This window comes from Leopardus geoffroyi, chromosome D2 (assembly GCF_018350155.1).
Source record: "Leopardus geoffroyi isolate Oge1 chromosome D2, O.geoffroyi_Oge1_pat1.0, whole genome shotgun sequence".
Lineage (NCBI taxonomy): Eukaryota > Metazoa > Chordata > Mammalia > Carnivora > Felidae > Leopardus > Leopardus geoffroyi.
In genome coordinates this window covers 55,701,666-55,812,606 of record NC_059334.1, presented here as the reverse complement: position 1 = coordinate 55,812,606, position 110,941 = coordinate 55,701,666, and the positions used below count along the sequence as shown (strand labels likewise).

Genomic DNA, 110,941 nt, shown 5'->3' with positions numbered 1-110,941 from the left:
CGCGTGCGCGCGTGCGTTCTCTCTCTCTCAAAAATAAATAAAATGTAAAATATATAAATAAATACACAAATATATGAAAACTATACACATAATATGTAAATCTCATTTTATATATATATGTGTGTGTATATAGGCATATATATAAAGGAGGAAGTGTAAAGAAATCTATATAGTGGGGATAGTTCTACAATGCACTTAAAGTAGTAAAATGTAGAAGCAGATTTTTAAGTAGACTGTGCAAAGTTAAGTATGTATAGTACAATCCCCAGAGAACTCTTTAAAAAATATACAGCAAAAAAATTAACATATACATTAAAATAAAATACTCAGAAATGTTCAAATAACCTACTAAAGTAGAAAAGAAAAACAGTGGAACAAAAACAGAAAGGAAAAATGGTAGACCTAAATCCAAACATAAACAATGACATTAAATGTAATGGTCTATGCCAATTAAAAAAAGAGACTGTCAGAAGGTATTTAAAAAATAAACCACTGTATGCTATCTATAAAAAACTCACTCCAAATATAATTATACAGGTACATTAAAAATAAAAAGATGAGGGGCACCTGGGTGGCTCAGTTGGTTAAGTGTCTGACTTCAGCTCAGATCATGACATCACAGGTTGTGGGTCTGAACCCAGTGTTGGGCTCTGTGCTAACAGCTCAGAGCCTGGAGCCTGCTTCAGATTCTGTGTCTCCCTCTCTCTCTCTCTGCCTCTCCCCTGCTTGTGCTGTCTCAAAAATAAATAAACATAAAAAAGTAAAATAAAAAGATGAAATGTGTACACACACACACATACACACACACCCCAGGTAAACACAAATCTAAAGAAACCTGGACTAGCTATATAAACACGAGACAAAATACATCTAAAGATGGGTTTGTACATCTAAAAACAAAGCTTCAAAATACGAGAAGCAAAACCTGACAGAACTCAAAGAAACAAGAGACAAACTCATAATTATAGTTGGCAACTTCAATATACCCCTTTCAGCAACTGACAGAATTAGAAGACAAAAACAGCAAGGGCATAGAAAAACTAAACACTTTGACCAACTGGATCAAAAGATATTATCAACAGAAGAATGATTGAATAAATTATAATAAATATATTCACAACCAAGGCCACCACATGCTACACAACTCCAGAGGTCCTTGCACATAAATTATGAGTTGTGTGGTGCATAAACTGCTTACGTGTATGTAGTAGTTCTGCTCACACTTTAGAATACTATGGATCCTTTGGACCCACAAACATATGGCCAACTAATCTTTGACAAAATCCAATGGAATAAAGACCGTCTCTTCAGCAAGTGGTGCTGAGAAAACTGGACAGCGATAGGCAGAAGAATGAACCTGCACCATACACAAAAATAAACTCAAAATGGATGAAAGACCTCAATGTAAGACAGGAAGCCATCAAAATCCTCCAGGAGAAAGCAGGCAAAAACCTCTTTGATCTTGCCCGCAACTTCTTACTCAACACGTCTCCTCTGGAGGCAACGGAAACAAAAGCAAAAATGAACTATTGGGACCTCATCAAAATAAAAACCTCTGCACAGCGAAGGAAACAATCAGTAAAACTAAAAGGCAACCGACAGAATGGGAGAAGATATTTGCAAATGACATATCAGATAAATAGTATCCAAAATCTATAAAGAACTTATCAAACTCAACACCCAAAAACAAATAATCCAGTGAAGAAATGGGCAAAAGACACGAATAGACACTTCTCCAAAGAAGACATCCAGATGGCCAACCAGATGGCCGACACAAGAAAAAATGCTCAACATCACTCATCATCAGTGAAATACAAATCAAAACCACAATGAGATACCACCTTACACCTGTCAGAATGGCTAACATTAACAACTCAGGCAACAACAGATGTTGGCGAGGATGTGGAGAAAGAGGGTCTCTTTTGCACTGCTGGTGGGAATGCAAACTTGTGCAGCCACTCTGGAAAACAGTATGGAGGTTCCTCAAATAACTAAAAATAGAACTACCCTACAACCCAGCAATTGCACCACTAGGCATTTATCCAAGGAATACAGGTATGCTTTTTCAAAGGGGCACATGCACCCCAATGTGTATAGCAGCACTATCAACAGTACCCAAAGTATGGAAAGAGCCCAAATGTCCATCGATGGATGAATGGATAAAGAAGTAGTATATATATACAATGGAGTATTACTCGGCAATCAAAATGAATGAAATCTTGCCATTTGCATCCAAGTGGATGGAACTGGAGGGTATTATTCTAAGTGAAATGAGTCAGTCAGAGAAAGACAAGAATCATATGACTTCACTCATTTGAGGACTTTAAGAGACAAAACAGATGAACATAAGGGAAGGGAAGCAAAAATAATATAAAAACAGGGAGGGGGACAAAACAGAAGAGACTCAAATGTGGAGAACAAACAGAGGGTTACTGGAGGGGTTGTAGGAGGGGGGATGGGCTAAACGGGTAAGGGGCACTAAGGAATCTACTCCTGAAATCATTGTTGTGCTATATGCTAACTAATTTGGATGTAAATTTTAAAAAATAAAAAATAAAACAAGTTAATAAAAAAAATAATGCTATGGATTCTTTAATGAGAAAAATGAATTTGTTTACTGGGAGCTTTTTCTACTATTTTTGAAAGAGAAAAGCAACATATAGAAAAGCATACAGAATATGGTCCCATTTTTATAAAACAGGAACATATACATACACACGTATATATGTCCATATGTGTATTTGAGAATGATGGTAAGTGGAAGGATGCATACTTTGTTACTAAGCAGGTGAGCAGGGTGAATAATGCGGATGGAGGAAAGGGGAGGGGAGAACAATGGAACAGAGACCTAAGCAAAATAAAAAAAAGGCTGTACTTAAAAAATATGATCACATTTATGCACTTGTAATGAATATCTGTAAAAATAACTTTTGAAATAATCTCAAATATAAAAGAGAAAAATATTTTATTCAGTTACTTAACACCTTTTGATGATTTGCTATTGTACTTCAAATACAGTATAAATTCCTTACCATGACTTCTGTGATCTGATCTTTGACCACCTCTCCAACATTATGTGCCTCTACTGTCCCCTCCCTATGTAAGTCTCTTTCTGGACACAAGGACTTTGCAATTGCAGTTTCCTCTGCCTGATATGCTTTTTCTTTCTTTTTTTTTTTTTTTTTTTTTGCCTGATATACTTTTGATATAGGTTTTGCATGACTGGCTTCCTTTCCACAAATGCCTACCCAATAAGCCACCCTCCCCTTCCTCCTCACCAACAGGACACTGATTTTATTGGGACAGCAATATCTCATTTAAAATATTTGACCTCCCAGCTTCCACTGTATCACTAGGAGTGATACAATTCTGGTCACTGGGATATAAGTGGAAGTTACTAGGCATGGCCTCCTGGGAAGCATTTTATTTTATTTAAAAAAAAATTTTTTTTCAACGTTTGTTTATTTTTAGGACAGAGAGAGACAGAGCATGAACGGGGGAGGGGCAGAGAGAGAGGGAGACACAGAATTGGAAACAGGCTCCAGGCTCTTGAACCATCAGCCCAGAGCCCGACACAGGGCTCGAACTCACAGAGTGTGAGATTGTGACCTGGCTGAAGTCGGACACTTAACCGACTGCGCCACCCAGGCGCCCCTTTGTGGGAAGCATTTTAAAAGAGCTACACCAGCTGCATCCTTTAACTTTCCCTTCTCTTTCTGCGTTTTTTTGCCATGGAAATGGTTGTGAGGCTAAAGCAAAGGTTCTCAAGGTGTGGTCCTCAGATCAGCAGTCTCAGCATCACCTGGGAAACTTGTTATAATGACAAATTACCAGGCCCCAACCCACTGAATCAGAAATTCTGAGGGTAGGGCCCAGCTATCTTTGTCAACTACTGTTCAGGTGGGTCTTAAGCAAGTTTGAGAGCCACTGAGCTAGTGGACAGAAGCCTCCTTAGAGATGCCGAAAAGATGGATGAAGACTAGTACACCTGTGACATTACAGAGTCACTGCATGGACTTGGACTTCCTCCTTTGGGCTTGGCAGTTCTGTGAAAAAGTAATCCCTATTTGGTTACGAGGCTGCGGTTAGGTTTCTGTTCCATGCAACCAAATGAAATTCTAGTCGATAAATCATCTTCTAAATCTTGGCTGTAACATTGTCTCTTTAGAGAGGACTCCCTTGACTACTCTACTTATACCCTCCGTCCCCACCGAAGTCCTTCTCCATCAGGCCATCCTGCTTGCTTTCTTTATAGCACTCAGTACACACTGAAATTATCTAACTTACTTACTGTTTATTTGCTTATGGTCTGTTTCCTTGTAAGAATGTAACCTTCACAGGGGCAGGAACTTTGTCTTTTCACTGCTGTACTCAAGCACATACTGAAGTATCTGGTACATAATGGAGGCTCCATTATTATTTGTGGAATGATTTAAAGAACTTTAAAATTATGTTACATTTAAAATCACGTATTTTGAGGGCACCTGGGCGGCTCAGTCAGTTAAGTGTCCGACTTCCGCTCAAGTCATGATCTTGCAGTTTGTGAGTTCGAGCCCCTCATCGGGCTCTGTGCTGACAGCTCAGAGCCTGGAGCCTGCTTCAGATTCTGTGTCTTCCTCTCTCCCTGCCCCTCCTCCACTCACACTGTCTCTCTCTCTCTCTCTGTCTCTCTCAAAAATAAACATTAAAAATTTTTTTTAATATAAAAAAATAAAATCATGTATTTTTAAGTTAAAAATAGAACTACCCAGGGAGCCTGGGTGGCTCAGTTGGTTAAACCTCCAACTTTGGGTCAGGTCATGATTTTGCAGTTTGTGGTTTTGAGTCCCTTGTTGGGCTCTGGGCTGACAGCTCAGAGCCTGGAGCCTGCTCCAGATTCTGTGTCTCCCTCTTTGTTCCCACCCTCTCAAAAATAAATAAATATTTAAAAACAAAAAACTACCCTACAATCCAGCAACCACACTATTGGGTATTTACCCAAAGAATACAAAAATACAAATTCAAAGGGATACATGCACCCTGATGTTTATAGCAGCATTACTTATAATGGGCATGATACGAGAGCAGCTCAAGTTTCCATTGATTGATGAATGGATAAAGAAGATATGGTATATATATGCAATGGAATATTTATTATTCAGCCATAAAAAAAGAATGAAATCTTGCCCTTTGCAACTATACGGATGGAGCTAGACAGTATATTGCCGAGTGGAATAGGCCCGTCAGACAAAGACAAATATCATATGATTTCACTCATATGTGGAATTGAAGAAACAAAACAAATGAGCAATGCGGAGACAGTGAGAGAGAGAGAGAGAGAGAGACGAACCAAGAAACAGGTTCTTAACTATAGTGAACAAACTGATGGTTAGCAGAAGGGAGGTGGGTGCAGGAACGGGTTAAATAGGTGATAGGGATTAAGGACTGCACTTGACATGATGAGCAACAGGTGATATATGGAAGGGTTGAATCACTATATTGTACACCTGAAACTAATAATAAAGTACTGTATGTTAACTAACTGGAATTAAAATAAAAATTTAAAAATAAAATCACACGTTTTTAAAATAGACAAATGAAAAAATGGTTCATTACACAGTTTCAAAATTTTAGGGAAAAAATTTTAGTTGAGAAATCCATACACCTGCAAAAAAAAAAAAAAACATATGATACAGAAGGGTTCTCTATGCTTGCCTATGAACACTTTCTACCTAACTCTTAAGTGGCCTATCAGTTTGAAAACCATAAATGACTAACAAAATAGTTATGTAAATATTGAAGGTGCCACAGAAATGAACTGCGTGAGTTCAGTATTTTTTTTGTCAACATTGTCTTTCCATAGACATCATTTACTGCTAACCCAATCAATATGGTTGACTTGCTAATAACAAAACTTCATAGAACATTCAAATAAGAACAAAAATTCTGATCAGCTAGGGGATAGGTGATACACACACTTAGGTTTTAACCTTGGAGAAAAAGCATTCTCTTCACCCACATCTCTACTATTTTACTTAGGTAGTCACAAGTTTCGTCCAAGACTAACATCACTGCACATAAATGAGGTCTTCTCTGGCATCAGCCCATGCAGGTGCATTGCAGGACAGAATTCAGATTGAGGATTCCCTGGGGATGTATTTGGGGGGATCTCTGCTTGTGAGAGTGACCCAAGAAACTCCAGCTTGTGGGAGAGGTGAATTTTCATTCTCCTGTTTTTACCTCATACAAAAAAAAGCTTTCATCAACCTTTGGAAATCTGTACCTTTGGTTTTTTTTTTAGAGTAAGTAATTATGCAACATTTAAGTAAACTGTATAAATACTTTTCTCAGTGAAGCACAGAGCAACCAAATAGAAGAAAATACAGCCCTTCTGACTTAGATCCCTGTCCACTCTCTCTCAAGGCTCCTAGGATCTAGACAGGCCTCCTTGGAGTCACTGCTGGGCAAGGAAAGCAGCAGAAAAGTGCCAGAGGCAGAATGGCAGGCTCCTCACTGAGGAGAAAAGGAGCCCTGAGATTTGGTAAGACCATTTTCTCCCTTTCTCACAGAATCGGGAAAGCATGTTAGAGTTTCTTGGGAAGCCCTTCCAAATACTAGGAGCTGAAAGAACTTCAAGTCAGTAGCATGCCAAGTGAAAACATTTAGGAGGCCCCAGAAGCTGACCTCAGCCCTCAGCCCCACCTGGCAGATTTTTCTTTTACTCTTAACCAGTGAAATAATCTTTGGAGAGGCAATGACCTGGAGTTTGTACTTGAGTATGTTCTACCTGGAATTGCATCAGAACCCGCATCAAAAGTACCAGCCTCACTTTGGTAATGACAACATTCTATAAGGCGGGTTTTTCACTCTTAACAGGTCATCAGAATGATCTAGGGAGCTTGTTTAAAATAATGTGGGTTCTGGAGCTCCACTCCCAAAGGTTCCCATTCAGTAGGTCTTAGGGGGATGTGGGAATTTGCATTTTCAACAATGCTCTCCAGGTGATTCAGTTGAGCTGGTGTGAGGCCTACGATTTGAGTAATACTGGCTTAAAAGGTAGGGGCCAGAATTGCTTCTTTCCCATGATAAGACCCACTGTAGACAGTGACCGAAGGCCACCAGACTGACTGAAGTGTTTTCCTTGAAGAGGTCGGGAGGTCATCTAGACTCATTCTCAAAAGTTCAGGGAGTGGGTCTCCATGGTGCCTAACTCTATAAGAGAACCAAAAATCGGGCTCACATTTGGCTGGATTTGAAGATAAGTAGCAAAATCTAAAGTACCAGAAAAGTCTTGATTGCTTTGGGCGAGGGGCCCATAGCCTATATATTTTTTTTTTCCTTTTTCCTTCTTTTCACTCATGTCGAGCTAAGGAAGCCAAATAGACCCACACAGATAATACGTTGTTTGGGTATGGGTGAATGTATACAGCTAGAGCAAATTCTGTCTGGGGAAATTCAGAAGAGTGAATTCCAGTTTGATACACAGCGTCAATAATTGACTGCACATCAGTGTATGGCATCTGGATAGGAAATCCTGTGACCTAGACAAAAGACAGAATAACATGTAAACCCATGCTACAGGCATGTAGGCAATCAGGAATTACTGTATGCAAAAATATTACAGAAGCCTCAAAAAATGGTAGTCACAAAGTAATGTTATTTTCTAGGTGCTTACAATTGATGTGGGAAACAAAGGCAGAAGAAAATGGTAGATAGAATTATATTTCCTTATAACCTGCAGCCCATTGACAAACACTTGAGGCTGGCAGAGTAAAATGTTTCTCCAGGAACTCCCTGCTATCTTAATGTTAATGTTTGCTAGAGGGAAAAACAACCTTAGCTTGACAATAGCTAGGCCTCCAGTATCTCGTGAGTCTTCTTTAGCATATGAAAATCTCACTGGAAACTTCCCCTGGACTCTACCTCCCCCACTCCAGAGTATATAACCAGTCTCTCCTCCTGTTCCTGGGGCAGCTCTTTCTGCCCACCGGTCCTGTCCCCATGCTTTAAAAAATAACCTTTTTGCACCAAAGACATCTTCAAGAATTCTTTCTTGGCCGTTGCCTCTGGACCCCACAGACCCCACTATCACCCCCAAAACTTCATCAACTGTGTTCCAGGAACAGTACTAAATGCTTCACATACATACTTAATCCTCAAATAACCTTATGAGGTAGGTTCTACTATAATTCCCACTTTCCAGAGAGAGAGGAACAAAGCCAGATACCACAGCCCTCACACTTAACACTCCAAATACGTGCACCCTTTCTAGAATAGCAAACTGCCAATGGGAATATTACTTGGTCCTACAAATGAGGTATTTAAGTGAGCATTATGGAAGAATTTATTTAACACTGATTCAATTTATATTTATTAAGTGACAACTGTGTGACAGGATTAAAGGATTATGGTACATGGTCCTATGTAAAATTATCTATTTAATAAGATGCAGATAACAATCAGAAACCTCTTTCAAGTCTTAGATTGCTTACTTCAGGAGGCTTTTCTTGATCCTTAAATCTGTTCATGTGTTCTTCCCATGTGGTTGCAATAGGATGCTGTCCTTCCCTAACTTACTTCGTAAACTAGACTGCAATTACATGTTTTCTGGTCTGTCTCATTAGCCTGTAGTTTCCGTGAATGCACAAGATTGTATCTGTCTTGTTTACTGTCATAACCCCAGTGCCTAACACAAGGCCTGTCACATGTAATACAAATAATAATAAACATCTGCTGAACACTTGCTAAGTGCTGGGTGCTGTGGTAAGTAGCAGCTCATTTAATCCTCACCAGAACCACAAACCAGATTAACTATTTTTATCCCTGTTTATCTTGCCCAGTGGGGTGGAAAGTATAAAGGAGTTAGGTAACTTGGTCAAAACTAGTGATAAATGGTTGAACCAAGGTTTGAATCCAAACCACAAGATTAAGCTCAGGGTTATGATTATGTGTTACTAAGTAGACAATTTTACAAAGAAAGTACACGTTTTAAACCTTGGCTTATATTAACCTTGGTTTATATTGCTTTGCCTCTCTGTTTACCACTAATTCTGTTTTTTTAATGCAAATAAAAGCAACTTCCTCCCTATTCATGAATAAATAGCACCCACAGATCCCTCTTTGACAGCTTAAGTACTTAACTCCAGACAGATTCCTTCTTTTCTTCTCTCAGAGGTTTTCCCTAGAAAATGTCTCGTCTACGAGATGGTAGGGGGAAAGAATCTCATTCTTGGGAGGCTGGGGCTTTCAAAAACCCATTGGATCAATTCACAGGGCAGAGTCAGTGACAGGATGTCAAGAGCTGGTGGTAGGTAGGGGAAAAACAATATACCGAATGCCCACCATGTCTGTTTATAAACTTGTTGAGTTTGAGATACCTTTTAACCAACGAAGATGATGACAAATGTGTTGGGAAATATATAAGAAAGGAGGCCAGGAAAGAAGACCAGGCTGGATACAGAAATTTGGGAGTATTTTGCATGTGAAAGGTATCAAAGCTTGCCTGGAGTCCTCTTGCCCAGAACCAAGGACAGAGAATCTAGTCTATTACTACCATCCAGAGATCATTTTTCAATTTCTTATTTACAGGTGACTTTCTTTTGTTCATTTCTTTTTCCAAACTTTGTGGCTATATAAAATAAAACATATCAAGAAAATGTCATGCAGTGTGGTCATGGTAATAGTTGTTCAGTCTATTTGAAATTGTTTACTCTACAAATAAATGTATTTTAATGCCTTATCATCTGTTGTCTAGGATCAAGATAAAAAAGCATTTCAGGGATATTTAAGATTACTATTCCTTAGCAATTAACAACATAGATACAACAAATGTCATTAATGCACTAAATCATACACATACCCAATAAAATTGGAGTAGTCTTTCAAATTCACCCTCTTCTTCAGATAAAACAAAGCTTCCAGTGCCAAGTTCTAGCTTAGGAAGGATTTTTTGCAAAATGTAAGTACATTGTCGATTCCAGCGTGTTGGCTGTTTAGGTCGCCATTCCATCATTTTACATTTCAGAGTCCTCTCAATCCTAAAGTAAAAATGCAAAGGTTATTTTATGACAAATTACAATTCATGTAATAAACATGATAAGAGTGTTGTCACTTTATTCAAGTGCAAGAATATTTTTTTTAATTTTATTTAGGATGAACCAGACCTTCATGGCTAAGGATATCTACCATCATTCACATTAATCAAGTTGGGGAGAAGCAGGCACTTGCTTGGCTTGGGAAAGCAAGAAGCTTCCCAGGAGAGCCAATAGTTGGATCTCAAAGGCACATCTCTTTTCTGGTTACCTGTGTGTAGACAGCTGCCTACTGGGTGTGATGTGACAATGTCTACTGTCTGATCACTGGACTGACATCCCCATTCTCCAGGGCCCTCCTCTGTCATAAAATATTGTGTTTCCAAGAAACTGCATTTATGAAAGTTCAGATATCTGGTCTGGGTGATGTCAGCAGGGATGGATTTATTAGATTAGTTAATACAGCAAGCATGGTTGGAAGGAAATAAGGCACAGACTGATAAGTATGATGATCAATTTCCCCCGCTAGAATGTACACTCCATAATGGCAGAGATTTGTGCCTTTGTATTCAGCCCCTAGAACAGTGCCTGCTGGTAGATTATTCCAGGGACAGTGTACGTTGGTTGACGGGGCCCCCTTGAGAAGCCTCATCTTTACACAGAATCACTGTGTGCTTAAAAACAAAAAGCCACTGGGAATTTCCTCCCGGCTGAGTCTGTAGTGTGACTGAGTAGTTTTGGAGTTTGCAGAGTCCCAGAAGCGGCTAAGCATCAGAACTACTTGTAGGGCTTTATCAACATATTTCACCTTCAGGTATTGATTCAACAGGTCTGGTCTGGGGTCCTGGCATCTATTTTTTAAAATAGTTCTAGAAGTGATTCTGATGAAAACCAGAAGTTGGAATCATTTCTCTACTGCATTGCTTCCTTTTTTTGTTAAGAACTGGGGAAGAAGGAACGAAATAAGAGGTGGGAGTTGTGTACTAGTGAGAGAAGGGAGTGGCAATATTATTTGTTATGTTTTGTTTTGATTAGTTGGTAGGGGCTTATATGGCAGCCTGCTATGTCAGCATGAGTCACTGGAGACAGTAAGATCTAGAAGCTTCTGACACATTTGGAGTAGGAGCAAGCCCTGCTGTAAAGTTTGTGACTTTGACAAACTTGTTCAGCTTGACTGAACAACTCCTTGGGACGTGTGTGTGTGTGTGTGTGTGTGTGTGTGTGTGTGTGTGTGTTTGGGGAAGGGGGGAGTGCCGATGAGGGACAACATTGATGTTTCTACCACCCAACTTGGATGTTTTTTCCATACTCCAAGTGGTGGGCCATTTACCTTCATTTCCTTTCAAGAAGTATTAGTTACTGCATTATTGTTACCATAACTTCAACAGGTGTCTGTGTTGAGAACTTCCCAGCAGTAGCCCTACAATATTTTCCAGAGGCAACCACTTTTTAACTTAGATGGTCTTTTGTAAGGAGTGCCCTGGAATGGCAGAGGGACTGCTTTTTGATGCACGGACCAAAAGTCAATGACTCAGTGGAAGACACTACCATAACCTCCATCTCTTGCTTCTATTGCTGAATCTAAGAGGTATTTTGAGAGCCTGGGTTGGAGAACTGAAAGGAGCAAGAGATTAGGGAGAAAACGTAGTAATCGTAATATATAAATAAAGGTCATACCTGTTCTTTAGATCTTCTATCATGCTTTTATTAGTCTCACAATAAATTATTTCCTCAGGCTGAAACATATAGACAACTGAAAGTTATAAAAGATTCTAGGGAGACCACTTTGACATCACAGTCACCCCTGGAGTGCTAATTATAATGAGGGGAACCCAAACCACTTTCATGTGGCAAAAGCACTCCACCACAGAAGCACAAAGGTAAAACACAGATCACGGTGTTTCCTTTGATTTTAGTATTACTTCACCAGAGCGCGGGATGAGGAGTGGATTTACAAGGTATTTTTCCTGGGTAAGACAGGTCTGCTGGCCACATTCATTTATTCAAACAAACATTTGACATGCTTATTGGTTACACCAGAAAATCTTTGGCACCTGCACTAGTCTCGTCCACTTATTAACTGTGGCCTTGGTGAAGTCACTTAACTTCTCTGAGTCTCCGATACCACATCTTTAAGAGAGGGACAATAATAGTACTTACTTCCCTAGGGTCTTGTGAAGATTTTGATATAAAGTAATATATGCAAATCCTGGCACATATCGTTCAATAAAATCAGGTATTATTACTACTACTCTTTCATTTTTTGAAAAAATTTTTGAAAGAGAGAGAGAGAGAGAGAGAGAGAGAGGGCATGAGCAGGAGAGAGGGGCAGAGGCACAGAGAGAGAGAAAGAGAGACAGAATCCCAAGCAGGCTCCACACTCAGTGCAGAGCTCCACACAGGACTCAATCCCATGACCCTGGGATCATGACCTGAGCCAAACCAAGAGTCAGACGCGCAACCGACTGAACCAAATCAGGCACCCTACTACTCTTTTAACATGGTTTGTTATCTTCCTTCTTTGGTTGAATATCCTTTTCTTCCAGCTGGCAGGAGCCAGATCTTTGTGTGCATGTCCCTCCCTGCAGGGCTTACATGGACAAGACAGAGGGGCTGGGCTTGGGCATTTTTATTTTGAGCATTCCTGAACTGAGAAATAGAGGTAGCTGTAGAGATAGGGACATGGGCGGAAGGAGGCTTGTGCAATAAGAGGGCAACAGTTTTCAGACCTCTAGGAGCTAGAATATTTCAAGAGTGATTGAGAAGATTCAGTCTGTCAGGTGATGATCTAAGCCAGTGGTTCCAGAAGTGTGGCCCCTGGACCAACAACCTCACACCTGGGAACTTGTTAGAGATACAAATTCTCAGCCCCCATGTGGTACCCGCTGAATTAGAAACTCACAGGGCAAGGCCCAGCAATCTGCCAGGGTTCTGATGCCACCATGGATAGATTAGACAACAGTCCCAGGCACAGGGAGTTTCCCCACAACAGATTCCTCCAGGAGAGGGGAGACACTGGAAAAAGGAAACTATGAACTCCAATGTCATGTTGCAGGGCCACCAGCTGTCCCAGACAGCACAGGTAAACTGAATGCCTTTATTGCTGCCACCAACCACTGTGTAACCCTCCAAGGCCCCCACTCACCTCCCCGGCCCCTCCCTCCATCAGGTAACTAGTGGATTAGTTAGGCCACCTTCAGGCCTGAAAAAGAGGCCTGGGTTAATGTTAACTCGATAAGTTTATGAGGTGTTAGTCCACTTGCTTTCTTTGGCAAAGGCCCTTTCTTTCAGGGAATTCATATCTTTTAAAACTTCAAGAGGATCTCCCTGTTAACTTCATCTCTGAGTACTCACATGCTCATCTTACACACTCAAATTTGTGTTCACAATTGTGACAAAAAACAAGTGTTCACCACAGATAGTGGTTTATTTTGGGATGTGTGTTGCAAGACAGAAGATTAAGGGCCATTAATCTACAAGAAAGAATAGAGATACAAGTCAAATGCAATACTGGGTTTTATATTTATAGATTCGACATGACAAAAGGTTTTGTTTCCATACTTGGGCAGAGTGGCTTTTAAAAACTACAATTTTGATCACGGCAGCCCTTGCCTTAGTGATGTTAGCTTCTGACTGTCCTGAGGACAGGCGCCCATGTCCTTACCAGGACTTTGCTCACCCCTGAGCTTGTCTTGCTCACTCCCTGGCCACAGCCAAGCTGGCCTTTTAGCTCCTCGACAGACACCTGCCTGCACCTGCTGGTCGTCATGCCTGCTGTGTCCTCTCCTCTGCCGGGACTATTCTCTACTCTGACATTCCTCCAGGCCAGCTCCTGCTCACCTTCCTCACTCTGCTGGTCACTGCTTTTTACCCAGGAAGCCCCAAGAGCTGTCCTTCCCCTCAGGCCCTCTGCTGCACGCTCCCAAAAGCACACTCATTTCTTCTGTGATCGCATTTACCACTCTGTCCTGCAATTGCCTGCTCCCTTCTCTTTCTTCCTTGAGAACACAAGTCCTGGCAATACTGAGACACATGTTTTCCTTGTGGTACTGATGCCTTACATAGCGCAGGCACACAAGCAACATTTCACTGAAGCCCTAATAGAATGATTAACAGTAAACAAAAAAACCCTCATCTCTAAATATGTCACCTTGCTGCAGGAGGTGGCAATACATCAGTTGCAACTTTGGGATGGGAAAATCAAGGCATGGCCTGTGGATGCTAAAAATGTTGTTTGCTCTAGAGAGATGACTACACTTCCCCTTCTTTAAAATGACTTTACAACAGGAAATATGTATACATATATACGCATGCTTGCATCACACGGAGAATGTTTAGAAGGATGCACAAGTAACTACTAACAGTGTTTATTTCTTAGAGTGGGAAAGAGATGTTGAAAGGAAGAGACATTCTTTGTAGAGTTTGGTACTGTATGATCCCCTCTCTGTAACTTCCATGCATTCCTTCTGATTTTGTGAAATGGCTCAAATATATAGATGAGCATAGAGAACAAGGTAATGAAAATCCACCCATCATACCTACCACTTAGCTACATCTCACCTTTGCATTCTTGCATATTTGTTTTAGATTTTTTAAAAAGAAGTAAAACATTACAGACTTGAAGTACTTTGTATGTTGCTCCCTGACCTCATTCCTTTTTTTCGTCTCTCCAAAGGCCACCTTTAACCTAAATTTGGTATGTATCATTTCTAGGAATGCTTTTACACCATCAATATGTGTCTATATATACATAAACAGCACATCATTTTCAAACTTCATATAAGTGATTTTGTATTATGTGTCATTTCATATATTTTTCATTTTGCTTGACATTACTTTGTTTTATATTCATTCCTGTTGATACGCATAGCTCTAGATCAATGACTCTCAACCTCAGTTGCACATTGGAATCACCCGGGGAGCTTTAAATAACATGGGTGTGTATGTCCCACCCTCAGCGACTCTGATGTAATGGATGTACAGTCAAGTTGAGAACTAGTGTAAGTTGGTTCATACTTTTTTTTCTTCTGTTACGTAGAAGAAATCATACTATGAGTACTTCACAACTCATGTATTCTTTTTCTGGTTGATGAATTCTTTTCTCGTCTTTTTTTTTTTTTTTCCTATTTCAAGCAATTCTATAAAGAACACTGTTGTACTCGGCTGTCTTCCTGTGCATGCTCCTCTAGGATATATGCTGAGAAGATGAACTGGTGGATCAAAGGTTGAGCATCTTCAGCTTTATCAGATCTCGTCACACTGCTTTCCAGAGCACTTACAGCAATTTACCCTCCCACCACTTCTCCTCTTTGCCAGCACTTGGTATGATCACACTTAAATTTTTTTTTTTGCCAATCTTAACCATGTAAAGAGGTGCTTTGTTGTTTTAAATTGTATTTTCCTGATTGTGAGATTGAGCATTCAAGTTTCTGCTTCTATGAATTGTTTTCTGCCTATTTTTCTACTATATAGAATTGTTTTCTGCCTATATTTTCCACTATCTTCTTTTTTTTTTTTTTTCAACGTTTATTTATTTTTGGGACAGAGAGAGACAGAGCATGAACGGGGGAGGGTCAGAGAGAGAGAGGGAGACACAGAATCGGAAACAGGCTCCAGGCTCTGAGCCATCAGCCCAGAGCCCGACGCGGGGCTCGAACTCACGGACCACAAGATCGTGACCTGGCTAAAGTCGGACGCCTAACCGACTGCGCCACCCAGGTGCCCCACCACTATCTTCTTTTAACTTTCATTTCCTCTTGGCTCATAGCTCTTAGTTTATGGATTTTGTAATTGCCTGCACCTTGCCATGCCGGGGGCCTCGATCCAGAAACAGCCACTGAAGTGGAATTTGGGGTCCTTCACAAAGGGACGGCTGCGTGCACCACAGATCCACTGGCTGAGCCCCCTGGTAATTCTGTCGTTCTTGACCTCAGGTCTGTGCTTCCACCCCTGCCTCGGTTCTCCTGGCACTGGGTCTGCAGCTTTTCTTCTCCATCTTCTTTTGAGAGTAGTGACGCAGGGGGACCCGTCCCAATCCCTAGCTTCGAAAAGTGAGGCTGGCCCGGTTCCCTGGATTTCATGAACCGTTTTTAGACCTTGTTGCCGTCCTTCATTCAGCCCTACTCATTGCTAGTATTTCTGTCCTGTTTCTATCCATGAGATCATTGTCATGGTTTGGAGCCCAGGTAAACCTTTTCTTTTTCAATCTTTATATTTTATCATTACCATGGATGTGGAGCAGAGGGTTAGGTCAAGGTAAACTTACGACACCATCTTGACATTATATTTTCAGTTTTAGAATAAACATTTACATTTTTTCCCTTTAAAATCTACATTCACTTTGAAGATGATGCCTTCTTTTCAATTCTTCTTTTCTGCAAGTAGAGGAGTATGATAGGAGTAGCCCAAACTCAGGCTGGAAGGCAGAGAAAACTAGATTTTATTAGCATTGCCAAATCACTCAGTCTGCAATCAGCTATATAAACATAATGAGAGCTGGCACAACTGGTAAAGATTAGAACCGATGGTAACTTTCATACAGACACACCTGAGAAGAATTTAGTTTTACCTGTATGCTTTGTGCGTTTGTCCCTTGGAAATCTTTTGGAAGCAACTGTTTCCAGAAACTTTCTTTTGAATAGTCAAAATGTACAGCCATTGGTGTATTATTTTGTTGAATATTAAACCAGACCTATTAAAACATTAACATAAAATCGGTATAGGCACATGGGAGCACAAAGGCCCTACTGGTTAGGATGGAGAAAAAGTTTACAGCCCTACTACCCAGCGAAGGTAGAAGCCCAGGGAGGTTCTGAGGTAGGAGGTAGAGATTCCAAGGGCATGTGAACATTCGATTGATCTCTGGTTCTCAACCTTGGAGGCACTACAGAATCACCTGGGGAACTGTAGGGCTTGAAGAATCCCTGGCTCCATAACCCAGGGATTCTACTTGAACATCTGTATTTTCTTCAGAGTCCACATGGTTCTAATGTAGAGCCGGAGTAGAGGAGAACTGCCTGACTCTTGAGGATATTAACTCCAAATAAGACTTCTTTCCCCAGATACTTACATTTCCATCATCAAACAAACAGTCCACACTTTGTAAGGGACAAAATGGGTCAAACTGCTTATGACATTGCCCAGTTAATGGATTCCAAAGCAAATATTCATCAGTTTCTTGAGTTAATACATAAGCTACTTGCCCCTGTGTGAGGAAAAAGATGGTTAACGTCATTTTTGGCAGGTGGTTGATTCAACTCATTTTTGTATGTGGAAATTGTAATGTAAGTATATGATATCTTTGAGTTCTACAAGTGTTTTTGGGGGGAGTCTTCAAAGTCTTTTTGAAAAGGAAAAAAGCTAAAGCTCTAGAACTCCTCAGGCCCAGGCTAGCATGAGGATTCAAATGAGAGAACTTTTGAGCTGGTGCTGCCATGTGCAGCCCTGTAAGGTTTACCCTCACAGCAATGAAACATGTTGCTCTAGAAAAATCAGTATGTTTTGACAATTTCCCAACAGCTAGCACTGAAGTGTTTTTTTCTTAATTTTTCTTAACATGTTTATTCATTTTTTGAGAGACAGAGTGCGAGCGGGGGAGGGGCAGAGAGAGAGGGAGACAGAATCTGAAGCAGGCTCTGAGCTGTCAGCACAGAGCCCGATGCGGGGCTTGAACCCACGAACCACAAGATCATGACCCGAGCTGAAGGATGCTTATCCAACTGAGCCACCCAAGGTGCCACTGAAGTGTTTTAAGGTAGGGACACTTTGGTCTAATGCACACAAAAGCACTATATAGGCCAGCCCTGCTTTGAGTGGAATATACTTGGGGACTGAATTTAGGAAATGGACACTTGCCGAAGGCTCTGAAAAAGCCAAGTGAAGTTAAAAGGTCATTAAGTTAATTTTGAGCATTAGATCTGGCATTGGAGGCTAGAGAGAAAGTATACAGGGGACCATCTGAGGAATAAAAGTAGTCATTATGTTATTATTCTGTTCTTAACATACCTTTTTAAGTGCAAAGTTTTATTAGCAAAGAATAACAATTTCAGGTAATAATAAAGACTATTGAACACTTAATGGGAATATGTGCACCAGGCACCATGCTCAGCATTCACACTAAATTTTTCACTTGCATTCACTCCAAATTCTTTGAGGTAGGGGTGATCATTATGCTCATCTTTCAGATAGAGTCAGAGGTTGAAGGGCTTGTGTAGTGTAACCATATAGTCCTATTTATGGGGAAGATAACTGAGGTTCAGAAAAGTAAGTAAACAAGGCTGAGACTATACAGTTAGTAAATGGCATTGCTGGGTTTTCAACCGCTCTTTGACCCCCCAAACACATATTCTTAACACTGTGCCTGGTCTCTCCAAAGCTCTTGTTCTTTATCCCTGTGCTTGGCTTCTTTTCAGGAAGGGGGAGGCTTTGCCTCAACCACAGAGCTGAGGTGAAACACACAGCCGAAGTACCTACCACCCATGGTGTTGACTCGCAGGCATAAATGCAAATATTTTTTGAAATACTGTTGACTGTTTACTGCCATCTAGTGGCACTTAAACCTACACAGGGGGATCGTGGGGGAAATTAACCACTAGCTTTTAGCCTGCTAAAAGAAATAATAAGCCATGCCAAGGAAACATAGAGAAATAAGTGATCACAACACAAAGTCTAAAACGAGACTGGAAATCTTGACCCTCATCAAGATATTCGTGGTAGAAATAGAAACAGTCCAAAGGAAGATAGTGTTCTGGAGGTATGAATGCAGGAGTATATAATTAAGGTGTAAAAATGTCAGTAGGTAAATTCAAATTGCAGGCCCACTTCTTGTATGACTAAAAAACGAGAAATGAAGAATAAGGAGAAGTATTTCTTAAGGATCTTTAAATATAGTATTAGAAAATTATAAAGATGATAGTAGTGGTGATGGTTAATAACTCCTACAACCATCACTATAACTGTTAGACCACCACCACCACCACCAAGTGGTGACTATTGAGTTTTCACCATGGACCAAGGTGCTATTCTCAGTGCCACACAGTCACTATGTAATTTAACATTTTAGTAACCCCATGAAGTAGCACTATTAGTAGTACAGTTTTACAAAGAAAAGAAAGGAAAGCCTTTCTTTACACTGTGGTCATTTGGATGAACCGACATTATCCTCTTAACTAAATCATTGGTTGCCCATGAAATTCCCCAATTAGCTTGTGAAAAGAAGGAAAATTGGGATTGAGGTCTTTTAAACTTACAGCTGAAAGTTGATTAGTTTTGTTTACACTATGTAAATATTAACACCAGCACTTACTTCCAACATTGAAGTCCCCAGGACGACTAAAGCTTTCTTTCCAAAATACAGAAAGAAATTACAGAGCAGTATGGCATGCTCTTCCTTATTCCCAATAGCCAAACTGATGCAGCGCTAAGGCAAAAGAAAAGCAACAAGGCCAGAAGAAAATGGAAGAGAAAGATAAGCAATGCAAGCATCCAACAGACTTGGGGCCCCTCTCCTCCCTCCAGCTTCAAACACACATATTTTTGCCAGGTCGCTGGGATGACTGACTGCAAAGCTGCAAGGTCTGGTACCTTCTGCCTTTGAAAACACTGGTGAGATCACTAGTTTGGAATATAGGGGTCACTCTACTGTGGGGCAATTAATGTGGATACTGTGCAAGTGACCAAACAGTTTATCATCCAATCTAGAACGTTTCTGTTAAGGACAAATATTAAACTGCCCTGGGCAAACAGGGACATATGGACTGATATTCTAAGAAAACCTCATGTGATAGGAAATCCCATAGAGTTTTTAGGGGAAAGGATCTTTTGGTCAATGGAGCTATACACTGTCATGTACCAATATAGTGCTCTCAAGTCACCGAGAGGAAGAGATTGGAGTTGAAGCCCAGTCAGGGAGATGATTGAAACATCTTCAACTAAAAAAGCTGGACAGTTGGGGCTGGGTGTAGTCAAATATAGGGTGCCTAGGAAAACAGTTGTTGCAAGAGAGTAAAAGCACGACAGAGGTGGCAGACTGGTGGTCTATGACCTAGTTCTACTCTAAAGGTGTGTTTTTTGTTTGGCCCTGGAATGTTTTTTAAAATTGGGAGAGCTCATATAAAACTCTGCATTTCCGGCTTCCCTTGAAAAAATCAGAAGATTTAACAACATAAACGGGCCCAAATGTTCATACAGCAAGTCTGTTGTTGTTGAATAGCAGCTGCAACATTTAGACAGGACGCATGCCTTCCAGTTCAGTACAGTCCTCTGTAAAGGGCTGTAGTGGCCAGGGAGGTGGGGGATGTGGGACCTCAGGAAGTGACTATTTACCATTCTGTATGAAAGCATTTCAGTGTTTTAATAACTGATATGGTCACATCTGTTCACACTGGCAGAACATGGTGGTGAGGGATGGAGTTTAGGGAGGATGGAAACATGGCTCCTCTCAAAGAAAAGTGTGAACAGAAGAGTGAAGGGCAGAGTATGAGTGGTCTTCATTGTCAGGCCAAGGAGGTTGCCCTGACTGGATTTCATAAGAGGAGGAGAGAACAGGTGAGAACAGGTAACTAACATACGGAGTTCCAGATGCCTGCATATATGTTATCCTTTCAAAACCTCTGTATGACACAGATGAGGAAGTCGAGGTCCAAGGAAGCTAAATGATCTATCTTAGGTCCCAAAGCTCTTAAGTGGTTGAAGTGGGATTTGAACCAAGGTTTGTTTTTCTCCACAGACTGTGTGTTAGGAAGGAGAAAATAACACTTGTCCTGTGACAGTCTAATAGTCATATATCATGGGCATCCCATGGCCAAAGAGTTCATGTCAGTGGGAAGACATTAGCCAAGAGGAATCCCATACTTGTAATAACCTCTCGGTAATGGGTATTGTTTGGATTGGTGGTTGGGGGTGGGGAGGGACTCGAGAGTACTAGTATTTGCCTGAATGGTTATTTTTATGGTTATTTTTTAGCTATTTTAGAGGCTCTTTCAATGTTCTGCAGGATTATAATACCCATGAACACATTTTGATTAGATGAGAGAGTCTCAGAAGAGTCTACAGTTAATGACCTCTTTGAGTTCTACTAGATTTGAATTACTGAATCACTGGAACCACATGCTTGTGTCTCCCTTGTTCTCACTTACCAAAAGACAGTGACCTACTAAGTTAGCCCTGTGCCCCTAAATCCATTTCAGCTCAACTCTAACTTCTAAAACATTCTAGATAAGTACCAGGACCATTGGCTCCAGATGGAAAGTGTCCCTCTCTAAGGCTCCTATCATACTAGTAATTTTCAATCAAAAATATTTGTTGAATGCTTGCTGACTTTACATAAAAATAAATAATAATCAAGTCTACTTATTCATTCAAAGAGATTAAACTTGGGATGTATATGTGCAGAGTGTGGGTGTAGAGTCAGTATATAAGCAACTAAATATAAGAGCACTGAAAAAAGTGCTCTACTTAGGGTTGCCAGATTTGTGGAAAACATAGGATGACCAATTAAATCTGCACTTAGTATAAATAAATTTTTAGTATAAATATGTCTCAAATATTGCATGGGGCCTCTATTCTATTTGGCGACCAGTTTAAAGAGAATTTTAATCCAAGTGCTGAGGAAAGAGCATTGCTATGCATGCTCTTCATTGAGATGTGGGGAGATTGGGGAAAGCTTCTGAGAAGGGGTGGTCTTTGCCCTAGACTCAGTGTCTGTCCAGCTCCATAGTGACAAGCCAAGTTCTGTCTGGAGGATGTCATAATATTGTACTCCTGGAATTTCCATTGGATGAAAATATTCATGAGCTACCACTTATAAAGTTGAATAGATTGTTCCTCTTGAGAATTCTTTTTTTTTTAATTTTTTTTTAACATTTATTTATTTTTGAGACAGAGAGAGACAGAGCATGAACGGGGGAGGGGCAGAGAGAGAGGGAGACACAGAATCGGAAGCAGGCTCCGGGCTCTGAGTCATCAGCCCACAGCCTGACGTGGGGCTCGAACTCACGGACTGCGAGATCGTGACCTGAGCTGAAGTCGGACACTCAACCGACTGAGCCACCCAGGAGCCCCATCTTGAGAATTATTTCTATGGATTATGATAGAGCTGCCTATGATGTATTAAATTATCAAATGATGTCAAATTTCACAAAACAAAGTATTACATATGTGCATACTATTTTTAAAAATCTATTTCAGAGAAAAGTAAGAAATACTATATATTTGAATTATAAAACATAATTTGTTACCTCTGATGTCATCCATATATCAAAACCATCATTTTCATCCAGAACATCGGGCACAACAGGAATCAAAGATACAAAGCGAGCAATGAGGTCCTAGAATAATATTAACTAACATTTATTAAGTGCATACTATATGCCCATCACTGGGCATAGTATTTTACATGCATGACCATCACATTTAGTGTATCCCATAAGCCCATGAAGTACATACTATTATTATTTTTGTTTTACAGAAGAGGAAAAAAAATCATAGCATGCTAGGATAACTTGCCCAGGGTCACACAGCTAACACAGTGTATGGAATCTCTGGGAACAAGCCCAAGTTAGCCTGACTCCAGAGGATGCCCATTAACCACTACACTTCACTGTAATAAATTCTAGAAAATTTAAACATTATATATATTATCTATATACTTTAAATTACAACTGTTAAAAATTTTTAAAAAATATATTGAAGAATAGCAAAAGCTGATTTGCTTTTAGGTTCCAAATCTATTAGAATTATTTTTATTAATACAAGCTTGTTACAAGTTATTGGAGCAGGAAGATGTTGGTACAGCTTGCTTTCTCAAACAACAGAAGTTATACTGTGGACTGTTCCCCCTACAGGGCTAGAGACAAGGACTCAGACTAAAATAGGAAAGTAGAAAGGGATACAAATAAATAATGAGTAACACAGAAAGTTTACTGACATTTTCATTGATTTATAATAGCCATCATTTATGCACCAATGACCTCCTACATTGGTCATGTTTTTGACTTCATGATTCATAGTCCTTCATAAGCAAAGTTGCTAGGAGTTATATTTAAAAACAAAACAAAACAAAACAAAAAAGGATTGGGGCACCTGGGAAGCTCAGTTGGTTGAGCATCTGACTCTTGACTTCAGCTCAGGTCATGATCCCTGATCATGGTCATGGGATCAAGCTCCACGTTGGGCTCCACACTAAGCACGGAGCCTGCTTAAGATTCTGTTTCTCTCTCTCTCTTTCTCTCACTCCCTGACCCTTTCCCCTGCTCTCTTTCTCTCTCACTCTCTCTAAGATAAAAAACGAACAAACAAAAGACCTGCAAAGATGGTTTTTGATATAAATCTAGAGCATTATTATCTCTTTGGACTTTGGGTGTCAGAAAACATAGGCAGAAAGAAACTCATGATGGAAAGGCAGAGCATAGCAAAAAGCAACCTAAGTTAGGATATTTTATTTCATCCTAGAGTGCAGCTAAGGGAGCTTTATAGTGGAAAAATAATACAAATATTCTGAGGTGAGCCAACTGACTCAATCAAACCTGAATAAACAAAAGGTGTAAGTGATTTTTTGTGGATGCCTTTTAAGCAAAGCTTATTTTTCTTGCCTCAAAGACTTGTAGCTCTGATTTCATATTTTCCTTTCTCAAAGTGGTAGGAGTTTTTGAGTCCATAGTGAATAAATCTTCATTTTATATGAAATTCAATTTTGAGTATGTTTCTCTTGTCAGCTGGTAAATAGATATGCATAAAGGAAAAGTCACATAGGATGGGGTAGGAGGTGTTATGATGGCAGTTTACAGAGAAAAATATAACATAGTTTCTTCATTCCCACTTAACAATGAGAAGCAACCCTTTGAGAAGCCATTTGTAGGACACAACTCCTTTAGAAACATAACTTTTAAAAAAATGTTTATTGATTTATTTTGAGAGAGAGAGAGAGAGAGAGAGAGAGAGAGAGAGCATGAGCAGGGAAGGAGCAGAAAGAGAGAGAATCCCAAGCAGGCTCTGCACTGCCAGTGCAGAGCCTGAGGCAGACCTTGAACTCACAAAACTGTGAGCTCATGATCTGGGCTGAAACCAAGAGTTGGGTGCTCAACCGACTGAGCCACCCAGGCGCCCCCAGACACATAACTTAATTTTGCCTGAAGTCAAAGGAATTTTTCTGTGTCATTTTCCAAAGTTTGGTAGAAACACTACAAAGCTAGTGTGGTCACATGAACTGGTGTAGCAACAGTGACTCTCTAGTCCAAGGGGGTAGAAATGAAGGAGATCAGGAAGAAATATTTTCTCCCATCTGGGGCTCAAGAGGACATACTGTAACACAGATGGTTTATCTCTCAGGAAACTGTTTTTGAAAACAAAACAATTTTAGTAAGGAAGTTATGCTCAAAGTTAATATAAAAAATAAACAAATTAAAATAAATATAGAGTAACAAAATGTTCTAAAATTTACTATGGTGATGGTTGCACAACTTTGTGAATACACTAAATACCACTGAACTGTATACCTTAGATGGATGAATGATATGTAATGTGAATTATATATCAATAAAGCTACTAAAATACATATCTTACAAGTGTTGCATTAGAATCATGAAGAAATATATCCAGGAGTTGCTGAGGTGGGTTTAATGCCTTGATATATCTTGTTACTAAGATCTGTATCCCTTCACCATTAAAGACAGTAGCTGTGACTCTTCGGTTGGGAAACATCGCCTGACAACTTTTTTTAAAAATCTGTGCTCTCTTGAAAACATCTGTTTGATCTGAAAACTAGAATCAAGTTCAAAATATTTCAATATTATTCCATATTGTTCCCACAGGAAAATACCAAGAACCAATGTTCATTTTTATCCACTTTGAAATTATTACTAGCTTTTAAAACAAGTTTATACTTCTTTAATAGTACCTATAAAAACAATTCAGTGCAAAACCTACCTTGTCTAGTTCTGGATTACAGGTGACATATGATATTTGAGGTTCAATGGTAGCAAAAATATTTAAGAAGGTAGATTCTTTAAAATTCTGCCCATTATAATCTTCTTTAGGAGACACATGAGTCTTACTCCAAGTATACCCAAGCAAAACTGGCGGAGTATTTACTTGAAATGTTCCGCTAATCTGAAAGAATATATCAATATAATAGATTCTTCATGACAAATATACACATCAGTTAAATACAGTACAGCTTGTCCCAGTCTTCTCCCGAGGAGGAAACAGACTTGCATGGGTACGCACATGTGGGTTCTACCAGTATGTACCTGCACAAGGATGATCAGGTTCTCCACGGTGATCTATTCACACACACCCTCCACACCCTGGGTCCCTGTCTAACATGCACTATGTGGACAGGGCAGATGCAAAAAAGGGATGAAGCAAGGATGCAAGTTGCCCTAACAGAGTGATAGAAGTTCTTAGAAGATCTAATTCAGGCTCAGAGAAGATGCTAAAAGACCATGTTACACTGGGGACATTTTATATTGGGTCTAGAAAGAGAAGAAAAAATGCAGCAGCAGGAAAGACAACCCACAGGTCCACAGGAGGAGGAATCTTGTGTGTGTGTGTGTGTGTGTGTGTGTGTGTGTGTGCGCATGTGCAGAGGTAGGAGCTGATTTACAATAATAATAACTAATAGTAATAGCTAATAGTTACTGAACACTTACTATGTGCAAGGCACTATGCTAAGTGCTTGATGTAGATCATATCATTCAATGAAGTAAATACTCCTCTAATCTCCCACTTTGCAGATAAGGAGACTGAGGCTTACAGAATTTGAGTAATTCGTGCAAACTCACACAGCTAATGAGGTCTGCCCACTTTTGAAGCCCACATTCTTAACTACATCTCTATCCTGGAGTCCAGCCTGAGACTGAGAGATACTCGGAGATTTACAGATGTAGGAAGCCCTGTACCCCAACAACTTAAATCTCTATTGCTCTTTCTTTGCAGTCCTGATACTTGCAACATGCTCCCTCATGACATCCCTCGTGATAACATATTATGCAGGCATTTCTACTCTCTTCCCTAACGTCTATTCTCTTCTCCTTTCTCACCAACAGTTTCAGGTGGCAATATGACAGGCACATAGTGGCCAAGTCACATAAATGTAAGAAGGCTGCCAGCGTTTTCTGAGAAAGCGCACTGCCCCTTCTTGCTTCACCCTGCTCTCATCTGCAACATGAATACGAGGCTGGAGGAGCACTGAATAATTTGCATTTATGAGGATGACAGCCACATGATATGATATGATATGATATGATATGATATGTGATATTCTTGAGCTGCTGCACTGTCATCTAGATTTCTTTTTAGGTGAGATAAATAGACCCCTTATATCACTCATTGTTAGGTTTTCTGTGGCAAATGGCTGAATGCAATTCTAATAATACACACATAGTTCCTTCTGAGTCAAATGCCCTCTTTTGTTTGACAACCATCTTTAAGGACTTGATTCAAAAGTTATCTCTTTGGTAAATACTTTTCTTACCTTTCCTTCTCCTTCTCATACCCCTCTTGTTCACCCCTGGCCCCTGTGAATACCCCCACTTCTCCAAACCAGTAAGAGTAAGGTACTCCCTACTGTATGTTCTCATAGTATCTGTCTTGTGCCCCTATCAAAGCACTATAGCATTAGTTTTCTTCTATAGACGGCGAGCTCCTTGAGGTACAAAATTCATTTCTGAAACTTCTATGGATGGCATAGCTCTATAACTAACTAACAAAGCCCCAAAGAGAGTCTAGGCTGGGTTTTTTCTATTTTTCCGGTCATGTAGGCATATTTGTGCTACACAACTCAACAGGAGAGCCCTGTGGGGATATCACAGAGACAGGTGCTAATCATCAGTCTCACCATTATCAATAAGCAATGCTGAGGAGCTGAAACTCCTAGAACTCATAGTCACAAAGCAACACCATGAATCATTTATCATTAATCAAAGAACATTTGTGAATCTGATCCTAAAAAACTATTATATGCAAGTGTTAATGTTGTTTCAAGACCTAAGGCTAGCTGTGTTATTTTTTTGTTTGTTTATTTATTTATTTTGAGAGAGAAAGCACATGTGTGCATATGAGCAGGGGAGGAGCAGAGAGAGAGGGAAGGAATCCCAAGCAGGCTCCATGCTGTCAGCCCAGAGCCCGACATGGGACTTGATCCCATGATCCATGAATCATGACCTGAGTGGAAACCAAGAGTCAGACGCTTAACTGACTGAGCCACCCAGGCACCCCTAGATGTATTATTCTTTATCATCAAACACTCTATTAGCAATAATCGCGCCTCGGATAAACCTCATTGGCTACGATACTGCCACTGCGCAAAGCTATCATCAAACACTCTAAACATATAAGAAATAAATTTGTGGGTGTCTCCTTTTCTAGAGACAGCTAGAATATTTAAATACTCCAACACCCCAGGGGCACTCAAAAACAGGGTTGCTTTGACCTACCAACCTGGTAATCACAGAATCTAATTCAAAGATAACAGTAAGTTTCTACTAGCCAAGGTAAAAACTTAGAATAGTTAGCAAATACTCATTTTCTATTACCTCAGATTGTTGCAGAAGAGCAGAGAAAGGGAAGACAATGGACCCGAGCCAATTCTTTCTTATATGTGAATAACTACTGCAGCTCTTGCAATAGGGATCCTGTTAATAGAGATAATTTTTGTTACTTACTTTAATCACATGGTAAATAATTTCACAAACTTTCACATAAGTATAAAAAATCATTTTTTCTTCTTAAAAAGAAACCAGAGTAAACAGAAAGAATATTTTTCTTTCTTTTTAATTTCTTTAAAAGACACTTGACTACTTAAAGCAAAATAATGACCCACTGTGGAGTTTATGGCCTATGTACAGCTATTTACATTATTGTAGTAGATATGCTCAGTGCAGCAAACTTTGAAAATACACTAAAGAATATAGAGAAAAGAATAAAAATTACTTTAACTCAACCCTCAAGACATCACAACCACTAACAACATTTTAAGATGTTAAATTGTAGTGAAAATATGTTGAAATGATGAGGACACATTCAGAGGAGAATAGCATCATAGATTGTAGATCAGGGAGAAAAGCAGACTTAGAGTAGAAGTTTGATGGTTGATAGAACATGATCAAAAACAAGCAGGTTTTGCTGACATGACTAAGTTAATTTAAGTGCATGGTGCCAATTAGGAAAAGGTGACCCCCAAGGCTACCTCAACTTCAGCCCTTAAGACCATGCAATTCAGTTTTCTCTGATTTACTTAGTAGTCTTCTGAGCCCAGTTCAGTTTTTTTTCTTCCTCCCTCCCTCCCTCTCTCCTTCTTTCCTTCCTTCCTCCCTTTCCTTTTTTCTTTCTTTTGTTTAAGTTTATTCGCCCCATTCAGTTTCTAAGAAAGGTTTCTATATGGAGAAGTGATTGCACTGATAGACCAACTCTGACTGCTTGGAATGTTATATTTCTTATGCTAATTGAGAGATTGTTTATTTTTCCCAAGGTCCTGATCAGCTTTATCATGGGAATTTTAGATTTGCAAGACTGGTAAGATTGGTTTGATTTCCCTTTTTTTCTATCCTCACTTTGGCCTTGGATAGAGCCTACCTTACACTTCTAGGAACTTGTCATTAAAGAAGTAAACAGGCCATCCTGTTAAAGTAAGAAAGAGACCATCCATCTGTGTGCAAAGAGAAATTAATCATTTTGGTCTATTTAGAATATTATGATTGATTCTAGGCATGCTTAAGCCCCATCATGGTGCAAATTGGGAAAAGGAAATTGTGATAGTTAATTTTACATGCGAACTTGACTGAACTAAGGGATGCCCACATATGTAAAACACTTTCTCTGGGTGTGTCTGTGAGGGTGTTACTGAAGAGATTTGCACTTGAATCAATAGACTGAGTAAAAATCAGCCCTCACCAATGTGGGCAGAAATCATCCCAACCTCTGAGGACCTGAATAGAACAAAAAGGTGGAGGAAGGGCAAATTCTCTCTTTCTTTTTGAATTGGGACATCCATCTTCTCCTGCTCTCAGACATTGGAGCTCCCGGTTCTCAAGGGCTTCAGACTCTGGAACTTACACCAGCAGTCTCTCAGTCCTCAGGCCTTTGCACTCAAACTGAATTATAGCACTTGCTTTTCTGGCTCTCCAGCTTACAGATGGCATATTGTGGCATATCTCGGCTTCCATAATCCCATGAGCCAAAAATAAATCTCCTATATCTATATCTATCTCATATATATGATATATCTATATCTATAGATCATGTATATCTCTATCTATCTATCCTATTGATTCTGTTTCTCTGGAGAATACTGACTAATACAAAGAAAATTAAAGGGGGGAGAGGGGACATATACCATGTATGTGGGATTGGAAAGATCAGTATTATAAAGGTGTCAATTCTAATTAAATTGATCTATGTATTCAATCCATCCTAATAAAAATACTAGCAGGTTTTGTCTTGTTTTTGGAAAGCAATAAACTGATTCTAATATTTATATGGAAATACAAAGGGCTAAGAATAGCCAAAGCAATCTTGAGGAAGAAAAACAAAGCTGAAAAACTTAGATTTCTGGATATCAAAATTTATGACAAAGCTTTAGTAATTAAGACAGTGTGGTATCAATGCAAGGATACATATTAGACTAACAGAACAGAACAGAGTCCAGAAATAAACCCACATTTATACAGTCACCAGATTCATAACAAAGGGTGACTTTGTAATGCAGTGGGGGAAGGGATGATCTTTTCCATAAATGGTGCTGGGTCAACTGAATATACTTATGGGGAAAAAAATAATCCTGAACCTCTACCTCACAGACACATAAAAATCAATTCTGGTTGGATTTTAAATCTAAATGTGAAAGGTAAAACGATTAAACTTTTAGAAGCAAAAACAGGATAATATCTTCATGATCTAAAGTGGGCAATATTTCTTAAAGAGGACCAAAAAAGTAACACCACTGCATTGCAGTACATTAAATCAAGATTTTCTGTTCATCAAAAGACACATTAAAAAAGTAAAAAAGTAAAAAAGACAAGCCAGTGTGGGAAAAATACTTGTAAAATGTATATCTGACAAAGTATTCATATCCAGATTGTACACAGAACTGTTAAAAATCAATGAAAAAAAATGGGCAAAATACTTGAACACACCTTTCACAAAAGAGGATATCAAAATGGCCAATAAACATAGAAAAAAGTGCTCAATTTCATGAGTTATCATGAAAATGAGACTTAAAACCGTAAGGTGATATGGCTGCTTTCATCAGTGTGTTTGAAATGAAAAAAATCAGACAATGCTAGGTAATGACAAGGATACGATCAACCAGAACTCTCATAAACTGGTGGTGGGAAGTGTGAGTTGACACAACCATTCTGAAAATGGCTTGGCATTAAACAACTAGAGCTGGGCATATGCACAGTCCGAGAGATAGCAATTTTACTCTTAACTATATATCCAACAGAAATGCAGATGTCCCCAAGACATGTACAATTATATTTATATCAGTGTTAAATATAAGAGCCAACAACTAGAAAGAAACAAATTATCTATCAATAGTAGAATGCATAAAAAAGTTAAGGTACATTCCTACAACAATATACCATACAGCAATGAGAATCAATGAGCATCATTACAGATGACTTCCACAAACACAGTGTAGAGAGAAATAAATCACTCACAGATGGATGCATAATGTATGATTTCAATCATACAAGATTCAAAAATAAGTGATACCTAATCTATACTGTTAGAAGCTAAGATAGTTACTCGTGGGGAGGAAGGAATTTGGATAGAGCACAAAAGAGGCTTCTAGGGTGATACTAGCAATATTTGGTTTCATGATCTGAAGCACTGACATTTTTTACTTTCTTAGCCTTTTGTCTCCACTATTTATTTCCCCTTGGATAGAAAGCAAAATGTTTGCCAGAATAAGCTTGTCAATACAAATTTAATTAAGAAATCCTAGGTTGAGTCTCTTGCCTCTGAATAATTCAAACTTACCTGAAGTGGTTTGTAAACTCTAGGAAAAGCATGTAATTAAAATTAAACCTCAAAAATAAAAAGTTCTAAAGAGTTATGTTTTTCAAAAATCATAGTTCTGATTATTAAAAATTACAAAAGCACTTTGACTACAATACAATAAAACTAGAATTTGAAATCAAAAGTTACATTAGTCATTTGAAAATATATAAAAACATATTATTAAATAACTAGTAGGTCAAGAGAAAATAATACTACATAGAAAATAACAAAAAATAAAAATAACCTAATATGAAAGACGTGGTCTAAGATACTCTAGAGATAAATTCATGGTCTTAAAATATTTCCATTCCTATGAGAGAGAGATTGGTTCCAAATTCGTCTTAGAAAGAGCCCAGGTCTTTCATCCCCAGTGCTAAAAATAGGCCACATTTCTATGAGACTTCCAAGTCCTCAGCTTCCTGCTAACGAGTTAACTAATGAAGGGGGAACCCACAGGAAGTAAGAAATAGTTGATAGCAGGAAGAAAAAATACACAAGGACAAGAGGAAAACTGAAGCATGGGAAGAAACTGTTTTCTAAAGAACAGTGGTTGATGATACACCAACACCTTCTTTCAGCGGGGTAGTCATCGGGGGCTCAGCCTAGGTGGGGTCTTTTATGAGAAAAAGGAATGTTTTGGCCTGTAGTTACCTTGTAACCCAGTGCATGAGAGGAAGGCAAGAACATAGGCCAGGCCCTTTCCTTTCTTAAATAGCAGGCTCATGTTGTCACATATGTCCTGATACTTAAAGCATATGGATTTCATTCAATAACAACACAAAGCACTTACAAGAATTTAACTATGAATCAAATATTATTCAATTCCAGTCAAACCAGATAATTCACTTCTGAGAAAGTCTGTTAGGCATTTTTTGGGTTTCCCAAGTTCTACCCATTATCAGTTTATTTTTTTATTTTTATTTTTATTTTTTTGAGGGAGAGAGAGCGAATGAGCATGTGTGCACATGTGTGGGGGAGGGGCAGAAGGAGAGGGAAAGAGAGAATCTTAAGCAGGCTTCACACCCAACATGGAACCCTATTCGGGGCTTGATCTCCCAACCATGAGATCAAGACCTGAGCTGAAATCAAGAGTCAGACACTTAACTGACTGAGCCATCCAAGCTCTCCTTTTTTTTTCTTTCATTATCAGTTTAATCAGAAAACTACTCAGTTTAACTCCTTGGAGAACAGCCATCACCAAATTACTGTTCAATATTTTACCTTTTATGAAGCATTTATGAAGAATTGATAGAAACTATTTTAATAAGAATGTGTGTCCCATCTCCTGGAAAACTGAATTGGAACACATTGACATTATGTTTCTTAGTTCTTATAGAAGACTCATTCCTAAACCATACTTGAAGGTCTAGTTCAACTTCTCTCCCTCTGAGCCCCAGTCCCTAGATAGAATTAATTGCTCCTTCAACAGCATGGCCATAGAATTTGATGAGCATTTATAATAAAGCGTTTAATCAGAGTCCCAAGAGAGGAGGTATAATGGATATGCATCTTTATACTTCTGGTGCCAAGTTTAGTAGGAAGGAAGCTAATATTTATTTGAGAGATTACACTAAGCGTTGTTAGGAGCTTTTGTGTATCTATGATGAAGACATTCAGTAATTTAAAAAATCTGATTGACTAGAACTGGGTTTTAGTCCTGTGAATAATTTTGGTGTCTTTTGCTGAAGTGGTATGTTTTCTTTGATCAGGCAGTGAGAAATACAGAATGCATTTTCATTTCGTTTCAATTTTCTTGGCTCCCAGAAAGCTCACATTTAAATGTAATGTTAAATTGCAGAAACCTACTTCTCCCAAAATCTTGGTATATTTACCCCCTCCACCTCCTCTATGTGATATGCCCCGATTCGAGAGACCCCCCGAAAACAAACCACCAGAGTCCAGAGTCAAAGCCAAGCGGCAAGGGTCGTTTATTGCAGGTTCGAACCCGGTCCTCCGCGCACTCGTTGCCGGTGACGCTAAGAGGCCCCGAGCAAGGATCTTACAGCTTCTTTTATAGACAGGCACAAACAAGTTAGGGATTTTTTGAGGTTACAGAGCTGTTATTGGTTGACATTTAAATTTGAATGCTCAGCAGAACTTGTTTGGTTCCCACCTTTATTTCAAACCACTCAGCAGAACTTGATTGGTTCCCGCCTTTAGGTCAGACTACAACCAGGCACGCCCTGGCTGGTTTTGGGAACGGCGGGGGGAGGGGAAAGATCTTTTCTTTGCAGTTGTGAGTACACCTGGTAATTTTTCTCTTAGCCTCTCATACGTGGTTTATGATCTCTGATATTTTTTTTTTTTTCAACGTTTATTTATTTTTGGGACAGAGAGAGACAGAGCATGAACGGGGGAGGGGCAGAGAGAGAGGGAAACACAGAATCGGAAACAGGCTCCAGGCTCTGAGCCATCAGCCCAGAGCCTGACGCGGGGCTCGAACTCACGGACCGCGAGATCGTGACCTGGCTGAAGTCGGACGCTTAACCGACTGCGCCACCCAGGCGCCCCTTTTATTTATTTTATTTTATTTTATTTTATTTTATTTTTTGATTTCTGATATTTTTTAACTGACTTGTCACATGTCTGATTTTATTTCAAGTTGCCCCAAGTTCTTTTTAGAAAATGTTGGAAAAAGACATTGCATCTAAAAGCAAATTTACAAAGATGTTACTAGGGTTTATTCAGTCTGACCTTAAAATTAGTTCACCATTGATTGTTATAATTATTCTAAATTACCTGGTTTTCAATAATCATTTCATCAAAAATGTTGATATATATATTATCTTTTATTTTAGATAAGCTTGAGAAGCTATAATCATGTCCTGGTGAGCTGTAAATAAAAAAAAAACATATAAATTGCTTAACTTGTTTTATAAGAGCATTATTAATAAAGAACCATGTAATTACCTGTGTTCTTTTCTTTTACAAAGTGTAGGCTAAGAAAAAGCTATGTGTTTTGCAGATGACTGTTATATTCCTTTAAGCCAGTATGTGCTTTGTAATTTATCCTGTACCTCTCTTGAGGTAATTTGCATTAAAAGTGTTTCAATGTCAAGCAGGAATTTTCTACAGCAATCCACTACAAACAAATTATCCAAAGTGTGGTGCATTAAGATTGTCCAAATATCTTAAATTCTGCTGTCTTCTGCTAGTTCCCACATACAGTTAAACTGCTCTTTTGCTGTCAGCTAAAAAATACGACTGCTTAACCATAAAGCTTTTTTTCTTTCCTGCATTTATTTTCTCCAACTAGAAACTGGGACAGAGGAATGCATTTGCAAGCTGTCTGTTGATGGTTTACTTGACTAGATACATTTCTGGAGGTAGTGAAAGGAGAGTGTTGTATACCACAAGCAATGAACTTTCTTCACTCTTAGCTCCAGCTTGTGCATGAAATCTTGACCATGATCAAACTTCTAACAGCTCAGAGAAGTTAAATAACTTGCTTGAGAAAATACCACTAGCAAATGACAGAGCTCCTACCTGAACTCATTTCACTATACCAACTGCCACCGATAATATTATTGAAGCTTGTTGCTAAGGAAGCAACTATTTCAAAGGATCTCTGACAGTTTCTGTACCTTTCTGAGACCTACAGTCAGTGACAATTGCAAAATGTAAGTTGAGATTACAGAAGAGTTTGAAGTTTCCTTATATTTTTAAGTGATAAGCTGACTTCCCTACCCTACTCCTCCAGAGTTCCTTTTCATGTTGCAAAGGCTTATGACAGGACAGAGGAGGCCATGAATACTCACAGCACTACGCTAGTAGGAGAAATGATAACTGTCATCCTCAAACATTTTTGAGTGTGTCAACTTAGCATGTTCCTTCAATCACTCAAGTCCTGCATTGTCCTGCATTTTGTATTCTACTCAAAACTTACTCAAATTTCACAATTTCTCCTTCACAGTAGAGCTCACAAGGCTAATAACTATCTACTATGTATTTATTATTACTATCTATCCCATTTGCATGTGGTCTTTATTCACTAAAATGTCCTGTGGAGAAGGGAACAGAGCTCTGGTATGTCATGGAACGAAAAGTGGGTAACTGAACGGTTGTGCCTTAGCTGAATCCTCTGATCTACTTGGTTGTTCTCTAAATGTGTTCCTGGCTTATCTCGCTGCTGTAACTGCAAATACTCTACAGCCTTCTTCTCTTCAGTTCACTTGTAAGTTTATTTATCTTACAATTTTGTGTTCTCCTAAATCCTTTTATTTAATACAGTGACACCATCAAAGAACCATGCTAATAGTCAGGAACCACATGATCTGTAGAACTTGAGGGAGATGAACAAGATTGGCAGGAGAAGGGGGAAAGGGCACCAGGACAAGAGAAAGGAGTTTGATAATGGATGTGGTTGCCAGTTCTCTATATTACTTTCACACCAGTGAGAGCTAAAGATACATAGGAAGTGACAACTGAAAATTGCTTATTGAGTTTAGAGAACAATTTTAAGTTCTATGTTTCAAATTTGTCTTGATCAATGTACCTTATTTCCAATAACAAAAGCCTATTTACAGAGATTTAGCATCAAACATAAATCTTGAGAAAGATGAACAAACCTGAAGGCATCCAACATCCTGATTTCAAAATACGTTACAAACTACAGTAATCAAAATATTATGGTACTGGCATTGAGACAGACATACAGACCAATGGTACAGAATGGAGAGCCCAGATATAAATCCCCGCATCCATATTGGGTCAACCGATCTTTGACAAGGATGTCAAGAATACACAACGTGGAAAGAATAGTCTCTTCAACAAATGGTATCAATAAAACTATCAACATGCAAAAATAGTCCAATTGGACCCTTGTTTTACACCACACACAAAAATCAATTCAAAATGGATTAAAGACTTAAAATTAAAGACTTAAAACTGTAAAGCTCCTAGAAGAAAACACAAGAGAAAAGCTTCATGGCATATGTTGTGGCAATGATTTCATTTCATAGATATGACGCCAAAGCATGGGCAATAAAAACAAAAATAATCAAGTGGCAATATATCAAAATGTAAATCTTCATCACAGCAAAGGAAACTATCATCGTAGTGAAAAGGCAATGTATGGCATGAGAGAAAATATTTATAAACCTTATATGTTATAAAGGGTTAATCTCCAAAACATGAGGGACTCATACAACTCAATAATAAATTAATAATCCAATTTTAAAATATGCTGAAACTTGAGTAGACATTTTCCAAAGAAGATCTACAATAACCAACAAGTATATGAAAAAGTGCTCAGGGCGCCTGGCTGGCTCCGTCACTAGAGCATGCACTCTTTGCCTCGGGGTTGTAAATTCAAGCCCCAAGCTGGGTGTAGAGATTACTTAAAAAATAAAATAAAATAAAATCTTTAAAAAAAAAGCTCAATAATTGTTAACCAATAATAAAATGCTCACTAATAATCAGGGAAATGCAAATCAAAACAGCAGTGAGATACCACCTCACACCTGGCCGAATTTTTTGGCTTTGTTTTTAACAAAAAAGGAAAGATGACAAGTGTTAGTAAAGATGTGGAAAGCTGGAATCCTTGCACGCTGCCAGTAGGAACGCAAAACAATGCAGCTGCTATGGAAAACAGTATGGAGGTTCTTCAAAAAAATTAAAAACAGATTTGCCATCTGATCTAGCAATCCCATTTCTGGGCATCTATCCAAAAGAACTGAATCAGGATCTCAAAGAGATGTTAGCACTCTTATGTTTATTGTAGCGCATATAATAGTCAAGATACGAAAATATCCTAAATGTCTGTTGACAGATGAATGGATAAAGCTAATGTGCTACACACACAATGAAATAAATACTATTCACCCTTAAAAAATAAGGAAATTCTGCAATATGTGACAACATGGATGAACCTTGAGGACCTTATGCTAACTAAAAGAAACCAATAAACCAGTCACCAAAAGACAAGTACTGAATAATTCCACTTATATGAGACATCTAAAACAGTCAACTTCAAAAAATCAAAGAGTGGAATGTTAGTTGCCAGGGCCTGGGAGAGGCAAATGGGGAGTTACTAATCAATAGGCATTAAGTTTCAGTTAAGCAAGACGAGTAAGTTCTAAAGATCTGCTGTGCAACATTGTACCTACAGCCAACAGTAATATACTGCACACTTTAAAGGTTAACGGGGTAGGATTCATGTGAAGTGTTATTTCTACATTAAAAAAAAATTAGTAGACCTTGAGTAAAGCAAATTACCTTCTGTAGTGCTGACTCACGTGATTGTGGGGTATGCAAGTCCAAAATCTGCAGGGTAGACCAGCAGGCTGGAGGCCCAGGGAAGAGTTGCAGTTTGAGTCTCCCTAGGGGGAGGTAAGTCTTTTTCCTGTTAAGCCTTCAGCTGATTGGATAAGGCCTACCCATAGGTTAATGCAATGACATTCTAGAAAAGGGAAAAAGCTATGGAGGCAGTAAAAATGTCAGTGTTGCTAGAGGTCCCAGGGGAAGGATGAAGGGATGAATAGATGAAACAGAGAATATTTTTAGGGCAGTAACACAATGCTGTATGATATTATAGTGGTGGGTTCACGAGCTTATACATTTGCCAAAACCCATAAAATGCACAACATGAGAGTGAACTCTCAAGTAATGGTTGATAATGATGTGTCAACATTGGTTCATGGATTGTAACAAACATACCACACTGATGCTGAGGGAAGCTGTATGTGTGCGTATTGTGGGAAGGGTGTATATGAGAACTCTCTGCACTTTCTACTCAAGTTTACTGTGAGCCTAAAACTGCTCTAAAAAGTAGTCTATTGATTTTTTTTAAAATGGGGAAAAAACTCAATCTCATTAGAAAACAGGGAATGTAATTTAAACCACAATGATAATATCATTTTAGATCTATCATATTGGAAAACATAATTTTAAAAGTACAAAATATTATTGAAGATACGACACACAATAGAACTTTTGTATATTGCTATTGGGAGTGTATATTGGTACAGTCACTAGAAAACAGTTTGGTATTATCTAGTAAAGCTGAAGCTGAATTCAACTATAACCTAGCAATTCTACTCCTGGACATATATCCTAGAGCAGAGGTTCTCAAAGTATCTCCTCACTAAGTAGCATCAGTAACACCTGGGAACTTGTTGGAAATGGAATCATCAAGACCTACCCCAGACCAACTGAATTAGAAGCTAATTAGAAGCCCATTGGGGCCCAGCAATGGTTTAAGAAGCCATACAGGTGATTCTAAGGCACAAAAACGTTTGAGCACTACTGTCTTAAAAAGAAACTCTTGCATGTGTGCTCCAGAAGACAAGTACAAGAATGTTCAGAGCAACATTACTTGCAATAGAAAAAGCCTAAAACAAGAAAAATGTGTATCACCAGGAAAAAGTAGAAAAAATTATGGCATTTTAGTCCAGTAGGATACTATCTAGAAATGAAAATAAAAGAAGGAAGGAAAGAAAAGAGGAGAGGGGAGAAGATGTTGCAAAGAAAGAAAGAAAATAGAAGGGAGGAAGGAGGAGAGAGGAAAGCTAGGAGTATGAACACAGATGAATCTCTCAAAATAACTGAGAGCAAATAAACAAGATTGCAAAAGACGATTCAATTTATATAAACATCCACAAGTAAATAATACATAGTTAGGGATAAATATTAATGATATAAAATCACAAAGAGAGGGAATGTTAACACAGATTAGTGGTTGTTACCTCCAGGGGGAAGGAGAGGGAATACGATGAGGTCCTGGCCTTCAAAGGTAATGGTCATATTCTATTTAAGCTGGATGGCCAATACATGGGTATTCATACTATCATTTTTCCTCAGAACTTACATTTGCATATATATTCATGCCTATCTAAGAAATATTTCATAATTTAAAAGCTTAAAAAATAAATCATATCTCAATCATTATTTTCGATAAATGGCGTAAGAAAACAATTTTGTTATTGCTCGTTTTTAGAAGCTGAAGAGAAATAGATTCCAACCTACATAAAATCTACTTTAATTTCTTCGTTCCAGCATGGATGAGATCCACTTGCAGTACTGGTTCGGTATACAGTGTGTTGAAAGGAAACTTCCACAAAAGGGTATATAGTACCCTGAAACACATAATAAACACTGACTAGATTTTTGAAATATTTTATAAAGCTGGCAAAAGGGAGAAGGCTAGGACATTACTTGGTTACTGACTGACAACTGAATGGCTTACTTTTTCCAGATTTCCAAACAGCCAGTAGTGGTTCATTCATTTAATAAATATTTATTGGTCCTATTCAATATCAGGTACTTTTCTAGGATCAAAAGATAAATGGAACTTACCTTCAAGGATTGTATAGCCTGTCAGGGGAAGTTAAACAGGTGAACAAATAAAATTGCAATGAAATGTGAAAAATAAAAGAAATATATTCAAGGTAGAATAGTTACTCAGGAAGGCCAATGATTAATTTTCTGGGGTAAGGAAAAGGAGAGCTTCACAGAGAAAACATGTTTGAGCTCTGAAATGTTAAGTAGGAAGTTTCATGTGGCCAATAACATGGAGCTGTGTGGAGGCCATTCCAGGTAAAGGAAAGGGCAAGAGACCTTCTAGAAGTAGAAGTATGATATGATATGATATGATATGATATGATATGATATGATATGATACTGTCGTGGGGTGGAGAGTGATGTGGCTGATTTGTAGGTAAGGGCCAGATCATCACAGATTTTTGCAGGTATTCTAAAGGAGCTTGTACCTTATTCTGTAGGCCCTGAGAGCAGGGGAGCATGGAATGAATTGGTTAGGATTACATTTTATAAAGAGCACCTTCATTGCGTTATAGAAAGTCAACTGGAAGCTCAAGACGCTAGAGATGGAGAGGCCAGATAGCAGCCAGTCACAATTCAGGGCAAACATAATCAAAATTGAACTTTATAGAAGTGTTATTAAATACTTACCTCATTTAAGATCTCATCTGAAGATATTGATTTGACTGTTTCCTTATGTCTGAGGTGAGATACGGATGATATCAAATAAGTGGGCAGATCCAAGGCTCTTCAGGAAAAACGAGTTAGAGGTAAACACTTTAAGTAATTTTAACATTAGTGTTGGTGGGAATCAGTAGCATTTTGCCTATGTTCATGGAGATAAAGAATTCAGTTACCCTGGATCTGAAAATTTGCTTTGTATCTTCTTATCATAGGTGGTTAGAGCTAAACATTTGATAATCACTATTCTGGAAGACTGGCTCCTAAGTGCGGAACTATGTATTGGATCCAGTTTGTGATAAGTTTTCACTGGACTTTGCAAAGGAGAAAAATAAGGTAAGCGATACATAGAGATTATATCCTTCCTGTTTTAGGTATTATAATATTCTGTCTTTTACAAATTGATGACTACAGAAAATGGTGGTGATTTTATGATGTCCTTATTTCATAAAGGTTAGCCTTTGAAATGTGCATTTGTTTTGAGAACATCAGTTCTATTGGATAAATAAGGATGTAGTTTATAAAACATAGGAAAAACTTTTGAGAGGTTTTATAAATTAAGTTTTATAGATAATCTATAGATTAGTACCTAGTAAACAAAATATTTTTTCACATGTAGAAATCATGGGATGTGGTTAACATAAAACAAAAAGAGCACATAGGTGTTAAACATAGGAAGGGATACTTAATATTCCTGAGATACCTGGGTTCTAAATATCCATAATATACGATTCATACATGAGACTAAATATATAAGACACTCAATATTCAGGATACACTAAATATACATGAGCATTTGATATTCATGATGCCTTAATTTGGCCACTAAATGGCAATGTCTATTCTGGCCCCACATATCCTTGGCTCAAGAAACATAAATAAAACACAGAGAGTGCCTGCAGAAGAGTTGGGTAAGATCTGATTTTTGCAAAGGTCAACCAAAATGACAAGTCCCAGACAGAGCCTACTTTCAATACTAAGAGGGGCCAGTGGCAGAGAACAGTGCACTTGGCAAGAGCAGCATCACAAGTTTCCACAACAGGGAATAGGGACAAAGGTATTTATTTGATATGTCACCCCAAAATACACATGCTGAAGTTACTTTGTGCATCTCAAACTTCTGAAAACTCTTAAGACATGGCAATGACAGTATGACTATCCAAATGAAGACTTCAGCTTTCATTCCATTTCTGTATATGGAGCATTAATAAAGTGCAGAGTTTTACACATAGGACAGGTTGGAAATTATATTTAAGACAGAGCTTTTGCAACTGTAAAAACTGGTGCACACTGTCTTACCTATTAACTGTTGTGTTTCTGGTAGGAATATTGTAAGCCCGCAGTATTCTAACAAGAATCTTAATATCTCCATCACAGATAGTCTGTGCGGCCACCTTTCTCCTTTCTTTCCTCTGAGGCTTTAACTTTCTTTGTCGTTCAACAAGCTTACAAACTGCATATGTCAACTGGCTAAAGAGTAAAAAAGTGATCATCTGCATATACACAAGATTACTTTGTTTTAAAAGACATTAATTTTTAAAGTTAACTATTGTAAATAAGGCCATTATTCTGAACCTATATGTTCTCCATTGTGGAGCGGATACAGAGTTGTCTTAAACCGAAGGAAAGAAGCTTTTTTGGAGCATAGAAGAGATGCTATGCTCACTGTCATGTTATGAGAAAATGTGATTGCTCCATGCCCTTTGGGTACATGGTCCAAGAAGAGACAAGGAGAGGTAATTCCACAAAACATGATGTTCTTTCAGAATATTATTCATTTTTCAGGAATTGCTCTCTTGAAAGTGGTTAGACACTCAACTTTTCTGCATGGCTTTGAGACAGGAATTAGTTACACAGGCTGCCAACACAAATCCATGGAATTATAGCTTTATGGCCACACGCATTCCCCCCCCAAAAAAAAATGAAAATAAAATACAACAGATTTCTGCATCCAAACCAATTTAAAGCCTTATTAGTAACATTAGGAATCTGCATGTGGCCCCAGGGAGGGTTTCCAGAAACATGGCATGCATAGTCCTGGTCCCACCGCTAAGTTTCAGAGACAGAATGATATAAGAATTGAGTTCAGCCAAAGGCTCCCCCAACTGCTGTCTGTGGATCACAGCACCCATGTATGGTTGAGGATTCAGTTTTGAAAGGGGGAGATTGTAGGCTTAATGTGTGGTGCTGCCAGCAGTGACTTTTCCAGTAGCGGATCCAGGACAGGAAAATCTTAGGACAAAACTAATTTGGGACAAAGGTATTTCTTTTCTTTTTCTTTCTCGCCTAAAAACGATCAATAAGGAGAGGGTTAAAAACTGAAATACTACCGGGGCACCTGGGTGGCTCAGTCAGCTAAAGCGTCCAGTTACGGCTCAGGTCATGGTCTCTTGGCTGTTGGGTTCAAGCCCCACAACGGGCTCTGTGCTGACACCTCAGAGCCTAGAGCCCCCTTCAGATTCTGTGTGTGTGTGTGTGTGTCTCTCTCTGCCCCTCCCCAGCTTGTGATTTCTCTCAAAAAATAAACATTAAAAAAATTAAAATGCTATGCAATTGAAAATACATATCATATAGATATGTCCAAAGTGCAATTTTAAATAACCAAAAAAAAAAAAAACCTAATAAAAAAATAACAAAATGGGGTGCTTGGGTGGCTCAGCTGGTTAAGCATCCAACTTTGGCTCAGGTCATGATCTCGTGATCCGTGGGTTAGAGCTCCACATCAGGCTCTGTGCTGATAGCTCAGAGCCTGGAGCCTGTTTTGGATTCTGTGTCCCCCTCTCTCTCTGCTCCTCCCCCGGCTCACACTCTGTCTCTCTCTCTCTCAAAAATAAATAAACATTAAAACAATTAATAATATATTTTAAGTCACTATATTTCACTTTAAGCTTTGTAAATGCATCCTTTGCATGTAACTTAATATTAGAACAGAGAACATAGAGAAATTTGAAGGCATTATCTTACAGCTTTATATTTCATATTTAAATAATAATTTTTACTATGTACTATGTACCTTGCAGATACAATTTCTTCATAATCAGCCACAACATCCGATAAGTTAACTTTGCTAACTTTGACAATTCTTCTCATTATCAACTTTTTCATCTACAAAAAAATAAATTTAATTTAAAGAAATAACAGTTTCTGTTTGAAGATTAAGTATTTACAATGGTAATGGTGCCACTATTTTTCACTCCTAATTTTTGCAAGCAATGAATGGAAAAGGAGATTAGGAGGATTTCACAAAAGTGAATGCAAACATATTAATGATACTATTTTGCCATTGTTACCTTTTTCAGAAAATTGGCAGAATTAATCCGTTGTGCAGTAATAGAATTGACGTCTGAAATGGGGATATCCTTCTCTATCTGAGTTTCATATTCCTAAACAGAGAATTAAGTTAGTTTCACCTCTTCAATGTCACAGAGTTCAGCTATGATACACTGCAATAAAATATTAAATGGTCACTTTGGTTCATGGATAGGAGACGCTGGAAATCACTGAGCATTAGCTAAGAAGAGCTTTTGATTCTTTTGTTTGCTTCTAGGATAAAGTCCATTCATCTTTTAAAATAGAGTAATGTTGAGGAAAAAATTATGATTGAGAAATTATGAAAAAATGTGAAGATGATTGAGAAATGTTCTTTATGCATATATTTACCTGGCAATCACTGAAAATAAAACATATAGGAAATAGTATAGTATCAATAACTTTAATTTTTAATTTATAACCTTATTTAAAAAAAAAATTTTAAAGTAAACCCTACACCCAATGTGGGGCTCGAACTCACAACCCCAAGATCAAAAGTTGCATGTTCCACTGACTAAGCCAGCCAGGTGCCCCTTAACTTCTAGCTTTAAAAAGTTAATGATAGGAAGATGGCGGTGTAGGAGGACGCTGAGGTCAACGTGTCCTGCGGATCACTTAGATTCCACCCACACCTGCCTAAATAACCCAGAAAATCGCCAGAAGACTAGCAGAACGGATTCTCCAGAGGCAAGCGTAGACAAGAGGCCCACAGAAGAGGGGCCCCTCCCGAAGCGGATCTCCGAAGGAAAAGCCAGCTGAGCCTGCCCCTCCTGCCCCCGTGCACCTTGCGGATCCACCCCAGCTAATACACCAGATCCCCAGCACCACAAGCCTGGCAGTGTACAAGTAGCCCAGACGGGCCACGCCACCCCACAGTGAATCCCGCCCTAGGAGAGGGGAAGAGAAGGCACACACCAGTCTGACTGTGGCCCCAGCGGTGGGCTGGGGGCAGACATCAGGTCTGACTGCACCCACCAACGCAAGTTATTCAAGACAGCACAGGGGAAGTGGCCCCGCAGTCCTGCACCACTCCAGGGACTATCCAAAATGACGAAATGGAAGAATTCCCCTCAAAAAAAATCCCGGAAATAACGACAGCTAATGAACTGATCAAAAACGATTTAAACAATATAACAGAAAGTGAATTTAGAGTAATAGTCATAAAATTAATCGCTGGGCTTGAAAATAGTATAAAGGACAGCAGAGAATCTATTGCTACAGAGATCAAGGGACTAAGGAACAGCCAGGAGGAGCTAAAAAATGCTATTAATGATCTGCAAAATAAGATGGAGACAACCATGGCTCGGATTGAACAGGCAGAGGAGAGAATAGGTGAACTAGAAGATAAAATTATGGAAAAAAAAGAAGCTGAGAAAAAGAGAGATAAAAAAATCCAGGAGTATGAGGGAAAAATTAGAGAACTAAGTGATGCACTAAAGAGAAATAATCTACGCATAATTGGTATTCCAGAGGAGGAAGAGAGAGGGAAATGTGCTGAAGGTGTACTTGAAGAAATAATAGCTGAGAACTTCCCTGATCTGGGGAAGGAAAAAGGCATTGAAATCCAAGAGGCACAGAGAACTCCCTTCAGATGTAACTTGAATCGATCTTCTGCACGACATATCACAGTGAAACTGGCAAAATACAAGGATAAAGAGAAAATTCTGAAAGCAGCTAGGGATAAACGTGCTCTAACATATAAAGGGAGACCTATAAGACTCGTGACCGATCTCTCCACTGAAACTTGGCAGGCCAGAAAGGAATGGCAGGAGATCTTCAATGTGATGAACAGAAAAAATATGCAGCCGAGAATCCTTTATCCAGCAAGTCTGTCATTTAGAATAGAAGGAGAGATAAAGGTCTTCCCAAACAAACAAAAACAGAAAGAATTCGTCACCACTAAACCAGCCCTACAAGAGATCCTAAGGGGGATCCTGTGAGACAAAGTACCAGAGACATTGCTACAAGCATGAAACCTACGGACATCACAATGACTCTAAACCCGTATCTTTCTATAATAACACTGAATGTAAATGGACTAAATGCGCCAACCAAAAGACATAGGGTATCAGAATGGATAAAAAAACAAGACCCATCTATTTGTTGTCTACAAGAGACTCATTTTAGACCTGAGGACACCTTCAGATTGAGAGTGAGGGGATGGAGAACTATTTATCATGCCACTGGAAGTCAAAAGAAAGATGGAGTAGCCATACTTATATCAGACAAACTAGACTTTAAATTAAAGGCTGTAACAAGAGATGAAGAAGGGCATTATATAATAATCACAGGGTCTATCCATCAGGAAGAGCTAACAATTATAAATGTCTATGTGCCGAATACAGGAGCCCCCAAATATATAAAACAATTACAAACATAAGCAACCTTATTGATAAGAATGTGGTAATTGCAGGTGACTTTAACACTCCACTTACAGAAATGGATAGATCATCTAGACACACGGTCAATAAAGAAACAAGGGCCCTGAATTATACATTGGATCAGATGGACTTGACAGATATATTTAGAACTCTGCATCCCAAAGCAACAGAATATACTTTCTTCTCGAGTGCACATGGAACATTCTCCAAGATAGATCAAACACTGGGTCACAAAACAGCCCTTCATAAGTATACAATAATTGAAATCATACCATGCATACTTTCAGAACACAATGCTATGAAGCTTGAAATCAACCACAGGAAAAAGTCTGGAAAACCTCCAAAAGCATGGAGGTTAAAGAACACCCTACTAAAGAATGAGTGGGTCAACCAGGCAATTAGAGAAGAAATTAAAAAATATATGGAAACAAACGAAAATGAAAATACAACAATCCAAACGCTTTGGGATGCAGCGAAGACAGTCCTGAGAGGAAAATACATTGCAATCCAGGCCTATTTCAAGAAACAAGAAAAATCCTAAATACAAAATCTAACAGCACACCTAAAGGAAATAGAAGCAGAACAGCGAAGACAGCCTAAACCCAGCAGAAGAAGAGAAATGATAATGATCAGAGCAGAAATAAACAATATAGAATCTAAAAAAACAGTAGAGCAGATCAATGAAACCAAGAGTTGGTTTTTTGAAAAAATAAACAAAATTGATAAACCTCTAGCCAGGCTTCTCAAAAAGAAAAGGAAGATGACCCAAATAGATAAAATCATGAATGAAAATGGAATTATTACAACCAATCCCTCAGAGACACAAGCAATTATCAGGGAATACTATGAAAAATTATATGCCAACAAACTGGACAACCTGGAAGAAATGAACAAATTCCTAAACACCCACATGCTTCCAAAACTCAATCAGGAGGAAATAGAAAGCTTGAACAGACCCATAACCAGCGAAGAAATTGAATCAGTCATCAAAAATCTCCCAACAAGTAAGAGTCCAGGACCAGATGGCTTCCCAGGTTCTACCAGATGTTTAAAGCAGGGATAATACCTATCCTTCTCAAGCATTCCAAAAAATAGAAAGGGAAGGAAAACTTCCAGACTCATTCTATGAAGCCAGTATTACTTTGATTCCTAAACCAGACAGAGACCCATTAAAAAAAGAGAACTACAGACCAATATCCCTGATGAATATGGATGCAAAAATTCTCAATAAGATACTAGCAAATCGATATAGCATATAAATAGATACAGCATATAAAAAGAATTATTCACCATGATCAAGTGGGATTCATTCCTGGGATGCAGGGCTGGTTCAACATTCGCAAATCAATCAATGTGATACATCACATTAAAAAGAAAAGATAAGAACCATATGATCCTGTCAATCGATGCAGAAAAGGCATTTGACAAAATTCAGCAACCTTTCTTAATAAAAACCCTCGAGAAAGTCGGGATAGAAGGAACATACTTATACATCATAAAAGCCATTTATGAAAAGCCCACACCTAACATCACCCTCAATGGGGAAAAACTGAGAGCTTTCCCCCTGAGATCAGGAACACGACAGGGATGTCCACTCTCGCCGCTATTGTTTAACATAGTGTTGGAAGTTCTAGCATCAGCAATCAGACAACAAAAGGAAATCAAAGGCATCAAAATTGGCAAAGATGAAGTCAAGCTTTCACTTTTTGCAGATGACATGATATTATACATGGAAAATCCGATAGACTCCACCAAAAGTCTGCTAGAACTGATACATGAATTTAGCAAAGTTGCAGGATACAAAATCAATGTACAGAAATCAGTTGCATTCTTATACACTAATAATGAAGCAACAGAAAGACAAATAAAGAAACTGATCCCATTCACAATTGCACCAAGAAGCATAAAATACCTAGGGATAAATCTAACCAAAGATGTAAAAGATCTGTATGCTGAAAACTATAGAAAGCTTATGAAGGAAATTGAAGAAGATATAAAGAAATGGAAAAACATTCCGTGCTCATGGATTGGAAGAATAAATATTGTCAGAATGTCAATACTACCCAAAGCTATCTATACATTCAATGCAATCCCAATCAAAATTGCACCAGCATTCTTCTCGAAACTAGAACAAGCCATCCTAAAATTCATATGGAATCACAAAAGGCCCCAAATAGCCAAAGTAATTTTGAAGAAGAAGACCAAAGCAGGAGGCATCACAATCCCAGACTTTAGCCTCTACTACAAAGCTGTAATCATCAACACAGCATTGTATTGGCACAAAAACAGACACATAGACCAATGGAATAGAATAGAAACCCCAGAACTAGACCCACAAACGTATGGCCAACTAATCTTTGACAAAGCAGGAAAGAACATCCAATGGAAAAAAGACAGTCTCTTTAACAAATGGTGCTGGGAGAACTGGACAGCAACATGCAGAAGATTGAAACTAGACCACTTTATTACACCATTCACAAAAATAAACTCAAAATGGATAAAGGACCTGAATGTGAGACAGGAAACCATCAAAACCCTAGAGGAGAAAGCAGGAAAAGACCTCTCTGACCTCAGTCGTAGCAATTTCTTACTTGACACATCCCCAAAGGCAAGGGAATTAAAAGCAAAAATGAACTACTGGGACCTTATGAAGATATAAAGCTTCTGCACAGCAAAGGAGACAACCAACAAAACTAAAAGGCAATCAACGGAATGGGAAAAGATATTTGCCATTGACGTATCAGACAAAGGGCTAGTATCTAAAATCTATAAAGAGCTCACCAAACTCCACACCCAAAAAACAAATAACCCAGTGAAGAAATGGGTAGAAAACATGAATAGACATTTCCCTAAAGAAGACATCCAGATGGCCAACAGGCACATGAAAAGATGCTCAATATCACTCCTCATCAGGGAAATACAAATCAAAACCACACTCATGTATCACCTCACGCCAGTCAGAGTGGCCAAAATGAACAAACCAGGAGACTACAGATGCTGGAGAGGATGTGGAGAAACGGGAGCCCTCTTGCACTGTTGGTGGGAATGCAAACTGGTGCAGCCACTCTGGAAAACAGTGTGGAGATTCCTCAAAAAATTAAAAATAGACCTACCCTATGACCTAGCAGTAGCACTGCTAGGAATTTACCCAAGGGATACAGGAGTACTGATGCATAGGGGCACTTGTACCCCAATGTTTATAGCAGCACTTTGAACAATAGCCAAATTATGGAAAGAGCCTAAATGTCCATCAACTGATGAATGGATAAAGAAATTGTGGTTTATATACACAATGGAGTACTACGTGGCAATGAGAAAGAATGAAATATGGCCCTTTGTAGCAACGTGGATAGAACTGGAGAGTGTGATGCTAAGTGAAATAAGCCATACAGAGAAAGACAGATACCATATATTTTCACTCTTATGTGGATCCTGAGAAACTTAACAGAAACCCATGGGGGAGGGGAAGGAAAAAAAAAAAGAGGTTAGAGTGGAAGAGAGCCAAAGCATAAGAGACTCTTAAAAACTGAGAACAAGCTGAGGGTTGATGGGGGGTGGGAGGGAGGGGACGGTGGGTGATGGGTATTGAGGAGGGCACCTTTTGGGATGAGCACTGGGTGTTGTATGGAAACCAGTTTGACAATAAATTTCATATATTGAAAAAAAAAGTTAATGATAACTTTAATTTTACATCCAACAGTTAGTATAAGATTGTCAGGCTGTGTCATCTATATAATTTAGAATAAATCTGCATCTGTTATATCTGCATTTGTGGGATACATCCTTAATGCACATGGAAATTGTTTTACATTATGGATATCACCAAACACTACCCAAAAATAATGAAGTAGATACTTTATAACTTTCAGCTATATTACAATGAACATTCTTTTATCTGAAAGTAACTTATTTGTTCTTCCAATTTTCTGCAAGAAATCTTGAATTTAATTCTGTTGGTCGGTAACTTTTACTTAAAAATATATAAATATTTCGTATCACTTCGTTCTTTAAAGTATTAATTTATAGGAGTTACTTAAATATTATATCTAGATATTAATTTTTGTTATATGTGTTATAAATATATTTTCTGAATCTGTAGAGTTTTAATCTTAGTATCAAATTTATTAAGCTTTTCCTTTTTAATTTATACTTTTTGTGTTTTAAGAAATACTTTCTTACCCCAAGATTAAGATATTCAGTTAAGTTTTGCTTTTCACGTTTTCCTTTTTATGAAGTTTTTTATTTTAATTCCAGTATAGGTAACATAATTCACGTGTAATCTTCATTACACATGGTATGTATTCCTTTTGTGAGATTTGAATTTGACTTTACTTCTTTCTACAGAGATGACCAGAACCACTTAACAGATAGTCCATTTTTTTCCAACTGATTTGTGACGATACCTCTGCCAAACATAGAAGTTTCCACACATGCATGATAAGTCTGTTTGGAGGCCCTCTGCTCTATTTCACTGGTTTGGGATTGTATTACTACATTTTCACGTTAATTTGGGGAGGACCAGCATCCTACAATGTGGGCATCTTACAACTTCCTATCAGTGAACACTTACTCAGATTTTTTTTACATCATTCAAAATGTTTTATAATTGTCTCCGCTAAGTTTTTGAACATCTTTTTTGTTAAATATACTCCTGAGTATCTTAGAGTTTTTATTGTCATTGAAGGGGTATCTTCATTAAGTTACATTTTTAGTAGGTTTTTACTGATGTATAGAATGCTATTTATTTTTGTCTTTATTTTCTCCTCAGATTTTTCAAACCTACAGAAAATTACCAAGAATGTTAAAATCCATATACCCATTTTCTTGATTAAGTAATTACAGTTGATCCTTGAACAACATGGCTTTGAACTGTGCAGGCACACTTACAGATTTTTTTTGCAGTATGGTACTGAAAATATATTTTTTCTTCATTACGATTTTCTTAATAACATTTTCTTTTCTCTCTAGCTTACTTTATGGTAAGAATACAGCATACAATAATGTAACATACAAAATATGCGTTAATCAATGCTTTATGTTATTGGTAACACATCTAGTCCACAACAGGCTATTAGTTCAGTCTGAGGGGAGTCAAAAGTTATACACAAACTTTCAACTGCTCAGGGTTCGATGCTCCTGACCCCCAAGTTGTTACAGGATCAACTGTGCACTTTGCCACATCTGCTTAATCTCTTTTATTATTTTTATTATTTTGGCTAAAATATCTCAAAGTAAATTATAGATACCATGATACCTCATTCCTAAATAAATACTTCAGCATGAATCTTCAAAAAACTAAGGACTAACAACCATGATGCCATAATCTCAGACAACAAAATTAACAATTTCCCAGTATTATTTAATACTCATCCCATAGTCAAATTTCACCAATTGCCATTTTTCCCCCTCAAAATCTAGATCTAATTACGGATCATGTTGCCTGTGGTTGTCCCTTTAGTCTCTTTTAATCTAGAATACTCTGCCTTTTTAAAGAGATTAAAACAGTTGTACCTGCCAGCCAGTTGTCCCACATTGCAAATTTGATTGTTTCAGTGGTGCCACTTAACTTGTTTCTCTAGTCCTCCTATCTCTTGTAAACAAATTCATCTAAAGTCCTAATTGGAATCAGATTACACATATTTGGCAAGGATACTTCATTATAATGTTGTGTATTTTATACTGTATCATGTAAGGGCCAGTAATATCTGGCTGTCCTTTATTAGTATATCAGTTTTCTATTGCTGCTGTAACAAATTATCACAGATTAAGTGGCTTCCAACAACACAAACTTATCCTTTCACAGTTTTGTAGGTGTGAGGTTCTAGTTCTCTGCCCCAGGTCTCTGCCCCAGGTCTCACAAGGTGTAGGCCAGCCAGGTTCTTTGGGAAGCTCCAGAAGGATCTGTTTCCGAGCTCACTGACACTGTTGGCAGAATCCAGGACCCTGCAGCTATGGGACTGAGGTCTGATTCCCTTGCTGCTGTCAGTTGGGGTCCCCTCTTAGCTTCCAGGGACCCGTCTCCAGTCTTTACAGGTAGGTGGGTCTCTAAATCTCAGAGCCAGCAACCACATGTTGAATCCTTCTCTTGACAAATCTCTGATTTCTCTTGCTGCTGTTTTTCCTCCCAGCTGGAAAAATTTCTCTGCTTTTAAAGGCTCATATAATTAGATTAGGTCCACCCAGGTAATCCAGGATAATCTCCCTGTTTTAAACAACATAACAGAACATATTCACAGGTTCTGGGGATTAGGGAGTGGACATCCTTAGGGAGTCATTATTCTGTCTACCACAATTAATAAGATTAAGTTGGATCACTGAATCGAGATGGTGACAACTAGATTTCTTCATTGTAGAGGCACAATGTTCTTTTTGCTCTAACAAAATTGCTATTCATTTTAAAATATGGATATTATATTCAACAAATTTATTATTTTTGATAGTTTGTTGTAGATTCTCTTATGTTTTCCATGTAGACAAATGTATTTTCTGCAACAAAGGCAGTTTGTCTTTTCTAATTCTAATTTCCTTCTTTTCTTTCTTCTTTTTGTCTTAATGTATTGGCTCTTACTGGTAGAGATAATAGTGGCCATCCTTATGTTGTTCAGATTAATGGGAAAATTGATGTCTATCCACTGAGTATAATATTTGTCTAGGAGCCTATGAGGAAACAGATTTCTGGTCATGATCCTTACACCAACTCAGTTTCAGAACCACACAGATAGTAGGGTCACTGAATCATACTCATGGAACCGATTATAAGGAACAGCTTTTTTCCACAATGCTAGAAAGCTGGAGACAGAGAATTTGTTCAGGGACACTTAGGTACTGGCTCTATTTCTTTTCTTGAAGGGTAATATGGCCTTGACTTGGGTTCAAGAGCCAGAAGAGTCCAAAGTTTGTAAACATTCCCTTAAATGGAAGTGCATTTACCATATAAGTATTAATTCTCCTGGAGTAGTTATGTAAATTTTGCCTATTGTGTACAGGGGATTTTTGTTTGATTGATTTTTTTGTTTGTTTCATTTCGTTTTGTTAACTCTGGCAAAACCTTACTCTGTGTGGACATGTCACAAGAAGCTTAATCCCCATTAGGGTTCCAAAGCCCAGGAAAAACCAGCATCAAAATTTGTTGCAGGTGTCCTGTCCTATGTTCTGCTCTGCTTCTGCATGTTTCTGCATCCCTGGCTGATTACATCTGAAACTCAATCTAATCATCCAGTGGGTGTGTAGGTGGTGCCTTCTCGTCTCCCAACCTCTCCCTATAACTTGAGTTTTAAATGTAATGAGTCTTGTATATGTTTGTTTGCATATACTCTAAATTAGGGTATAAAAGCTAAAGGATGGCTAAGTGGCAGCAACAAAAACAAACATACAGAATTCTTTACATTATTTTTTTTAATGTGTAATTATCTTTGAGAGAGAGAGAGAGAGAGAGAGAGAGAGAGACAGAGTGCACGTAACACAGAATCTGAAGCAGGCTTCAGGCTCTGAGCTGTCAGCATAGACCCAGTCGTGGGGCTTGAACTCACGAACTGTGAAATCTTGACCTGAGCCAAAGTCGTATGCTTAATCAACTGAGCCACCCAGGCACCCCTACATTATTTTTTAAAACAAGTTTTACTATATTTAATATTAAGTGGTGTACTGCAATTTCCTTTCAGCCCAGGACAAAAACAAATATCAAAGAATTTATTCATTTTTTTTTCATTGATTGATAATAACCAAAGTGAAATTAAAAAACCTATTTTAACCTACTTTTAAAGTAAACGTATTTTACTAGTTAAAAAAAAGAAAAAATAAGATAGATTTAAAGCAGCAAAAATATTAATCTATCACACAATAAGTCATATTCAAATAGAAACCATGTACCTGGAAGACTAAATCTGGAATCTCTTTATCATAGAGAGGCATTTGCTGCAGAAGGAAAACATCTAATTGACCTGCATTTCTAAGTTGCAATAGCTGGAAACGTTTACTCTTTTCCATTTCCTCTTCAGAGACAAAGTTAAATTCATCTTGCATCTGTTCAAGACGAAAATACTTTGGAATGTCCTGTCCTTTATGTTTCATGTACTATAAAACATAAATAATGTAAAGTCTTTACTGAAAATATTAATTTTTTTGAATTCAAGAATTATTTCAAAACACTGTTTCTCCCTCCCCCCGCCCAACTGTGAGATGTGAGAGTTGCCATATATGTAGGAAATGGAGCAATTAATCTATACCAGAGATAGAATCTGGGGGAAAAAAAAGAAAGAAAGAAAAGGAAAAACAGAATCCAGCATATATGGCTTCCCAACCTTTTCCTGGTCGTGACTTAAGCGAAAAATGAAAATATTTGTATTGCGCACTGGGTTAAAAGAGGAGACTATTTATATCTGGTTGCCATAACTGTTGAGAAAGGATCAAAATTTCTGTACACCTGTAACCAACTGAGCACATTAGTTGGGGAGCTCTGATCTAGGGAAGCTTAACTGCAACGATCTGTGCATTGTTTTAGCCTATAAATGCACATGTGAGTACATGGTTCATGTAAAGAAGAGAGCTAGCTGCCAAAGATTTATTCGCTGTAGTTCTACAAGGAAAAATAAAACACAGAATGAGTAACTACAGTAAAAGGCAGAATGATATCAGAGCCATAGAAGTTATAAAAAGAAAAAAAAGTTAACAGGAGCGAAAAGAAAGAAGGGCCCGTATCTAACTGAGGTTATCAAGGAAACCTTCACCAGACTTGCATGGTAGGTGAGACAGTCACCATGGGTGCCCTTCTGGGCAGAGGGAATGACATGCATAAAGGTATGAAGAATGCATGTTTGAGGCACACAGAGCAGTTCAGATGGCTATAAGAAAGAGAAGTGAACAGATAATGGAGGCTTTGAGGGAAAGAATGTGTCTATAAATCATCTTTATACCTCTGGCATCTATAATACCACTGGTCCTCAGTAGTTACATAAGAGATGTTAGCTTGAAGGTTAGCCTGTAGGGTGTACTGCAGGCTGCTAAGGAAGGGCAGAGTACCAACCATCAGGTCTCCACTAGCAATTATTTCAGTTGCTAAATTTCTAATCGCCTTTACAGTACTGTAAACTGGTTGAAAGTTTTATGTCCCCAGAATTATCTTTACATGCCTCATGGTGCCTAGAAAAATATACAGCAAACTTTGAAGTATGAGGGAGGAGAGCTTACAAAATAGAATATATTTGTAGTATTGATATTTGCTATAACTTACCATGAGAAATTCCATTAAATCAGAATATTCTGGATTATTTGGATCAATTTTTACTTCGTTTGCCCATTCAAAAAGCTTCCGTGCATTAATGAGCCATGGAATTCCAGGAACGCCTCTTGCATCTACATTCCTTAACACACTAACATAGAGAAAAGTATTTGGTGACTTTGCATACTATATGCAGGTTGTGTGTCTGTTATGCTGGGTAAAACCTACCCATTCCAGGTAGTTAAAGATGAAACTTATCCTTCCCCTGCATTTAAGGATAAAACAGAAGATTTGGGTGTGATATCTCTCCTGGTTCTTCGCGCATTCTAACTTGTCTCATAGCTTGTTGATCAATGTGTCTACCACCTTCCTTAAGAGACAATAAGCTTCTTAATAGTAACAGCTATAAATATCCATCTTTGCCATCTCCACCCTGTGTAGTAGCTAAAACATAGTAGATGCCCAAGTGAATAGTGCTTACTGAATGTACTTTGTAAACCCTGAGGAAAGTAACTTGTTAAATATTTTCTTTCTATAGGACGCACACTATTGAAATTTAATCAAGATGTTAGCTTTAGCAAAATTAATAAAGTCCACAATATAAAAAGAATCTTTAGGCTCTATCTTTACAATTGAAACATAATATAGAGTAATACTGGGACATATTCTGCCAGAAGACTATCTTTGCTCATATGAGGCCATCTGGAGAAGTTGGAGAGCTATAGGAATCTAGACTCATAATTCATTCTTGGTGGCCTCAGCTATAGGCTAAGTGCAAAAGAAATTCAACCCCAAACAGTAAGGATTTCTTTGGAGCCATCAATTATCCGTTATTTCATCTCTCTCTTCATAGATAATTTGCCTCATCATGTGTAATTAGAGGGATTTGTACCAGAAAATCTCTAAGATCCTTTCCATAAAGTAACTTAAGAAACGCTCCAGTCCATAAACTGGGAGTCCAGAAATACAGTTCTAACTCAGATTAAATAATGTCTTAATCCAAACAGGGACACTATCTTATATTGTCCACTTTCCATCAGCTTCTATTCACATTTCTCTGATGAATCTTTAGAAGCTATTGCTAACTAAGCCAATGCCTGGTTTGATAGGATGTAGACACAATTAAAAATAGGTGAAGTATGAGTATTCTTCCTTTCTTTAATTCCCATTTCTGTCCTTGTATTTGAACTGTTTTGATATCTTTGTCACAAGAGATCTCTAGGGCCTAATACCCCTGACGTTATCATGTAAGAAACTTTCCTTCTCACAGGAAATTTTCCTTCTCCTAGGAAGAGCCCTAGCCTAGGTCACAAAGCCCGAGGCAAAGCTTACATGTTATAGATTAAAGAGAGAAACTTACCCATGATTCCTGCCTCATGGACAGTAATAAAGACCTCAGAACATCTCCTACCTTTGCTACAGTGATTCTTCCCGTTACCTCATAGGTGTTCAGCTGTGGGATATGGCAAAATCCCTGTCACCTGTATTTCCTTCTCCACAACCAAGTGCCAAGCAAGTAACACAATTCAGTGGCATTAAGTATATTCACAGTGTTGTACAACCACCGTCACTATCTCGTTCCAGAATTTTTATCATTTCAAACAGAAACTCTGTTAAACAGCAACTCAACAACTCCCCATTCCTCCCTCCCTTCAACTGCTGGCTTTTGTCTCTATGAATTAAGCCAAAAAAAAAAATAAAAAAATTCAAAAAAAAGGTAAAGTTATTAAGGGAGAAAAGACAGACTGTCTACAAAACACCAACACGGCAGACTTTTAAACAGGAAAAATAAATCCCAGAAAATTATGCAATTCTAGCTTCAAAGTGTCAAAGGAAAATAAAATAAAAATCAACCTCAGATTTTACACCCAACTATTATTCAAGAATGAGGACAAAGGGGGCACCTGGGTGGCTCCGTTGGTTAAGTGTTAGACTCTTGATTTTGGCTTGGGTCATGATCTCACAGTCATGAGATTCAGCCCTGCACTGGGCTTTGCACTGAGCAGGGAGCCTGCTTAAGATTCTCCCTCTGCCCTCTCCCCTGCTCTTTCTCTCTCTCAAAGAAGTAGGAGGACTAAATAAATATATACAATAACTAAACAAATTTGCTAGCCACAGAAAGTGAGTGGAAGAATCATTAAAGGAGCAAATTTTCAGTAAGAAAAGTAAATGTAGAATGAAAGTGTGAAAGATAAACAGGTGCAAATACAAAAGTCAATCATGTCAGAAAAGTAAATTAACTAATGAGCATAAGAAAAACTGTTTCATATTTTAAAAATGTGTTAAACCAAAACTCTAGACAACAATCACTGAGATTAGAGAGATGTGCTCAGTGTGGTATTAAAACATGCCAAGATTTTCTTTTCATTCACTGCTTCATCTCCAGCTCATTGATGAATGAATGAATGAGTAAATCAGAGAATAAATGAAGCCTTTATTTTGGATTTCCTTTGGTTCCACGCTCTGACTCTCACAAGTCAGCCTTGCTTTTTGGAGCACCCATCCTAGGTTTCTGGAACACCTTCTCAGCACCAGTCCTTGAGCACCCACAACTGTAGAGGAGAGTTCTGGAACCAATCATGCTGATCACAGAGGCCCCAGCTATAAAGTTTTACTTCAAGTTAACTACTTTAGAGAGCACTCTGGACTTTGAAACCTTCTCTTGCAATTCACTTCCTGTTGAAATCTGTCATCTGTCCTGATCTTTCACAGAACTGCTTTCAATCTTTTGTAAACTTGAGTTCCCAAGTAAAGGAACTGCTACCTGCAGCTTCACAGATGCCATCAGAGAAAAAGCTTCAAGAAGCGAAATGATATGGACAGGCCAGTGAATATGGCCAGAAGGTCACTGGTAGCATTCAGGAATAAATTGGTTAAGTTAGAGAGGGAATGTGTGAATAAAAAGTGGAGGCAAAGTACAAAGATGAGTAGACCACACAAATGAGGACTTGGACAGGAAAAATGGTCAAGACAGGTCTTCAGAGTTTAATCAAATGCCTGGGTTTTTCTTTGTTTTAAAACAAAGAAGGCTTCTTGGATACCAAAGACTAACAGCTTAGGGAAATGGAATAGTTAAAGATAATGTAAGAAAAAGGGATATAAATACATCATCAGGATCCTAAAGGAGACAAAGTTCCAAATTACCTGTATAAAAGCTTCAGAGTAAGGAGAACAAACATTTGACTCCAAGAAAAAAAGCAAGGAATAGTATGATGAGGCAAAGATTGGAAATAGCTGCAGTGGGGACTATGCTAGGGAAAAACTAAGAAATAAAAACAAATAATGGTTCAGAGTATTAAAAGGTTACTCACTAGCTCCAAATGAATTACCTTTATTAATTTTCCATTTTTCTCTAAAATGCCCTTACTCAGGTCTCTAAGGAGATGACCTTGTGTACTCAGCAAAACAAGGACATCATTAAAATTTTGTTTCTGTCTACATAGTTATTTCTGTCTCTTCTGATTTGAAGAGATACTTCCTCTTCTCTGAAGCCATAGCTATTCACTTGCATTCTGGTTCAACATCTTCTTTCTGTGAAGGATCGCATACTCTTTCTAGTACATTCTGGCTCTTTCTCTATGGATTTCATCATTTGTTCTAGGAAGATAAAGATTGCCCCAACTTTCAAGAAACCTATACTTTGATTCTATTGTCTCTCTTATTTTCAGCCTCTTCTTAAAACTTCTTGACCTCAGTTTCCTCAATATCAATTGCTGAGTGCTACTGACACTTTGTTTTTTCTCTCTAAAACTATTGCCAAGGAAAGCATTTTTGAACTCTTACTGTCACTCTGGCCATATCTCACTGATTTTATACACAGTGATCTCATTGTTATTTTTAAAATAGTCTCTAATTTCAGTTTTGATTTCCTGTTTAACCCAAGTTATTTATAGCAATGTTTTAAATTTTAAAAATTATTTTATTTTAAAAATAGACTCTTTAGAGTTTTAGGTTCAGAGCAAGACTGATCAGAAAGTGCACAGTTTCCATGTATCTCCTACCCCCGCTCCCACCCCCCAAAAAATGCCATCTCCTCTACTATCAACATCCTTTAACAATGTATAATTTAGTACATTCATCACAATAAAAGACTTGCATTTGTTACAATCAATGGTTGACACATCACTATCACTCCAAATCCACAGTTTACATTACGGTTTATTTTTGGTGTTATACATTCCATTCCATAGGTTTTGACAAACAGGTAATGACAGGTATCTACAATGATAATATCATATAGATAGTAGTTTCACTGCCCTAAAAATCCTGTGTGTCCTGCCTATTCATCCCTGCCTCCTCCTAATGCCTGGCAACCACTGATATTTTTTTGTCTCCACAGTTCTGACTTTTCCATAATGTCATATAGTTGGATATATAACTACGTCCTTTAAAAATATGTGTTTAGAGGTGCCTGGGTGGTTCAGTTGGTTGAGCGACCAACTCTTGATTTCAGCTCAGGTCATGATCTATAGTTCGTGAATCTGAGCCCTGCGTCAGGCTCTGCACTGACAGCACAGAGCCTGCTTGGGATTCTCTCTTTCTCCCTGTCTCTCTGCCTCTCTCCTGCTTGTGTGTGCTCTCTCTCTCTCAAAATAAATACATAAACTTAAAAAAACATATAAAAATTCCATACTATTAAAAAATAATAACAAATATATGTTTTGATGGGGAGGGGAAAGACCATCTTTTTGTTATCATCATTCATTAATTTTTAAATGATGGAAACCACTTGCCCCTTACATTTACTATTTTATTTAAATGTAGCAAACATATAAACCAGTATTATCATTTCTACAGAATTTTACTGTATTTAATTCTAGCAATCCTTTTTGTGGTATAATCTAGAAATTAATCCCAATTTCTCTAAGAAGTCCTAGGACATAGGGGCGTCTGGCTGGCTCAATTGGTTAAGTGTCCAGCTCTTGATTTCAGCTCAGGTCATGATCTTATAGTTCGAGGGATCAAGCCCCATGTTAGGCTCTGTGTTGACAGCATGGGGCCTGCTTGGGATTCTCTCTCTCCCTCTCTCTCTGCCCCTACCCTGCACTCTCGTGCTCACTCTTTCTGTCTCTCTCACTCTCTCTCAAAATAAATAAACTTAAAAAAAAATAAATAAAGAAGTCCTGGGACATGAATAAGATTTCTAGGATTTTTCTTCTAGCAAACTGATAATGCATAAATGATTCTTTCATAATCCAAAATGTTTGGGAGATATAAAGGCTTCACAAATAAAATCCTTGGGAGTACTTGGCCCCTGCCTGCAAGAGCTATGGAACCGTTTCTGTCATCATCCATGTAGCTATTAACCTAAGCATTAAAGAGATACAGTCACTTACATGTAAATTCAAATAAAAATAAATAGTCCAAATAAACTGACCTGCTCTTACCACTGCTAGAGTTTTTTTCCCTTTTACAGATATAGATTCTGTGTGATGCTTTGCTGAAGATTGGTATTATTTCATAAAAGTTTATTACCTGCATGCAGAAGAATGAAACTAGACCACTTTATTACACCATTCACAAAAATAAACTCAAAATGGATGAAGGACCTGAATGTGAGACAGGAAACCATCAAAACCCTAGAGGAGAAAGCAGGAAAAAACCTCTCTGACCTCAGCTGCAGCAAATTCTTACTTGACACATCTCCAAAGGCAAGGGAATTAAAAGCAAGAATGAACTATTGGGACCTCATCAAGATAAAAAGCTTCTTCACTGCAAAGGAAACAATTAACAAAAGTAAAAGGCAACTGATGGAATAGGAAAAGATGACATATCGGATAAAGGGCTAGTATCCAAAATCTATAAAGAACTCACCAAACTCCACACCCGAAAAGCAAATAATCCAGTGAATAAATGGGCAGAAGACGTGAATAGACACTTTTCTAAAGAAGACATCCAGATGGCCAACAGGCACATGAAAAGATGCTCAATATCACTCCTCATCAGGGAAATACAAATCAAAACCACACTGACCAGTGACCTCACACTGGTCAGAGTGGCTAAAATGAAATCAGGAGACTATAGATGCTGGAGAGGATGTGGAGAAACAGGAACCCTCTTGCACTGTTGGTGGGAATGCAAACTGGTGCAGCCGCTCTGGAAAACAGTGTGGAGGTTCCTTAAAAAATTAAAAACAGATCTACCCTATGACCCAGCAATAGCACTGCTAGGAATTTACCCAAGGGATACAGGATTGCTAATGCATAGGGGCACTTGTACCCCAATGTTTATAGCAGCACTTTCAACAACGGCCAAATTATGGAAAGAGCCTCAATGTCCATCAACTGACGAATGGATAAAGAAGATGTGGTTTATTTATACAATGGAATACTACTCGGCAATGAGAAAGAATGAAATCTGGCCATTTGTAGCAACGTGGATGGAACTGGAGAGTGTTATGCTAAGTGAAATAAGTCAGGCAGAGAAAGACAGATACCATATGTTTTCACTCCTATGTGGATCCTGAGAAACTTAACAGAAAACCAGGGGGGAGGGGAGGGGGAGAAAAAAAGTTACAGAGAGGGAAGGAGGCAAACCATAAGAGACTCTTAAATACTGAGAGCAAACTGAGGGTTGATGGGGGGTGGGGGAGAGGGGAAAGCGGGTGATGGGCATTGAGGAGGGCACCTGTTGGGAGGAGCACTGGGTGTTGTATGGAAACCAATTTGACAATAAATTACACATTAAAAAATAGTAATTAAAAAATAAATAAAATAAAATAAAATAAAATAAGTTTATTACCTGCAGTGAGCAGATCTTAAGGACTGCGACTTGGGTGTCAGAGGAATACCATTTTCGTCTAAAGCCCATGATAGACAGTAGCTAAGTTTTCCTGATGTCAAAAGACAAAGTTCTTCAGTTGCATTTCCCTCAAGAATAAAAGGCACATCTGTATATAAAAAGCATTAAAAACATGCAATTTAAATAAAGCACAGAGTTTAACACATTGTAGATGTTTTCCTCTGACTTTTACCTGTGGAACCCAAGGCTGTTTTGTGGTGACCCCAGGCTCTAATTTTAGAGCTCTCCCTCATTTCCCATCTAAGGTACCTCAAGGCAGACGACTTCAAACAGACTACAAAAGAGAGAGGAAAACCTTGGGATGAAGGTCTCTACTGCCTTCTCCTTACAACCAGAACTTTTCTTAACCATTCTTTCTGGAAGTGGCTTCCAGAAGGAAAGGACACTGGCAGCAGGTCAAGCACCAAACCAGCTACTACTCCGTCCTTTTTCCCTACATTCCCGAGTCTTCTCCCTCTACCCATTCTCTTTCTCAGTCTCCAGGGGGCTTAACAATACATCCCTTCTCTCCTTTTCTCTCTTTCTCTCCCTCCTTCTCTCTCCCTTCCCTATTCAGTTCAAAGACAAATCAACACGTCCTGGAGCTTCTTTAGGCTTCACTGAAGGAGAGGTAGAAGCAGAGCAGTCTCTCCACTCAGGATCACACTCCTGTTCCACAGAGCACCGTGCTCCTATTTCAGATAATTTAGGAAAAGCACAGGTGCTGATTCCAAATTTTAGATTTCCTAAAGATCTGATGATTCAAGACAAAGTGTAAAAAATCTTGGTTTAACATCTGAAAGGAGAGTTTAACACACTTCAAACCTGATTCCGTAAACATAGCATTCTTTACTCACATAAATGATCCAGGGTCGTGTGGGATACGGAGTTCAAAAAGAGAACAGAGGTGGGGGAGGGGACGTTTTAAATACACTTACTGCTTCCTACTTCTCCATAAGCAGGTGTGACCAGCTCATCAGAGCTAAACTCTACATATTCCAAAACAGTTTTGCTTTTCACCTCTGTGCTGGTAGGTAAAGGTAAATACAGTTTTGCCAGTAAGCTTGTCCTTTGACTTACTTCATAAACCTAAATATAAAAGAAACAGTTGATAGCTCACTGGAAGTACCAAATAAATAAATAAATAAATAAATAAATAAATAAATAAAAAGCTAAAAGCTAAAATAAGAATCTTCACTAACACATTTTTATTCTCTTTTAAAAATACTAGAATATAAAATAGGTAGAGCATTTCATCCACATGATTATAAGAAAAGGAAATAATCATATGTCCTTAAAAATACAATGCCTTTTAGTGGTTTCAAAGAAAATGAATTGAATAAAAGGATTACAAATATAGTTCTGAGCATATGGGTACATATAACACAATACCTGAATAACTTGCTTTTGGATAGCACTTTTAAAGTTCTTTATCTCATTTAAACCTGATAAAAATTATAGGAAATAGGCATTATTCTTCCAATTTTATAAATGAAGAAACTGAGTCTCTATATGAAACTACATTAGTTTTTATTATAAATGATAGAAACCCAGGTTGAATTGCTCAACAAAAGGGGAGATCCATTGGTTCATGGAGTCCAAGGACAAGTTAAATAAGCTATAGGAGGTACGGGAGGGAGAAAGAGTCCCAGAAGAAGGAGTAGGGAGGTGCTGAGTAGACAGTTCCATACTAAACCCGGGACTTCTGATTCTGCGTGCTGTTCTATACTACAATCCCATCACTGCCATAACTACAAACCTAATGGGTTTTTTAGAAAAATCTTATTTTGACTTATACTGTGTTGTCAGTGTTTGGGGAAACAGTGATAGGTGCTCAAAGAAGAAGGAAATCAAGGAGGGAGAAAAATGCTTCCTGAAAGATAAGAACGTGTCAATCAGAAGGATGGGTGGTTAACCAGAAAAGTAGAGAAAAAGGAGAGTCAAAGAGGCAAATGTTTTTTCCAGTCATCTTAGCACTGTCCTTGTAAGAATGAATATAAGTCAGCACACTAGTTCCTTGACAAAGGCATCCCTAATGTACAAAAGTTTATAGGGGTGTAGTTAATGGACTTATAGGATTCAGGTCTATGAGAGAAATTTCTTATTGCAACTCAGTAAATTGGCTACCTGAAGAGAGGTGATGCACTGATAACTATAGTCAAATGTAAAATGGTTTTACACATCAGTCTTGTGTTTTGTTTAGGGGATATAGACGTATTCTCACGGGACTGTCGAATTCAGGTTCTGAGACTGCAGGGCTGGAGACCAGATCCTGGGTAGTAACTGTAAAGGTAGAGAGTTCCACCTCTGTGAAGTCTCTAGAGCCTTGTCCCCTGATGGCAGCTCTCTGGACCACTGTGTGGCTGGGATGGAGTGTCAAGAATGAAAATGGGCCTTGTGAGTAGAAGAACTAGAATGTTCAGAAGCTCAGAGGTAGGAAATGGCAAGGATGTATGGGGAAAAAACCAAGCAGTTCAGTTTGACTAAGGTGAGAAAGGAATAAAGAGGAACGGCAAGGAGTTCCTAAATTCAAAATGTAGGTTAGCATCTGTTAGGCTATCTAAATAAATAGATTTATTTTGCAATTTTTGCAGTAGCTCATGGTGCACTTTATTCCTAGCTAGATTCCCTTCCTTCCCTGCCTCTTAGTTTGTTAAGATCATGTTCTAAGTGGTAGTATGATGATGAAGGACTCAAAATACACATTTGTCTACTTGGGTGGGGGCAAGTTTTAAACTTCAAGTGGTTAGATTATTGTATCACAATTTATTTTAAGTACAACAGGAATGTATAGTCAGTATATATCTTAGCGTATTTTTAAAATATGAATTTCAACAGAGGTACATTTTAAGATGATAGAAACTTGTAAAGTTTAGATAAACAAAATGAAGGTAGCCTCTGAGCAGAGATAGAAAAAATTATTTTAGGTGTTGTAAACATACCTCCGATTTAGATTTATAATTATAATTCTTTCCTCACTCCTCAAACCTCAGCCCATGCTCATATACACAAATCTTTATTCCCTCCTAACTTTCCTTTCAAGTCTAGTTGCAAGTTTAACCCCCATAATAGCCAAGACTTCCTATCTAGACTCCTTTACTGTCTTTAATTTTTCTCCATTGTCCTATTTTCTTCTTCCTTTAGTGCAGGGGTTCTGATGATGGGGCCTTTGGACGGCAATTAGGAGTCTGTTATATGTATGTTCTTTCATCAGCTTCTTAAAGGGATCCAAAACATAAACAAACAGACAAATAAATAACCTACATACATACATACATACTTACAAATTCAGCAAAAGACTGAAATCACCAAGTCAGGGTTGGGACTATTTGGAGAAATCAAACAGCACTTACAAAAGCTATGTTACTCATTTTAGTTTAAATAATTGCCTTACACCTTGCTAGCAAGTGAATAGTAATGCTGCACATCCAGGGTTGGTAGGAATTTCAGCAGGAGAGAATGGAAATATTTAGAACAACCACAAATCAAATAATTTATACTTGTAGTATAAAAGACTATTGCTGAATTACAAATACATTATTTATAAATGACTTGCCTACCCATACAGATCGATCATCTCTAAACAGAAATTACTTGTCACATATAACAGTAGCTACCAAGAAATATAAAAGTATGTATGACATAAAATAAGATACAGAAGTAAATGACAATGGCATACCTCCAAGCAAATTGTTTCTGGCCAACATATTATCTGAATATTGAAAATTTGCTGAAACATGACTTTAAAATCAAACTGTAGGGGAGAAACGGAAGTGCAAGAAACCTGTTTATCGTTGGATAATATTTTAATAAAATATTTAAGCTTCTGAATTTTGGCTCTCCTCTTTTGTTCATGCCTAAAAATTAAATAAATATTTAAAGGATCCTTGAAAAGCAAGACAGGTACAAAATATTGTTCTTTTCAAAATGTACCTAAGCATGTTAAAGTATGACCTTTTTGGAAACCATTTAATGCTATCTTTGAGCCAAATAATGCTTGCCTATGTGTGGATAATAGCCTCTCCTACTCAAATATATTTTTTAAAGATATTTACTTAAAAATAAAGAAAGAAGTAAAGTCAAGGTACTATATATCACTCTGCTATTTATTTTACTAAACTGTAACTTAGTCTTCTAAGAGGAGAAAACTGAGGGACTTAGGAATGGGGCGGGGGAGCTTGAATTAAAAACTCAAAAATATTTTCTAACTTCTAGAAGAAAGACACACTTTTAAAAGAAATACACCATGTTTTCAATAACCTCAGTGAGGTGGCTCTAAGTCAACAGAGTTGCTGTGTCCTCTTAAAGGTCTTTATAAACTCCTTTAGGCTTTAGGCTGCACACTCTTTTTTCTCTAGGACATTCTTTCTCTAACCCCAAAGACCAGAGAGGCAAGCCAGATTCCCTGGGGCTTCTATGAAACACTTGCTGGGAAGTCAAACTGATCCCTTAAGTGATATGAAACTCCTAAAGAGAGTCTTCCGGCCACTCATTCATTTGTTCATTCAACCAACATTTATTGAATTATCTTCTCAGCTGCAAGGCAACTGACCTAATGATGTTTAGGGCTTCTCTTTTTCAGAAGGGAGAAGACTGGTTGGAAGATAAGCTCTGGGATGAAACATAACATGCCCTTCTGTTCTCCACCATAATCGTCCTAGGGGCCCAGCATCTCCCAGCCTCCATATCTGCCCATGTTCGCTGTAACCTTTTCAGAGGTTCGGGAGACAAAAGATTACTTATTTTTCTTATCTCCCTGTTGGCCTCTTCTAAGCATCTTACCAATTACTTTTTACTTTTTACAAATTACTTTTTAATGTTGCCCTCTGAAAGTAGTTTTAACAATGAGCTCATGAACTGATTATGAAAATCCATTAATTCAGGATTATATTTATCTTTGGGAAATCTTGCCTTTTTTGTCACCTATAAACTCTTTATAATTCTTCTTTAATCCTTGTATTCCTTTCATCTCTATCCCTGGTACCGGTATATTCTTCTTTTCTAGAGAATCAATCCTTATTCAACTGGACATTTTAAGGGAATAATGACAGCAGTGCCCCATAATAGCATTGGCTTTGAAAAGACAGAACATGTCCCATTTCCTTTTGCCTTGATTTCCACTAAGTTTTAGCCTAGGTTTTCCAGCACATATATCTTCTTCCTTCTCTTCCCACTCTTTACTTCTAACTTCTATTTTGTGGCTCTTGTTCTCTCATCCTCATTTAGATGGTCCTTTTGTATGCCTGTCTTACATAATAATTATCTCAGGCCCTCTTTGGAAGTAGGTGCAGAACAAATAAAGCATTGCTTCACTGCTGCACTTTGCTAGTCAGAAAGAGGGTAGTGGTAATTGTGTCTTTGTGTCTGCTACTCTTTATGTTCATTTCAAATGTAATCATCCATCCATTCATTTCATAAGTATAAATATTTATCGGGCATTTACTACCCTCCAACGCTGTATTAAATGATGCACATTCACACAATACTCAAAGATGAATTGGTACAAAGTGTCCCATGGGGCAGAGATGTTGAAAAGTTGGACCTAGTTCAATGTCCCAAGATGCCATATCCATCTCCTTTAAAGGAGATGAGGTCCATGGGCTCAGAGATGGGAGAAATGGGAATCTGTATGAGATCTGTTTTTGCACGAATGTCCTAGGAATAGTGAGAAAACACAGCTCAAGGAAAAAAACCACAACTGGAAAGGAAAGAAGTTTGTATAAAGCAGAAAATTTTCCTCCAGATACAGAATACTTACGGAAGCAAGAGGTGGGCAACCACATACTCTTATTTTCTACAGTGGCTATCTATACCTGAACAAAAATTAGTACCATAGCAAAACAAAAACAATCACCAAATCAAACTGGTTTATGTCCTACTTGAGTCATGAATTAGGTGACCCTGGGCAACTTACCCTTCATAAGCATAAATTCCCCCAAATCTACGATGGGGATAATACCACAGAGATATGGTTGCAGTTAAATGTGCAAATGTATTTAAAACCTTAGTAAAGTGCCTGGCATCTGGTATTCACTCTAATACTATTAGGCTAATACTATTATTAAAACAATACAACAGACAATATATAATGAAGAAATAATCCTTTAAAATGCTTACAGTGAACACTTGGATAAGTTTGTTAATTCTGTAGTGAAAGAAAGTTGTGGCATCAAGGTAATTGGTCTTATTCTTTCAATATCTGTTTCTTCAAGTTCTGAAGCTAAGTATGAGAAGCTCTAGAATCCAAAACATAAATATATAATTTACAATGTAAGTTCACTGCTTAAGACAAGAATTCTTGAAATTACACTTTTATTTCTTAGGTTTGTCATTTTGTTGGGTAACTGTTACAAATACCAAGATTTCCTATTCTACCAAACAATTAAATTTTATAACCAGCAAAGAGGAGTTGAATGTTATTTTGAAATATAAATACCTCCCATTTATCCCCATTCTTAAATGCTTTTCCTTCAGTTTTCTTCTGAGTCTCAGACATTTCTAACAGTTCTTCTTGGTTTTGCTCATCACATTTATTCATTTTTACCCTAATTGATAATAAACATAATTATTTGAAGCAGAAATAATGGGACTATGTGAGATCTGTTAGAGGTGTTCTTAACACATATACACACACACGACCAATCTCTTACAACAAATAATTGTACACCCCAAGAACATTAGTAGTGAGAGTAAAAGTGAGTGGTGAGCAGGCGGTATTGGTCTAGAACTGCTGTTCTGAACAAGCTTATGGCACCTCTGTCTCTCCTTTTCTGCCCAGGGGCTCATAATGCATGGGCATATCAGACTGGTTTAAAGGAATGGAGGCAAGTCAGCAAGTTTATGTGAATTCAGAACTCTACGAAAAAGTTTCATGCTGGGTTAGGTTCAGAAACTGTCAGAAGCTGGGGTGCCTGGGTGGCTCAGTCGGTTAAGCTTCTGACTTAGGCTCAGGTCAGGTCATGATCTCATGGTTTAGGTCATGATCTCGTGGTTCGTGGTTCGTGAGTTTGAGCTCTGAGTCGGGCTCTGTGCTGACAGCTTCGAGCCTGCTTCAGATTCTGTGTCTCCCTCTCTGCCCCTCCCCCTGTCACACTCTGTCTCTCTCTCTCTTAAAAATAAACAAACATTATAAAAAAATTAAAAAAAAAAGAAAAACCACAAGAAGCACTTTCGTTAAAAACCACTGTAGCAGGAAAAAAAAATCAACAAAGTAAATGTCTTTCTTTTTTTTTTTAATTTTTTTTTTCAACGTTTATTTTTTTTGGGACAGAGAGAGACAGAGCATGAACGGGGGAGGGGCAGAGAGAGAGGGAGACACAGAATCGGAAACAGGCTCCAGGCTCTGAGCCATCAGCCCAGAGCCTGACGCGGGGCTCGAACTCACAGACCGCGAGATCGTGACCTGGCTGAAGTCGGACGCTTAACCGACTGCGCCACCCAGGCGCCCCAATGTCTTTCTTAATAGGCTGAAGTTACACTAATTTCTTAGTTTTGAAAAAGACATGGGTTGTGGGGAGGGAACTAGTTATTTCAATGTATTCACACACAGCTTAAGTGATTAGCAAATACAGATTTGAACTGTAACCATCTTCTCCACTAACCATGTTTTTATGACTCATACATTTCACCTAGGAGTATGATTGCTGGGTCTATGTGAGGCTTTGTAAGAAAAATGCCAAACTGTTTTCTTTCTTTCTTTTTTTTTTTTTTTTGCCAAACTGTTTTCAAATGGCTGCACTAATTACATTCTCATCAGCAATTAATGAATGAGACTTCCTGCTGCTCAATATCTTCATCAGTATTTGTTACTGCCTTTTTAATTTTGTCTTGTTTTGGATTTTAGCCATTCTAAATGGTGTATAGTTATCCCACGGTGGTTTTAATTTACATTTCTTACTGACATGCCATGCCATGCTGAGCATCTTTTCATGTGTCCATTTACCATCCATTTGCCTTCTTTAGTGAAGTGTCTGTTCAAATCTTTCACCCATTTTAATTTTTTTAATAATGTTTATTTATTTTTGAGAGAGAGAGAGAGAGACAGAGACAGAGACAGAGTGTGAGTAGTGGGGAGGGGCAGAGAGAGAGGGAGACACAGAATCTGAAGCAGGTTCCAGGCTCTGAGCTGTCAGCACAGAGCCCAACGCGGGGCTCAAACCCACAAACCGTGAGATCATGACCTGAGCCAAAGTCTGACTTAATCAACTGAGCCACCTAGGCACCCCAATCTTTTGCCCATTTAAGAAATCAAGTTGTCTCATTAAGTTTTAAGGATTGTTCAAGTATTCAAAATACAAGTCCTTTGTTGACGACATCAAGTAGATGTCTAGTTTCTGGATTTTCTCCCAGTTACTGTAAATGTCCAGTTATTCATGGGCGGTTCCTCAGGAGACTTATAAGAACAAACAGAGTAGCCACTCACCTTTGAAACTGTAACTTTACTGGGGTGCTTGTAAACCCTTGCTGTTGTCGGAGGGATTTTATTTGTTTCCAAGTCCGTGATATACTGTGTAATAGGGAGAAGTCTTTTCCTCTTTCTAAATCATAAAGCTGTTTTGTATTACTACAACAATAATGGTAGATCAAAAATACGTTGGTCATTAATAGAAATCATTAAAAATGGCCTGGAAGAATGTACTGACGAATTGTTCTGGATACCCCCACCTTATGATTTTTTTTTTGCATTTTACCCACGTCTTGATATAGCTATAGAAATTCCGCTTAGAGATTAATTCCTTTACGACTGGAAGATTTTTCACTATTCAAAAGTGCCTTGCTAAAATCCAGACTTTTCCAGATGTTCTGCAGTGTATTTATTATACTTTTTTTCCAGATCAACAATTGAAACTATTGCTTCAAATTTAGAGATACTTTGCTGGATGGGGTAGTGATCATATGATTTGGATATTGGTAATCTACAGTTTTTGAAGATGCCTCTTCTGTTTTATGACTTTGCAAACACACTATTAGTATGACAAATTACACTGACTTTCTAATGTTAAGTCACCCACCCTTGCATTCCTGGAATGGTCCCAACAACTTCACTGTATTAATTGACAGAATTCTGTTTAGCATGTTTGTAACTATGTTCATGCGTTAAATTGGGTTGCAAGAGTTTTTGTATTAAGTTTTGTTTTTATTTTTTTTTTTAACGTTTATTATTGAGAGACAGAGAGAGACAGAGCATGAACATGGGAGGGGCAGAGAGAGGAGGAGACACAGAATCCAAAGCAGGCTGCAGGCTCTGAGCTGTTAGCACAGAGCCAAACGCAGGGCTCGAACTCACAAACCGCGAGATCATGACCTGAGGTGAAGTTGGATGTTTAACCAACTGAGTCACCCAGGTGCTCCTCTAATCAATTTTGCTTTATATATTTTGAAGCCATATTATTATACACATATATGTGTATATGTGTGTATGCATATATATAAATACATCTTAATTAAACTGCATTATTTTCATGTACCTTCTTTATACCTAGTAAAACTTTTTTGCCTTAAACATCTATTTTACCTTATATTAATATAGCTATGCTGGCTTTATTTTGTTAGTGTTTGTATGGTATTTTTTCCCATTATTTCTATTCCCTAACTTTTTATATCTTTATGATCTAGATAAGTCTCTTATAAATAACATACAATTAGATTTTAGTTTTGGTTTTCCTCCTTTTAAAAAAATTTATTGAAATTTAGTTGACACGCAATGTTACATTAGTTTCAAGTGTACAACATAATGATTCAACAATTCTACAAGTTATACTATACTCACCACGAATTTGTCTAACATATGTCACCTTACAACACTAGTACAATACACTAGTACTGTATTTTCCATGCTGTACCTTTCATCCCTGTGACTTATTCATTCCATAACTGGAAGCTTGTACCTCCCACTCCCCTTCACCCGTCTTGTCCATCCCCTACCTCCTTCCTCTCTGGCAACCACCAGTTTGTTGTCTGTACTTATGGGTCTGTTTCTGCTTTTTGTTCATTTATTTGTTTTGTTTTCAGATTCCACATATAAATGAAATCATGGTATTTGTCTTTCTCTGTCTTACTTACTTCACTTAGCATAATACCCTTTAGGTCCATGTTGTCACAATTGGTAAGATCTCATTCTTTTTTATGGCTCGGTAATATTCTGTGGTATATGTGTGTATGTGTCTATGCGTGTGTGTGTGTGTGTGTGTGTGTGTGTGTGTGTACACCATATCTTTATTCATCTATTGACAGACACTTAGGTTGTTCCATATGGATTTTGCTTTCTAAATTCTAATCCAGTCTACCAACCTAGACAAAAATGGAGCACTTAGCTCATTTAGATATATTTAGGTTTCACTCCATTTTCTTTTATGTTTTCTAGTTGTCTCATATGTTTCTATGCTCCTTTTTCTCTCTTTTCTTGTCTTCTTTTGGATTGTTTGAATATTTCTTTATTATCTCATTTTCCTCTCCTATTGACTTGAAAGCTGTATTTTCTTTTAGATGTTGTAAGTTAAAATCTGAGCCCTTGATTTATCAAAGTCTAATTAAGCTTTACCCTTACTCTCCTCCTGAACAATGCAAGTATCTTTAATTACTCATCCTCCTCTATTCTTTACTCCATTCTACAAGTGATACATTTGAACTCTCTCTATATTTTTATACCCATGAGACACCATTACATCACTTGTTCACTGAGAATTGCCTGCATATTTACCACCTTTATTGCTCCCCAGTACTTCCTGATTCATTTTTTACTGTAAGCTCATGTTCCTTAGAATTCCAAATCTGTGAAAATCTCTGAGCTAAGGTTAAATTTGTGCTCTTCCAGAAAGAATATTTATTGGCTTTGCCAATTGTCTGCTGTCACTACTAATCTGGGACTATTTTAAATTCAGTTCTAAATCTGATATTTTAGATCACATAAGTACTATGAAGTCAGATTATAAATCTATATGAATGCTGGATTGTGGTTATGAATTTTCAAAGGAGCATTTTCCCCCTTCTGCCTAGTGACAAAGTCCAAGACAAATTTTTTTGTCATCCTCTTTATATTCCCCCTTCATGAGGTTTAACACCCATTATAGAATGATCTCTTACTAGACTTTCCAATTAAGTTGACCTTCGCTTTCTTTATCTTCTACTTTTGGTACTCCCTGAAACCATCTGAATGATAGCTCAAGGTTACTAATATTTAATAAATATCCTCAGCATAAAAGCTGGCTTTACCCCTCTCTAATTTTTATGATTTTTCCTTTCAGTTTGTTTTTGGCTTTTGCAGATTCCTTACTTTTTGCCATTTTGGGAATATGTTTATAAAGATAATATTCATATTTTATCAGACATTTTTAGTTGTTTTCATTAAAAGGGCCATTCATGAAATCTAGTCTACCAGAAATAGAAGCCCATTGCCATTTATTCATTCAGCAAATATTCACTGAATGCTTACTACATGCCAGGCACTGTGCTAGTTAAGAGGGATACAAAGATAAACAGATATACTCTCTGGGTTCAAGAAGCTTACAGACACGTAAACTAACCAATGCAATAAAATGTTATAGGTGTTATAACAGAAGTCCACACAGCTAGAGTGTGGGCATAAATAAGAGCTAAAAGGCAATAGCAGGGGAAAACTTAAGAGTATGTGACACCCAATTCAAATCAACAAACACATAATAAATATCTATTATGTGGTAGGGAATATTTTGGGTGCTGATAACTAATATCCCAACAGGGAAAAATGCAGAACAAGTAATTACAAATATAATGAATATTATGAAAGGGGGAATATGTAAATACCATGTGAATATACAAAATAAAGAGAGAGAGAAAGAATTTAATCTAATCTAATGGGCAAGTAAGAGCCTCCCTGAGAAACTTGAAATTGAATAAAATGCATATGTTGCCTAAGTGTCAGGTAGAAAACAATGAAAGAACCTTCTAGAAACAAGAGGCATTAAAACAAGGATACTTAGATATTAGACAACATAGTCCATTTAGGGCATTCAACTATGAAATTCCAAAGCAGAAAGCCCTAACATGAAGCTTGAGAGGGAAGCAGGAGTCCGGTTACATAGGGCCTTACAGATCATGCTAAAGCTATTGAATTTTATTGTGAAGGTAATAGGAAACCACTAATGTGGCTTATTTATTTAGAAAAATCACTTTGGTTTCAATACGGAGCATGGCTTAAAGAGAGGTATTCTAGGAGACTGAGTAGTCAGGCTATGAGATAAGCACCTGAAATACGGCAGAATCAGTGGGAATGTTTACTGTTTGGAGGTGAGGGATGAGAGAAGAGGCAAGAAGGGGGTTCATGAATGACTTACAGCTTTCTATCCTGCGTACCAGCTCATTGTGGGTATCAGGCACATAAAAGGTTAGATAGTCACAGAAGGTTAAATATATCTTTTCTAATGGAAACACTGTTTTTCAAATGTCCACAAACTACTCTTTGCAGCATTTCAACACCACTCTAAGAATTTTCCTGAATGTAAATCTATTACATTGCTTTTTTCTGCTTTGATAAAGCAATGATATCTTCAATGACCCTCCGACACACACACACACACACACACACGTGCAGACGTGCATAGTGGTAGGCCCTTATCTACCATCATCAGATCCCATCTAAAGCCTACTTTTCTCTTTTCTTCATTAAAGCTTACTTGCTCTGTGCCAATGTCTGTTCTTTGCCTTTAATTTTAGTTAATCTTATAAACAACACCAGTTTATGGTTTTGTAAATAGTGGTGGCTTCTATTCATTCATTCATTCATTCATTCAAGTAATGTTTATCAAGAACTCATTATGTGCCAGGACTTGTGCAAGGTAGATATCAACTTTCTCAGGTAACATTGTTTGTGTTTAACTAGATTATTCTAGGAAACCAATTATTTAAATTGACTGTTAAATAAATCTAGAGTTTGTAGAACCATGTCAGGTCAATGGGCAGGGAGTGAGCGAAATTCTTTAACTATCAAGTCACTCTCTTATATAGACATTTATTTTATCTTTGTGCATAAGTGAACTTTCTATACAATAAGTACCTCCCAGTGAGATTTCTTGCTTTTGGAGTGTCCTTGAGATGTACTTTATTTAGTTATTTCATACTTTCCTAACTTATCTTCCCAACTACTCTATAAGCTGATGGCTCCCAACTTGTACACCATTTTTTTTTTTTTTTTTACAGGGATCCTTAAATCTATATGCTCTTTGAGTAACGTTTTTAGCTGAATTAATTATCTTGTACATACGTATACATGGATTAATTCTCAAATATATACAAACACTTGAGGCTAATATGTTCCAAAAAATATTAGTGAACTCATGGTGGTTTTTAATTAGCATGTGTTTTTTTAAATCAATGGGTGTTAAAATTACAACTACTTTCATGTGACACTTCTATGAAATATTTTTACACAAAAATTTTTTTTTTTCAAAACTGCGTCTTAAGGAAAGGTTGGAACCATTTCTGTAGTTGTCTAAAGAGTGGGGACCTTGTATTTTTCTTATTTTATATCTTCCATAGCAAGTGCAATACTCTAAGGAGTTTCTTAATAAATGCTTGAGAAATACACGAATAGTCAAAAACCTACCTTATCTGCCAATAATAATCTTGTAAAGATTTTTTGGTTAGCTGACTTATTTCCAAATTTTCACTTGCTAATTTGGTAGCGTCTCTCAGTGCTATCAGCTACAACAAAGAAAAGAGCTTTTTAGTACATTTCATCCACTGTCACCAATACTCCAATTTCTCTGAAGGTCTAGGTGTGTGCAGCAGAAGCACAACTGTATAACCTTTTGTGTATTACTGTCTTATCTTCCAAAATATATTTCATATAAGTACCTTGGGGCAGAACTGAAAATACCCTCAATACATTATACCTATGGGCACCTGGGTGGCTCAGTAGGTTGAGCATCTGACTTGATTTCAGCTCAGGTCATGATCTCACAGTTCATGGGACTGAGCCCTGCATCAGACTCTGTGCTGACAGCACACAGCCTGCTCAGGATTCTCTCTCCCTCTCTCCGTTTTCCTCCCTCCCTCTCTCTCCCTCTCTCAAAATGAATTTAAAAAAGAAAGAAACATTATACCTAGATTCTTCTAATCAGTTCATTAATTAATGTAAAAAAAATGCCAACCAATTAAGATGGCATATTGAGCACAGGAATCTACCTTATCTTCCACAGTTACATTGGGGTTCTTCCATGGTTACAGAAAAGACATGTTTATCTGTCTTTGTCCATATCTACTGCCAACATCACATCCATATCTATATATGTATATTTATGGCTGCGTTTATATCTATATCTCTCTATAAAAAATAAATGTATAACATAGGAAAACAAGAAAAAATAAAACGAAAAGAAAAAGATATACTGAGGAAAGTATAAAGCAGAAATATCCATAGAGAATATCTTTAGAGAAATAAAACTGGAGGAAACTGTACCCTTAAACATGCATAGGAGAAATCTGTCACAGGGACAGTTTGTAGGAACTCTAAGACTAGAATCAATTAATATAAACATTTACTGGAAGAAATCAGAGAAGATCTCAACAAATAGGAAGACATATGATAGTCTTGGATAAGGAAACACAGTTTTTATAAAGATAAAATTTCTTTTGAAACTAATATAATAATATAATGCAATTACAGTAAATACAGTAATAGAATTTTAAAAATAGAAGTTGACAGGCTAATTCTAACACATGGAAGATCAAATCTTTAAGAGCATACAAAAACATCCTAGAAAAAATGAGGAGTCACTTGTCCTACTGCATTATAATTTAACAATTAAATATAGTAATTAAGACAGGGCAGGACTAGGGGCACCTGGGTGGCTCAGTTTGTTGAGCATCTGACTCTTGATTTCGGGTCTGTGATAGCTTGCTGTGCATGACTTGTTTTCTCTTTCAATATTAAATGGTCAACTCTATAAATAGAATAAAAACCATTCTCACCTTCTCATAAAGCAGCTGAGGTAAATTCTGTTGCTGCCTGTCCTGAAAACACTCATAAAGTTGAAGCAGCCTAGCACATAACACTTGTTCTTGATTGAAGAGAGGATGATGGCTGAACTGCAAACCCACAATGTTAAGATCTAATTGATACATTTCCCTTTGACCTTCCATTTTGTTCCTCATAGAGCTTTCCAGATCAGGTTTCACTGCCTTTTAAAGAAAAGTATGTACATAATGTTAACTTTATTCTTTGTATGTCTTTTGAAATTATATTGGGGCGCCTGGGTGGCTCAGTCGGTTGAGCGTCCGACTTCGGCTCAGGTCACGATCTCACGGTTTGTGAGTTCAAGCCCCGCGTCAGGCTCTGGGCTGATGGCTCAGAGCCTGGAGCCTGCTTCCGATTCTGTGTCCCCCTCTCACTCTGCCCCTCCCCCATTCATGCTCTGTCTCTCTCTGTCTCAGAAATAAACATTAAAAAAAAAAATTAAAAAAAAAAAAAAGAAATTATAAGTGATTTTTCCTTATAAAAGTAACACATTAACTGTAAGAAAATGAAGGGATACAGGAAAGCAATAAATAATTTGCTTTTTTTTCCTTGAAATTGATTATGGCCCTTGATTTCATAAAATATATTTATATTGCATCATTTTAATCATCTTTCTATAAATTAGTGTCACATACCTTATTGTTGTGTGCTGGTAGAAGTTAGACTTTCAAGTTATAAGCCCCACAATGATTTCCTATAGAAACATTATGACAAATGGTCTGTTTAGGTCTGTTGGGTCAATAGTTCGACTACCTGATGATCTCTAATAGTCATCCATGGGCCAGAGTTAAGTGGTAAACCCTTATTAAAACATTGTTCTTATGTGAATATATTGGTAATGCCTTGGAAAATCCCCTGGAGGGGACTGGACCCTCAAAATAAATGCTACCTAACAAGGAGACCATCTTTTGTTATACATGAGATTGTCTCCACGTGTATACCAAACTGCCCCTAAATTAGCTGAAGTCTGTAAACCTTAACCAATATACCAAATGATTCAATTATGTTTTAGTACACTATTCTGAATTTAAATACATGTGTTTGAATATGCACGTGACTAGTTTTTAGTGATGTAATTTGAGAGAGTTAAGGGGTTACTCAGCATAGATAGCCTAGTTCATGAATGCCTAGCCACTCTCAATAAGATCCATGACTGCATCCACCTAAAAAGGAGAGCTTGAGCCCTCTTTCTGGATCAGTCTGGTGTAATAGGATGTGCTTCCCAGTCTGTGCCATTGTTATTACAATCGCTGTTACACTGAAAAATTGCTGTTGTACCTTTGACTTGGTGTGGCAGACCCAGTGCTTCTCAAGAACTGTAGGTTACCAGTATGATGCCTACATTTCTCCCTATCTACTCTCTCCTGAGCCAGGAATATTCCCCTATTTCCTCACTGGCCTGAGGGGAGGCAAGAGAAGAGCCATAAAGTTTGTTTTGTTTTGTTTTATCCTTATCTTGTAAGTCTCTATGTTCTATGTAAGGACCAACTCAGAGAAGAAAACCTGTTCTTGATTCCACTTATAAGACTTAGTTAATTGGTAATAAAATGGTCATCTACCAGGCAAAAACACCAATGAAATAAACGGCTTTGGTATTAAGCAACCAAATTATAAATAAACTTTTGAAAATTAGAGTTCCTAAGCTAGAGATGCCTGTTTTATTGAGCAGATTCATCACTGGTCAGTTAAGTCAGAGGATTAAGAGAACTTCTAGAAGTAGGTAAGTGTGTTAGACCAAAAGCACAAAGATCTAGGCAACAATAAATCAAAGGCTGGATAAATGCAAAAAAACATCCAAGCTGGCGACAAGTATAAAATCTACGCAAACGCATAAGAGGAATGTTGGAAGAGGGAGTAAAGGGCATAGTCAAATGGTCAGGCAAAACTACTCAGCAAACAGGCAAATAAGGCCTGGGGTAGAGGAATCTGGCAGAGGCAAGAACAAAGACAGGACTTTAGTATTTGGGCAGCTATTACCTGTGCTTCAGTCGCCCTCATATTTCTTTTATTCTGGTGAGAAACCACAAATGAGTCTTGCCTCCAAGGCTAGCTGGGCTGAGTAACAAATGTGGAGAAGATAAAAGGGGAAAGCAGGCAGAAGCATTTGGCTGATACAAATTCCAGAACATTATCTGTTAAGGATGCTACAGAATGAATTTGAATACTCAGTTTAGATGCTTGGTGAAGTGACATTTCCATTTACTTCCAAGTCTAAGAGTCCATGAGATACTGAAATTGTGCTTGGATAAAGCGAGAACACAGGCATTTGAGGAAAAAGGTACTTGTTTAGCCCAGTGGTTTCCAACTTGGGATTATGGTGGTTACAAAGGTTAATCTGGATGGTGGTTAATATTTCTCCAAAAATTATACATTTTGCATTTATTTGTTTTCATACAATTGTTCGTTCATTCATTCAGCAAACTATGAGTTGTTTCAAGGATCTCTCTCCCTAAGAAGAATCATCTCAGATAATTATGTCAAAATATCTGTGCTTTATCCTCAGCAATATTTAGATAAAACATATTGTCGCTATAAGGTGTAAATGCTATGCCATATAAGAGCAAAGAACAAGATGAGATAAAATCTAGGGGTTTTCCCTCTTCCCTCTTTCATTCTTTCATTTTTATTTTTAATGGATATGGATTTTTATAGTAACCAAACTGGAAAAAACAGAAAGACATTGCAATGTTGGGTGTGTATGTGTGTTGGGGATGGAAAGCTCATTTAAAAAATGTCAGTAAATGTGTAATATTATAAATTAGGATAGGGCAGAGACATTACCAGTCTCTCATGGTGTGACAGGCACCATGCAAAAAATATTTTCCAAGATTATGGCAGTCAGCTGATGTCTTTCTCTTCTGATGTATACTAGGACTATAAAAGTTGACATCTACTGAGGTTGCATTACAAATAATACAAGCACTCATTGAGTGTCTATTATATGCTAGGCATTTGGATATGTGTTAGCAATTGATTTAAAAAAAAAGAAAAGGAAAGAAAATACCACTCTCTTCAGTCAAGCAGGAAAGAGATTAGGTAAACAGAGGATACAGATACAGATTGAATCTTAACAAAACTGCAACCCAGTCTGAAGTCAATAAAGTCTCGAACTGGGTTAAGATTTATTATCCCCACTCAATATGCCTAACAAAGCAAAGGACAGAACCTTTCTGAAAAAAAGATATCATCTAGAGCTTTTATAACTTTTCATACATGCTTTGACACAATAAAAAGCCTTTTATTAAAAAAATTTTTTTTTCAACGTTTATTTATTTTTGGGACAGAGAGAGACAGAGTATGAACGGGGGAGGGGCAGAGAGAGAGGGAGACCCAGAATCGGAAACAGGCTCCAGGCTCTGAGCCATCAGCCCAGAGCCTACGCGGGGCTCGAACTCACGGACCGCGAGATTGTGACCTGGCTGAAGTCGGACGCTTAACCGACTGCGCCACCCAGGCGCCCCAAAAAGCCTTTTAAAAAATAGAGTAAAAGTTTAAAAAACAGAGTTAAAGGGAAAATACATGAAAAAATGGGAGTATTCTAGAAGAAAACTGGAATATATACATAAGACTCAACTGTCAAAAGAACATTTTAAAGCTAAAATTATACTGAAAATATCTGAAATTAAGAATTCATTAGACAGGTGATTCTGGGAATACCATGGCAATATAGTTTTACATATTCCCAAATCTCTACCTTTAAAACAGGCAGAGACGGATGCCTGGGTGGCTCAGTCAGTTAAGCATCTAACTTCAGCCCAGGTCATGATCTCACAGTTCGTGGGTTCAAGCCATGCGTCAGGTTCTGTGCTGACAGCTCAGAGCCTGGAGCCTGCTTCAGATTCTGTGTCTGCCTTTCTCTCTGCCCCTCCCCTGCTTGTGCTCTGTCTCTCTCTCTCTCTCATGTTTAATGTCTAAATAAACATTAAAAAATTTTAAAAAAATAATAAAAATAAATAAAACAGGCAGAGAAACTAGATAGCAAAGCTCAAAATCCATGGATAAGATCCATAACAAAACTAGATCTCAAGAATCCTCCATGAAACCCAAAATATAAGTGGATGGAGACAAACCACTGACAGTAAAAAGACCTGCATGGTATTGGTGATTGTGTGGAAGAGAGGCGCAATGAAGCCATTGAAGGCCCTGACGGCAGGAGAACCCCAAAGGGCCAACAGATATTCACCAGAAAGTACAGCATCCCAACTGGGAAACAACAGGTAAAATTGGAAGAGGTTTTATCTACTCCAACTGTGGGTGAGTGCAAGGGGTTTTGCTAAGAACTACAGGGGCTTAGAGGCACCTACTTCCTAAGAAGTTTTAGGACAAGTCTTCATACTAAAGAGAAACTGCTACGAGTGGAATACAAATTGAAAAGGCCGGGGATCACAGAGATTACAGAAAGAGAAGGTACAGAAAAATATCTAGGAAGAGAAACACAGCCAAGAAATTTCAGAAATCCAGCCACTATATTTTTTTAACCCTATACAAGAACAATAGAGTTCTGTGACATTATTAGAAAAAGCTTTCTAGGAACGCCAAGCCTTTTCTCTAAAAGTTCAGGAAAACTAATTTAATATAAAATGAGTAGTAGAAAAAAAGGCTCAAGATTAAATCTATAGAAATAAGAATAATGAATAAACAGTAAAATACTATCCCCACTGACAAAGTACAACAGAAAGACATCCAGAAACAGATAAAAATAGAAATGTACTTCCAAATGAACGAAAAGTATTGAGAAAAATTGTATGACATTAAAGAACATAAATCAGAATTAGAAAAATAGAGAAACCAGGTGACAGACGGAAAGTGACAGAAAGAATTAAAAATAAAAAATAATTTAGGGGCGCCTGGATGGCTCAGTCAGTAAGGGGTCCAACTTCAGCTCACGTCATGATCTCCCCATCTGTGAGTTCAAACCCTGCACAGATACTGCATGGGATTCTCTCTCTCCCTCTCTCTCTCTGCCCCTCTCCCCTCAAATAAATAAACATAAAAAAAAAAAAAAAGAGCAAAGCAACAGAGGGAGTAAAGAATAACATCCTGTAAGTATTTTTAGTATTATTTCCACTTTGTATCTACTTATAGCCAAATCTCTTATATATGGAATAGTTAAGGCAAGTGAATGGGCAACTGAGTCTTGTAAACAGTTCTGATTTAAAATTTTCGGGCCAATTTTTTTATGTTTATTTATTTTTGAGAGAGAGAGTGTGTGTGCATGCCTGTGGGGAAGGATCAGTGAGAGAGTGAGATAGAGTATCCCAAGCAGGCTTTGCGCTGACAGCACAGAGCCTGATGTGGGGCTTGAACTCACTAACTGTGAGACCATGACCTGAACCGAAGTTGGAAGCTTAACCAAATGAGCTACCCAGGCGCCCCAAACCAATTTTTAAATGTAACTATTTCTGTCTAAGTATTTCTTCTCTTAGGTTAATGGACTGCTAATTTTCACAATGTCTTGGAATACATATAAAATTTGTTTCTTTGACTATAATATATATTCATTTTTAAAATTTAGAACAGAGAAATAAAGCAAAAATAATCCTATGCCCTACAAGAGATAATTAATTATTAACTTTGATATATTTTTCCACTTTTAATCTATCTACACATGTATGTATACACTTAGTCATTCATTGATTCATTTATTCTTTATTCTTATAAAATTAGGATCACATATAACTTTGCATTCTGCTTTTTTCTCACTTGGCATTTTATTTCGAGCATTTCCTCCACATCACTGAATATTCCTCAAAAACATAATTTTCATGACTATTTTACATTTCATCATAGTTTTGCCATTTATTATTAGACTTACTAATATCAATAAAGGGTGAATTAACACCACAAAGACATAAGTTATCATTGATATTACAAGAATTCTTTTAACCATCATTACAAATAAACTTGCCGGTTACCTTTCTGTATATGGTCTTTAGTGCTGGATTTAAAGATCCCTTGCTTGTGTTTAGCCTGAAATTCCACGATTGTCTGATGGGTGAAGGTAATGACATAATTTCTCCACTTTCTTCAAACCAACTCTTCCCCTATCAAAAATATTCAAGAAACAGAGTAACACGGTATTTCACTAAAAACAAACGTCACATACTCTGAATGAGTGATGTAACTTGGTAGCTGGCGTACTTGCCTCTTCTACGGTAAGTAGGCGATTTTCCATTTTGTTGCAGGTCTTTTTGTGGATTTCTGGTTTTCTCTGAATATAGAATCCTTCATCTTCTAAAATGCGTGGCATCATATCTTTTGGCAGTTTATGCTCGTTGGCCACTTCATAACAAAACCTTGATATTACTCTAAAGTCCAAAATCCTAAACTGGTACTGACTACACAAGAAGCAAAAGGTAATTATCATATCCCCTACCACTAAAGTCTAGCAGGAAGTCTAAATGTATACATACAATGAATGAGCTCTTTTAACCAGTTTCCTTAAAGTCAGAGAAGACATGAGGAACAAATACAGAAAACTTGCTCTAGTTTTAGCTCGGTAGTTTGTATCTATCCAGCATACAAAAAGCTATTATTCTACCATATGATTCATTCATGAATTAAATATTTCATTGTAAGGAATTTTACCTGGAGAATTACTTGGCACAAAAATGTTTGCCTGTTGTTTTCTGATTTGTTCTTGATCAACTTCATATTCAGCAGCTTTTACTTCAAGTAAATCTGGAAAAACGACTTCCTGCATAAAATCTTCACCTTGGTCTTCAGCAAAATTTTGTAAATTATCATCAAGTGAAAAGTGTTTGGGATAGCTGTCATTTACTGATCTCTGTTGAATACCAAGAAGAAAAATAAGTAAATGTGTTGTCCCCAAGATTAATACATAGATAAATGAGATGTATTGGGACCTTGCTGTGAATTGTCTTTCTGATCCATGCCACCTAGTTCAAGTTTGAGCTGAAACTGTTACAATAAAATTTCATTGAACATAGAGGAACTCATTTAAGGCTTAACAATATGCAGTATGATTTTTCTATATCCCTTCTTTGCAGTTCACATGAAAGATTACTGGAATAGAACTATAATTCAAGCCCTTCCTCTCTCATGGAGAATGTCCTGAGATACTGGATTATGATATTTCAACCACTGAGAATTCAGTTGTAGGGCAAAGTCCAGAGACATAAGGCCATACAGTCTTAAACTGCATTTTTTTTCACCATTCAGGAAGGTGACCAGATCACCTTCCTGGTCTTTACTGTGCAGCTCACAGCAGAGCAGGGTCTGTGCTGTTAGGTGTTATGTGACAGGGAGTATGAGGTCAGAAGCATCCACCTAACTTTCCATGCATAAGTGTAGATGGATACACTTGAGTATGGTGTGGTAGAAAAGAGATATCACTGACTCCCCCCGCCCCCCATGTCACAGGAACATGTCTTGCTGATTGTGGTGTGATAGGCAGAACTGTCTGAAAATAACCTTGGACCTCACTTTGGGCTGTCCAGACAATATATTTGGGACCAGGACTCCCCTTTCTCCCAGCAGGAAGAAACTCAACCCCCGACAAAACAGTGGCTTTCTTCTCTCTGTGACGAGGAAGTCATCAGGGCAATGGCTTCTCCAGACAGCTCCTCTCAACAATCCAGACCTAGGAGCACCTGGGTGGCTCAGTTGGTTAAGCATCTGACTTTGGCTCAGGTCATGATCTCACGGTTCATGAGTTTGAGTGCCGGGTCAGGCTCTGTGTTGAAATCTCAGTGCCTGGAGCCTGCTTTGGATTCTGTGTCTCCCTCTCTCTCTCTGCCCCTCCCCCACTCGTGCTCTGCCTCTTACTCTCAAAAAAAGATAAATAAATAAACACTGAAAAAAATTTAAATAATCCTAAACCCGGACTCACTGAAGTCCAAGTAGCTGGTCTGCCTCACTGACCTAATTGCTCTCCTGCCTGCCCTCCAAGAAGGAAAGCAGCCATAACCAGAGCACCTGACCCTGGTATACTCTGCTGGCTGGCCTTTCTCTTGTTTTCTCAGAAAAGCTCACTCTTTAACCCATATTGTGAGACTCTAGGACGTCAAATGACTTGGCAGAGCATGCACATGTTTGAAACCTATTCAGCATCCGTTGGACCATTCACTGAGTGCCTAATACGTTTCAGGAAGAAAATAAACAAATAGATAAGGGATATAGGTTGGGTGGTGACAAGTATGTTGAGAAACAGAAAAGCAAGATAAGGGGTTAGAGAATACCAGGCCAGGTGGGTGGGGCTACTAGACAGAGTTGTCAGACACAGTATCTTAGATTATGTGTCACTTGAACAGAGACCCAAAGGTAGTGAGAGAGAGAGAGCATGAGGATAAGGGAAAATCTTCCTACACAAATCAAAGGTAGAAGTCCTTGAGGCAGGAGCATGCTGTGAGGAATAAGAAGGAGGCCAATCTGGCTGGAGTTGGGTGGGAGAAGGGCAAGGTAGTGAGCAATGAGGTCAGAGAGGTACCAAGGGGGCCAGGTCACATGGCCTTGGAGGACTTGAGGTTTTGTTTTGAGTGACATAGGAAACCATTAGAAGGTGTAAACGAAAGCATGGTCTTAGATCTTAACAGGATCACTCTGACCACTGTATGACACAGAAAATAGCCTGTTGAGGTAATAGTGAAAACAGAGGGTGACACTGACAATGATCCAGATGAGAGGTTATGGTGGCTTAGACTAGGGTTGTACCAGTGGGGGTGGTGAAAAGTGGGTCAGATTCTAGGATACTTTGAAGGTAGAACCAATGGGATTTGTGATGAATTGGATGTGAGGTATATTGTCATTTGTTTATTTATCTTCTTCCTGTAACACGTTAGGCACTCAATGAATGTTCCAATGAGTGTTGAATAAATGAATTTCAAACATGTACATGCTCCGCCAAGTCATCTGACCTCCCAGAGTCTCATAGTATGGGTTAAAGAATGAATTTTTCTGGGAAAATAAAAGAATACCTGTATCCATAAAAGAGGATCCAAGGATGACACCAAGGTTCAGCTGAGCAACTGGAAAATGGAATGGCCATTTACAAATATGATTCTATTCATACAAAAGTCCGTGTCCGTGCAAGTATGGGCATAAGCATAGAGAAAGATGTGGAAAATGATAGTGGTTTATTTCAGAGCAGTGGGATTTCCTGTGATTTTCAGTTTCTTCCACATGTTTTCTGAATTTTTAAAAATAATGTACATACTTTCTTTAAACTTTTAAAAGATAAAGCTCTTTTTATTGTAGAAAAAACAACAATAACAAAGAAGGACCGAATGGGCCGGGGCAGGATGCAGAGAAACGGGGGTGGAAGGGAAAGGGAAGTAAATCAGAATGCAAATGGGTGTCCAAGAGGGACTCCTGAAGCCTGAGGGATTAGAAAACAGCTGAGGGGTGTCAAGAGACACTGGGTCCAGTAGTGCTGGGGGAGAGGACCAAGGAAACTGTGCAGAGACTGAAGGCAGAGAGGAGTTAGAGAAAGGGTAGAAGAACAGAAGCAGGCAGGGACAGCGGCGGGGGGATGGACACTCAGGAGATGGGGAAAGACTCGTGAGACTAACTGGTACTGGAGGAGCGGACCACCAGGGAGTAACAGGAGGCTGAGGAGTTTGGAGAGAAGCGGAAGAACTGCTACAAATTAGAAGAGTCCTGGATCAGACAGGGAGGGAGGAAGAATCAGTTATCCACGGAGAGTAATGGAGATCATGGAGAACAGCGTGGGACACTTGGAGAGAAGGACAGGAACAACAAAAGAAAAAGAAAACACGGGTTTTGGAGGGAAAGCCGGTGCTTCCAGCTCTATTGATGTTTAACCCTCTGTGCCTGAGCTTCCTTGCCTATAAAGTAGAGATTATAGTAACACCTGCCTCACACGATTAGGATGAGGATTGGATGATATGGTCCATATTAAAAATTCAGTACAGCATTGGGCATCCAGTAAGCACTCAATCAATGTTTAGAATTATTATTTTGAACATATTCTTAATTTTTTTTTTCAACGTTTAATTATTTTTGGGACAGAGAGAGACAGAGCATGAACGGGGGAGGGGCAGAGAGAGAGGGAGACACAGAATCGGAAACAGGCTCCAGGCTCTGAGCCATCAGCCCAGAGCCCGACGCGGGGCTGGAACTCACGGACCGCGAGATCGTGACCTGGCTGAAGTCGGACGCTTAACCGACTGCGCCACCCAGGCGCCCCGATTTTGAACATATTCTTAACTAAAAGAGAAGAAGGTGACTCAGTAATAAAAATTTCATCTCCCATCCAAGCATTTCATTCTATGCCTTTAATAAAGAGTTCATTGTCCTGAGGCACAAGAGGAAGGGGAACAAATCCAACCTGCTCTGAACACCGGCCTGAATCGGAGCCTTTGTCACCACGCGGCATGAAAAACGAAAGGCCTTCATCGAATGAGACTTCAGTCTGTGGATTAAACAATGGTAAACTGGTATTCAGGGTGGAAATACTTTTTTCTGCTTCTATGTAGAAGAAAAACTTTTGTGTAATGTGGTAAACACTAATTATTATCTTAGTCGTGAGCAAGGAGCACCAAGAGTCTGTTTGGTTCATTACGTTTTTTGGTTTTTGTTTTGAAGGTTCTGGTAACTGCAATAAGAAACAGAATGATGTAGAGCCCAGTTCTTCTGCTTCCCAAACTATCTCTTCACTACTAAGAGTACTAATACTAAGAGTATTACCTTACAGTTTGACCAAAATGAAGGCACAGGGCAAATTCTTTTTTCTCCCAGTTTTTGGGTGCTCTGATGTGCTAACACACGAGTACCACCGCAGGGCATCTACAGCCTTTGCGGCTATAGGTAGTTCAAAGTATTAAAAGTGGCATATTCTTAGTTATAAGTTTGCTGATAAATAAGCTCTCATTTTTCAATACTGTCAAGTCTGAATCTTTTAAATGTAAATTACCATTTCTTTCTCACACACATATCAAAATGAACTGTTTGTAGGGAGATTTGGGAGAGGAATTAATTCCATAATAAAAAATAAAACTCAGGGGCGCCTGGGTGGCTCAGTCAGTTAAAGGATCTGACTTCACTTCGGCTCAGGTCATGATCTCACAGTAGCCATGAGGTGGAGCCCTGCATTGGGCTCCCTGCTGTCAGCACAGAGTCTGCTACAGATCCTCTGTCCCTCTCTCTTTTGCCCTCCCCCGCTGGTGCCCATGATCGATCTCTCTCTCTCTCTCTCTGTCAAAACTAAACAAACATTAAAAAAAAAAAAAGTAAAACTCATAGTTACTAGAAGCCAAATAATTTTAAAATATGTAAAATACAAAGTTTACTTTATACCTTGTTCGTATCTACAATGCAACTGTCACATTAACTTTAAAAGTTATTAACCCTGGGGCTCCTGGGTGGCTCAGTCAGTTCAGCATGAGACTCTTGATTTCAGCTCAGGTCATGATCTCACAGTTCATGAGACCGAGCCCCACATTCAGGCTCTGTACTGGCAGCGCAAATCCTGCTTGGGATTCTCTCTCTCTCTCTCTCTCTCTCTCTCTCTCTCTCTCCCCCCCCCGTCAAAATAAATAAACTTTAAAATAAAAAATAAAAAATTCACCCTGCAACAATGCTGCATATCTAAATTGTCAGTATACACTTTACTTCCCTTCATCTCTGCTCATTGCAAAACCACTTGCTAAAATCCTCAACTTCCTGAGCAGATATTTCTATCTAGTGGTTGGTATGGAGAGTCTTAGAAGCCAATTTCTCCTCCTTTGAATGCATAATTCTGTAAGTTAACTAAAAATCGTTAAATCATACACTTAAAATGAGTGAATTTTTGCAACATAAAGTATATCTCTATAAAGCTGTTTTATTATTTTTTTTTATTTATTATTTTTTTTTTTAATTTTTTTTTTTTTTTCAACGTTTATTTATTTTTGGGACAGAGAGAGACAGAGCATGAACGGGGGAGGGGCAGAGACAGAGGGAGACACAGAATCGGAAACAGGCTCCAGGCTCCGAGCCATCAGCCCAGAGCCCGACGCGGGGCTCGAACTCACAGACCGCGAGATCGTGACCTGGCTGAAGTCGGACGCTCAACCGACTGCGCCACCCAGGCGCCCCTATAAAGCTGTTTTAAAAAGTGTAAAGAGGGAGGGGTTAAGATGGGGGACCCTGGACTTTCCTTGTGTCTCAAACACAGCTGTATTGAGGTCAGATCACTTGGAACACCTAGGAAATCGACCTGCCGACTGGCAGAAGGATCTCCACAGTTGGAGGGAGACAGTGTGGTAGGTGCGAGGTGCATGGAAGTGAATTGGGGGAGAGTAAAATAGTGGCGCCACGGAGGGGAGGGAACCCTTTCCATGGAGAGACCAAAGGGAGAGAAAGAGAGAGAGATTGAGAAAGTGTGGCATCAATTTCTCACAAAAGGAAAACCTCTCTGGACCACAGACTGGGGAGCAAAAAGTGCTGAGTTCCACAGGGTTGTTTGTCTGTCAATGTGTTTGTTTTCCACAGGGTTTTTTGTTTTTTGTTTTTTTTTTTTCCACAAACTTCAATTGGAGCTCAAACTCTGAGGTTTTGGAAGTGCGCAACTTTCTCTGGAGCAGAGCTGTGACATGTGCTCCTGGGGAGGAGAAGCTGTCCCCTGAGTGCACAGTGTGGTACAGAGATCTCTGGGGCGCATTGTGAGAGAACATTCCCTTTCCTGGAGTACTTTTGGAAGAGGGTTTATTGCCTCCCCAAGGACAAAAGACCCTAAGGGTGCCAGCCAAAGACCTTTCATCAACAGGGCACAGAGGTGCATCCAGGGGAACATAACCTCTGCTACTTTTAGCAGTGCTACTCCATAGATTCTGTGCACTGTGCAGGCGGGGGGCTGTTTTTCAGGGATAGAGGGTGTCAGACACCGTGTGAAGAAGCTCTACTCTGGAGGAGGGGAATGGATCCACGTTTAAGACTTTGGGTTTTGAGCATCTGACAAAATACAGCATCCTTTCTTGATAAAAGCCCTCAAGAAAGTCGGGATAGAAGGTATCCTAAGATACCTAGGAATAAACCTAGCCAAAGAGGTAAAAGATCTGTATGCTGAAAACTATACAAACTTATGAAAGAAATTGAAGAAGTAATAGAGAATCACTCCATGGATTGGAAAAACAAATATTGTTAAAATGTCTATACTACCCAAAGCAATCTACGTGTTCAATGCAATTCCTATCAAAATAACATCAGCATTTTTTTAAACATTTATTTATTTTTGAGAGAGAGAGAGAGAGAGTGAGAGCAAGCAGGGGAGGGGCAAAGAGAGGGAGAGAGAAGATCTGAAGCAGGTGCTGCGCTATCAACTAAGAGCCCAACATGGGGCTCAAATAATGAACCATGAGATCATGACTTGAGCCAAAGTTGGACACTTACCTGACTGAGCCACTCAGGTGCCCCAACACCAGCATTCTTCACAGAGCTAGAAAAAGCAATTCTGAAATTTGTACAGAACCTGAAAAGATTCCAAATAGCCAAAATAATGTTGAAAAAGAAAAGCAAAGCTGGAGGTATCACAATTCTAGACTTCAAGCTGTATTACAAAGCTGTAATCATCAAGACAGGATGGTACTGGCACAAAAACACATACATCAATGGAACAGAATAGGGAACCAAGAAATGGACCCACAAACATATGGCCAACTAATCTTTGACACAGCAGGAAAGAATATCCAATGGAAAAAAAAAAGACAGTCTCTTCAGCAAATGGTGCTGGGAAAAGTGGACAGTGACATGCAGAAGAATGAACCCAGAACACTTTCTTACACCACAGACAAAAATAAACTCAAAATGGATGAAAGACCTAGCTGTGGGACAGGAAGCCATCAAAATCCTAGAGGAGAAAACCGGCAACAACCTCTTTGACCTCAGCCCCAGCAAATTCTTATTAGACATATATCCAGAGGCAAGGGAAACAAAGCAAAAATGAACTATTGAGATCTCATCAAGATAAAAAGTTTGCACAGCAAAGGAAACAATCAGCAAAACTAAAAGGCAACTGATGGAACGGGAGAAAGTATTTGCAAATGACATATTGGTTAAAAGGTTAATATGAAAAACTATAAAGAATTTATCAAACTCAACACCCAAAGAACAAATAATCCAGTGAAGAAATGGGCAAAAGACATGAATACACACTTTTCCAAAGAAGACATCCAGATGGCTAACAGACACATGAAAAAATGCTCAACATCATTCATTATCAGGGAAATACAACTCAAAATCACAATGAGGTACCATCTCACAGGTGTCAGAATGCCTAAAATTAACAACTCAAGCAGCAACAGATGTCCGTGAGGATGCGGAGAAAGGGGAACACTCTTACACTGTTGGTGGAAATGCAAACTGGTGCAGCCAGTCTGCAAAACAGTATGAAGGTTCCTCAAAAAATTAAAAATAGAACTACCTTACAACCCAGCAATTGCACTATTAGCCCATGCACCCCAATGTTTACAGCAGTGCTATCAACAATAGCCAAATTATGGAAAGAGCACAAATGTCCATCAAATGATGAATGGATAAAGAAGATGTGGTATGGGGCACCTGGGTGGCTCTGTCGGTTAAGCATCTGACTTTGGCTCAGGTCATGATCTCACAGTTCGTGGGTTCGAGCCCCGCGTTGGGCTCTGTGCTGACAGCTCAGAGTCTGGAGCCTGCTTCAGATTCTGTGTCTCCCTCTCTCTCTGCCCCTCCCCAGCTCACACTCTGTCTCTCTCTCTCTCTCTCTCTCTCTCTCTCTCTCAAAAATAAATAAACATTAAAAAAATTTTTTTAAAGAAGATGTGGTATATATATACAATTGAGTATTACTTGTCGATCAAAAAAAATGATATCTTGCTATTTGCAACAATGTAGATAGAAGTAGAATGTATTATGCTAAGTGAAATAAGTCAGTCAGAGAAAGACAAGTATCATGATTTTACTCATATGTGGAATTTAAGAAACAAAACAGATGAACATAGGGGAAGGGAAGGAAAAATAAGATTAAAAACAGAGGGAGGCAAACCATAAGAGACTCTTAAATACAAAGAACAAACTGAAGGTTGCTGGAAGGGAGGTGGTGGGGATGGGATAAATGGATGATGGGCATTAAGGAGGTCACTTGTTGGGATGAGCACTGGGTGTTATATGGAAGCGATGAATTACTGGGTTCTACTCCTGAAACCAATACTACACCGTATGTTAACTAATTGGAATTTAAATTAAAAAAAAAAAAGTAAAAACAGGGCACCTGGGTGGCTCAGTTGGTTGTGTGTCTGTCTCTTGATTTCAGCTCAGGTCATGATCCCAGGATTGTGGGATTGAACCCAGCATCTGGCTCCACTCTGAGCATGGAGCCTGCTCAAGATTCTCTCTCTCTCTCTCTCTCTCTCTCTCTCTCTCTCTCTCTCTCTCTCCCCCTCCCTCCCTCCCTCCCTCCCTCCCTCTGCCCCTCTTCCCTGCTTGCACTCTCTCTTTCTCTCTCAAATTAAAAAAAGGTGTAAGAAAATTTATTTACCTTAGGCCATTGATATATCTTATCATCAATGAGTAGGTGAGTTAAAGATTTTTCGCCTTGGTTAATCTGAAACACAACATAAATAAGTGGTATGGAAAAGTTAATCTTCACAAGTACGGCCACAATTGTGCTCATAAGTCTTTTGTCCAAAGGGATAAAAATCAAATTTTCTCAATGTTTTTCTTATTTTTTTTCATTTTTTTTCTTTTAACAAGCATATACATGTTTTCCCTTGAGATGTCATCTAGCATCACCAACTCAACTTTTCTTGGCTTTAGGTTTGAAGAAAAAAAACATGGAAAAGAACTTGAAGATGTTGGGATTTAAGGAGCTATATATTAAGGCTGAATTTTCACTCTTTTTTGACAAAGAAAAGTCTATTATGATGCATATTGCAGTAAACAGTAAATCTGAAAATAGGAAAGAAAAAAGAAGCATTACCTGAACATTTTTTAGTTTTTCTCTTACTTTGCCTCTCGACATTTCTATTACGTTTTGATTTTCTTCTGCATCTAAATCTACCAAAAAGTCAACATAATAACATAGAGTTCATAACACTTTCTTATAACATAATTAAATAGCAATAGTGGCAAAAGTATTTACTAAATAGCTAAATTGCATGTATTTCTAAAGATTATGACAATTATGAAGACTCAGTCATTGCCCCATGTGAGCTCAGAACCTAAGACCATGGCTGTTGTCCCTTCCCTCTTTTTCAATATGGACTAAAAACAGGATGGAATTTTGTTTCTTTTTGTGACTCTTCCCCTAGCTCCTGTATCCTCAGCTATCGGATAGAGTTTTTCTTTGCAGTCAGGCAAAAAAAGAAAAAAAAAAAAAGCAAGCTCAGATAAGCATGAGAATAGTCATATTCTATACAAACTGTCCCGCAGAATATACAAATAACAAAGCAAGGTTATTTCAATCTGATTAAACTGGAGAAAAAGGAATCTGAAAGGAAGAGGGATAAGTTTCTAGGTACCCATTTTAACTACTAATGTCGGTTCTGTAAAGTCAATATAATACTACCAACCCCCCACTTCTGCCAGCTCTTAGGGATATGAAACATAGGGTATAAAGAAGATTCCAGTGTTGTGTGCACTCCAACCCATGTGTAATTTTCTGCTTATCCACCCGACAATCCACCAGTTGGCCTGAGAAGGACAGGGGTTGTGCTGTCCTATGTACCTTAGAAAATGGAGGGCCTATTGGTTATTCGACCCAGCATTTGTCTTTTTCTTCTCCTTTGAGTACTCAAAGGTTGCATAGAGGCTGGTGGAAATAAAGGCTAAGTATAAAGCTAAATCACTGTATGTCATGAGAATCTTACTGCAGTATTCCTTGGTAAATTTAAAAATTGCTGGTTGGTTTTATACTCTACTCCCAGAACTTAGAACGGCAGATGCCACCAAGTAGGTGCTCAATAAATGTTTGATGGATGGATGACCAGGGTTCAACCATATTTATCTGTGTTTCTCCCTGAGCTCTACGCCTTCCCGAAGCAGGTTCTGTATCTATGTATCTTTACGGTCTAGCACAGTCTCAAGCACTAGTGGCTTCTCCACATTGTTAGAAAACAAAACTTGGCTTTATTACACATATTTACTATGTATTTTCTTATGCCCATCTTGCATTATCCAGGTAGTTTCGTTTCTGTTTGAACCCATCTCTTAAGAAACTTGGGTTCCCAGCTGAAACCCGAGAATTAGATGTAGATGTACATCTTTAAAAAACAGAAACCCGGGCGCCTGGGTGGCTCAGTCGGTTGGGCGTCCGACTTCGGCTCAGGTCATGATCTCGTGGTCCGTGAGTTCGAGCCCCGCGTCGGGCTCTGTGCTGACAGCTCGGAGCCTGGAGCCTGTTTCGGATTCTGTGTCTCCCTCTCTCTCTGACCCTCCCCCGTTCATGCTCTGTCTCTCTCTGTCTCAAAAATAAACGTTAAAAAACAAAACAAAACAAAACAAAACAAAACAGAAACCAACAGTATCAGAGTGGTGGTATACTTATTGAGAAGCTTTTTGGAGATGCTTGTCTATATTTTCTTCTGCACTGTTATCTTCTGGCATCTGCAAAGAAGTTGAGGTGGGGGGTTACCTTGCATCTTTTTGTTTTATCTTTTCATGTGGTCATCAGCCCTTTGAAAGTCATCACCTTTAGTATGACAAGTCTTATTCTTTGCCTGTTTTCTTAAATTTCACCTTTTTATCAACTGATATGAGCTCTTTAAATATGGTGGATTTTAAATTAAGAAACTGCTCTCTGTAATATCCAAAAGGACGTTTTAATGATAAAATCCAATGGGTAAGTTCTTAGTGTTCACGTATTGCCAACTTCACATATCTTTTAGGAGGGTCAAATAAGATCAGACATATGAAAATACTTTGAAACCCAACACTATCAGTGTTAGCTATTCTTTGATTACTCTATAGCATCTGATGATGTTGGGCACCTTTATTTTCTGAAAACTTTGTATGTCATTGTTCTCCACTCTTCTACCTCTCTGGCGCCTTATCCCGTGTATTCTTCAATGGTCACACTTCTCTTCATAGCTTAAATGTGGGCATATTCCAAGGCCTCGGAGAGTGTGTGCACGCATTCCCAGGGCTTCCCAAATCTCTGTCCAATCTTGACTGCTATCCTGAATACCATATTTCTAGCTGCCTACTGGTTTTTCTGATTGAATATCTTACCATTATCAAAAACTCAATATGTTCAAATGAACTTTTATTTCTTTTAGTTTTTTAGGCCTTACTATTCTGCAGTTACACCATACTAGCAATGTTAAGTCTTTTTTTAGGACAAGATAGATTATGAGTTTGTTTTTCATTTCAAGTTTAAGAAATACAATGGCAAAAGACTCCTTAAATTACAACTAAAACAAAAGACGTTATCACAGTAAGAGCCTCATCTACAGACTTTCTGAAAGAACTTCAAAATCTACCAGTGCTTCCTGGACCACACTTAAGAACTATTGAGGGGTGCTTGCGTGGCTCAGTCGGTTAAGCGTCTGACTTCGGCTAAGCGTCTGACTTTGGCTCAGGTCATGATCTCACAGTTTGTGAATTCAAGCCCCACTTCAGGCTCTGGCTGAAGGCTCAGAGCCTGGAGCCTGTTTGGTATTCTGGGTCTCCCTCTCTCTCTGCCCCTCCCCTGCTTGCACTCTATCTGTCTCTCTCTCTCTCTCTCTCTCTCTCTCTCTCTCTCTCAAAAATAAACATTAAAAAAAATTTTTTTTAAAGAACTACTGAATGAGTCCAACATAAACTAAGATGTTCTGTTTTTATTAAACCTTTAGTATCTTCCTCAACACAATTAAAAATACCTAATTCTACTCTTGACCAAGGAACAGCAATCCTTCAAGGTGGGATGGAATATTAACCCTGGCAAGTGAGTGATAGAGGTCTCCCTTTAATTCCTAATAAACTCATCCAGCATTTCAGGGTTCTGCACATTTCTGTAACTTCCCACTAGAAGGCAGGGATAAAACAGGAATCTTAACTGAAGTTACTCCAAAAGACATGTAGATATTGGTCCTATATATGTTTAATCCACCAACTAAAAAAAGAAAACTTTTTTTTTTTGAGCAAAGCAGCAATGGACTGCTGGCTGAGAAAACAGGTAATAAGAGAATAAATAAATAAACAAATAAATACTTCACCTCTAATACTATTGTACAATTAACTGACCAAAGAGTACAATTCATTCTTAAGTTTATTATTTTTTTAACATATGAACTATGGTGTCTCTCAATTGGATAAGGGCCCCCAAATGTGGGGTGACCATCCGGAAAAAGCCAGTGATGCAGAAAGTGAAAGAATTCACTTGGGGCAGAACAAAGGAGCTAGAAGTTTACTGACTCCCCACAAGGAGGAGGCACACAAGACAGTAGAGGAGAGGCTGTCTGTCACGAGGCAGTGGGAGGGGGCTGTTTTTAAAGAGGGAAGGTGAAGAGGTGTGGCAATGAATGGAATTTCCCTTTTGGTAACTGTGCCTGGTTGTAAGTAGCCCTTCAGCTAAGGCCTCTGAATATTTTGAGGCCGGTGGCCTGATGGGCCTGTCTGTGTTTCATTGCTCAAGCCTATTTGCCTGAAAGTGGTCTCCACACGAACTATATAACTTGAATATAGAACCAAATATATCACATTGTTCAGGATTATCCTACATTTATAATTGGGCTATTAGTATAATCAAGATCCTTATAAACTCCATCAATCCCTTACCTTTTTTTCTGTATCTTCTCTCCTCTTTGAGATCTTTTTCATGATGGTTCTTTCATTTCTACTTTCTAAATAAATAAGAAAATAGTCTTAAGGATGATATATTACTGAAAGTATGATGTGATATTTAAAAGTATGCTACTTAAATTTAACTAGAAACTAAACAAAGAAATATGCCATCACTTTTAATATGCAGTAAAAATGCTGGTTAATGTAATAAGACATGTAAAAGAAGAGGTATAACTATTAGAAAAGAGAAGACAAAGTTATCATTGTTTGTAGAGGATAGGTTTTTATATGTAGAAAACCCAGGACACTCAATCAAAAAGTTTAGACACAATTAGAAAGTTAAGTGGCAGAATATAAGATCATGTATATAAAAGTTAATAGCTTCCCTATATATTAATATGACAGAAAAAAACACTTTCATAATAGCAATACAAAAACATTTTCATAATACCTAAGAATAACTTCAATTAAAATATGTGGGAACCCTCCCAAACTATAAAACTTTAGTGAGAAAAAATATCTGATTAAACATGGAGATATTCACCAGAGGCAGGGAGATTGGTTAAGAGGCCATTATAATAGTGGAGGTGAGAGATACTAGAGATCTGGATCAAAAATAGACGTGGGTGGGGCTCCTGGGTGGCTCAGTCAGTTAAGAGTCTGACTCTGGATTTTGGCTCAGGTCTGGATCTCACCATCTTGGGATAGAGCCCCACGTTGGGCCCCTTGCTGAGCATGGAGCCTGCTTGGGATTCTCTCTCTCTCTCTTTCTCTTAGTCTCTCTCTCTCTAAAAAAAAAAAATGGAAGGGGCGCCTGGGTGGCGCAGTCGGTTAAGCGTCCGACTTCAGCCAGGTCAAGATCTCGCGGTCCGTGAGTTCAAGCCCCGAGTTGGGCTCTGGGCTGATGGCTCAGAGCCTGGAGCCTGTTTCCGATTCTGTGTCTCCCTCTCTCTCTGCCCCTCCCCCGTTCATGCTCTGTCTCTCTCTGTCCCAAAAAATAAATAAATAAACGTTGAAAAAAAAAATGGAAGTGGGAATGGAGGGTGGAGAAAGACTCATTTAAAAGGTATAAGTCACAAAATCTCATGAGCAATTAAACATAGGACAAAGTGAGGGAAGAATCAAGGACTCTAGGTGTTTGGTTTTAGTCATCGAGAAGAAGTATCATTTCAAGTATTGTCGATGTAGGAATGAAGGTGGAGTAGGGAATCAATAAGTTCAGTTTTTAGGTGTTACTAATGGATGTTTATAGGACATTCAGGTGAGACATCCAGAAGATGATTAAAAATACTGTATAAAAATAAAAAAATAAAAATACTGTATAGAAGAGAACAGAACAAAAGAGAAGTCTAAATTAGCAAAATTCTTTGTTTAATCAGTAAATAGACATTTAGGAAATAGATTTAAGATTCTTTAAAGCATCTTTAAAATTCTTCCTAACAACATACCTAAATTAGGCACAACAGGAATATGATGTCAGGAAAACAATTTTTAACTTACTTTGCATTCTGCAAGAACATCTAAAATGAACTTAAAATCAATATCTGGCTTACCAATGCCTACACCTGTAAATTTTATCTGTCAAGCTTGGGGAAACATTAGCGACAACACATCCTACAGATAGTTAAATTACAATAAATCAAATAAAAAACTTATCATATGAGAAATTTTTAACCAGATATTGCTTTGCAGACTTAGTGATGTTTCTAACCTGGTTCATTTATCATTCCATAAGATAAATAAATGATTATAGACAAAATATTAGATAAAATTGAAGATCTGGAAAAAACTGCATTTGCTTTTTGAAAATTTGCCTAAGGGAAAATTGTGACTCATACCTTCTTACAGCAATTCACTCCTCTTTATTAAAAAATTGCCTCCAATAAGAGACTTAAAAACTGAGAACAATCTGAGGGTTGATGGGGGGTGGGAGGGAGGGGAGGGTGGGTGATGGGCACTGAGGAGGGCACCTGTTGGGATGAGCATTGGGTGTTGTATGGAAACCAATCTGACAATAAATTTCATATTAAAAAAAAATTGGCTCCAACAGTTAAACCCAATCTTCTCTTCAAGATTATTGCTAATTTACAATTCTTGCAGTTAAAGCTCTTTCTAAAGGGTAAGGAAATTGAGGATTAGCTTTTTTTTTTTTTTTTTTTTTTTTTGTATAACATGACCTGGAGGTCCATAGTCAAAACCTGAGAATTAAAATCAAATAGTTCATTCATTCTTTTCTGATCCAGAGCAAACAGAAGGCAATTTATGTGTATAAATGCCACTTGCTTAGCATTTAGAAATCTCTGTGTTCTGCCAATTTATCCAGTTACACCTTTATCACCAAGGTGATTCCTGAAGTGAAATTTTATGTTGTGTGTAAATTTAACACTCAATCACCTTGATTACTTCTGTCACATGCCATTTGATTTCAGGAGTGTTAGCAGAATAAAATTACAAAAAACTCTAGCATATGGAATAGTCACAAAATGCATATTCTGTTACCTAGTATTATTTCTTTGGCTAATTATGAACTAACTAGAAGTTTGTTTTTCCTTTAGTTTTCCCCCAGCTCTAGGAAATCTTTCCAAATGTATTAATCCATCTTCCTTCTTTAGCGGAACTGAATTCAGTCTCAAATCCAATTTTTTTTTCTTTTTTTTCAACGTTTATTCATTTTTGGGACAGAGAGAGACAGAGCATGAATGGGGGAGGTGCAGAGAGAGAGGGAGACACAGAATCGGAAACAGGCTCCAGGCTCCGAGCCATCAGCCCAGAGCCCGACGCGGGGCTCGAACTCACGGACCGCGAGATCGTGACCTGGCTGAAGTCGGAAGCTTAACCGACTGTGCCACCCAGGCGCCCCTCAAATCCAATTTTATCTCTATCTTAGTTCATCGATTGTCACAGAGTCTGATCAGTCCTTTTTGAACTCCCGTATAGCAGTGTTTCTCAAATAATGCTTTCCCAGACTTCTTTGATTTGCATTCTGATGGTATGCAAAAAACATAAAACCTCACTCAAAGTTATGATACAATTAAGGTAATGGATAGCATTTTGCCAACATCAAAATTTATTAAATATATGGCAAATATACTGGTACTAAGATGTGGAAAAGGTGGAATTTAACAAAAAATTCTACAATTGGTTAAATATAACAGCATTATTTCACAAGATGTTACAAAAAGCATCCTGGCTTCCAGGTGTTTCATTACCTGACAAATTTGAAACCAAATACCTTTTAGTTAACTATAATCTTATTTTCTAAAAGAAAAAACTAGGAACAAGTGGCCTAACAAAGATTTTCTGTGAATTCATGTAGAAGTCTTGGAAAGGCGTCAAAATGGAATCATCCACTGCACAGGACTAAGCCCCCAAATCATCATAAGCTGCTCCTATAAGTCAAGAAAGATTTGGGTTCACTTCCCTTGAGACTTCAGGCACATAAAAACTGAATAATGCCAAAAAAACAGGTTACAAAAACTATGGCATATTTTGAAAGTTCATAACACACACACACACACAATGTAATGTAATTTTGCTACTCCCAAGTTAATTACAGGATTTATAAAAAATGTACTAATTCATAGAGCAATAGTAGGTCCAGAAACTGGACACAGGTAAGTCCTGTGATGTTGTCTTTTATTTAAAACTGACAACATATCGCAGTGCCTGTGCTTTGAGTTTCAGTCCAAGAGAAAGTCAAAACGAGGGGCCCTTTCTGAAAGTGAGGCTAAAAGACCACTTGGTCTGCCTCCCCAGCTAAGCCCTGCTTCCCACTCTCCAACATACACCTTCCACTATAGCCTGACCACTCTTCTTGCCATTCCCCGCCACATCCATCCTTTGATTTTTGCAGTTTTCCTCTAATCTAGAGCATTTCACGTCTCAAAGCCTAATTCAAACCCCGCATCTTCCAGGAAATTGTTACTCTGACCCTTCTGTGACCTTGAAGAGCACTTACGATTGCACTTTTTCTTCTTACATCCTACTTTGCAAGTTCAGCTTTCTGCCTACCATAACGTGAGGATGAGAGCTGGGGTACGAACTCATCCGTCCGCCACCAATCCTAACAAGATGTTCAGCAGACAGTAGACAATAAATAACATGGTCTTGGATTTGCTGCAAATCAAGCTCGACTCCCGAATCCTGGAAAATGGGAGTGTTTCTCAACCCTTTCAATTCCCAAAGGGCATGATTGACAGGTCGGTCAGGTTCTGGGGACTACAAGTTTCTAGCGGCCTGTGCGGGTCTCTGGTTACTGGGGGCCGCCGCTGGTTTTGCCCACAGAGCAGGGCTCCAACAGACAAGATAGTGGGGTCCAGGGGGCTTTAACAGGCAGTATGACATTCACCTGGATGGAGAGTGCACTCTTGTTATGTTACGAGGACGCACCATTTATTGTGGACTCTGGGAAGGTCACCAACCGCCCAGCAAGGATCCCGACCACCGCGCCCGCCGCCTGCCCGGCGCTCGCTCCTCTGGCACTGACGTCAAGGCGGCCCAGGAGCATGCGCGATGCGGCTCGTGAGGGGTAGAGCGTGCGCCTTCGGGAGTCTTCGGGAGTTTTCGGTGCGCTACTTCTGTTCACGCGCAGCCTGGGCTTGTGACTCGAATTGAAGCGTCGGAGTCTGTCACTCCTGCCCTGGCTTATAGTTCCTGCAGGAACGCCGGCTTTGATCACCTGCGGGCTGAGTGCGTGCCCCGGTGGCCGCAGCTGCCCGAGGGTCTGTTCTGGAAGAAGTCTGAGAGCTGGTTGTCCTGGCGCGTGGGAGCCCCGAACTTCTCTCGTCATGGTGAAGAACCGTATCCCCAACGGGTGAGTACCTGCCGCGAGCTTCCCGGCGCGCACGGGTCCGCAGCGACAACCGGAGTCCTGGGGGACGTGCGCGCGAGACCGCTTGTCCAAAGTCAACGTGCGTCGAGTGGCCTCCCTCAGGTGTGCGCGGCGGATGGCGCGGATGGGGGCGCTGATAGCGTGTATTTACTGAAATGTATTATAACTACACCTAAGTGTTATGAAGTATATTGGCCTGAATATACAACAGGCTAAAAGGAGGCAGTGTAGGATTTGAGATCTAATACTGGACAGTTTGTAGTTTACGGGGATTAAAAAAAAAAAAAATATATATATATATATATATATATATATACACACATGTATATGTATGTATATATATATATATATATATACACACACACACACACACACACATATATACATATATATATCAGACTTAAATATTTTCAGGTTTAAAGGGAAATAGTATTGGTCTAGCAGATATCTCAGTTTAGTAGTCCCAATCTCCCTTCCAAAGTACTTAAGTTATTTTTATTTTATTTTAATTTTGTTAAGCCGCTGTCATTATCAGGAACTTCACATGAAAATCGAGATTTCTTGAAAAATCAGATGTAGGAAACCAGATCTGTACATGGCAATAGTCCGTGATTTGCAGGGTCTTCCCTGTGAAGAGTAAGCCTCTCCGGTACTTCAGTCCAAGTGTCCCATCCCCCTGTAGCCTCCGCAGCACCGAGACTTAGTTTCGTTGATTTTTTTTTTTTAAATCATATCTTTATTTGGGACATGTCTTACTTAGGTATGTCAGCCTGCCTGGCATTTGAATTTGTAACTCCAGCTGTAGAGGGTAAATGGGAGGAAAGAACTGAAGTTTATTATATTGTTTCCAGAATAAAACGTCATATTGAGTGCAGCGAGGCGGTGCTGTGAAGGACTGTTTTATCAAAAAGGGTGGTTACCTGCCCTATTATGAACCTCATAAGATGACTCCACTTAAATATGCTTAGAGGCCCTTCACTTGGTGAGCTGTAGTTTTAGCATCTGAACAGCCTGGGTGATCATGGTTTTCAGTGTCCTACCTCCCACCTGGGATTATGGTGAAATGTGACAGTGAAATGTGAAAGTTCTTTGTAAACTAAAGCCTCTAAACAAACTAGTAGCAGTAACTCTAAAACAGCAGTTTTCTTGTCTGGAGGTATAGACTTACTTTTACCTTCCAGTGACCCCTCTTACCAAAGTTTTTTGTTTTGTTTTGTTTTGTTTAAGAAAGAGAAGAAATATATAGGGCTACAGATGAGAGATACTCTAATTGGGATAGATTTAGAAAACAATTTAAAAATGTACAATTGCCCTTTAAAATTATAGAATATTTTAACATGAGTTTTTCAGAAATGTGCTGTTTATTTGATCCAATTAGAATACAATTTAATTAAACTCTCTGCCTTATTTTTTTTCTTTGAGAAACTGCCCTCTGTTATAACAGCAACTCCTGGTGATTATACTTTGCCTCCAGTCTCTTTTCAAAGTAAAATTCTGTGCATCGCTGTCAGAGCCCTGATGGGTTTTATACATGTTGTGACAAAGCAATCACACTGAGGATTTTTCCATCTCAAGCCACTACATTCATATTCAAAATAATTGTGATTCTTAGTCCTATACTATGTCTTCCTCCACTCATTTGCCCATTTTTCAGAGCTGTCACAAAACCAGAGGGTCTGCCATGAGAAGGACAGCTATAGCTGTGTATGTGGGGGGGGGGGGTAGGGGGGTGGGGGGGGGGGGACGAAGTCCCTGAGAAAATGAAATTGACAACAGAGTAGTATTTGAATAGGTGGAAAGATTTTTCTAGTAGACATTGTCTATAACATCCTTCTGTCCCTGCCTCTATAATCTTAAATTAGTATTTTCATCCGTTCACATAGCTTGAATGATTGACAGCTTAACAACTTCTTGATCTGTTAGTAGTGCTAAGAACACTATAGTTTTTCTCCATATAGTCTCTACCTTTTTTTAAATTGTTTAATTTTGCAATGGTAATTGCCTTTTATCTTACAATGTGTCCAAGAATTCTGTAAGCAAGGTTTTTTTTTTTTTTTTTTTTTTTTTTTGTATAGTGTACGCTAAAGATTTCTGCCTTCTTTAGGAGCTTAATAAAATTTTATCTGTCTGAAAACCAGAAACCCAAAAGTATTGCATTCCAGAAGCAAAAATTGGGAATGTATATAGACTCACTTTTTATTTTTTTTTTTTAATTTTTTTTTCAACGTTTATTTATTTTTGGGACAGAGAGAGACAGAGCATGAACGGGGGAGGGGCAGAGAGAGAGGGAGACACAGAATCGGAAACAGGCTCCAGGCTCTGAGCCATCAGCCCAGAGCCTGACGTGGGGCTCGAACTCACGGACCGCGAGATCGTGACCTGGCTGAAGTCGGACGCTTAACCGACTGCGCCACCCAGGTGCCCCTAGACTCACTTTTTAAAAAAAAGTAGCTGACTAGATAATTCAAATGAAGAACCAGTTTATTTAGATTCCATCATTTATGTTATTGTGGAAACATTAGTTGTGGAAATAAATGAATTGAAAAAAGTGCATGTTATAGTAATGTTTGCAGTATTAGCAGATGATCTAAAATTCCTTTCATATGGTTTCCTTGTATAGTTAATGCTAAAAGAACAGCTTCCAACTGGATGTCAAAACCAAAGATGAACATGTTTATAGAATTATCATGGTCATAATTGAATATCATTCATAATGGTGGAGTTATGCTATCGAGGAAAGAATAAATGTCATAACTATTCATGGGTATCTTATTCCACAATGAAGAATTCCATCAAAGAAATGATCTTCTAGAAATGTCACAAGCAAAAATCTAAGAGTTAATGAGTTACTTAAAAATGAGGCCTTTTATTTAGAGATGAGGCCTTTTATTTACTTTTGATAGAAATTATTTTCTAATTTTTAAAGACAAAGAAGCCTAATCCAACATCATTGCTTTGTTGGATTTTGGTGCCATTTGGATTGTATTTAAAAACTTGAGAAACTGTATTTTTCAATTCTAGATAAATTATCAAAATCAAATTTCTGTTTTTGCAAAGCAAAGGACTACTGGAACATAGTAATCATTCCTTTTTGAAGGATAGTTTTGCTAGATATAGACTTCTTGGTTGGCTATAATTTTTCTTTCAGCATTTGAATGTCATCCTACTACCTCTGACAGTCATTATTCCTAATGATAAGTCAGCTGTTAATCACATCTAATCAGTACATTAGGTAGTGATTTTATGAAGCCAAACTTATTCAATATTAATTTAATGTTTATGGAATATCTGTGGTATGGCAGGCACTGTACTATGAAGAAAGACAGACATGGTCACTCTCACAGAGTTAATGGTCAAGAGAGAAACCACGATTTGTCAGAAAAAAAATTCACATAATCATGTGTGTAGTTACAAACTCTATTAAGTGCCAGGAAGGAAGGTAAAAGGTATGTCTAAAGAGAATAGGTGGATGGATGACAGACACTTTCCTGAGAACTGATATAGGAGCTGCAAGCTGAGCATGACTGAAGGGGTGACATGGGAGAAGGGGCAGAAGGAATAGCATGGAACATTGGGAGGACGGAGGAAAGGAAACCAGGTGAAGCCAGACTGGGGAAGGAAAAACGGAACAGCAATGAAGCTGGAGAAGTAAGCAGGGCATTAAAATGCTCATTTTAAGAAATACTCATGTGTTAAAATTAGAATTCATAAAAAATAACAGGAAATAATTAGATGACAATTATTTTTAATACCAATTTCTTTACTTTGTTTTTCATAAAAAGTTATAAAGATGTTTAAAGTTAATGAACTGTACTTCTTTTTAAAAAAATTTTTTTAATGTTTATTTATTTTTGAGAGAGAGAGAAAGAGACAGAGCATGAGTGGGGGAGGGGCAGAGAGAGAGGGAGACACAGAATCTGAAGCAGGCTTCAGGCTCTGAGCTGTCAGCCCAGAGCCCGATGTGGGGCTTGAATCCACAGACCGTGAGATCATGACCTGAGCCAAAGTCACTCAACCGACTGAGCCACCCAGGCGCCCCAATGAACTGTACTTCTTAATTCAAGATTAATCAGAAATTAAAACAAGACATCTCCAAAATAATGTTGAAGAAATGACTTTGTTTCCTGCTTACTAAAACACTGTAGGTTTCCATGTTTTACTTTGATTACTCCTACATTTAATACATATTACCACTTAGTATAAATCAGTGATGATGATGTAAAATTCATAAACTATTTTCCTTCTTTTACCTATTATCCAAGAAAAACAAAGACAAAATATTGTTTTGGGTATTGAAAGTTTATGTTAGGAATGAATACTACCTTATTCACTGTAGAAGTGCTGTACATATGTAAAACCTTCCATTTTTGTGTTTTCTTTTTGAGGGAGGAAGCAGTAAATTAAAATTTCATACATGATAGCACTCAGAAAGCAACTAACCAACAAATTAGGCCCTATTTATTAAAGAATAATTTCTTTATCATCTTGAGTTATTAAACTATTTTTATTATAATTGTTATTTTCATTGCAGGTGGAGCACTGTGATGCCAATTGGACATCCTCTACCTGGGACACAATTTATTGCGTTTAAAGTACCTTTAAAGGGAATATGTAAATTATTTTCTTATTTATCATGTAAGGAGAAGAATTGGGACTGATGTGATCCATGTTTACTTAATGTTATGCTTTTCTTCATAAAAATATGTGAATTGTAAGTTTCCAGCAAATGTTTGACATTATGGAAGTAACAGTAGACGTTTTCACACATGTAATTATTAATTGCTCATTCTAGTGGAAGGGAGTATTTTGAATTCATTTTTAAATAACAGCTTTATTGGTGTGTAATTCACCTATTCATATTCACCTGGTTAATGTAAACTGTGGTTTTTAGTATCTTCATGATGTTGTGCAGCTGTTACCACAATTTTGGAACATTTTCATCACCCCTCCATCCCCCCAAACCCAAGCACAGTAGCAGTCACTCCTCTTTCCCCCTAGCTTCCACCCCCACCTCCCAGGCAACCACTAATCCCCTTTCTGTCTCCATAGATGTGACTGCTCAGGACATTTCATGTAGATGGAATGGTGTATCTGCCCTTGGTGATTGGCTTCTTTAGCATAATGTTTTTAATATTGACCTATGTTGTAGTGTATAGCACACTTCATTTATTTTTTTTGCCAAGTTAATTTTTCAATGGTTCAATTTATTTTATTGAAAAAAAATTTGACAAGATTAAATTTTTTGAGCAAAAATATCTTTAATCCTAATGTTATTTTTGGTTTTTAGGTTTTGACCTATTTAAAAAACAAATCCAGGGGCGCCTGGGTGGCTCAGTCGTTTGAGCGTCCGACTTCAGCTCAGGTCATGATCTCACGGTTTGTGAGTTCGGGCCCTGCATCGGGCTCTGTACTGACAGCTGGGATCCTAGAGCCTGCTTTGGATTCTGTGGCTCCCTCTCTCTCTGCCCCTCCCCCACTCACATTCTGTCTCTCTCTGCCTCTCAAAAATAAAACTAATGAAAAAAATTGTTTTGTTTTGTTTTGTTTTTTAATTTTTTTTTTTTCAACGTTTATTTATTTTTGGGACAGAGAGAGACAGAGCATGAACGGGGGAGGGGCAGAGAGGGGGGAGACACAGAATCGGAAACAGGCTCCAGGCTCCGAGCCATCAGCCCAGAGCCTGACACGGGGCTCAAACTCACGGACCGCGAGATCGTGACCTGGCTGAAGTCGGAGGCTTAACCGACTGCGCCACCCAGGCGCCCCCAAAAAATTGTTTTTAATCAAATCCAAAATAATCCAGAAATAAAGATGGATAACTTTTTAGTACTTCCCCCCGAAATCAGCACTCCTTTACTAATTTGTCATATCCTTTGTGTAGTACTTCCTAAAAAAAAAAAAAAAAAAAAATTCAAAATACTTGAAACCCATGCCATGTTTTTATATGACCTCAGATGCATGGCAGCTTTGCTTTCTCCTACTTGCTCTGACATTGGGAACATATGAGCACATAGTTCAGAGTCTTTTATGCTGACCCCCAATTTAACTCAGCCTTTTCTTTCATTGGTCTTTAAGTTACTTTTTTAACATATTGAGATATAATTCACATACCATAAAATTCACCCTTTTAAAGTATATAGGCAAGTGGTTTTTAATATATTCATAGAGTTGTGTAATCATTGCCACCAATTCCAGATCATTTTCTTTCCCTCAAAAAGAAACCTTGTACCCATTTCCCCTCCTGTTGGCCCCTCCTACAGTCCCTTAATCAACAGAGTGACCCAGGCTCCCCTAAAACCTTGTTGTTGAGGAAAATAACTCTTGAACCTTGTTCAATTGGATTGGTGCCATCAAAGATGTCATCTGTCATTTTTTCCCTGATTAGGTGACATTTTGTCTTGGATATCTTGCTGCCATGTCATACTTCAACATACATGTAACCAAAGATACCATCATTTCTTAACTTCCACACCACTCCTTCCCAAAAATACAAATTAGCAAACTCTTTAACTTTCCTGTTTCTCCTGAAAGCACCACTGTTAAGCCTGTCAGTCAACTTCAAATCCCTTGAGTCGTCTGTCTTTCTGGTATCCTATATCAGGTCAAGGCTAAAACCTATAGATTTTTTTCTTCTATAACGTGTCTCATATTCTCCAGGTCTTTTACCTGATTATTCAGCAGCTCGTCTCTTTTATTCTTTTTTGACCGGTTGTGCCTAAATGTAATTTTCATACCCATTCCAGGTCCTTCCTAAAAAAATCTTCAGTTCTCTCTGCCCTCTGCATTGTTTTAATGTGTTTCATCTAAACTCCTTTACATATTCTTCAAGGCCCAATTTAATCTGGCTCCGTTCTCATCATACTCTTCTCTGTTTCCTACAACAAACCATCTCTTCACTATCTCACGAACATTCTTGATTCTGTAATAGCAAGACTAAAAATGACTAAAGGTACATTAATTGGGGTCTGGATATTAAAATTCTAAAACACTATAGATAATATTATGCAGACATGACAAAAAGGATTTTGATCTATGAATGTTGATACAGGGCAGAAGAGCTGGGAGAAATCTCTCTGAGGCACACCAGGCGTTCAGTGAGTGCAAGGCATTTGTTCCCCAAAGGCAGATAGCAAGGCAGACAGAAATCTCCAGAGGCATGGAAAACTGACCCAAAAAGAAACCCTTGGGGAATGTTGTGTAAGAGAAAGAGTAAGCTTTGTAAATTGCACTTGAGCTGGCCCACTGGGACACGCTGCCAAATGGCATTCAGGCTGAAGATGACCACTTATCTGAGAGTCAGCAGAAGGAACTCCATGGAATGCTAAAGTAGTGGCATTACCAGGCAGCTTGTTGGAAATGGAGAACCTCAGCCTCACTGCAGACCTATGCAATCATTTTTTGATTAATTAAAATTAATATCTATTTTGGGGTATCTGGGTGGCTTGAGGCTGTTAAGCGGCCAACTCTTGATTTCAGCTTAGGTCATGATCTTGTGGTTCGTAAGTTGGAGCTCCGTTGTCAGGCTCTGTGATAACAGCGCAGAGTCTGCTTGGGATTCTCTCTCTGCCCCTCCCCTGCTCATGCCCGCGTTCTGTCTCTCTCTCTCTCTCTCTCTCTCAAAATAAATAAAAACTTTAAAAAAATTAGTAGTAATTCTTAGGTGAGTTACATACACATTACATTTTGATAAGCATGACTTTTAGGGTGCATTCTAATCCTTAAAATTCTACTTAAGTAATATGTGCGATCAGGTGCTGTGTGGTGAGCTATACAGAAACTAAATGCATGGTCCAAGAAGGAAAAGTTCAATGTAGGTAATCCAAGGAGGCACCACCAAAGAATCAGGAGTTGAGCTGGTCCTTAAAAGCTGGAGAAAGACGTAGATCATGTCAAAGATTAAAAAATATGGATACCGCAGCAGAAATAGTGGTATGGACCAGACTTCCTGGCAGTGGAGATAGAGATTAACTAGGACTGTTACCTTAGTTCCTGCTAAAATACCTCTGAGGCCAACTTTTCAGAAAGAAGTCACGTATCTTGCCCGAGGAGCTTAACTCAGACGCCGAATAGAACAAATAGAATGGTCTAAGTGTTCTTTTATTTTTTTAATTTTTTTTAATGTTTATTTATTTTTGACAGAGAGACAGAGCACGAGTGGGGGAGGGGCGGAGAGCGAGGGAGACACAGAATCCGAGACAGGCTCCAGGCTCTGAGCTGTCAGCACAGAGCCCAACTCGGGGCTTAAACTCACAGACCACGAGATCATGACCTGAGCCGAGGTCAGACGCTCAACCGACTGAGCCACCCAGGCGCCCCTGGTCTAAGTATTCTAATGCAGGCCCAGGGAAAGGGCTGCCCTAGCACAGGGAAGAAGTTTATTCTGACCTGGAGATGTGAAAAAGACTTCACTGAAGGCATCTGAACTGAGCTTTGAAGGTAGAGTGGGGCAAAGCTGTTCCAAATTGAGCAAAAACCTGAACAGTGTTGGGTGAAGAGGCAGTCTACTGTATTTGGAGTGTAGGTAATGTCAGAGGGGTGGAGTGGGATTTAAGCCTGGAGAGAGCGTATAGGCATGGATCAAAAAGCTTGAATGTCTGTTGGAGAGTTTGACCTTATTTTGTAGGCAATGGAAAGCCACCAGCAATTTTGTTAGGAAGCAATGTGATAAAACCTCCTTTTTAAATATATATGTATATATTTATTTTGAAGGGGGGAGTGGCTGAGGGAGAGACAGAGAATCCCAAGCAGGCTCCATGTTGTCAGCATTGAGCCTAGCACGGGGTTCCATCTCACGAACCACAAGATCATGACCTGAACTGATATCAAGAGTCAGACACTTCACCAACTGAGCCATCCAGGCATCCAAAACCTGCTTTTTATAAAACTTATTCTGGCTTTAATAGGTTGGAGACATGACCACCATTCCTGGTATCAGGTCTTTACTGGGGTGATAATAAGATTGGAAAGGGGAATCAGAATGAAAAATGTTGCCATGGCAAAGTGTGCAGGTGCTGTTGATGAAGTTGATTCTTATCCTGGTTACTTGAGGCAGTCGTGGCTTTAAATTATACAATTCAGGCAGGGCAGGTTTAGGAGGAGAACCAGTGTGGTTTAGGTCACAGCATTCCCTACCTAGCTCTCAAGGCTTGCCTCCCCTTTCTTCTTAGAACTTCATTATAAGGAATGATGTTGTTTCTTAGGTGACTGTGTCTCATTTGTCATTGACTGATCCATATTCTCTGGTGAGCTTTGCTCTTCAACACACATTCAATAGGGATATTAAAATAAAAAGTCAACTCAGGTGCTGATGAGGGTGATGCCACTACTGTATCAACTTAAATTTAAAATCGAGAAATGTAGGGGCACCTGGGTGGCTCAGTCAGTTAAGCGTCTGACTTTGGCTCAGGTCGTGATCTCGTGGTTTGTGAGTTCGTGAGTTCAAGCTCCATGTCGGGCTCTGTGCTGACAGCTCAGAGCCTGGAGCCTGCTTTGGATTCTGTGTCTCCCTCTCTCTCTCTCCTCTTTCCCTGCTCATCCTCTGTCTCTCCTTCAAAAATAAATAAGCATTAAAAAAATTTTTAAATAGAGAAATGCAAGGGGCGCCTGGGTGGCTCAGTTGCTCAGTTCGTGATCTCACGGCTCATGGGCTCAAGCCCCTCATTGGGGTCCGTGCTGATGGTGCGAAGTCTGCTTGGGATTCTCTCTCCCTCTCTCTGCCCCTTCCATGCTCTCTCTCTCTTTCTCTCAAAATAAATAAATAAACTTAAAAAAAATAAAATAGAG

At 38.5% G+C, this 110,941-nt stretch overlaps 1 protein-coding gene, 1 long non-coding RNA gene and 1 pseudogene across 7 annotated transcripts; 1 reads left to right on the top strand and 2 right to left on the bottom strand.

Moving 5' to 3' along the window:
• Positions 1–7,270: 7,270 nt before the first annotated feature.
• On the bottom strand, positions 7,271–100,808 carry CC2D2B (coiled-coil and C2 domain containing 2B). 6 transcript variants are annotated; one of them, XM_045438353.1, is made up of 33 exons: positions 100,676–100,808; positions 96,322–96,386; positions 92,102–92,167; positions 86,939–87,022; positions 83,218–83,416; positions 82,775–82,911; positions 82,545–82,673; positions 76,584–76,793; positions 75,217–75,314; positions 70,060–70,200; positions 68,074–68,182; positions 67,755–67,873; positions 65,317–65,494; positions 62,576–62,726; positions 61,599–61,746; positions 54,870–55,008; positions 53,510–53,713; positions 43,241–43,333; positions 42,964–43,055; positions 41,250–41,420; positions 39,921–40,017; positions 38,976–39,085; positions 33,750–33,843; positions 27,542–27,640; positions 24,933–25,115; positions 24,570–24,767; positions 22,247–22,336; positions 19,315–19,428; positions 17,080–17,214; positions 16,579–16,701; positions 11,688–11,746; positions 9,839–10,016; positions 7,271–7,520 (listed from the first exon to the last, which is right to left on the bottom strand). In XM_045438353.1, exons 2-33 carry the CDS (start codon positions 96,361–96,363, stop codon positions 7,332–7,334), a joined length of 4,179 nt encoding a protein of 1,392 aa, XP_045294309.1. In that variant the 5' UTR covers positions 96,364–96,386; positions 100,676–100,808; the 3' UTR covers positions 7,271–7,331. The 6 variants fall into 6 exon arrangements, with proteins under 6 accessions (XP_045294309.1, XP_045294310.1, XP_045294312.1 ...); XM_045438354.1 differs by lacking the exon at positions 100,676–100,808 and adding an exon at positions 100,286–100,669; XM_045438356.1 differs by lacking the exon at positions 41,250–41,420.
• Positions 27,137–27,318, bottom strand: LOC123577625 (annotated as a pseudogene).
• Positions 100,809–105,118: 4,310 nt separating the features above from the next.
• Positions 105,119–105,873, top strand: LOC123576873. The gene is made up of 2 exons (XR_006701618.1): positions 105,119–105,299; positions 105,690–105,873. It is a non-coding gene; the product is annotated as an uncharacterized LOC123576873 (long non-coding RNA).
• Positions 105,874–110,941: the final 5,068 nt, after the last annotated feature.

What these genes read in the sequence shown, in the direction of transcription:
- CC2D2B (XM_045438353.1), bottom strand. Translation starts at nt 96,363, where the DNA reads ATGAAAAAGATCTCAAAGAGGAGAGAAGATACAGAAAAAAAG. An exon ending in GAGAAGATACAGAAAAAAAG is followed by an intron (nt 92,168 to 96,321) that starts GTAAGGGATTGA and finishes GTTGTGTTTCAG; the next exon opens with ATTAACCAAGGCGAAAAATC. An exon ending in ATAGAAGATCTAAAGAACAG is followed by an intron (nt 10,017 to 11,687) that starts GTATGACCTTTA and finishes TTTTTACTTTAG; the next exon opens with GATTGAGAGGACTCTGAAAT.